This window comes from Mytilus galloprovincialis, chromosome 3 (genome assembly GCF_965363235.1).
Source record: "Mytilus galloprovincialis chromosome 3, xbMytGall1.hap1.1, whole genome shotgun sequence".
In the NCBI taxonomy this organism is placed as follows: domain Eukaryota; kingdom Metazoa; phylum Mollusca; class Bivalvia; order Mytilida; family Mytilidae; genus Mytilus; species Mytilus galloprovincialis.
This window is the reverse complement of record NC_134840.1, coordinates 54079584-54194209: the sequence shown is the minus strand read 5'-3', so window position 1 is coordinate 54194209 and position 114626 is coordinate 54079584. Positions and strand designations below refer to the sequence as shown.

The 114626-nt window shown below is 31.7% G+C and overlaps 6 protein-coding genes and 2 long non-coding RNA genes across 11 annotated transcripts; 4 read left to right on the top strand and 4 right to left on the bottom strand.

Annotated features, from left to right (window-relative positions):
• Nucleotides 1–4552: 4552 nt before the first annotated feature.
• On the top strand, nucleotides 4553–7774 carry LOC143068325 (cell division control protein 42 homolog). The gene is made up of 4 exons (XM_076242273.1): nucleotides 4553–4816; nucleotides 5641–5699; nucleotides 6592–6789; nucleotides 7101–7774. Exons 1-4 carry the CDS (start codon nucleotides 4666–4668, stop codon nucleotides 7299–7301), a joined length of 609 nt encoding a protein of 202 aa, XP_076098388.1. The 5' UTR covers nucleotides 4553–4665; the 3' UTR covers nucleotides 7302–7774.
• Nucleotides 7775–10621: 2847 nt separating this feature from the next.
• On the bottom strand, nucleotides 10622–17397 carry LOC143068326 (uncharacterized). Its single transcript, XM_076242274.1, has 3 exons — nucleotides 17254–17397; nucleotides 16405–16554; nucleotides 10622–10774 (listed from the first exon to the last, which is right to left on the bottom strand). The coding sequence occupies exons 1-3, from the start codon at nucleotides 17294–17296 to the stop codon at nucleotides 10650–10652; spliced, it is 318 nt and encodes a 105-aa protein (XP_076098389.1). The 5' UTR covers nucleotides 17297–17397; the 3' UTR covers nucleotides 10622–10649.
• Nucleotides 17398–19897: 2500 nt separating this feature from the next.
• Nucleotides 19898–21725, top strand: LOC143066475 (uncharacterized). The gene is made up of 3 exons (XR_012975631.1): nucleotides 19898–20344; nucleotides 20947–21054; nucleotides 21295–21725. It is a non-coding gene; the product is annotated as an uncharacterized LOC143066475 (long non-coding RNA).
• Nucleotides 21726–32690: 10965 nt separating this feature from the next.
• LOC143068323 (DNA repair protein RAD51 homolog 1) lies at nucleotides 32691–52613 on the top strand. 3 transcript variants are annotated; one of them, XM_076242271.1, is made up of 10 exons: nucleotides 32691–32900; nucleotides 38532–38647; nucleotides 40633–40770; nucleotides 41363–41480; nucleotides 45790–45881; nucleotides 46817–46911; nucleotides 47898–48011; nucleotides 48446–48575; nucleotides 51277–51401; nucleotides 51771–52613. In XM_076242271.1, exons 2-10 carry the CDS (start codon nucleotides 38558–38560, stop codon nucleotides 51892–51894), a joined length of 1026 nt encoding a protein of 341 aa, XP_076098386.1. In that variant the 5' UTR covers nucleotides 32691–32900; nucleotides 38532–38557; the 3' UTR covers nucleotides 51895–52613. The 3 variants fall into 3 exon arrangements, with proteins under 3 accessions (XP_076098386.1, XP_076098387.1, XP_076098385.1); XM_076242272.1 differs by having other exon boundaries at nucleotides 32691–32942; XM_076242270.1 differs by having other exon boundaries at nucleotides 32702–32775.
• LOC143068324 (uncharacterized) lies at nucleotides 48745–50670 on the bottom strand. The gene is made up of 2 exons (XR_012976152.1): nucleotides 50137–50670; nucleotides 48745–49646 (listed from the first exon to the last, which is right to left on the bottom strand). It is a non-coding gene; the product is annotated as an uncharacterized LOC143068324 (long non-coding RNA).
• Nucleotides 52614–58084: 5471 nt separating the features above from the next.
• On the bottom strand, nucleotides 58085–60970 carry LOC143066474 (uncharacterized). The gene is made up of 5 exons (XM_076239390.1): nucleotides 60649–60970; nucleotides 60356–60414; nucleotides 58992–59645; nucleotides 58458–58525; nucleotides 58085–58268 (listed from the first exon to the last, which is right to left on the bottom strand). The coding sequence occupies exons 1-5, from the start codon at nucleotides 60887–60889 to the stop codon at nucleotides 58193–58195; spliced, it is 1098 nt and encodes a 365-aa protein (XP_076095505.1). The 5' UTR covers nucleotides 60890–60970; the 3' UTR covers nucleotides 58085–58192.
• A 1035-nt stretch (nucleotides 60971–62005) lies between these two features.
• On the top strand, nucleotides 62006–67337 carry LOC143068321 (lysosomal proton-coupled steroid conjugate and bile acid symporter SLC46A3-like). The gene is made up of 5 exons (XM_076242266.1): nucleotides 62006–62095; nucleotides 63357–64462; nucleotides 65539–65622; nucleotides 66060–66216; nucleotides 66529–67337. The coding sequence occupies exons 2-5, from the start codon at nucleotides 63376–63378 to the stop codon at nucleotides 66617–66619; spliced, it is 1419 nt and encodes a 472-aa protein (XP_076098381.1). The 5' UTR covers nucleotides 62006–62095; nucleotides 63357–63375; the 3' UTR covers nucleotides 66620–67337.
• Nucleotides 67338–70097: 2760 nt separating this feature from the next.
• Nucleotides 70098–86374, bottom strand: LOC143068322 (uncharacterized). Of its 2 annotated transcripts, none has more exons than XM_076242269.1 (4): nucleotides 86097–86374; nucleotides 74341–74476; nucleotides 70733–70949; nucleotides 70098–70406 (listed from the first exon to the last, which is right to left on the bottom strand). In XM_076242269.1, exons 1-4 carry the CDS (start codon nucleotides 86119–86121, stop codon nucleotides 70260–70262), a joined length of 525 nt encoding a protein of 174 aa, XP_076098384.1. In that variant the 5' UTR covers nucleotides 86122–86374; the 3' UTR covers nucleotides 70098–70259. The 2 variants fall into 2 exon arrangements, with proteins under 2 accessions (XP_076098384.1, XP_076098383.1); XM_076242268.1 differs by lacking the exon at nucleotides 86097–86374 and adding an exon at nucleotides 77703–77888.
• Nucleotides 86375–114626: the final 28252 nt, after the last annotated feature.

The following is a 114626-nucleotide window of genomic DNA, read 5'->3' as shown; positions in this document are numbered from 1 at the left end:
TGAAAACAATAACTCTTAGATATAACTTTAAGTACTGCTATATGAAAAATAAAATTGATTTTCAAACAGGAACTGTTCAAACTGCATATATTTATTTTTTATAAACGGAAACGTCATAAATTTCAGCTTTTGATATGCTTTTTCTTTTTGTGTTTAAATTTTACTGTTTTTGTTTCTTCGTGCGTGATAAGTTTTGCATTAGTAAGGGGGCATATGATTCGGGTAAAAGTCTGTTTTGCACTTGGCGCCTGTCGATTCAACGCGACTAGACATGTTTACCTTTGTATCCGTCGCGTTTGATCATCCGGATACACATGTATGCGCGTGCTTCCTGTAAAGTTAAGTGATCCATACCTCAAGTAGTATTCTCTTCCGTATCTACATATTTAACAATAGAAAACTCAACCTTATCAATTCATATTGTCCATCATAATCGTCAAGCTTTACGTAAGCACACCACAATCATACACGCGTGTTATGTGTAACATTCGATCAGATGTTGATGACAAAGTGGCATCAGGGTACATTTTTACCATAAAACCCACAGGCACTTGTTTTTGAACTTTTTTCCCTATAAACGTAGTTCTATATTAAGGTATGAAGAAAACATTTCAGAGACAAGTGCCTATTATAAAAACGCTCATTTCTGTTCAAATAGCACAGACCTAACATTCACCTGTCTCAGAACAAAAATTCCTATATACCTGTATGAAAAAGTATAAAGGAGTAGGTCATATAGGATTTTTTTTTCTGAGAAAAGTGCCCGTGAGAACAAAACATGAGGGAGGCTTTGAGCAACCATTTAACTTCAGGGGTTTGGGTTATGGTTTTTTGCAGGAGTCTGAAATCTAATTGTTTTCCCTAATTCAAATATCTGATCTATTTCTTTGCAAACTTCTTTGGTGAATTGCTATGATGAAGGTTCTTCCCCGGATACAACCTGGTTAAAGAATGAATAAAAAGAGGGATGCAAGTAGTTTTTCTAAATAAATTATAGACTTAAGCCGTTAGTTTTCTCGTTTGAATTGTTTTACATTGTCATTTCGGGGCCTTTTATGGGCTTTCTCATTGTTGAAGGTCATATAGTGACCTATAGTTGTGTCATTTTGGTCTCTCGTGGAGAGTTGTCTCACTCATTGGCAATCATACCACATCTTCTTTTTTATATTAGAGAATTAGCAAAGGCAACCAAACGACAAAATACATCTAATCTTTTTCTGTTCGCCAAATGAAATACTGAATGAAAGAAAATAAGAAAGGACCAAACCATTCCATTTTCTGTCAAGCCTCAGTCTCCAATTTACTTTGTCTTTAAATTAGTTCTAAACAAAGTTGAAGAACTTGTTTATTTTTGTATTGTTTGTAATACTGAATGTTGTTTGTAAACTCTTCAATTTACTTTGTCTTGAGTTCTATATTAAGTTGAACAAATAATTTTAATATTGTGCCTTGTTTGTAAACAGTGGGTGTTGCTTGTAAACAAATGACAATGTGATGTAACAACAAAAGATGATGATGATATAAATAATTATCATTATTGCTTTGCACTGTATGCTCCTAGAATTTACAGTTTAGTTCAATTCTAAAAGGAAACGAATTACATATGAGTATTTAGTGTATGATACTGTTTTACTATTAGTACATCTTTATTTTAACTATAAAGGTTATTTAGTTGAATAATTAAAATCGCTGGTGTTTGAACAGAATACTTCAATGACTTATAAAATACATATTGATAATCACATAATCTATCGGATGCACGCTCAAACTGTTTGTGTTTTGTACCTTATTGGTTTGTCTCAACTAATACCAGACTGATGTCTTTTGCTATGCTCGTGTGAGTGCATTCAACTAAATCTTTTTCTGTGACAAATTATTAGAAAATCTCTCGTAAACTTGTAATTTAGTCTTTAGCTCTTTTAAATTTCATGGTTTTGCCTGACTAGTTGGGTCCCTTAGAATGTGTTAGTAAATGACTTATTGACAAATTTTATCCAGTTAGCATTGCATGAACACTGACATTAGTCGACGATCTATTTCATATGAAACTTGTCAGGGTTTATTTGCGATGTAATATTACAGCGCATTCTGCAAAGTCTATTTACCATGCATCGTTAATTTAATTAGAAAATCTCTCGTAAACTTGTAATTTAGTCTTTAGCTCTTTTAAATTTCATGGTTTTGCCTGACTAGTTGGGTCCCTTAGAATGTGTTAGTAAATGACTTATTGACAAATTTTATCCAGTTAGCATTGCATGAACACTGACATTAGTCGACGATCTATTTCATATGAAAATTGTCAGGGTTTATTTGCGATGTAATATTACAGCGCATTCTGCAAAGTCTATTTACCATGCATCGTTAATTTAATTTTGTTCGTTATATAAAGGATTGATCGTTGATGTTTTATGCCCCAAGATCACAAAACGGCAATCGTTTATAATTGTTTTGTTAGTACTTGTGTTTTTGCCTACATTACCATATAAATATAAAAAATAACTGCCGCGTTTGTCCGGCTTTGCTGATTTTTACTGGATGTATGTTATGGTGTTCTGTGTCTTTGGGTTGTTGCCTTTTTGGCGTATATTTTTTAATAATATATATCGAAGCAATAAATGTGAAATGAAAAAAAAATAAAAAAGACACATAAAGGAAATCAGCAAATGAAAAATGACAAATAAATTATTTATATTTTGTTTGAGTTTCAGAGGTCAATCAATATAAAAAAAAAAAGAAGATTCGGTGTGATTGCCAATAAGACAACTCTCCACAAGAGACCAAATGACAAAGAAATTAATAGCTATAGGTCACCGCAAGGCTTTCAACAGTACCGCAGTCAGCTATAAAAGGCCCCGAAATCAAGTTAACTTAATTCTGGTAAATATCTATTGTAAATTAGCAAACTTGAGAAAATCATATTTGACAGAAATATTCATATCTCAAAAATGTGGTTAGTTCCATACCATAAATCTTGTGATTAACTACTATGAAATGTGTATATTCACCTTTAAGGCGATGTTCTAAGTAAACGGTAATATAATTATGTCAAAGATCATTCCCTTTCTTTCGGTGTAATATCGGTGGACAACTCTTTCATGGCATTGTACTGTAGTAATCGATTATCGATTAGATAATAATCCAGGACAATGACACGGAAGAAAGATTCAAAACTAACACAATAAGTACATTATTTAGCATGTTACGGATGTGTTCGTGTTAGTTGGGGACTGTCGTCGTAGTCAAATAAACAAAACTTGCATCCTATATATATTTTCTTTTTCCTTATATGCACGTGCATAAAAGCTTTGCGAAGACACTCCTATTGTTTCATTTTAACCGTCTATTTTACTTCTTTTAGCCTTATCGTTTGAGATATTCGAAATAAAGCTATGTTTGCCCATATATGCCTCTGGTTTGCTTTTGACTAAATTTATCGAAAATTTCTTTAAAACAGATATTTAAAAGAATAAAGTGCGATAGAATTCTTTTGAAATCTCTCATTAACACACAAATTACTTATTGAAAAATTTGGTTCAATATCTTCTAGATGATAGCATAAGATATTTTAAGTATAAAATCAAAACAAACAGATTGCTACTAAAACATGAAATAACACAAAATAAACAATAAACAATACAAATATATAACAATTTACAAAATATTTAAAAAAAAAAAACTATATTTTAGTGTTTTTCTTGATGTTATGTGCTAGACATGATAACTGCATGATAAGGAATTTGTCTCTGATTACACCTCTAGGATAAATTTATCAAATTAGTATTTATGATTTATTTTTAACATATTCATCGTTATGTCTATGTTTACATCAATCTAAGTGTCTTTTGGTCCCAGATCAATAAAATGGGAGAGATGAGTAATTATAGTATCTTCCTTTCTCTGTACAAGATATATTACACATTTGTATAAGTCCTATCCCTTTGTCAACAATAATTGAATGATGATCAAGTTTTATGTAAAAATGTACATAAGATACTACAAAGACCAATATTGCAGCTCTCTTGAATCTGGTCTTTTTTCAAACTTAAAAAACTAAAATCTTTTAACTGTTCCCGTTCTGATATGTCGGTCACAAAGGTCAGCATGTGCGACATAGGTAATATATAAGAACGGGAAGAATTAAAAGTTTTCAAATTAAATTTGTCTTTTTTCGTTATTACTGCATTTTTGTAGAGTTGAACTTAGGACAGTTGACTTAATTATTGATCAAAGGAATTCTTCTATAACATTAAACAGTTAATTATTTATCATTTGTTCCTAGTGGAACACCACTCACAAGGTAATAATATATACAGGCGCGTTCTGGTGACATATTCAATATTTTATTTAACATCTTGTCAGTTTAATAATTTAAAGGCGTCTTTACACAATAGTAAATACCCTGCAAATCATAAACGTTTCATAATCTTGTGTTATAATAATAATTTTACACTAAATGACATATCGATCATAAAAGGATATTGACAAATAAACAAGAGTTCCTACACCTATTGGGCACGCTTCGGTACATCGACCTTGTCTGTCAATCATTCGTATATAAAAGGAGTGTATCATTTCCGTACACATATAATCATAATTTACTAGAAAGGGAAGAAGTTGTGTTGTGAATCTTAATCCTCTATATTGTTAACACTGAAGGAATACAAGATGAAGAAAAAGTACGAATTTATAGATAAACAAAGTTTGAAACTAGTGCTTGTTGGTGATACTGGAGTTGGAAAAAGTAGCTTAGCATCTCGTTTATCGTCTAGACCATTTCAAAAGGAATATAAACCTACAATATTCGATAATTTTGCTGGTAAGATTATTAATAAATTAAAGTTATAGATAACAGATATTTTATCTGTAATTTATGTAATGTTTGGTGGTGTGTATTTTTTTTTTTTTTATTTTTTTTTTTTTTTTGTTTTGTTTTTTTTTTAAGTATACAGTTTTAAGATAAGTTATCATATGAAAAACAAGATGGGAATTTCTGGAACTTACAATAATCCTTATATTATGACTTCGTATTAAGTTTCCATGTTTAACGTTTTCATGCTTTTTTTTCCCTTTTTTTAATGTCGACAACACGCATATCCGTCTCTTTTGGTTGTAATGCCAAACAGCAAGTAAACTAAAAACAAGACAGCTTGCTAAAAAATAAGTAAAAATAAAATAACAGACAAATCACACAAATAACAAATAAAGCCCTGAGGTTATATGTTATAGCACTAATATGGACAAATATTTGTCACAGAAATATAAATCTAGGATTCTGTAGTGCCGCTGTAGTGCGTCAACTGGAAAAACGGTAAAAAATTATTTTTTTACATAAAAAAAAAAATGTTCATGGTTTTTATGGGGGGGGGGGGGTAAAAATACCAATATTGGCAATATTAGGATTAATTTTAACAATAATGTTGTGTAACGCATTAAGTCATTAAGAATTCTTTGTATACATTTATTTGTTACCCTCTGTGTGACTATTTATTAGAGTAACCGATGTTTGTACATGTATAATAACAATTATTGTCACTTAAAACATATCTCTTATAAAAAGATACGCATTTGATTAGTGTTTTTTAAGTGTTATATTTTTTTTAAATGACACAAAATAAACTATATTTTTTGTTTCTTTTGCAGCAACAATATCGGTTGATGGTATGCCTTACCACCTTAGTATGTTTGACACGGCTGGAAAAGTAAGTATAAATGTAGTTAAGATGAAAATCGTTGGCATTTGTTGAAAATACAACATCTCTAGATAGAAAAATACATTTGTCATTGCACAAGGTCATATATTTCTTGAACTGTTTTAGACGTCTTTACACTAAATCCTTTGGGTGTTTACTGATTGATGGTTGATACATATGAAGCATGGTCTGCTTTAAACCCTAACTGGACACCCGAGGCTTTTTTGCCATGGTTTTTTCAATTAAATATGTCTTCAATTTATATGAGATTGAATGCCTCTCTTCGAAACAAATTGAACAACATGCACAATCAGAGTGATGAGAAGGGGGCAATTTTTCTGTTGTACTCTTATCACCATATAAGTAATAGATAAACACCATATAAGTCAACAAAAATGACTACTCCGTTAACTTATGGATCATTTAGTCATAAAGATTGAATCACTTTATCGTTATGTTGTTCAATATAAGATAATGCGAATGCCTTGATTAAAAAAATAATCAACTACATTTTGTACTAGCACGTGTATTTTTCTTACACCAATGTGAATGAAGCAAGTTTTTTTTCTCCCAAATAAACGTAAACCAGAACTCTTGGGGGAAAGTCAGTGCTCCTGTATTTTAAAACAATTGCCTTGAGATTTTGATAATTCCTTCCGGATTTACTGTTTTGTTATTTAAATCGTGTATACTAAGTGGTAATTCATCATCCACGCCTACATATGCATTTATTAAGGAGAAATTAATAACCTGTGAAAAATGTAAAAGGATTGTATCTCTTTTATTTACAAACTTGACAGAAAAAAATAGTAACTGCTAAAAATATAACTATCAAATTCTCTTTTCTATATAGCATTTCAAGTTATTGCATTTATAATAAATTATAATCTCTCCATTTCAGGAAGACTTTGATAAGTTAAGAGTATTATCGTATATCAACAGCGATGTGTTTTTGGTTTGCTTCTCCGTTGCTAATCCTGATTCCTTCACGAATGTCCAGGACTGTTGGGTGCCAGAACTACGCCATTATATACCAGACACGCCATTTATACTTGTAGGAACACAAGTAGATGTTAGACACGACAAAATGGAACGAGGAGTAAGTTACTTTTCCATTAAAATGGAAAGTTAAGTTCCGTTTCTCATCAGAAACTGTCAAGTGAATAAACCTTGAAAGATATATATATATATAGTAGATAAAGATTTTTGAATACAAAGAAAAGTGGAAGAATAAAAACTGCTATCTTGAAATCGAAAGCACTCTTTTAAAGGAAACAAACTCAAAGTATTAGGTCAAGGTTTTTCGTTGTTGTGCTCTCATTTAATATCTTATATCATTGTTTTATTAGAAATCAAACAACTTTCAACCATTGGCTTGGATAAACATTATGTTTTTTTTTTATATTTTAGGTTGTACGGACATCATTTATTTCATCGAAACAAGGAATGGACCTTGCCAATAGGATAGGTGCTGCTAGTTATTTGGAGTGTTCATCTTTATCAGACGACGGCTTAGAAGCACTAAAGAGCGATATTATAATGGCATCTCAAATGGGAATGGAGTCAAAGTGTTCTAAACAGTCTCAGTGTTGTGCATGTAAAATTATATGAAAGAACGTTATGCCACGAAAGCCACCCAAGCTTTCAAATTAATCTTTCCAATCCATTTGGTAGAATGGCAGCGTAATTTGACATTACTACGTAACTGCCTATTGGTGAACTGGTTGTGTTCAGGAGATGAGCTACCGTGGCTTATCACATATTAACAGTACTGTATAAAACTACAGCAATTATTATACATGGATGTGAACAGCGAGCCAGTACTCTATTTGCTACCGTTACTTTATTGCTATTTTTAAATTGACGTTGGTGCTATAACTACATTATGTACAATAATAATCTTGGGTGCATCAAATGCATGAGTGGACTTTGTCTTATAAAAGTCATAAGATTATTAGGACGATTTTGTGGTTAATGTATATTCATTGTGTGACACAGAGGTCACTCTAAAAATGTCTCACTGTTTTCTTACTCATTTATATTATGACTGTGATAAGATGTTGATATTAAAGATTTGTTATTTATTTTTATATCAAATTTAATTTCATGACTAAATTTTTGATGTATTTAATGTCGTAAAAAATGCATAAATTTGAAAGGTATACTTACCTGTCGTAAGTTACCTAAAACTGTTTAACTGAGTCAGATAGTTAACCCTTATCCCTCCTAGTCAGGTATATCAATGAACAAAAAGTACATTTTTCTTGACGGTTTGGTTGATGGGTGTTTGCTTATTATACAATTGCAAATATTTCATGCACATTGAGGATGTTTTTTAAATTTTTTATTATAAGTGAATTGCCAAATATTATGTCCTGTTTTATACATAAAAAACCAGCAGATGATCATTTAGATAATAGTTAATTGAACGTTACATGTGCTTATAGTGAAAATATTTCATACATACATGTAGAATTAATATTTATATCACGAATACCATAAAAAACATAAATACTGTAAAAAAAAAGAAATTATATAGTAAAATATGACTTAAAACAGCTGTTTTTGTCGAGCCTTCGACTTTAGTCGAAAAAGCGAGACTAAGCGATCCTACATTCCGTCGTCGTCGGCGTCGTCGTCGTCGGCGGCGTCCACAAATATTCACTCTGTGGTTAATGTTTTTGAAATTTTAATAACTTTCTTAAACTATACTGAATTTCTACCAAACTTGGACAGAAGCTTGTTTATGATCATAAGAAAGTATCCAGAAGTAAATTTTGTAAAAATAAAATTCCATTTTTTCCTTTTTTTACTTATAAATGGACTTAGTTTTTCTGCGAGGAAACATTACATTCACTCTGTGGTTAAAGTTTTTAAAATTTTAATAACTTTCATAAACTATCCTTGATTTGTACCAAACTTGGACAGAAGCTTGTTTATGATCATAAGAAAGTATCCAGAAGTAAATTTTGTAAAAATAAATTTCCACTTTTCCATATTTTACTTATAAATGGACTAGGTTTTTCTGCGAGGAAAAATTACATTCACTCTGTGGTTAAAGTTTTTAAAATTTTAATAACTTTCATAAACTATCCTTGATTTGTACCAAACTTGGACAGAAGCTTGTTTATGATCATAAGATAGTATCAAGAAGAAAATTTTGTAAAAATAAATTTCCACTTTTCCGTATTCTACTTATAAATGGACTTAGTTTTTTTGCCAGAAACAAAACATTCACTCTGTGGTTTAAGTTTATAAAACATTTATTAGATTCATAAACTATCCTGGATTTCTACCAAACTTAGACAAAAGCTTGTTTCTGATCATAAGATATTATTCAGAAGTCAATTTTGTAAAAAAAAAATCACTTTTTCCGTATTTTACTTATAAATGGACTTAGCTTTTCTTCCAGTTAACATTACATACAGTCTGCAGTTAAAGTTTATAAAACATTTATTAGATTCATAAACTATCCTGGATTTTTTTACCAAACTTGGAAGCTTCTTTCAATCAAAAGACAGTATCGAGAGGGAAATTTTTATTGATGTTTTTCCTCATTTTTGTTGAGTCTGCGATTAACAGCAAAAGTAGGCGAGACACTGGGTTCCGTGGAACCCTTACAAATTTTTTAAATGATATACTTTAAAACAGACAAGAGAGCAAAACACAGCAAATGCGAGAAAATATAAAAATAAAATCGGGCTAATGAAATTGAGAATGGAAATAGGGAATTTGTCAAAGCGACAGCAACCCGACCATAGAGCAGACAACAGCCGAAGGCCACCAATGAGTCTCAATAAATTCGCTTTATATTCAATACATTATGCATAAAAGACACAATTGCAAGAAAGATAGACACACCCATGTTTGTTATAAAAAAAATCAGATAGTTTTGCGACAAATTCCTCCAGGACGACCGGAATCATTAGTGCATTGTATATGTACTGGAATATACCCATATCCCTTGTATTAACTTCATCAGGAAGTTAGCTTTAACTTTTAGCCAGTTTGCATTAAAATTCACAGTATCACATTATGATATATTAATTGAACGATTGGCAAATTCATGTCATATTTCATAACATTCGATAAAGTTATAATATTGCTTACGGTAGAATTGAGTCCTTAAAGAACAAGTTTAAGCCTGTCATTTTAGTTCAGAAACATAATGTTGATAACATTTTTGATTGACTCGTGTAGTTGTGTTTCTGTCTCATTGCTGTATACCTCACATCACCTTTGATTCATACCTGCACCTATCGCGTTAAACTGTTGAGAGATTTTGATATTATGAAACGACCAAATTGTGGGGTTTTTTTCGAAGGAGGGATGGGGGAGCTTGTGAAAATTAATATCATATACCTTAACAAATATATAGCCTGGAATAAAGCAGGACGAACTGAATGAATATTTTGCAACACAATATGCAGTTGCGTATACAGGTGAAAGGAATCGAAAAAAAAACCATCCCCAATCAAATATCAATTTTCGTCCCTAATATCCCCCAACGTATTAGTTGCTAAAAACGTTTCCATGTTCAGGATATCTTGTATAATTTAGTTTGTATTAAATATTCAAATTTCCCGTTTTTATTCAAAAGAAAATGGTTCTTCTTTTTTTTTTTATAAACTTTTTGGTTCCAAAATGAATATACGTTGTAGTCCGTCTTGTAAACAACTTCCACATATGTATACACTCTAGCCTTTTTCATTTATATACGTAAAAATAAAATGTTGCTGAACTGTCTGTTATCGACGTGTCTTCCCCACTCTAGGGTACAACAATGGCATGGTTGTCAAATGTTACGCTACAAAAGTATACTACGAGCATGATGAAATACAAGAATATAAAGTATATGCTTTACACATTCGTGTACATGTATAAATGAACACCGTAAGGAAAAAATATGTTATTTTAAGAAGAACAATTCATTTGAATATTTAAGATTCGTTTATTTTACTATCCAAGTTGAGAGTAATCCTTCATAGCCGACCAATCACAGTCACAAGTATCACAACCATTACTATCCACTTTATATCCTACAGGACAGTGACTTTGACCTTCACATGATGGTGCGGAACAATCTGTGAAGAGATTCATTTGAAATATTACATATCAAACTCGCTTACATTTCTGTTTTAAAGATATGAAAGTTTATAAAGTTAGAAAAAAGATTTATCTAGGCAATATATTGAGCTTGATATTAAAGCAACACAATGTATTGTTTTGTGTGTATATGTTCCGGACCATATGAGTATTTGGACCATACGGGTATGGTCATGACCATATGGGTGTATACTCATATGGTCCGACCGTACGCGTTTGGTCGGGGTATGATTAACACTCTGTCACAGTTTACTTTTAATACTTCCAAAGTGAAACTCTTCATAACTCGTTTATTAAAAAGACGCTATCATGGTAATTTTATTATTATATCATAATAAAAAGATAAACTAAATAAAAATTACATGTTTCACATAGTTAATTTTACTTACACGTCAAAACAATAATAAATTTTTTTTATACCGATGGTCATTGATTACCGATTTGTTATTTAGAGTGAATGGCAATATGTCGACTTAAAAAACTAAATTCCAAAAATTTCTTAATGAACTGTTACACAAGAAGTCACTGGAAAGTAACATAGTTTATTTAAGTTGTCTTGTGAATATGGTGTATTGCAGTCATGTTACGATATTTGAGATCTTGAGCTTCTTAAACACCATATACATATTGGAATGGCCAAAGACCTCGATATCACTGTACGCAGTACGCATCTATCCAATCGAACTAGAGATAAAGGATACTACGGATACAGTTAAGTCGGCCTCATATCTTGACTTACATCTAGAAATTGACAATGAGGGTCGGTTGAAAACAAAACTTTACGACAAAGGAGATGATTTCAGCTTTCCAATTGTGAACTTTCCATTTCTAAGTAGCAACATTCCAGCAGCACCTGCATACGGGGTATATATCTCCCAATTGATACGATATTCCCGTGCTTGCATTTCCTATCATGATTTTCTTGATAGAGGGTTGCTGCTCACAAGGAAGCTATTACGCCAAGAGTTCCAAATGGTGAAGTTGAAATCATCCCTTCGTAAATTTAACGGACGCCATCACGAGTTTGTTGACCGTTATGGAATAACCGTTTCACAAATGATATCGGATATGTTCCTTACGTCGTAACTACAATCCCCTTCCCTTTCGTGAATGTGACCTACCGAATTAGACTATTTACCGGATTTGTTATCACATAAGCAACACGACGGGTGCCACATGTGGAGCAGGATCTGCTTACCCTTCCGGAGCACCTGAGATCACCCGTAGTTTTTTGGTGGGGTTCGTGTTGTTTATTCTTTAGTTTTCTATGTTGTGTCGTGTGTGCTGTTGGTTGTTTGTCTTTTTCATTTTTAGCCAAGGCGTTGTCAGTTTGTTTTAGATTTATGAGTTTGACTGCCCCTTTGGTATCTCTCGTCCCTCTTACAAAGAGGATAGCTTTTCACTCCGGCAAACACATGATGTAAATGAAAATGATCGTGCACAACCAAGACTTGCAAATGCAAAAATATATGATACCGTGTGGAAGTAAATATCACCCCAAGCCTACATGCCTAAATGTAATTAGCGACGAAAACTAACTATGGTATCAATATTTAATTTTTACGTAGTATTTGAGTTATAAAAATAATACATTGTCATGTAACCGTCATTTTTTTTTTTTTAGATAAAGATTTTATAATTGAAACTTTTATAATGTTATTTAAAAAAAAACATACCTATATGGTCCAAATACTCATATGGTCCGGTACGTTAATAACCATACGAATATTATACTTATATGGTCCGACCATACGCGTACGGTCGGACCATATGAGTATACGCATATGGTCATGACCATACGCGTATAGTCCAAATACTCATATGGTCCGGAACATATACATATGTCATGCCGCCTATCAAAGGCGGCTGGCCGATGATTGGAATAATAAATATTCTAATTCTTATTCTTTACCTCGATGTCAAGGCAACAGATCTAACCCAATATTAAGGGGACACATTTAGCTTGATATAATGGCAATACATTTAGCTTGATTTAAAGACAATACATTTAGCTTTGTATTAAAAGGTAATACATTAAGCCTTGTATTAAAAGGCAATACATTTAGCTTTGTATTAAAAGGCAATACATTAAGCGTTGTATTAAAAGGTAATACATTTAGCTTTGTATTAAAAGGCAATTCATAAAGCATTGTATTAAAAGGCAATACATTTAGCGTTGTATTAAATAGACAATAACTGTTTAGTGTCTTTAAATATCAGCTGTATTTGTACGAGGCTAGGAAACAAGGTGTATGCGAGCTTGTAGCGAGCTATTCCTATGGCACGCCGTTATTATATTTATTCAATTTTGAGATATCTTATTTAGTTAAATAAGATATCTTATAAACTAATTGAGATATCTTAATAACAAAATGAGATATCTTATATATTAATTGAGATATCTGATTTATTAAATAAGATATCTTATATATTAAATAAGATATCTTATTAAAATGTTTATAAAGATATCTTATTAAATATATAAGATATCTTATTTAAAATATAAGATATCTTATTAACTATATAAGATATCTTTTATATAGTTTATAATAGAGATATCTTATTTACTTAATAAGATATCTCCATAAGTTAATAAGATATCTCTATTAGTTTATAAGATATCTCTATTAATTAATAAGATATCTCTATTAGTTTATAAGATATCTCTATTAATTAATAAGATATCTTATAAAGTATGTATTTAAAAGATATCTTTATAAAGAAGTAAGATATCTTATATACTTATAAGATATCTTATCAATTAATAGAGATATCTTATTAACTTATAGAGATATCTTATAAACTAATAGAGATATCTTATAAACTTTTAGAGATATCTTATTAACTTATAGAGATATCTTATTAACTTATAGAGATATCTTATAAACTAATAGAGATATCTTATAAACTTTTAGAGATATCTTATTAACTTATAGAGATATCTTATTTAATTGGTTATAAAGATATCTTATTTAATATATAAGATATCTCCATAAGTTAATAAGATATCTCTATTAGTTTACAAGATATCTCTATTAATTAATAAGATATCTTATAAAGTATGTATTTAAAAGATATCTTTATAAAGAAGTAAGATATCTTATATACTTTATAAGATATCTTATTAATTAATAGAGATATCTTAATAACTTATAGAGATATCTTATAAACTAATAGAGATATCTTATAAACTAATAGAGATATCTTATTTGCTTTCAAATTAAATAAGATATCTTATAAAAATTAAAGATATCTTAATACTTAATAAGATATCTTGTTAAATAAATAAGATATCTTCAAGTTTGAATAAATATAAAAACGGCGTGCCATATATTCCACCTGTTTCGAGCCGAGTACAAATACAGCTGATATTTAAAGACACTAAACAGTTATTGTCTTTATCCTGCAATTAATTCTGTATATTATTTGTGTTTTGAAAGACACAAAAACACATATTTTGCATTTATTTTCAATTTGTAATCCCCTGAGGCCCGTGAAGTAATACGATATGTAGTAATCACACATTCAGCAGAAGACGGGTTCGCAAAAAAAGAATCTCGAATGGTCAACAATAATACATCGCTCAAGGTGAATAATTATCTATTTTAACATAACAACTAATTTCAACAGTAAAAACAAATAACAAAACATTGTCCAATTTGAGACAGGAGTGTACGAGTTGTCCTACGCTTCAGACAAAATGCATGCTGAAATGGACATGGTTGTTTTTGTTACACAATCATACACATTCAAGTGTTGAAATCGGTAGTTGTCATCGTAGAAAAGACTGCTGTTCATGTGTGTATGTTATCAGAACATTGGTGTGATTCTTATTGCTCTAAAGAAATGTTTGAAAACAAACAGAACGTATAAAAGTAATCGTTAATTCGCAATTGATACGTCATTGGAATGCGACTCCAATACACATTCTGAGGTCACGTAGGTTCAAACAATACTCAGTCCGGCAGTGGGCGGAGCTTTAAAGCGATATCTGTACAATCGTAACTACTCGGCCATTCTCGCTACGCAGTACAATAGCTTATTTCTTCGTGCAACCAGAAAGGCCGAGTTGTTCCGATTGATATCTGTATAGTATACAGATACATCATAGCGATATCTGTAGGGCTGTATCTGTATAGTAGAACACCCAATTGCAGGATAAAAGGTAATACATTAAGCTTTGTATTAAAAGGCATTACGTTTAGGTTTGTATTAAAAGGCAATACATTAAGCGTTGTATTAAAAGGTAATACATTAAGCTTTGTATTAAAAGGCCATACATTTAGCTTTGTATCAAAAGGCAATACATTAAGCGTTGTATTAAAAGGCAATACATTAAGCTTTGTATTGAAAGGCAATACATTATGTTGGTTATAAGGTCAATGAATTAACTGTTTAAGATTCGAAGAAAAAAGTACGCCCTTAGTATGGTTTTGACTCAATCGGATTAAAATAAATATCCTGTATCCAAGTTTCCTAATCTGCACAGGATCTGTCTTTTAACCCGATTAGATTTGATTTCTCTCGAAATAAACATTGATGACCTTGCATATTTCAGAATAGACGCTATATATATAGTAAGGTTTTAAGTGTTAAGGAACTCTTTGTCTACTCACTGGGAAACAATATTCTTCTTTGATTTAGGGGTTTCATATATTTTTAGGATGAGCCAATTAATCGTCCACGTGGTGACATCTAGTTTTCAGACTTATTGTTTTGACAAGACGTTTAGAACATTTTTTATTAACAAGTTAATTTAGTAAAACGATGGTATGTAAAGAAAGTGATGTATCAACCAGTAGGCAGTGCTGTCTGTGCTCTCTAGGAACTAGAATCGCCTTGTTGGCAATCCTACCACATCTTTATGTCTATATAGATTAGCAAACAAACTATTATATTTGTAGGTACACTTGCTCTAACCGCACAAAAGAATTCGCATGCTGTAGTACTTTTTGACGTCTGACCTGATGTCAAACACCAATTGACATATTTCTGTCGTACATCCTTGTTTGTTGTAAGAAAAAACACTTGTTTACTTGTTACAAAGGGGATTCGAGATAATGCAGATCGGAAGAAAACACCTTCCGGATTCAAGTATATGATAAATAGTTTGTAGATGTACGCACTTAAGCTTTGTTTATTTAAGACCGAAGATTTTATGTCTTTGTTTTAGGTGTCTTTAACTTAAACATATATGTATTTATAGTTGATTTGGAAACAAGGTATTGCAAATTATATTAATCCCTTTTCACTTTGCGGGTGCGCGTATACTGTCTTGTGACGGCATTAGCCTGCTCTTTTTCGAAATCTATAAAGATGTCTTTTACTTGCAAGAAATATGGCTCTCTCTTAACACGGGTCAGCCATTTATCGTCCCCTTCCGATGGACTATCATCGTTTCTCAAGACCATACTCGCAAACGGTGTAAAATAAATAAAAATCACAAAAATACTGAACTCCGAGGAAAATTCAAAACGGAAAGTCCCTAATCAATTCGCAAAATCAAAAGCTCAAACACATCAAACGAATGAGGGAGTGGTGAGATACATAATATAATACATATATTTTATGTTTGCTTTAATGTTTCGATACAGTATACTATACTTACTTGCTGGAACTTGAAAATTCATTGGTCTGTAGCATTCGTGTCCACAACCATTACTCCGACACTCATACCCCTGGGGACAGGTATGTTTACTGAAGGTACCACAAAATGTTAAACATATGCCCCTTCTATCGGGATAAGCATGCCCTATACCTGGAACAAATAACAAAAAGTTACAAGTTTGATCAGATCCTAACAAATCTACCCGTCTTCTTTTAAGGTCGACAATTGTGTCTCATGCAGTACAATTTTATTCTATACAAATCTGAACAAAATATTAAGATTCCACAAAACAGCTTTTATATTGACAAGTTTCCCCAACAGAAAATCTATCACGGAAGCTGTATGATAGCCTTAAGATAGTTACAAAATGTGGTATATGAGGAATCAGGAGAAAAACTATCCAATAAGACCAAAGGACAAAGATGAAAATAACCACAGGTCACTATACATCCTTCAACTATGATCAAAACGCAAACCGAATACAAAGCTACAAAAGATTCAGAGATGAACACCTAAAATAAATTAAAAGTGAAAACCTATGGCTTGGTTTATAATACAACAATGAACGAAATTCCAACCTGTCAGACAGCAACAAAAGACAACCACTGGATTACCAGTTCCTGGCTGGGGACAGGTACATAAAGAATGCAGTTGGGTTCAACATTATTGGGTGCTCTCTGGCTCAAACCTCCATATACTTGGGACAGTGGTGTAACAACACAGAATATAAGAACAAACTGTAAACAAAATTCAATGAAATGGTCGGTACTAAATACTAAAGAAAATAACAAATATACACACAATTCTCAAAGTTACTGAAAGCTAGTAAATATTGGAATACAAACTTACCACATAAAAGTGCAATTATTAAAATGAGAAGAGTGAACTTCATGTCTAACTTCTATTGTTCTTATCTTATGTTGACAGAAATCTAGATCCAGTACTGGTCTTGTGAAGGTATTAATTTGTTATCTATAGTTGAAACTGATAAGGTATATTGGGGATCAATTATTTTTAATAATAAACTATAACTCGAGAAAATTTTAGAGTGATACACGTCAACACATTTCTTACATATTAACCCCCCCCCCCCTAAAAAAAACAAGAAACAAGAGTGCACACGCTGAAATGTCTCGCCTTCTTTACTAATCATTGATATAATGTTGATAGTCCTAAATATAAAGCTTTATTACAACATAAACTCAACATTAACCAAGAAAACTAAACATTGATCAATGAATCATGAAAATGAGGTCAAGGTCAGATGAACCATGCCAGGCAAACAAGTACAGCTAACAATTCTTCCATACAACAAATATAGTTGACCTATTGCTTATAAATTAAAAAAAAAACAGATTAAACACAAATAACACTCAGCATTGAACGTGAAAATGATGTCAAGGTCAAATAAAACCTGCGTGACTGACATATAGATCATAAAATATTTCCATACACCAAATATAGTTGACCTATTGCATATAGTATTCGAAAAAAAGACCAAAACTCAAAAACTTAACTTTGACCATTGAACCATGAAAATGAGGTCAAGGTCAGATGACACCTGTCAGCTAGATATGTACACCTTACAATCATTCCATACACCAAATTTAGTAGACCTATTGCATATAGTATAAGAAAAACAGATCAAAACACAAAATGAACTATAACACCTGAACCATGAAAATGAGGTCAAGGTCAGATGACACCTGCCAGTTGGACACATACAACTTACAGCCCTTCCATACATCGAATATACTAGACCTATTGCTTACAGTATCTGAGATAAGGACTTGACCACCAAAACTTAACCTTGTTCACTGATCCATGAGATCGAAGTCAAGTTAAAACTGTCTGACAGACATCTATATACAAAGTATGAAGCATCCAGGTCTTCCACCTTCTAAAATATATAGCTTTAAAGAAGTTAGCTAACGCCGCCGCCGTCACCGTCGGATCACTATCCCTATGTCGAGCTTTCTGCAACAAAAGTTGCAGGCTCGACAAAAATGTTTTCAAAACATTAATCTGTAATAAAAGATTTTATTGCTTATAAGTTGTTGGGTTTCTATATCGTTGATCTCATCTTCAAGCTTAATCATAACAAAAGGATTTGAAACTTCATGAAAATTACCTATTTTCCCATGTGTTGCATTATCTAAGCAGACACCTAACTAATATTTGTTACTGATAAGGTGGCGCAGATCACAAATGGGGTTCATTTTGTTTGAGGCTCAGGTTTGAGGTCTTTTGGTCTATTAAAATTGGAATTTGGAATATGAATACGTAGGCTTACTACCGAACAGATGTTGGCTTCATTTTGATTGACCTGCATTTAAAATAAATATGATCACTGGACATTTAAAATTACAGTTCTATCCATCTCGGACCAGTATATCTGTTCCTGTTCCATCAACCAGCCGAATAATATGAGTACATGTATAAGGTACCTCAATGAGGTCACGTTTGAAAAATTTCTGTTTCAGGGCAAGAGTGTAATTCTATAGTGTTACTAACTTACTGATTCTGTATTGGCACGTGAATTGATTCCAGGTTTGCTGTATTGGTCTCGAGGGCTGTAGGGTCGGTGGATAATACAGCTGACCAAGAATCAACACAGGGCCAATATAGAATCAGCAAGTTCAAATAATCAAACAATCAATATGGCTGTTCTGTATGACCAGTTCGTATGACAGGAGGTAGATATCACTGGTACCTATACGGAGAAACTTATAAGCCAGGCCAAACAGCCATATTAAACGTATGGTTAATATGAGTTGATCTTCAAGTTGAATTTCATATAAGCCGAGCTGATTTTACCATATTTGGGCCAATTAAATTTATTCAAACATATCATTTAATAATATGAGGTTATACAGTTTTCTTAAGTTTGTTTCTGCACAAAGGCTTTGGGTAAACGGAGAACATAAGGGTAAACAATATAAAAACAATTCTTGAAATCCGGTTCTTTTCAGTTTATATCTTGTTTGACATGAATGACCTCAGGTAAGTTTTTGTGGTTTCAATGTAAAATATAGTTGTTCGACTTATAGACTCATTTGATCATCTCGTATCCTTCCTCGTGCTCGTGTAGTGTTATCTACCATTCACAATCCTTGGACATTTTATGTTATAACAATATCCGGAAATAATAAAACTAAACAATAGATCAAATTATTAGTCTGGTGAAGAGGAACCTTTGAGATACTGTACTGGAAATCAACTCTAAGTAATATTTGTTAACAATCAATCTGCTCTTTTCGAATACACACTGTAAATCTACCTGACGCCTGACGCGTCCGGACGCGTTCAAAATTTGTACACCGAATGTTCAATATTTTAACGTCATATGTTTATGCTTAGAGACGTGTTCAAAGTTTTAACGTTTGTGTTTAAAATATTAACATGTGTGTTCAGACACAGTGTACACCGGTGTTCAAATTCTGATCTCAAAAAGAGGATAGTTGTCCGATTTTCTATATTTCTAATTGGCAAATTTACAAAGAAATTCCTTTAAAAATATGAATGTACACGCAGGATGATGATCTTGTGAATTTTTGACAAATAATTTAGTAATTGTGAAATATTAAACTTCCAAGCTGGCATACGTGTATAGTTTATGAACTTATTTTATTATTATTACTAGTTTTACTTATAAGTGACATAATTATGCATATTAATGAGGCCTGTTATGATAATATCGTAATAAAAATATGTCGATGTTTATCTTATTTCATGATCCGTTCAGTTTATTAACATTACATGTTCAATCAGTGTTCAAATCGCTCGAAATTTTGAACACATCGTGTTAAAAAAAATATACCAGGGTACCAAATACCGGAAACAGATATCGGCTGGTGATTTAGGCGGTTAAACGAAGAAAGGATACACATAAGGTAGAGAACTGGAGAATGGACTTCTATCCCACATGAACACGAAAGAAGTGAGTAACAAGTTAGGATAATCTCCATAGGTAGTTCGAAGGCTTCCTTGTTATTTTCTCATGTCAGATATATATTTGTCAAATATTCATAACTGTTATATCCAAATTTTCAATATTCAACATAAAAGACGAATTAAAGAACAGTATTTAACGTAAATAATTGTCAGCTTTGTTCTGGTGATGTTCTAAACTGCTGAATAACCAGTCTGTGATCGTCTATCTGTTATATAGAATAAATGATGATTTTTGACATCCACGTATATTAGCTGAACACTAAGTGTTAAGAACTCTAACATCAAGTGTTCAAAAATGAAACACAAAGGCATTAAAAAATTAACACCACACAATCAATTGATGAACACAAAGTGTTAAGAACTCTAACATCAAGCGTTCAAAAATGTAACACAAAGGCATTAAAAACTGAACACCACATATTCAATTGATGAACACTAAGTGTTAAAATAACTCTAACATCAAGTGTTCAAAAGTGAAACACAAAGGCATTAAAAACTGAACACCACACATTTAATTGATGAACACTAGTGTAAACATAAGGAACACCATTTTTGACTTAGAAAATTCACTTTTTTTTTATTTTGCAGGAATCGTTAGATTGGAATGTTTGAATTAGAAACTGGTAGCAAATAAGCCCACGAAGGCCATTTCTGCATGCTATAATGTGTTGGAAAAAAAAGAAAGATGTCAAAAAGGTATGACAATATATGTATATTAATAGTACTTATGTAGGTGTATCTTTTCTATATCTGTATACCTTAGGTCAAGAAATCGACTTATGAAATTTATAATGTCAAAACTTGCATTTCACTGCCATAGAATATCAATTTGTACTCTAGTATATATCGAAAATCCAATTAAAGCCTAACAACTATTGCATAATTTGATGTTTTATGAACAACTCTCTTCTATTAATTTTAAATTTTATTTTGCAGGATATATAGGCGCATAGACATTACTTGTTGTGGAGGATTTTGACATTAGAAGTTGATGATAACACATAAAATGCCAAGTTGAACCAGTTGATAGCTTTTAGTGAAGATGCACTGAAAAGTTGAGCGTACATTGTGTGTGATCGTACTAGAACTGTTGGAATTTGAAAACTTTTAAACTTTCATTGTGACAAATATCTATATCATAAACTATATATTTATCACATTGACATGCTTTTTTGGTTAGGATACACATGATGTAACAACTATATCTTGTCATGTAGAAGAAAATAATTATTTGTGATATATTTAAGTCGGTTTAAAACATTATGTATGTGATTTCACTGACTGTTACTTGTGATATCATATGGTATTCTTGTGCACTTTTCTTACATATATGCTCATTTGATTATATAAAGAATTACTTGTTAAAATATGTTTTATTGTTGTATTTTGCCTGATTCAATATAGTTTTTATAACAGTTTAATTAAGTTTAGTACTTATGGCAAATTATGTACGCTTAACAATAGAACATGTTCCACATTTGAACACCATCAATTTGAACACCTATGTCAACTGTTCTGAATGTTAACGTCTGGTGTTCTGAATCTTAACATTTTGGTTTTTGAACATGTTCTGTGTGTTCAAAAAGTGTTACATGGCTGTTGAACGCGTCGACGTATTAAGATTTTAAACATTCGGACACGTTAAATCGTTGAACACTAGTATTAAGGTCTTTAACATCAAGTGTTCAAAAATGAAACACAAAGGCATTAAAAACTGAACACCACACATTCAATTGATGAACACTAGTGTAAACATTTGGAACACCATTACACGTTCAAAAAGTGTTACAAAAAAGCGTTCAAGCAGTGTTCTATTTATTAACACTTAGATTTACAGTGCATAAGCCGGTGTTGTAGATAAATCTAAATTATTTTATGAGTAAGATAGAAATAATGACATATAGTGTGAATTAAATATTAAAATGAGACAAGTATCCAATATAGACCAAGGGTCTGGGATATATGAGGACATGTAAATAACTACAGGTCACTGTCGCATTAAACAATATTCAAACCTATACCAAATAACAGTAAGCTATAAAAAGCTCAGACATGACAAACTGTAACACATATCAAAATAGAAAAAAATCGATTTACTATTTTATATTCGATGTGCTCCCATTTTCTCAATCCACTTGCTTTACGATTATTTCGAGTATTATCAGTATGCATTGCAATACAATACAGTTTTATCAACATGTATCAATAATGAAGAAGAACATTCACCATTATACCCGGTATAATAGATCTAAGAAAGCTTTAGATATCTCTATAGGTGAGTTACGTGTTGCAACATGACCACAGCCGGGAAGCAAACGGTTGGCTAGGTTGATTGCTTAGCAGGAACAGACATAAATAGAATTAAGGTGCTTTAAAAGTATCAAGTGTTTAAAAGCCATCAAAGTTTAAGTTATAAAAGGCGGCATTCGGTTGGTTTCTTAGCTGGAAGATACAACACATAAGGCGATACTTAAGATTCGTGTTATAATATTTATCTCTCGTTAACTAACACGGTATATGTTATGCTCATATGTTGACTTATAATTGTTTAAATACATGTTATGTGGACTGTACTGGATAGTTGTCTCATTGGCAATCATAACGCATCTGCTTTCTTCTTCCTATTAATGAAGTAATTTGTTTATATTCTTTTATCAGAGGCGGATTTAGAGGGCTTTTTTGGGGGCTCAGTCCTCCTTTTCTGGGGAAAATTTGGTTGGTATGTAGGGAATCACTGAAGCATGACTGGAGCGGGCCTCCTTTTAGGTAGTCAGTGGGCCCATACTTATGAAAATTTCTGGTACCGCCGCTGTTTATGGAACTAAAATGGAAATCAAATAAGCCCTTTGCTACGGAAACCTGTCCTCAAGCACTTATGGCCACGTCGTGCATTTTTTTCCTTCATATTAATGAAATTCTGCTTCCAATTTGAATCGTTTATTTTTTTTTTTATTTTTTTTTTTTTATAGAAACAGACTTTGTACCAGTTATTTTATTATTTAGAAAGACACAACCATGCTTGATATATTAAAACTATTGCCACCAGCAGAAATGGCTGCATATTTTAATACAATATTTCGAAAATTTAGTCACAATTGCATACTTTTCTGAGCATAAAAAAATGATTAAAACTGAATAAAAAATTTCTAAGACTGTTTCATAAGCATCTATAATACTAAAATTACGAGGTCCAATTTGTCAGCCGTCATCACGTAAAAACGACGAATCAAAGAATTCAACTTTATATACAACTAATATAGTACAAAGGTGTAGATTAAAAATTACACCACTCCAGGCCCTTTTGTTTTCCACGTAATTAATATCGCCAATAATTAGGAAGTTCCGGGTCGAGTCCGATACCGATACCAATAGTATAATCACCTGTTACCTATTACCTTATCTGTACGTTCCGCATCTGACAGGCGCACCACCAAACGGTGTATTCAGGATTAATATGCTATATAAACTGGTCATAATCACAGGGTTGACACTACTAAATTGTCAAATTGTTACCTATTGTAGTGTTTTAATCCGTCAGACTTTCTAAGATAACAATACGAATACTAAAAATCTGGACTAAAAATAAGTTTCAATTTGTTAGCGGCCGATGATGACGTAAAACAGCGAATCAAAGAATTCAACTTTATTTGAACTAATATAGGACAATGCTGTTGATTAAAAAATACTCCATTCCAGGACCTTTTGTTTTCCAAATATTTAATATTACCAATAATTGATAAGTTCCAGTTCGAAAGGTTCAAACAGAAAGATTTGAAAGCAGAGAAAATTGTGTATCTTATAATCGGCATGACTTTATCAGATGACAGTACTACAGCTTTTACATTAATGCTAGCAAGACAAATCTTTGTTTGGCTTGCTTGCTTTGTTTGTATCAGTGTTTGCTCAAGCATGGTAATTAAGATAGGCGGGGCTTCAGCTTGTATACATCATACTTAGATTTTATTAGACGTTATGTCTGAGGTTAAGGACACTTAATTTTAAAACATCACATGACAAATATTCTCACATGTTTTCTCATCTGTAAAAATACAATAATTTGTCAATGAAAGAAAAATATAAACTTTTTTCTTGTATGAGGCTGAGAAACTGGCCTTCAACATTAATTGACCTAATATGGTTTTTATAACATATCAATCTATTAGTTCAGTCAGTTATTTCCATGTCTGTCCTTCGATTATGCAACTCAAGAAAATATTCCAAAAAATGGGAAACAATTGTATCGAAAAGAGAAAATCGAGTGCACCTTTTTTATGTTAGGGTGTGTTTGAGATGAATATTTTGTCTTACAAATGTACAAAACAAGAGTATTTGATACATCATCTCGCTTCAGACTCTATCATTTTATATAGCAAAGCTACAGATTGACTTTATAACATAAAAAAAATAACAGTACTAAAAGATGAAATATAGGGGTCAAGTTAAATACCTATCCAATGGATCACAAAATCAGAGTAGGTGTGTTCGAATAGCTATTTTACTAAAAGTGCTTGACGACAGTCTTTAAGTTGGATCTCTGAAAAAAAAATTGTCTTCCGTTTCTACGATTGTGAAAATGAACTGGCGTAATAGGAAGATAATTTCGACGAAGTAGAATCCTGTCTGTATTGTATTTTTACAGGTAAGGAAACATGTGAGAATATGTGTCATGTGATGTTTTAAAATTTAGTGTCCTTAACCTCCAACATAACGTCCAATGAAATTTAAGTATGATGTATACAAGCTGAAGCCCCGCCTATCTTAATTACCATGCTTGAGCAAACATTGATACAAACAAAGCAAGCAAGCCAAACAAAGATTTGTCTTGCTAGCATTAATGTAAAAGCTGTAATACTAAGATAAGGCTTGCGCATAGTTATATACTTTAATTCAGTCACGGACCCGCGATATCACGGGTGTGTTCTAGTATTTAAAAAAAAGGTAGATTCATCAATCAGAATCATTTTATTGATAGTAAGATATCTAAATATGAATAAAAATGTGAAAACTAGCCATATTTACGGTTTTAACTGTATTGTCACATTTTAATCAGTTTCTTACTGAAATTGTGAGAAAAACATAACTTTTCTTGTTTTCAGTGATTTTTTCCCTCATTAACTTTCAATATCAACAGATTCCATGAAAAAATTTTTTAACAACTTTCCTTGTTTTTACAGTAAAATGCTCAATGGTTACTGCCATCCTCTCTTGACATTTTCCTGCAATAACTTTAGTAAAAAAAGAAGTATCATTTGCGGTCACTTGCGTTTCATGATTGATAAAGCCAAACTGACACCGATAGGTTCGTGTGCTAGTCAATAACGCTGTTTTTCATGCACAATGCAGGTATCTCGTTGCTTGATGAGTAAGTAGGTAAATTTTATTAAGAGTCGGCATATATATACATAATAACAAACAAACCATGAGCTCTGATGAGGTCTTTAACCGACTATCACATAAAATCGTACAGCATCATGCAAATATTAAATAAATAAAAATTAAAAAGCATGCAAATATAATGAAAGCAAATTAATTTTGATTTCTGACCCTCCAGAGTCAAAGTTCATGCAGCAAGCACTATATGTATTTAATGGTGGAACAACCTCACCAGGAATTTATTATTTATATAAGTCCTAAATTGGTCAAAGGAGGTCATAATTCCAGCATCATTGGGAAGGGAGTTCCATACTTGTGCTGCTTCAAATCTAAAGGATCTTTTACCATAACTTGAGGTTCTAGGTCTAGGTAACTCAGCAGTGTACATAACTGAAATTATATGAATTGTTTTTATAACTACTAGATCTTGAATAAATGATGGACATTTTATATTAATTGTTTTGAAGGTCTCCAACGCAATTGAGCACATTCTACGAGTTTTTAGTGATGGAAGATTTGAAAACTGCACGAGTGATTCGTATGCGTTATGGTGGTCTTGATAAATAAAGCGAAGCGATCTTTCTTGTATTTTTTCTATTTTTTCTGGTATTTTGTTCCCCACATGCCAAGTCAAAGGGGAGTAACTAAAGTTTGACATAAAAAAAAGTAATAAATTGTAAGTTAACTCAGTTTATTTAGATGTTTTCTAAATCTGTTCAAAACATTTAATTGCCTTTCAGCCTTTTTATAAATATTTGAAATTTGTAAATTGAAGTTTAATTTAAAATTAATTGTAACAACACATAGTTTTACCTCATCCTCGCATGATATAGAAATACAATTCAAATCAAACTGGCACAATCTTTTTATCATGTGTTTTTTGCCAAGAGAGAAAGCTTGAAATTTCTCTGGGTTGGCCTGTATTTTATTTAAAGAAAATCATCGTATTAAATAATTGCTGTTTCCTAAAGAGCATAAATTACATCTTGTAAGGAATTTCCAGACTTTGACTAAGTAATGTCATTAGCAAAATTATACAGAGAACATTTAAAAGAACAAATCATTCATAAAAACATTAAATAGGATGGGTCTAAGGATGGAACCTTGTGGTACCCCTTTAAATATGTCATACCACTTAAATTCTGGTTTGGTCACAAACTGTTTTCTTATGACCATATCAAGTGAGGATTTGTAGAGAGTACGCTTTTAGTTTCAGTAGCAGTAAGTCACAGGGGAGAGAAGTCAATAAGGATAGCTGCAAGCAGAGACATATAATAAAATAATATAATAAAATAAAATGTAGTATATGTCTCTGCATTTACAAAATAGTCGTTAAATATCTCACACACCTCCACCTGTTTCAGAGAGCATATTACTCAACATTATGAGACTAGACAGATCTAGAAATGGTGGAGGGGTGTGTGTATTTATCAGGGAGGACATTGCGTTTTCGACAAGACAAGATTTCACGACGACAGACTTGAGGCTATCTGGATAGACATTTTAATACCAAAGACCAAGACGATTACTATTGGGACCGTTTACAGACCACTAAAAGAGGCGTCCTTTCTTATTAACTTTGAAGAAATATTAAATAGATTAAATCAATTAAATCAATTGTACATTGTTGGTGATATAAATATATGTTTATTACATAAAAAGTCGTCTTTATATAAAAACTATATGAATATTTTACAAATGTCAAATTTGAAGCAATTGTTATGTGAACCAACAAGAATAACTGAAAACAGTAAAACTTTATTAGATCATGTAATTGTTAACTCTGAAGACAGAGCCAGTCAATCAGGTGTTATTCCAATTGGACTTAGTGATCATTTTATGACATATTTTACTAGAAAATTAGAGAGAAAAACAAATTCAGATAGTGGAGAAAATTTAATCAAAATAAGATCCACCAAAAATTATAATAAAGAGGACTTCTGTAAAAAATTAAATGATGCTAATTGGTCTGAATTATAGAACGAAATTCATAACAGTGTGGTCGACAGTAAAACGTTTATTAGTAATTGTACTGAAAAGTTTACCTTTAACTTGTTTGTCGTGGGCGATGATTTTATGCTCACTCAGTCTATCGGAGGCCTTCAAGTGGGGATTTAAATAATCATTTGTTACACATTTTGATACATAAAATGAAACTTTCTTTTCACATATCATTTAAGGAATTTATTTTAAATAATTGTTATACCATCACTTACAACAGTTTCACTTTTAAGAATATTAATGTCCAGAGCTGATATCAATAAATAATAATAGAAAAAAAAAAGTTTATTCATGGGAAAAAAAAAACAAAAAAACTTTTAAGTTAATAGGGACCCGCGTTATTTCAGAAAATATCTTATTGATTAAGAGAACAAAAACTTCTACGTTGTGATCATTTAAGAGTGGCCGTCTATTTATTCAATGCTAACCATGTGGGCTTTGTTTTTTTTTTATATACCATAAATCGATTCGTTCATTCAGATATTTGTCAGTTTGCCTTGGCTCTTCAAGTCCAACACACAACTTCTCACGAAATTGGTATTTTTCTTACAAAAATTACATCCATGTGATGTATTCTTTTCATGGAGAATGAATGTTGCACCTTATTTTATTTGTTATCGTTTTTTTTTTTGTGTGTATCATTGACGTATAAGACAACCTGAATCTTCTTTATTCAAATTTAAAACATACGAGATGGCAATTATGACACAAAATAACTAAATTAAACTTACAGCAGAAGAAAGATAATGAACATCGCTTTTATAGTCTTCTAAATATCGAAGACGCGTGGTCTTTTTAAAAATGATGTAAATTTATAAAGGAAACAACAAACAAAATAGTTCGAATATTTATATTGAAAAAAGTAACGGTGTGTAAATCATAACAATTATTTTATTTCAATGAAAATCAAACTGTTGATTTTTTTCCGCTGCGAGCAAATTTTTAATTTTGGTCGCATTTTGAAAATCAATAAATCTTGTATTCTTGTTGGAAGCTGCACTGTGTAGTTTATACCCGTTTTTTTCAATGCCACACAAATCCAACACAGACAAAAAAAAATGGTAGGTTCAAGAAATAATTGATGCAAACTATACTTTATTGTAGTTTTAACATGGGTAGGCATTATATTCGTGATTATTTTTGCCGAAGACGTCCATTTCTATTTAAATTGGGTCGATTTTTTTATATAGATAAGATGAATGCGTTTCTGTTGCCAAGTGTTTTTCACAAGTATAGTAGCAATATAGCAGAACGGTTTAAGTTTCCTATATACACCAAATGATACATTTTGCCAATACAATAACGTAAATGCATGCAAATTTCACAAGGTTTAATCCAAATGGCTTTCTTACTATCCAATAACTTTCAAGTACGAAAAAGACAGGGCAGAAGTATATTTTGTCTTTATGTTTCGTATTTGCACAACTTTTGAAAGTGGATTATGCATTCGTTCTAAAATAAAATTAGACCAGATAAAAGTTAAAAGATTACATAACTCGACAATCGCAATTGTTAAATCCGAAAAAGATAATCAATCAATACATGCATTCAGTAAGTCATTCTTTTTTCTGAAAGAACATGGCTTTGCGATATCTTATTATGAAAATTGATTGTCGAAACATAACAAAAACACAAGTAAAGGACGTTTAATTAATCAATATAAATCAAAACACAAATTCCTGATTAGTATTTCGAATTATTTTATATAGGCGTTGAGAACCTTTGGTGACCCCACGGTTTAAATGTTTACATTAAGGACGTCGTGAGCAATGGGCGTTATAGACGAACGTTCACCTAATCTGTCCCAGTCAATGGGATATTAAAGTGCGCCAATCAATGTCCATAGCCACACTGTTATGAAATCGATACTATTTATGTAGAGAAGTGAATGGAATTTGGGCAAAATTTAAAGATATTTTTACTTTTAAATTATTTTAAATGAAGCAACTTTTAAAAGAGATATTAAAATAAAAAAACATACAGAGCCATGGATGACTTCTGAAATAATTGAACTTATTCAAAAAAGAGATCTGCTTTTGAATATATATAAAAAACAAATAGTAAACATTTTTATTATGATTATTGTAAATGCAGAAATAAAACCCAGAGAGAGGTAAACAAAGCTAAGTCTTCATATTTTGAAAATAAAATAGAAGAAAATAAAAATAATCCAAAAAATATCTGGAAACAGTTTAAAAGTATGGGTTACAGTACTAAACAGGAGGAGAAAAGTCAAGTTGTACTTAATATAGATAATGAGAACTGTCATGACTCAAATACTGTGGCTAAATATTTTAATAACTTTTTTACAACTATAGCTGATAATTTAGTATCAAAATTACCATGCACCAGTTCCAAAAGTGTTTGATATTAAAACAGACATATTTAAAAAAAAATTATAACACTGTTTGTTGTAATGATTTGAATTTTAAATTAAAACCTATGACTGAAGATTATATTTTTAAACAGTTAAAACAACTCAATCCAAGTAAAAGTACTGGCTTGGATGGAATACCATCAAGGTTTTTAAGAGATGGCTCAAGTATTTTAGCTAAGCCAATTACTTATATAGTTAACTTGTCAATAACTTCAGGCATAGCTGATGAGATGAAAACAGCTAGAGTGTGTCCTATATTTAAGAAAAATAGTAGACTGGATGTCGGAAATTATCGACCAGTCAGTATTTTAATTGTAGTTTCTAAAATTGTCGAAAGATCAGTATATTCACAACTTGAAAAATATCTGGTGGAAAATGATAGACTTTATAATTTACAATCTGGTTTCAGATCTGCGTATTCTACAGATACATGAAACTGCTAACGGACTTTATACTGGAATGATAATGTTAGATTTACAAAAAGCCTTTGACACTGTCGACCATCTTATATTGTGTAACAAACTACAAAAAAATGGGTGTCAAATGTACTAAATGGTTTGAATCTATGAAATAGACAGCAAAAAGTTAGTATTAATGGTACTGAATCTGATTTTAGATATATTACATGTGAACAATCACAAGGGAGTATTTTAGGACCACTTTTATTTCTATATTATGTTAATGACATGTCTATAAGTATTAGTAAAGACTGCAACATTTTATTATATGCAGATGATAGTACCATACTATACTCTCATAAGAACCCAGAAGTTATATCTGAGAAACTGGGTAAGGAACTTGAATCTTGTAGCAAATGGGTGATTGATAATAGATTATCCCTTCATTTGGGGGAAACAGAAACTATTCTGTTTGGGTCAAAACGTAAATTATCTAAATTCGTAACTTTGATGTTACTTGTAATAATCACACAATTTCCTCGCAAAATTGTGTGCCTTGAAATATTTAGGCCTTGATATAGATAATTCTCTTTCTGGAGAAATTTTTTTAAATAATATCATTCAAAAGATAAATTCAAGATTGAAGTTCCTATACAGACAGGCAAAATGTTTATCAGAACAATCAAGAAAGACTTTAGTTACAGCTTTAATTCAATGTCATTTTGACTATGCCTGTTCTGCATGGTATGCTGGTGTCAGCAGAAAATATAAAAATAAGTTACAAGTATTACAAAACAAATGTGTTAAGATTTATAAAAAACGCTGGATATAGATCAAAAGTTGACCATAATGTATTGAATAGTATTGGTTATGTTAATATGAAAATCGTGTTAAACAATTGAGATTAAACCATGTACATAATATTTATTACCACCATTGTCCTAATTATATGTATTCAAATTTTACAAAGGTGAGACATTTACATCATCATTTCACACGAAATAGTGAATATAACTTCTGGGTTCCTCCAGTAAAGAGTCAACAAAAAGACACATTTTATTTTAATGGCATACAAGATTGGAATATGTTGTCAATTAAGGTTAAAAAAATAAAGAAAATAAAGGAATTCAAAATTGGCGTCAAAGAGCACTTGACCAAAAGTTATAGTGCGGCTTCATCAGACTCCTTTTTATATTATTAATCATATTTTTATATAAATTGTTTTTATATGAATTTTTATGTCATATATGGGGACCCCATTGGAAAAAAGCTTTAGAGCTCTCATGGGTTATCCGGCCCTGATAAAATATCAGCAAATTTTTTCATACACTTAAGGATACTGCACTCATAATAATGCCAATATATTTTACCATATATGTGTTAGTATTGTCTTTATGTATCGTATATATTGTGTATTGTAATTATAGATATGCTTGATATTTTATTGAATAAAATATTATTATTATTATTTACTCATGATTTCAGCAGAGACATATATATGTCTCTGTGTATATATGTCTCTGATTTCAGCGACATCAGTAATTTAAGTACTATCTAGTGATTCTTTTTGTAACTGACCAGAACAGATCTAGTCGAGTAACCATTGTTCGCCGTTTAATACTCAAAGTATTATTATTAAAATTTGTAATTATATAACATATAATACAATTATTATATGTCTCTGGTCAAGGAATTGTATATTTAAATATACAATTCCTTGCTCTGGTGTAATCAACAAGTGAAGAAATAAATCGTCACACTCGCGCGGTTATTGTCATTGATATGGTTATATTTATAAATTTACTGTTTACAAATTTTTGAATTTTTTGAAATACTAAGGCTTTTCTACCTCAGGCATAGATTACCTTAGCTGTATTTGGTAAAACTTTTAGGAATTTTGTTCCTCAATGCTCTTCAACTTCGTACTTTGTTTGGCATTTTTAACTTTTTGGGATTCGAGCGTCACTGATGAGTCTTTTGTAGACGAAACTCGCGTCTGGCGTATATTCTAAATTTAGTCCTGGTATCTATGATGAGTTTATTTACTCAGTTTTAAGAAGGATTTGTATAGTATTAAGACACTTTACAAATCCTTGGTTTTAATAAAATATTGTGACAAGGGAGATAAATCTATCAGCCGTTTTGATCTATACTGTATGTTTTGGTATTTAGTTATAAAGAAAGAGGAAGTGACGTATTATTGTGGCGGGACGTCTGATTTTTGGATTTGTAAACATTGGTGGAAAACTTTTACAAATGACTTAATAGGTTAAACAAAACACAGAGAATTAAACTTAGAACTCTTATAAGAGATTACATTTGAATTTAAAGATTTGTTAGACAAGAAGAAGCGTTGTGCATTGAGTGTACAGACTGCAGTCAGTTATTTTTCAGTGAGTGGCACCACAGGTGTTTGAAATCCCATCAACAACGGGGTAAAAATTAGTCCAAATAATTATGACGTTCGGCAAGGCTATTTTATTTTTTTTAACTTTGAATGCAGATGATATGAACCTTCAGAGTCTTATAGGACTAATACATATGCATGATATGGTGCATAATCCCATATAATATTTTTAGAAATAAGTAACCATCTCTTAATTAATAGGGAAATCCACTATAACAAAAAATATTGGTCAGTACAACAACTAATAGATTTATCTCCCTTGTCACAATGTTTATTAATAAATGTAACTGCGTGAATTTATGATGGAATATTTCTTCTCTTTTTGAAAACACATTAATAATAATACTTTGTTATTGGTCAGAGCTACATAATTTTTCAATTAGTCGAAGATTAAGGGTAACACGAATGACCGAATAACACTGTTATTATCCGAATAACACTTGTAATGACCGAATAACACTTGAAATTTTAATATTAGCACATATTTGTGACTTTTAAACATTGATCATTAAATAATAATATATTATCACTGTATTTTATAACTTAAAAATGATTTGCAGGAAGCAAAACAGTTCAAAAAGATCATTTTAGATTTAGTGTGTACATCGTACATGGCGGCCATTGTGATTTCCGTGGCCACCATGTTCGATGTACACACTAAATTTTAAAAGTTTTTTATGAACTTATCTGCTTTCAGAAAATCATTTGTAAGTTATAAAATACATCGATAATATATAATTATTTAATAATCAATGTATATATGCTAATATTAAAATTTCAAGTGTTATTCGGATAATGACAGTGTTATTCGGTCATTCGAGGTACCGGAAGATTAATCTAATGTCCAACAGCTGTTTTGTAAGAGTAATCTAAGACTACATTTCAATGACTAGAGGCTGAGCAGAAAACACTTTGACGGAACGATAAAGAAAATATCTGGAGGTCACGGACAAAATAGTATTACTATTTCTTTTAAATAACTTGTCATTGCTTGACATTTTTCAAACACCTGTGTTTATTCTTATGTACAGATTTAACCCATGGCTGCCAAAATGGTCATATATTCCAGACATTTATATTTTTACCAGACATTGTCTGTCTGGGCAAAACATGAAACAGTCATCTACTTTTTAGTTTTCAAGGCTTTCTTAAGGGTTATCATAACAAATGGACAAATATGGCAGTATTTTCACCTCAAAAACTACTCTGTGTACAGACTTACCTGTGCAGTTGGGAAAGTTTTAAGGCCAGCGTACATGTTCAATGTACTGTTCATGACATGTGTATATTTTATGCCCAACAAATGGCGTCAAATAATGTCACCTACAATCAAACACTTTGACGGAACGATAACAATTGGACTAAGGCATGTAAGGGTAATCAAAGGAGTACCCATGACATCAAATCTGGTATCAGCTGTTTTCATAAAAAAGTTGAATTTTTTAAAATACAAAATACTATATTTTCAGTGCCAGTAATTTTTTAACAGGAATTAAGTCTGTTTGAAATTTAATTTATATTGAAAAATTGCATTGAAAGCAATCTCGCATTTCTTTTAAGATTTATATGAAACTTTATGATAATTTCACCATTTTTTTTTTTTTTTTCAATACAATTTTTTTTATCAAGTTGTATTGAACATTATCATCATACTTGACTTTTATACTAATGTATGCCATGTATATGTGTGCATTTTTGTGTATGCTTTTCTATGATGAGGGCCTCATGGAGATTAGTTTTATAGCTACATGTAACTGTGTAACCCTCTTAAAATATTGTTGTTATTGTAGGTCTTAAAAGAGTCCATAATCAGCAAATATCAATTTCATGGATATTTAATTGGAAATAAAAAAAAAGAATTGTTTTAGCGAATTGTATTGATAGAAGTGAAATGCCCACATTTATATTTTAAATCTTTGTTAGAATTCAATTTAAATTCTATCTACATGATCTAGTTTATATTATTTTTGATTATATGCCATTATTGGCAATGGTTTTTTGTCTGATTTCCCATCACTATAACATGTAGTATCGAATTCATAACAGTGTGGCTATGGACATTGATTGGCGCACTTTAATATCCCATTGACTGGGACAGATTAGGTGAACGATCGTCTATAACGCCCATTGCTCACGACGTCCTTAATATAAACATTTAAACCGTGGGGTCACCAAAGGTTCTCAACGCCTATATAAAATAATTCGAAATACTAATCTGGAATTTGTGTTTTGATTTATATTGATTAATTAAACGTCCTTTACTGGTGTTTTTGTTATGTTTCGACAATCAATTTTCATAATAAGATATCGCAAAGCCATGTTCTTTCAGACCAAAGAATGACTTACTGAATGCATGTATTGATTGATTATCTTTTTCGGATTTAACAATTTCGATTATCGAGTTATGTAATCTTTTAACTTTTATCTGGTCTAATTTTATTTTAGAACGAATGCATAATCCACTTTCAAAAGTTGTGCAAATACGAAACATAAAGACAAAATATACTTCTGCCCTGCCTTTTTCGTACTTATTTAAGTTATTGGATAGTAAGAAAGCTATTTGGATTAAACCTTGTGAAATTTGCATGCATTTACGTTATTGTATTGGCAAAATGTATCATTTGGTGTATATAGGAAACTTAAACCGTTCTGCTATACTGCTCTTATACTTGTGAAAAACACTTGGCAACAGAAACGCATTCATCTTATCTATATAAAAAAAATCGACCCAATTTACATAGAAATGGACGTCTTCGTGCATTTGTGATCGTAAATAAAATATGTTCCGGTCCTTATGAGTATTTGGACCATACGTGTATGGTTGGACCATATTAGTATACCCTTATGGTCATGATATATGCGTATGGTCCAAATACTCATTTGGTCCGGAACACATACATGATATTCTGTGCGTTGTCGGTCGTCTATTAATTTTTTTCTTTTGTTGATGGATTTGACGTCTTTCTGTGAGTGATTATTTGTTCATGACTTAAAACTTACTTGCAAATAATTTAAAAACAAGCTTGATTTATAAAAATGTCCAAACAAACCATGATTTTTTTAAAACATACATCACATCCATTGCAAAAGGCTAAAATTCGCCAGGTCTTTAATTTCAACTAAGTGAGTTGCCTAAATTAATGTTGCGGACCATTTTCCAATTTCCATGCGGTATCCCTATTTTTTTTCTCGCTCATCTTTTATGTTTGTTTTTTTCATCCCAAGACCTCTTGGAGCTTTCATTCTATAAAGTGTGTATTTTGCTAATGGTCGAAGGCCATACGGGGACCTATAGCTTGATAACGCCTGTTGGTCCCTGGAAAGAATGTGTCTGATTGTCTATCACACTTCATATTCTTATTTTAACATGCAGTTATATCTATGATAAGAATGAAAATTGAATTGTCATTGAGACAAAAACCCAACCAAAGAGCAAAAAAAAAAAGAAAAAAAAAGCCCAAGGCAACATGTAGATCTTTCGTATCAAGGGAATTGCTATAAATATATTTATTTCAGGTTAATAGTATTAGGCCATACTCAAGTTATAAAATAGATCTTGTCGTCAACTTTTGCAACCAGCTTCTATGTTTCTATAATGCACTGTTCATCTTTTTTTGGGCTTCGACTTTTCCATTGGACAGACAATTTTGTTTTCGACTGTTTTAAAAAGATGCATTTTTTTACAAAATCATACAAGTAAGGAGTCTCTGGCCTTTGGTAGTGTTGTATGTTAATTAATGTTTGTTTATTTATTTGTTTAGGAAATAAGTATGACGTACATTTTCACTGAACTAGGACACTTTTTATAATAGTTTTTCGATATCGCTCGGGCAAAAATAATCACGAATATAATGCCTACCCATGCATTGAAAAAAAAACCGGGTATAAACTACACAGTGCAGCTTCCAACAAGAATACAAGATTTATTGATTTTCAAAATGCGACCAAAATTAAAAATTTGCTCGCAGCGGAAAAAATTCAACAGTTGGATTTTCATTGAAATAAAATAATTGTTATGATTTACACACCGTTACTTTTTCCAATATAAATATTCGAACTATTTTGTTTGTTGTTTCCTTTATAAATTTACATCATTTTTAAAAAGACCACGCGTCTTCGATATTTAGAAGACTATAAAAGCGATGTTCATTATCTTTCTTCTGCTGTAAGTTTAATTTAGTTATTTTGTGTCATAATTGCCATCTCGTATGTTTTAAATTTGAATAAAGAAGATTCAGGTTGTCTTATACGTCAATGATACACACAAAAAAAAAAACACGATAACAAATAAAATAAGGTGCAACATTCATTCTCCATGAAAAGAATACATCCATGTACATCACATGGATGTAATTTTTGTAAGAAAAATACCAATTTCGTGAGAAGTTGTGTGTTGGACTTGAAGAGCCAAGGCAAACTGACAAATATATGAATGAACGAATCGATTTATGGTATATAAAAAAAACAAAGCCCACATGGTTAGCATTGAATAAATACAAGGCCACTCTTAAGGGCATACGATACAGTTACAGTGAAGGTAATGACGTTGCTAACGTAAAATGTTATTTTCGCGACGTCAAACTCTGACATATCGGGAAAAGATGCATTTTTAGACTGATTTTTATCATTCAAACTGATTTAATTTGAAAACGAGTGCATGGACCCCTATTTTTTAAAACAGCAATTTGTTTCATTTTGCAAGGAGATTATGTGACCCAAATTCTATAAAACTGTAAATAGCGCAATTTTTTTAATTTTGATAAACATGCAGCAAAAAATGACGTTTTTTCCTCTATTCATGAACATTTGATAAATATAGAGTTATTTCGGAATAAAAATTGCATAATTTTTAATGATACTTATAAAATGCAGAAATTACCAATTATTTTACAAAAACCATTTTGTGTTTATCTTTTAAAACAAAAAAGTTATGTCTTTCTTTCGAAAAAGAAAATACGGACACAAATCTGAATTTTGAGCAAATATACAAAATTTCGACCTTACTTTACTCAAAAAGTAGCACATGAAGGTTTATTTTTTATTACATATTTGATTTAATCAGGTAAAAAATAGCCTATATGCAAATTTTCATCAACTTGTAAATACAGGTTCAAAACTGTATCGTATGCCCTTAAATGATCACAACGTAGAAGTTTTTGTTCTCTTAATCAATAAGATATTTTCTGAAATAACGCGGGTCCCTATTAACTTAAAAGTTTTTTTGTTTTTTTTTACCATGAATAAACTTTTTTTTTTATTATTATTTATTGATATCAGCTCTGGACATTAATATTCTTAAAAGTGAAACTGTTGTAAGTGATGGTATAACAATTATTTAAAATAAATTCCTTAAATGATTTGTGAAAAGAAAGTTTCATTTTATGTATCAGAATTTGTAACAAATGATTATTTAAATCCCCACTTGAAGGCCTCCGATAGACTGAGTGAGCATAAAATCATCGCCCACGACAAACAAGTTAAAGGTAAACTTTTCAGTACAATTACTAATAAACGTTTTACTGTCGACCACACTGTTATGAATTTCGTTCTATAAACTTTATGAATGTTTTACTTTATATTGATTAATTATATAAAATAGCTTTGTCCTTTTGAACAGGATCTTTATCAGTCTTTACGTTTAACATGGCAATGCAACAATCTCGTCAACAAGCCTCAGCACAAGCAGAAGAAACTGAAGAAACCTTTGGACCATTGCCCTTAAAGCAATTAGAGGTATGCACTATTAAGTAAAAATATTTGGGCAAGTACACTTTTTAACCTACACTGTCACATTGAACATTGTAATGTACCCTAATTACAGTTTGTTCATATTGAATTAAGAAAATGTCAGTGTTCTCCCCAGGCTGTTTTAGTGCTGCGCTTTTCTGCGTTATCAAAATTTCCCGCTATTATATTGCACTGACCGCTGTGCTATCCAACGCAAGCATGTCGCTATATTTTTTCGTAATATTTTTTTAAATATCCCGCTTATTTTTCACTTCGGATCATGTGATCGACTGGTTTACTATTTCTAAATGAATTATTTCCGTTGTATTAAGTAACTCCGCGGGACCAGTCTAATAAATTTTACAAGATGGCGACTTTGAACGATCAAAATAAACAAAGATTTCAACATTGACATCTATTTTTTTTAAATAAAAGAATATATAGAGGCATATATAAATGAAATGAAATTGAACCTTATTTATGGACTTCACTGTGAAAAATGTAACCACTATGTCTATGTTGGAGAAACAGAAAGATCACTCAACGAAAGAATAAAAAAGCATCTAGCAGATATCAGACATGATAGAGATACAGCTGTGGCAGAACATTTTAACCAAGAGGATCATTGTAAAGAGGACATCACAGTTCAGGTTCTGCAACAGATTTACGATAAATCCGCAAATTACAGGAGATATATTGAGGCACAATGGATGCAAAAATTAAATACAATTAGACCATTTGGAATTAACGTTAAAAAGGAATGACTTTAATTGATCAAAACTTATATAATTTAACTTTCATTCATACAAAAGTATTGTGACGTCATGTTATTATGACGTTAGAGTATTATGACGTCATGATGTTTCCAAGGACATTTATCTATAACATCTTTTCAATGTTTGAAAAAAGAAATGTCAGCCATGTAGTTTAGAGGAATAATAAATAACTGAAGAAGGCCAATGGCCGAAACGTCTGAACAATTGGTAAATGAAATGAGATGAAATAAATTGACTGCATTTCAAGACGACTGTCACAAACTTGTTTTACGAACTTTGAACAAACAATGATTTTAAAAACGATTAAACACAGTGGTTTGTTACAATATGCCGGGTTTACTATCCATAAGAACCCCGAAAATCAGCAAGTCTTTGAAGTATTAAATATCACCTATTCGAACTAATAACTGTTTAATCAGCAATTCTACAGTAATGAATTTTACCATTTGAAAACAATTGAGAGGATTTGATTAGAAAAACAAACCCCAAGTTGATCATGCTGATACGACTTGAGAAATAAAACGTTAATCAGAAAAATGAGAAATCATAATGCTAAAAAATGTCAATTCCTGTCAAACGTCTTAAGGTTAACAGTACACTGCTACAGCGGGTTACAAAACCAAACACAGAAGCTGACAATGACTTTATTGTTGGTTCTTCATGTTCTGAAACATCACCTGTTAGTGCTAAGAATTCTTCACATAGGCAGTCTGGTATACAGACTTCTCCTTCGGTTTTATACACAGATAATATGAGGATTATATGAATTTACAATGGAGAAAAAAGACTCTTCTTCTATATCCAGACAATAACATTAACAAACAAAGGGGTAACTTCCATTCATGAGCATGATGAGGACATCATTACCAGAAAACATCAATAGCATAATATAAGATAAACACATAACAAATCAATTACAAACAAACCGCGCACTGCGACAAAGTTACTGAGAAAATTATGCGCTTACCACAGCGCTATCCAAAAATCCTGGGGAGAACACTGAATGTAGTTTGGACAGTCAAGACAAAATGTAAATCTGACAGATGTTTTAAAGATGTATACTTTTCAAATAATGCTTTAATTTGAAGTTTAAGCTTACAGTACTAATACATGATGGTACTAATACATGTCAACAGCTATCAAGTTAAAAGTTCACAAATGCAATACCAATCTACTGATTCAATATGTGCAAATATATTTGTATTTTAATAACAGGCAAATGGTATTGGTGCATCAGATATAAAGAAACTAGAAGAAGCTGGTTACTTCACAGTAGAGGCAGTGGCATATGCACCAAAGAAGAGTCTCTTAGTTATCAAAGGAATCAGTGAAGCTAAAGCTGATAAGATATTGGTGGGTTTTTACTCTGAAATTGCAACAATTCATGTGCAGATAGTAAAATGCTCCAATCATTACAAATTATGTTAATTTTACTTATACATTTTGTTAATGTAAAAATTGTATAGTCTTGTTATTTGAGGTAAAAATGTGGCCAGTTCAAAACAGAACTGTGATGTTCTCAGAGAAGTCATTGCCAAAAAAATATTTATGTTCCCAGCCCCAAAATATTTGTGTCAATACCATCTTCTCAGTATTTCATGTTTTATTGTTCCTTTACTTGAAGTCACACATGATTCAGTAATACTCATAGTTCTGGAGTTTCTTAATTAGATTAAAACGAATCAGTTCTTTTATCTCTGAGGTAAACTTTAACAATCAAATTCCTTGGACCATCAGGACAGATAGATAGAAAGATGAGTAAATTCATATAATCATTATAATTGGTTCCTAGATGAATAGATGAGTACCAAATGCATTAACTTAATTTAGTTGAAATTTGTTCTGAATATGCTATATTTTTTAGTCTGAATATGTTAAATGAATATATGCTATTGGCTATGATACAAATAACAAATAAAACTGATATTAATAAACATTTTTTCAGGCAGAAGCTGCTAAACTGGTACCTATGGGTTTCACAACAGCAACAGAATTTCATCAGAAAAGATCAGAAATTATTCAAATCACAACTGGTTCTAAAGAGTTGGATAAATTATTGCAAGGTAAATTGACAATAACAATATCATACAAGTTTTTGTATTGATATAACTCCAGCTTACGGTGAGAAAAGGTGACTTGTCTTCTGTATTTGTTATATATCATCATTGTACATTGTACAGATTATGAGAGGAGTCGCTTAACCTCTTTATGATCCAGTGATCAACTTTTTCCCCCTTGGCTCAGTTTCTGTGACAATTACTATGTTTAGTAGGCAGGGCTTTCCAAATTAGCCAGAAGACGGTGGCTTCAAGTGCCGCCTACTTCACTGACAAAAATTAATTTAAAAAGAAAAAAATTTCAAATGTTTACAGGCAGCCGAGAGACGTATTGTTTCAAAGTCGCGGTCACGATAAACAAAGATAAAAAGTCAGTGTTTACCTTGGGCTAAATATAGTTCACATGAATTCAGGTCACTGATTGGTTGTCTATTTAAAGTCAGAATGTATCGTTTCTTTTCAAAGATAACACCACATTCCAGTGGTCATTGAAAGATAACAATAGAGATGGTCATTAACTCGTTGTTTTTTGCTTTTAGAACATGAAGACAATCAGATAGGATGACAATTTTATGTTATGGAATAATATCAGTCGAATAAAAGAAAGTGTAGTAGATCATGTTGTTCAGAATCTGGAAAACAGTATCTTTTGAAGTTAATTTTTCAAAGCCCACGTGGTGTTCTGAGAATCAAGGTCAAAAACTTGACCACAAATAAATAACATCTCCAAATGATTTATGTATCCGACTTATTGAACAGTTTACAAAAAAGGGAAAATCAGAGGATATATCAATTTTCTGTCAATGCTTGAGAAATAGTTGTATGATTTAAATACGCATAACAGTCTTTGGAGAATTTAAAAGGGGGTCATTTGTTTACAAATGCATGTAGTTATGCAAAATAAATCTATCAAGATTTCTAACAAATCGGTTATATAAAAAACTCCTTTAAAAGTAAATGAAATTTAAGCATAAGGTGAAGAAAATAAAAAACAAACCATCAAATAAAAAAAAAATGAAATTTCTTTGAGATTTTTTTTTTCTTCTTTAATTTCAAACTAAAAAAATGGTCATTTGAAAGATGAAATTAAGGATGTACACCTCTGAGGAGCCAAAAATTTCTAGAATTAAACTTTTTTTCTTAACCCTGATTTTTGGGTTTATAAGACTGTAACAAAATAATTGGTGAAGAAAAAATCATATGGTGATGCACTTCTTTTTTTGCTACGGCCCTTTGAAAATGTCCAATTTTGATGATTTTCCCATTTTTCATCGATTTTTACCTATTTTGGGGCTATTTACATGAAAAAGATCACAGTTCTACAATTAAACTTTTTTTCATACTTTCTATAAAGATGAAGTGGACCAATTTGAATAAATTTTACTTACAAAAACTATAGGTAGGTGTTAATATAAGAAAGTTTTATCATATTTTGACGCTTTTTTGTGTAAAATTTACCATACTGTCAATTTTGTACTTTTGTGATTTTTCTCAGTTTTAAGAACAAAATGCATATTATTTCAACTTTTTTGTTATAAATGATTGAAGAAATACATATCTAAGAAATTTGAAAAGACCAAAATGATATGGGATGTTCATGATTCTTGTAAAATCATTTTTTGTATCCCTCACCCATTTTCTCAAAATTTTGGCTAAAAAAACTGACTTGATTGGTCGTAAAATTTGAAAACTAGATTACTCAAAAACTGTTCATTGTAAATACACATTTTTTTCACAGATTTGTGTTTGATTATAATATTTTAAAAATTCATTGATATTTTCCACTTGTATCGCATGTTTTGGAAATAATTCAAGAACGAGATTTCAACGAGACTGAACGAGACTGAAAAGTCAGAAGAATACATCCTTAAGTGCCAGGAGATTGCGAGAATGCAGGATTTTGCTCTATTTATGCCAGAGCTTCTGGGGGGCCTTGAGCGGCCCCCAGACCCCCTGCCGTAAAGCACCAAGCTGTACAGGCTTCCGGCTTCGCCATGTTACAGACACCTATAATTATAAATTAGCCTACTACTGTGGATTCATTTATTTTCGTGGGTATCAATTTTCGTGGATAGTGAAAAAAGACGTTTCGTGGTATACGTAAATTCGTGGATCGCTGATAACAAAAAAAAAATAAATTCAGATACATAATTCGTTGATTTGTTTTTGATTTAGGAGATCATATAACCTCTTTGGTTTAATCAATAATAAAACAAAAAAAAAAAAGAAGGAATTCATTGAAAAAGTTTTGAATTGTCAAAATCCTCGCTTGGTCATTTTAGGTTAAAGTGTTCATTGAAAATTTCTATTACAATAATGGACAAAGACAACTAATTATTTGTTTGTTTTACAATTTATAAATGCTTGTCGGAATTCTATAAGGCAATAAAAACTTAATGATTGAAAGCTCATTTCCCTAATCACGATATAATAAACAGTCATATAAGTAAAAGGTGTGAAAATAAATGTTCCTGTCATAAACAATATTACCTACGGGCAATATCCCCGTACTTAATCCTATTGATTTTCAATCACTACTAAACCAAACTATGACACGGTAATTAACAACTTGCAGTTATTTTCCATGAACAGTTTTAATCAATTTTAAAAAGTAAATTATCACTGATATTCGATATATTTATTATTGATTTATTAATTAAACTGCTTGTATCTTCTTTCAATAAAAAAACAAGTGTTATGTTTCAATGTTTATCGCTAGTCAACACTATACTAGAACTGCATAACATAACCGGAAATAAACATCCGACTCCATACACATTTATCGGGATTATTCTTCGTTGAATTCTTAAATTCGTGGTTCGCTGTGACCCACGAAACCCACGAAAATTGGTATACCACGAATAAAAATGAATCCACAGTACTTCAATTTCAAGGGAAAGCCCTGAGTAGGAATACTATATTAAGACTTGCCTAACATGGACCTCATTTTCTTGGTTCATTTATCAGTGTTTACATCAAATTCTCAGTTATTATGAATAATGAATCAACTTTGTTGATATCATCATTGTATGTATTGCATGTACATATGAAAGCAGTTGTATGTCTTTATTTTTCTTGGGGTCTGCAATTAGTATCAAATTAGTTTTAGTCAAATAAGAAATTTATTATAATGATTATGCCAGCTATATTTGGCCTGTAGAGTAATACAGGTCAATTTATTGGGCTTTTCAAGTCTTGTTTATATGTGAATAAGTTGAGAATTGTACCTTTTTCATCCTAGCTGATGATAAAATTATATGCTAATTTCAAAGTAGCTGAATCCAAATCAAGAATAGATTAATTAATTATTCTAATATGACGTGCTTCTTTAGCTTTGTAAACAACACTGTGATAAAATTCTCGATAAAATATACTTAGCGCAGACTCAGAGATATACATAATAATGGCTGTTACAATATACTTCCCACGTAAATCTACATGTATTGGAACCTATTTGCAGACCCTTTGACGATTTTATTGTTTTAAAAAGTGCAATTAAAAAAAGACGAAATAACTTTTATTCTTATTCATATGCATAATAAAAAGAAGTAATGCACAAGAGCTCGGGGAAAACAACAAAATAAAAATAAAATAAAATTCCGCGAAAGTCTATTAATCTTTTTGGCGCATTTAAGTCATTTCAAAACATGACGTCATACAAATGAAACCGCTAAAGTTGAAAGTTTTCTGTTACGTGAACCATCGGAATTCGTATGATATTGTATTAAAACTGATTTTTGAGGTAGGTTTTGTTTTATTTTCTATTCTATTGCATTATTCGCATATTTACTCATTTCAGCAAGTCAACATGGTGGCTCCTTAGTTACAAAATGTCAACTTTTGATTTGTGACGGAAGCTTACGAGAAAAACATGACAAATGTTGGGTTTGCGAATTTAAAGAATTAAAAAGTTTTTTTCTAGCAGTTATTCACGAAATAACCTACGCAAGCTACATATTTAAAAAGAACAGCCACACACACAGCATACCCACCCTTGCTTCAGTTTTTTAATGACCGTATTTGTCCTATTAGAATCGAAATAATTCATGGAAGCCATAGATTGTTGGAAATTTACACATGGCCTGGGCCGTGATATTCGTTAATTTTATCCCTCGCTAACGCTCAGGATAAAATTCGAATATCACGGCCCAGGCCATGTGTAAATTTCCAACAATCTATGGCTTCCATGAATTATTTCTTAAATATATGCTAATTTCAAGTAGCTGAATCCAAATCAAGAATAGATTAATTATACAGTGTATAAAGTGATTATAATTTACAAATGTTACAGAATAAAGTTCTTTTGTTTTTCTAGGTGGCATAGAGACTGGGTCAATTACAGAAATATTTGGAGAGTTTAGGACAGGTAAAACACAGCTGACCCACACATTGGCAGTTACCTGTCAGGTGAGAATATTTTAAGAAAAAGGTTGTGTATAAGATAAGTCTAATTTTTTTCTTCTAGAAATGTATGTATGAAATCAGTCTTGATGAGAGTCATTTCACAACTGTTTTTCCCTTTCTTTTTAATGAGTTTGGAGTTTTTATTAGACTTAAGATTTTGAACATCAGAATTTTTAAAAGTACCGAAGAGTTTAGTATATATTTGTCATTTTCTATTTTTAGAATATGCGATGTTTTTATGTTAAGATGATGATTAGAGAAGTTTATTTTGAAATTTTCTGCTATCATTCCAATTCTTGAAGCATTCTCTTAAACTATATCAAATGCTTGAGATTTAGGCAATTACAAATATTTGTAGTTGCTGAGAATAGGCATGCTTTTTGAAAAGCTATGATTGTTTTATTGGTACTGTCAATCTTACAATTTCATAATTTACTTGCTACATTTGTACCTAGTAGTTGTATATTCTCAGATGATGGCTAAGTTCTTGGCAGGAATCAAGAGCTGAGAATTCCTGTGTAAAATCCACTCTTAATCTAAAACTACTGATTCTGTTTAAGTCAAATTTACATCTTTTCTCTATGTAGTTGATATATGATATTTATTATAAATAATATTATTTAAAGTGAGTTTTAGAGTAAGACTATTGTATTAACAAATAACTAGCAGTAGGGATATGGGAGTTTCAAATTTGGCAAGACTGTTATACTGTTGTTTCATTATAATTCGTTGAATAACAATTTTTGTGTGTTTCGTGGGTACAGGCTAACCATGACTTTAGATGTTTAAAGAATAACCAAATTTTCTGTAGGCTTTGTTTGCAGACATTGGCAAAACCACGAAATCAAATATCCACGAAAATGTAAGTTTTTCTCAATCCACGAAAAATTGATATCCACGAAAATAAATGAATCCACAGTATTTCATTTTCATTGTAGCTTCCTATAGATATGGGTGGAGGTGAAGGAAAAGCTTTATACATTGATTCTGAGGGAACATTTAGACCAGAAAGACTGTTAGCTGTTGCTGAAAGGTAAGGTGTAGACCTAGTGGTAAAAAGTCTCAGTTTATAATGCACCAACAATAGAATGAGGTATTATGTTTTCTGTTCCACCTATCTGTCCTTTACTTTTCAAGTTTCAGTATTGGGTTGTGGTTTTGTACTTAGTGTTTTCCTCAAATTGAAACTGAATACACTTGTTCATTATAATGTTAACTTTTTCAGATAAAATGCCTAATAAGGGTTTTCATCAAGATTCTCAGCTCATGGTTGTTTCAGAATTTAAATAAAATTGAGAATGGAAATGGGGAATGTGTGTCAAAGAGACAACAACCCGATCATAGAACAGACAACTGCAGAAGGCCAACATTGGGTCTTCAATACAGCAATACAGGGAGGAACTCCTACACCCGGGGATGTCCTTCATCCCCCAAACAAATATGTATACTAGTTCAATGATAATGGACATCATACTAAACTCCAAATTATACACAAGAAACTAAAATTAAAAATCATACAAGACTTACAAAGGCCAGAGGCTCCTGACTTGGGACAGACACAAAAATGTGGTGGGGTTAACATGTTTTTGAAGCATTGGAGGTACTTTTTATGACCCCAACACCTATAATATATTTTTTTTGTTTTATTTATCATTCTTACAAAATTGTAAGGATAATGTCTGACACCACTAAGGGCAATTATTTTTTTTAATTTAGATTATCTGACTGATGTTCCATTACCTACCAACCTAAAAAGCAGCCTACCTGAAAAAAAATATGACAAATTGGTTCAATTTTATTTTTTTTCTGCCCTAACATTTTTTTCTTGTCTAAAACATGTAACTTCTAATGTTGGCAAAAATAAAACACTCTACCTACCCTGCAAGGCATGGGTAGGCAACATCAAACAAAAAATAATAAGGGTGACCTCACAATTAATTTGAGTACCTGCCATTCCCTATCACCATATATACGTATTTAGTTTATAGATATTTTAATAGTTGATGATTGTACTTTTAGGTATGGTTTATCTGGAAGTGATGTTTTAGACAATGTAGCTTATGCTAGAGCCTACAATAGTGATCACCAAACCCAGCTGTTGGTACAGGCTGCTGCAATGATGTCAGAATCTAGGTAAGGTTAATAAAAAACATGACTGCACTTAATTTAAAAAAACGTGCAAAAACTAACACATTTTTCTCTTGGCTTGTTATTTTTATGTCTAGTTTTCTCCCCATTCTATCACCTTACAGCTGTTCTTGTGGTTGGATTGTAGTTCTGCTGTGTTGCAATTTTTCTCCAGTCTTTTAGAACCATTTGAAAAACAACATAATAAGCTATACTATGTAGGCAAATGCTTGTGGATGGACGATAGAACACAGTGAAGAAAAATAATGGCTCTCAAATATTTGATAATTTAATCAACAAATTGCAGATAATAACAGTTAAAAGATGTAAGAAGAATGGAATGATTTTACCTTTTTCCAGTAAAATTCTAATTTTTGTGGAAGATCTTTCTTTACATTTGTTAGTATATAATAACAATCAATATGTATATACGATTACAGGTATGCTTTGTTGATAGTAGACAGTGCTACCTCTCTCTACAGAACAGATTATTCAGGTCGAGGAGAATTATCAGCTAGACAAATGCATTTAGCCAGATTTCTGAGAATGTTGTTGAGATTAGCTGATGAGGTAAGTGTCAGTGTTGTAGAGAAGATTTTAACCAGATAACTTGTCTGATACAATTTTTCTGCATGATAGAAAAAAGAATGTAAAATTCAATATTCTTTTAAATAAAGAATTACATGTATTACGTAATTAATTATTTGTTTCAATCTGATGATTAGGCCACACCAATTTGATTCCTTGTTCGACGGACCCGCCCGCACCTATTTTTTTCAAAACAGAATTTTTTTATTTTTTTTATATTCCCGCTTCCCGCATCCGGAAATGTAATCATGTCAATTTCCCGCACCGTTTTTTTTGTAAATATTATAAAAAGATATCAACATTTGTTTTTAAAATCACAGTCTAACCTGTATATAACGATTTTAAACATAAAAGCACCCCACCCCACTTTGTAAATATCTGTGAGAATATTTGTTTCAGCATAAAACCTATTTATCCAAAGCGGGAGTGCTCCGATATAAATTTATAACAGCGAAAACCTGTAAAGAACAAAATATTGGTTACTTTCCCCCTTACTTATATTCCCTATCAAAAAATATTCGTTGTTAGAATAAAGTACAAAGAACTTCTGAAGGATTTGCCTTCAACTGCAGTTATATTGTATGCTGGCAAAACAAAACTATCCATAGCCGCTGCATGTTTATTCACCTGTCCTGATTGATTGAGGGGCCTGTCGTTCAGCAGTTTTCGTTTGTTGATGTTGTTCATTGGTATTTTCCCGTTTGGATATACATGATATATAAATTAGATCGTTGGTTTTCCTGTTCGAATTGTGTACGCTAATAATTTTGGGATCCTTTATAGCCTGCTGTTTGGTCTGTATCAAAGCCCTGTGTAAAAGGCCGTACTTTGACCTGTGTTTGTTTATATTATCAGGTTGAGAACAACCCTCCCTCAGACAAGGGGTCATTTTACTGATGTAGAAAAGAAAATAGAAATACCAAGAATTTGTATAGTTCTTCTATACAAATACTTTGAAAACTTAGAATTTTTTACTCAAAAAGAGAAGAGTTACATCATATTTTAAACAACTTTTTCTAAAAGAGGGGTCCACTTATTTTGAATAATATTAAACTGTTAAAGAGCAGTACCTCTGGCCAAGGGAAGCCAGTCGAAATGGTACGGAATTGCTGATAAAATGTCGTCTATTTTGGGGAAGAAATTTAACAGAACATTCAGACCACACAACCTATACAGCCTATACATGCACAGCCTGACAACTAATTGTATTATTCTTTCCACGATGCAAGAGGACAAACACATGTTGGCAGAATAATTTTAACAAACATTTTCAAAACAAAAACATTTTATTTTTAATTTCTTTTTATATTTGATTTACATACTTACAATGAACTTTCACTTTCACTTTCAGTACGTTGCTATTAATAACGTTACTTACCATTGTGACACTGTGACGTTTAAATTTTAACAACCCGATTTTTTACTTCAACATGATTTTATGTATTGTTTTTATCCTGATGACGGTGCCCTAGGCACCGAAACATGTCGATCAATAAATTTTCTGCAGCAGTCCCTAAAGTGTTGTTGTTATAAGACTCTCTACATGTTAAAGTAAATGTGTTAACATGGTTAAAGTCCAGGAATATTACAAAATTCTTGGACATGTTTTGACCATTTAATACCAGATAGATATATAGTTCTTTGAGAAAATATGAGCCCTTTTGTACAAACAAATCTATTATAACTTATATTGATCCCTCATAAAACATGTAAAAGGGATATTTATAACATAAAGGGGTTGTCCCCAAACTGATTATGACTTGGATGGAGAATTGTCTCATTGTCAGTCACACATACATAGACCAGATTTAATTATTTCTTGGTGAACAGGGAAAAAATACTTCAGAAATTAAAGAAATGTCAAAGTACAAGTGATAAATCAAGCTTTAATATTGTCAAAACTTACTATTTTATGTTTACAAAAAAAAATTATAATCGCTCGCCTTTACTTTTCAAGCTTCGGCTCAAAAATTTGCAAATTAAATATTTTTTTATTAAAATTTTCAAATCGCTCGCTCGCCCCAAATTTTAGAGTCCAAAAATCCGTAGAACAATAAATTAAATTGGTGTGGCCTTAGAACTCTTAGAAAAACAATTCCAGACCCTTATGTTTTCTCTTAGTAATCAGTCCATTCACAATCATTTCTAGCACTGTTTCACCTACAGTCTGCTTATGTTGAGGTCTAGAGTTATCTAACATTGATCATTTACAACTTTTGTAATACCAGTTCTGTTACATACTGCGTTCAGGTCTAGAGTTATCTAACATTGATCATTAACTACTTTTGTAATACCAGTTCTGTTACATACTGCTTCAGATTGTGATGAAAATGTACACAGCTCTTTGATAATATTTCGTGTCTAGATTTCTGAGATATGATGAAAATGTACTCAGCTTGGCACAATTTTAGAGATGTGCATTTCTTGTTTGACAAAATTAAAATTATTGTGTCACATGAGTCAAACTGTCTCCACAGATCAATGTTGATTTCATCAAATTTTTAAAATCCTCATAAATTTAGAACTAACCAGTTGCAATAAATATATAGAACATACTGAGGTATTCAAAGTATGACCCTTTATCTCTTCTCATATTAATGATAATCTATATGATAATAGTGCAATAAGTATAAAATTCCAGAAAGTTAGCAGGACATTATACATATCTCAATATTTCTTTCAGTATGGAGTAGCAGTGGTAATCACCAATCAGGTTGTAGCACAGGTAGATGGAGCAGCTGCAATGTTCGCTGCAGATCCAAAGAAACCTATTGGAGGAAATATCATTGCCCATGCTTCTACAACAAGGTAGGATTTACAGCATGGCTTTATATTTAGACCCATGTTGCATTTATTTATATATTTCTTATATCATTAAGTTATGTACAGTATCAGTCTTGTGATATCATTATGTGTTGTTATTTAGTTATAAATGTATATCTTAATGATTCAAGGGTTGTTTTGACATGGTTAAACCGAAGTATTGAAAAATTAGAACATCAAAATATTTATTTAAACTAGATACTGTTATAATTTACCTGAATGCATTAGTACAACTATAGAAATAGATATGTGTATGTTTGAATATCCAAGTAGCTAAAGAATATTATACCTGATTTTGAAATTGTACCAAAAAGGAAAAGATGTTTTAAAAAGTTTTTGTTTTGTTACTTTCAGATTATATTTGAGGAAAGGTAGAGGAGAAACCAGAATATGTAAAATCTATGACTCACCCTGCTTACCTGAAGGTGAAGCAATGTTTGCAATTAACCCTGACGGTGTTGGAGATGCAAAAGACTGAGAGGCATATAAACGGGAGAAATAAAGAAATTGTCTGTGCCAAACTAGATCATAGTGCCGAAGTGATGTTATCACTATTTACCAGTTGGAAAAGAGCTGTTTTGTAAGATTGGGCATCATGACTTGATTGTTGCAAGATTGAATGCTATTGTATCATGCTATAAGATGTGTTGAACAAATCAGTAAAATTATTTAGTGAGATGTTCAAACATATTGTCATGAATACTTCGATGAACTGTTATACATAAAATTTAGTTTTCATTATAGACTGAAGTTTTCTATTGTAGTTGATTCTAACTATTGTGAAGTAAGGATAATGTATATTGCTGTTGATAGTGCCATTAATCCATAAATGTTTTTCCTTCTTCCATCTATCTGTAAATGTTTTTCCTTCTTCAATCTATCTGATAAAATTTCTGATGTATTTGATAACCCTAATGTTACAAGAGTAATTTACAAGGTATTAAAACATTCTCATCCAGGATTTATAGATTTCATTTTAACACTTTGCAGGTCTAGGTTGTGAAAAGGCTATTTATAATTTAATCACTTGTAAATCCTAAATGAATTAAATCATAATTTATCATATAGATTAGCTATAAAAAGTCATTTAGATATTTTAGAATTATATTTGAATAGCTTTATTGTGAAAAACCTTATGACATGTTCTTCTAAACATAAAAATATATAATTGTTTTAATAAATGTGAAAAGACAAAAATTGTCTTCCTTGTCATTTTATAGATCAGTTACCAATTATGTATAGTTATTTATTAAACCTTACCATGCAGGGCCTGTCGTATCACTGTCTTGCCAAAAATACAGGGTTGTTTTTTTGGTTCCAATGGCTCTCCATATTTTTAAGAAGTCCACTATGATATGGGTCTCAAAATTTATGTATTTTCCCTCAAAATAAGGGGGCCTTGATGGCAGGGTGGTCTAAGTAGTCGAACTAGTTTGTCAAAACTGAGAATGTGAGATTGAATCCCTCATAAACACCTGTCTTAATTGACTAGGATTGTCAGTTTTCCTACAAAAGGTTGATGGTTCTCTCTGGGGACTACGACTTCCTACACCTATAAAAACTGACGGCCATGAAATTGCACAAAAATTTATTTATCATTTCACGCTTTTTGGTTGAAATTACTATTTGTAGACAGCCATACCCAGTCATTTAAAATCAGACCTGAGCATTTTTCAGGGTTAGGTGTTCACTGGGGTGCAGTGAGATACATCTAGCATTCCTGGGTCTTCCAGGTCAAGGAATAGGACAAAAAATTATTAAAATTGACTCTTACTGCACCAGAGAACCTACTTTGGGGGAACATTCCTCACACCTACCTCCAACTCATCACTCAAAGAACCTGCCCGATGATCACCTATCTTAGCTTTTTTGTCATACAAAAAGCATAAGCAGCAAAGGAATAGGATATTTGCATATTTTTCAAATAAAAGAATTGCATTTTCTGAAAATCAATGCAGCATGGAAAGAGTTAAATTTGAATTGTGATCTACACTGATTTCTCAAATGTTTATAAATCTATCACAGATACTGTGTTTATAAGCATATGTTTTACTATCTAATTGTCAAAGGGAAAGCACCTTTAATTGATGTTCTTCATTTTGACGGACACTAAAATGTTTTCATTAGGAAAAAGTGGTCACATCATGCAGCAGGGGGATAAAGACTGGTCACTAGAATCCCAGTATTCTTTGAAATTCATTTAACCAGGCTACTTTTGTGTTATTGAAAATATATTGTTTTCAGTAATAAGTTATTTATATAATAATGATTTCGGGGTAAAACAACCATTTTGAAAATAATGTCATTAGTTGTGTAAGAAAAGCTATATACATGTATCATGACACCTTTGCAAAGACACAATATATCATAAAAATTACAGGAAAACTTGACAAAGAAAATTTAGATTGGACAGGGCAAATGAAACATTTGTACTATTTCAAAGCCACATTTTATCATAAATGAAGTACAATGAGGTACTTTTTTACATTGAGAAATTCTTTCTGAAACAAACTCCTAATTCAGAAAAAAAAATCTCTCCAGACATTGGGATGTATTCTTTTGACGTTCTACATCATTTAAGACGAAATGTATTTATCATTTGCAAACCAAAAGAAGAGAATATGATTAATGGAAATGAGGCAACAATCTGAATAAATAGGTAGTTTATTTAATCTAAATCTTTCCCTTTTATTTAAGGAACAATAAATAGTGTTAATATAATGTTCTCAAACAGATTTTCATATAGTTTTAATGAGGTAATTTTTCAAGGTAAAAGATCTAGAAATGCAGTTGCATCATTGCCTTAACCGAAGTTAGTGTGTCGCTTTGTCATCGCTGGGAGCTTCCAGACTAATGAAAATTATAAAGACATGTATAAAAATAAGTGGAAATGTCAATGCATTTCTCAGCAGTTTCTATGTCATACTAACACAAGTTTTAAACAGTTTAAAGCCAATTTTGAAAACAATCTTGACTTTGAAGAGTTCTTATTTCTATTCCTGAGATATGGGACCTTCAACCACCAGAATTACGGTAATCGTTCATGTCATATTCTAGCTGAATATATTTGGAACAAATTTCTATAAACTTTTACTGTTTTGGGGTCAGGTGAATGTAGGCTTCTGATGAATACCTGCGACAATTTCAATATGAAAAAGAAGGATATTTCATGATGCAACTGTTTATATTGTTCCAAATCAAACATCTAAATTGAGGGATTTTTAGATTTTCATTCAGTTGTTCCAGTTTCTTGTTGTACATCATGTTTGTGTTTTGTGTATTGCTTATACATCGATGTTTCTGTCGTGAAGCATGCTACTGCCTTTCAAATTTGTTTTCAATAGCATGTCACGTGTTGATTCAAAAAAGCTTAATCGGCAAAAAAACAGCAATGACAAGTTCCTTCACATCATGCACGTTTTAGAGGACAACGTCCAGGAAACAGTACACTGTTACGATTCTTATCCGATACATCAGAATCTGTCACGACAAGGGAAAGATCGTAATTCGACTAGACAAACTTTTACTGTGTTGGGGTTTTGTGAATGTAGGCTTCATTTCGGCTTCTGATGAATACTTGCGGCAATTTCAATATGAGAAAGACGGGTATTTTATGATGCAACTGTTTATACTGTTTCAATTCAAACATCTAAATGGAGGGAATTTCTATATAAGAGGTTCCATTGTTGATATATATATATATATATAAGTTTACATTCACACACATAACCATTGCTTGGTATCAATTATGAAATAAAATGAAAATCATGATTTTAAATCTTGAAGTAATTAAGTCTAATTTGAAGGAGGGATGATACTCCCAAGAATCCTTAAGAGTATTTCTATGTTCCTTTAACTAGAACAGGACTTTGTCTATCCATTTAACACAAATGGTTTCAATTGTATGAATGTTTTATTTCTTACTTTGTGTAAAATTGAGAATGGAAATGGGGAATGTGCCAAAGAGACAACAACCCGACCATAGAGTTTATTTACTCTAAAACTTGGGATATGTTTGATATCACTCCAAAGGCTGTTAATTACCATTGTTTAGTCATATTTGAAAGAGTTCCATGATGTATGTTATCGGCATATAATTTAAATTTTTGTATGAATAAATTAATGGCCGAGTTTAGGTTTCTTAGTTAAATGTACATTTTGGCATTAGATATTACTATTTTGTATTCTTCTTCTTTTTCTTCTTTCAGGTAAGGAACCGAATTCAAAGCTGGATGTAATTGGTTCCGCGCGAAAACTTTACGCAGTGTCGGGCAACACAGAAAGTTTTCTCTTGGCTATTTACAAATTACATTTAAAACGTTTGCAAAAATATGCAATTAAAATGATTTACAACTGGTTTATCCTACTTCCTTCCAGAGCATGTCTTTATGGCCTTTATTCTGGTTGGAATGGAGGAAGGTTTTCTTTACTTCTATTTTTAGCAGTTTAGGACATTAAAAAAGATTATGTTTGTTTTCCCTAACCCTTCTTACCCAGAAAATGGCTTCCTACTCAAATTAATTTTATTGTCCTGATTAAAAAAAAATCAGAAAGGCATGAAGACTAAAAATCATCTGACAATTCAATTACTCATGCCGAAAAAAATGTCTTCCTATACCTACCCAGTGTCTCTACCTTTGGGAAGGCTTTGGGCAAACCAAAATATTTTTAATTGTGGTCTTATTTATGCATCCGTTAAAGTCCATTAAATTTTTGAAATGCTTTGACATTTTAATCCAGAAAAGCGCATCGGATAACGAAATTGGTTTCATTCATCGTATAGAACTTAAGTTGCCATGACCCAATGACAGGGTCTTTTAGGATGACAGTTAAAAAGTTTGAAGCCAGGATAAAATATGATTGAGAAGTAAGCGACAGGTCGTTTGTTTTTCAGTATCAAATATCAAATCGGTCTAGTTTAACATTCAGATTTACCTCAAAGGTAATACATTTTTTTGGCTCTTCTCAAGGACTAGAAAATTGATAACGACATCTAAAACTTTGACAATTAATTTGAATGAAAAGAGATGCAAGTTATCATTTTGTGAACCCTACAGATTATAGTATGTTCACGTTGTCCTCATATATAAACTCGTGTATAGTTTATCTATTGTTATCAACAAAATAAATCAATAGTACTACACGAACACTTACTCTAGAAATGAATATATGTATTAAGGCACTTTGAGAAACATGAAAAATATATAGATTGACTTTAAAAAACTCGAATTGACGTCCATCACAAAACAAATCAAAACCTTCATCTCTTGATGGGAATTATTTTTCGCACTCTAGACTATTTCTTAATTCTTATAAAAAAGAAAAGTAATAAAATACAGGAACAATATTTTGTTGGAAAATCAATTTGTACACCAATTATCAACACAAAAAAAGAAAAAAAGAAAATTTTTCGGTGCCTTATTTATCAACAATCTACCATTATGTTGACCATACTATCAAATTGATTTCATAGGCGGATTTAGGGGGGGGGCCAAGGGGGCCCGGGCCCCCCTTTTTGGGAAAAAAATTGGTTGCTTATATAGGGAATCACTGAAGCGTGACTGGAGCGGGCCCCCTCTTAGGTCAGTCAGTGGGCCCCCACTTATGAAAATTTCTGGATCCGCCACTGGATTTCCTGACAATTTTTCTCCAGTATACAGATAGTTAAGTTTGAATTCAAAAATCGTCGATAATAAATGATCAGGGCATCGGAAAATATATTGGCTTGGTCTTCCTTATCTTTCAGTCTTCATGAAATATAGCCCAGAGTGATGCTTGGCAAGACAATCCCAATCTTAATGAAAGGAATTATGCATGATAACCTCTTTTTGAATGCACATACGGAGGGTCCTTAGAGCCAGTTTAGTATTCAAAATGCACTTCGAAAGATTACCACCTTAAATAATTACATTAGATGTATGTTTCATTATGATACTTTATTCTGATTGGCAAACTACACATCACGTGTTATTCCGTAAGCAATTACATTGCTCAATAAAACTTTTCATTCATGATAACACGTGGTCCCACAATAAAGTGCACAGGTGAATTAAATAAAACAATAATAAAATTAGTGTTTTCATGATCATTGCTTAAAAAAATGTAATTATAAGTATTGAATGCTTCTTTTTGTAACTTCATAGGGTTGTAAAAGCGTTGACCGTGCGCACATTTTTAGTACAAAATATACTTTGGCCAACACTTTTACAGCCCAATGAAGTTACAAAAAGAAGCATTCAATTCTTAAATGAAAACTGGAAAGTGCAGACGTTAGTATTGCTTGACTGTATGTTGGTTGATTAACATACAGTGGCAATTATTTCATGCATATCCAGTAGTAATAGAAAATTGAGCTTGCTTAGTGACTTTGAACAATCTTCAATGAGGTTAAATTCAAAATGTTTTACACATTTATTTAATGTAAAGACTACCGATATTGATAACATCTAGATGTTTTGTTTTGTTTTGTTTTGTTTTATGGATTGCGATCTTTTTATATTCTTTCTGTTGCAGTTCTTTAAGACAACATATTCTTGATGTGACGGATTCAACTTTGTGGATATGTCTTGAAATTGTAAACTATATCAAAAGTCGTCTTCTATTTAAATTGTAAAGAAGATACTATTTTGAGATACTTGATGCATAAATACATACACCTGAACAAAATGAAACATTTGCAATGCAGAAAATTTTATTGATATATAAGTGTCTACATAAAAATGCAGAAATTAAGTCCATTAGCACACATCTTGCTCTAAGGAAGCTGTAGATTTCTACTAACTTTGATCTTGGTTGCTGTAATAATTCTGTATGTCTTGAAGCAGATCATTGACTGGGCGAGTTTGAAATTGTCTGAAATTAAAGAAATATTTTTATTTTCACAAAGAGACAAATTAAATAATACATACAATCAACATAAAGAAGATCATTTGTCGCTCGAGAATGGCAAAATCTTATAATAATAGTTTTATCCCTCATTAAAATATTGTCGTGATCAGATCGAGTGTAAATATACTGTTTGTTATGTATATATATACTTACTTTCTGTAATGTCTGTTTCTAAAGTATGGTTGGACGCTTTTTCTGTAATGCAGAGACCATTCTGCTATCTATGAGATAAAAAAAAAATAGGTGATCAATATTTTTCAATGATTTTTTTAAATTCTAATATATTTTGTTGATTTGCCGAGTAAAATTTACGTTTTTGTGTTGAAAAGAAAGACATTACTGTGTATATTTGTTTTTCTACTAAATTATTGTGTTGTTCGGTCACTCGGTGAATATTTTCCTCTATTTGAATTCTTCGATTAGTTATTCTATAATGAATCGTATGCAGGAACACTATGGACAGACATCTTACACTGGAAAACATTGGGTAATAGAAATACCAACTAAATCCGTCTTCGTTCTTCTTTTTAGGAGGAATTGGAACCTTAGTTTAAGTAAAAATGTTAAATTTGAAGAATTAGAATTTGATCAAAATGTTTCTTATGCTTTTAATAACAGGTAGATTTTAGTGAATTTAAATATTATAATGTGTTTTGAGGTTTCAATGATTATATATATATATATTACCTTATTTGATATGCACAGATCATAAATTCTACAGAGTATATCCAACAATTCCTCGTTTCCAAGACGTTTATTTCTCACAACAACTTCTGTAACGCTCTCTGGTGAAATGTCAAATGGGACCACATCATTATGTAACAGCCGTGTCAACTTGTTGAATGTTAACGAGTCTGGTGTATATTGAATTGACAGATTATCTTTATCTCTTTCAAGCCCAGCAAGCAATGTTTCGGTGTATCTTTCTACAGCAGCATGATTTTTAACGAATGGAGGTAAATAAGAATGTTGACGGTAAAGTTTGTCAAAAGATGGATCATCTTGAACAACATCGTTTCTCGTATAGTTTGTCGGTTCTTCGTTTCTTGAATAGTTTGTCGGTTCTTCGTTTCTTGTGTAGTTTGTCGGTTCTTCGATTCTTGTATAGTTAGTAGGTTCATGGTTTCTAGTATAATTTGTTGGTTCTTCTGGTTCTTCCTCTATTTCACCGGAACCATCGGACTCTATCTCGTCTGGGACCAGTTGAGGAGGTAAACTCTCACGCCAACAGTAAAAACTTTCAAGTTCAGCTTCATTCTCAAAATTTCTAAGTTCATTGCTCGACAAATTTAAAATGCTTCTGACTTTATAAGTTGGTCTTACATGTTTTGGTTCTTGTATCTGCAAATAATGCATAAAAATGGTAAAATACAAGGACGTTTTCTGGAATGTTTTCACTTCTCATACATAATAGATCACAAAATTATTATTAATTAAAACACGTTTATAGTTTAGAGTTAAGAAAGCTACGAGTTTGTAAAGCTGGAATTCTTGAAACACAATAAAACGCCCATATTATTCACATAAAAAACTCTACGCAACCGTTAACTTATATGTTTTATGCTTCCCTAAATTAGACTCACACGTGCCATTGGTTGCTCTGAAATGCGAAGTACTTTTTTTTATTTATCCATCAATTTCAATTTCCCTGAGAACCCAAGGAGGGATGTCCACAAGTTCGATGACTGCTGCGGTATAGTTTCACAGCTCCTACTTTCAATATGTAAATATTCTGTGTTTTATTTTAGTTAATGAATTTCAGACATCCATCAAATTAACCTTCTTTTTAAAATTTACAAATTGATGCTTATAATCCTAAGTATGATACATTTTGTCGCAAAGTATCTTACGAAAAATATGTCAAACATTGAAGAGTTCTTTGTTCTTGTATCGAAGAAGACATGACTTTATCGCCAGTTTTCCCCATTATACGATATGATTTCCATAAATACTTATATATTAAAGTATTGGTTTGATTAATATTATAAGTAAAACTTAAATTCATCATTAAAATGACTTCTTACAAATACTCCGATATAAGCAATACATACCATTGGAAGATTTTGATCTATAATTTTTTCTTCAGTCGGCTCGTCTTCAATTTCTGGAACTAGAAAATCAACAAATTGAACCATTTATAATAGTATAACCTGATCCAATCATGCAATTGTATACCTTATTCAGTCGATTAATGTATTTCTCTTTTCTTTTTATATTATATATATAAAATTCTATTAAATCTACAAACATTTTTTAAGATAAAAACACATTTTCATTTATGCCTTGAAAAGCGTCGCGTCTAACGGCAAAACAATTTTCTACATAAACAACAAAATATACTTACTGTTGGCGTTTGGCAACTTGTCCAAAATATATCTAAAACACAATACAGTCATGAAAGCAGCTGTTGATAGTCCTAACGCTGTCGCGGTATATTCGATGTAGTCGTCTGCTGTTAGCTTCGATTCAAGATTAAAGTCTGAGTAGGATGCATCGAGTATAGTAGATAGTGTAGTATTACCAAGATCTGTTCTGTGTCCAATTCTAGTTAAGAAACGATGGACTTGATCCAGTAGAAAATCCATTACTATATATCTAAACAGAAGCAAAAACAAAGAGTACAATGCTTCTGAGTTTTGCAAGACGTTGCCAATGTACTATAATCCTTTGCGATAACTATGACGTTATGACTATTGTGACTGTGACAAGGGAAATAATTTTCGGATGTTGCTTTATGGAATTAATGTATAGATTCAAAAAAGAATATAAACAATAATACTTTCTTGAAAGTCTCGATAGCTCGCACTAATTTTCACTTTTCAATGTTTACAGAATCTCAAAATATCAACCAAACCCTAATTTTGCACACAAAAAAGCGCTAGTTTCGCATTGTTGCTAATGATCAAAATTCGCAGAAAATCACTAACGTCAGCAAACTGGTTTCGTAAAGTCGAAAGTACACCCAAAGCAAAACGAACATGGGCAAATAAAGACCGTTTATTTTTTTATTTCCCAATAAATTCTATATAGCAATGTATTTATAAAACTTTTTTTCATGTACGGCAGAAAAAAACTGCAGGGAGATAGGATTTTAAGCATTAAAAAAAAACATAGGTTTTCTTTTTTCTAGCTAAAATTAGTACCCTTTTTAACTACTTCAAGAATGTTGAATCGATATTGCCAAAAAACAACAACAGATCAACGACCGAATTTTTCTATATGCATTTGCATTGGCAAGAAATGTATCGACAACTTTTTATTACCGGCAATATATATGTATGATTTCACACACATTTCGAATGCAGCAATTATTAAAGGAAAAAACATAAAGGATAATAAATTGTTGAATATAAAAGTTTGTGTTTATATATGAAAAAAACCCATACAAATTCCAAATTAAAATATCTCAATAGGAAATTCATGAAAGTACATATTCGTTGCACATTCCAATAATGCGTCAAAATTGACTATATGTTAAAAATGTTAAGAAATAATCAATAATGATCTTTTTTTTTTGTATCGTCCGTCCATGGAGTTCCCCTGTCGTCTGGTTTGTTTAAAACACGTTCTAATTTAGCGACCTGTCTTCTTTCCTGTTACTGGAATCTTTACGCTACACAAATTTTACTGTTTTCTCAATGAAAAATGTCTGTGTCATAAATTAGAATGATAACTATTACATTCTTGAAGTACTACATATTTGACTCTCCAAGTGTGCACTGTTTTAATCGGCGATATGCAACTATACTTTCAACCTTAGATTTCAGTCAATCTTGCTCAGCGAAATATTGGTATGTTTATAAATGCATTTTATTTATTTATTTTGTATCAAATTTGCGGATGTAAGGTCAATATGTAATCCAATTTAATAAATTACTAGCATAAGAATAAATAAGAACGGGGGAGGGGAGTTAAGACGTCGGTCAAAATTAAGTTATGGTCAGTATCTGAGAGAAATCAAAGTTTAAGAATTCACCGTTTTTACAAAACTATAATTCAGATTTCCAAATAAAATAAAGTGAAAAGTGAAAAAACTTATTCCAATCGTAATAGAAAAAGTGTTGTTTCTACATTGTATTTTTATTTTTCAATGCTTTAACGGAAAGAAAGTAAGTGACCAGTATATTTTTAAAGACATTTATGCACTCAATCTATCTTGAGAAAATCCATTTTATTTTAATTTTAAATGGCTATGTTCTAATGTAAGAAACTCTAAAATTAGCATACTTTCCAGGTCGAGGATTGTTTACTGAATACGCGAATGTATAAACAAATATGTTACCATTCTTGGCTTTGTTTAGAAAAATCTCTTCAAAATTGGAAAAAAACACGTTTTAAATCTTCTTCTACACAGGCAAGCGTAAAACTATTTTTTTTTTATAATGTCTGTTGTACCACTTGATGGTGATACCAAGTATACTTCAACATTCCAAAATCTGCAAGGGCATCGTTGCAGTTGTGTACAGTAACACCTTAAAAGGGGAGACTCCCATGTACAGTGCACTGATATGAAGACAATTTGTTTTCGGCTGCATGTGTACCCTCTCTGGTAGCCCGAATATCTTTTATGTTTATTTTTTCGTTGATCTTATAGATATTTATTTTTCGCTTTATTGAGAATATGTATGAATACGGCGCACCATGGACGCAATATTTTAGTGCTATTATTTTCTATGCATGACCATAACCGCACAAGTTGGATAGGGCAGACTGAATTAAGTCTTTCAACCGGGCGCCGAATTACGAGAACTCGTACACTTCAAACAGAGAACGTGTGAGAGGGAAAATTTTATACATCCCTTAGTTATTCCGGGATTGGGTAAAATTGGAATGTTAAGGAACCTTAATGGATTATGTTTCTTTTATATCTCAAAAATCAGAATGTGTTTAGCAATATGAATTATTGTTAAGGACAATTTTGATACACTGTAGCAAGATTTTACATTGAATGACACCTAGAACTAATATGAAGGACTATTTATGTATTTTTGAACTGAATTTCTAGAAAATTGACCATACCACTTGGTGAAATGTTTTCTCAACCTTTTTCAGGGAAAACTGGTATATCAACATGGCATCAAATGAAGAAAAGATTGAATCTCTTCCTCCGTTAAAAATGACACGTCAGCACTATTTACTTTACGTTATGATCGCATTGTTCATGTATTCCACTGTATGTTCAGTCGTAGTGGAAACTCAATACGCTTACTATGCCGTTCAGCGAGAAAGAAACGTAACGGGGTCAGTGTCACGTGATACATCATGTACAGCTAATAAATCAACAAGCCAATACCTCCTTCAACAGGAAATACAAAGAGAGACAGCACAGTGGAATGCATATGGTCACATAGCAAGCGCCTTCCCAGCGCTGATCATGACCATCCTAGTTGGTTCATGGAGTGATAAAATTGGACGTAGAGTTGCACTTATTATTCCAATTCTAGGACTTATTTTCAAATGTTCCTTTCTAGCTATTTCAGTACAGTTAGAATGGAACATTTATTATCTTTTGATTCCGTTTTTTGTGGATGGTATAGCCGGTACTTCTGTCGGTTTTATCTCTGCTGCGCTGTCTTTCACCGCAGATTTGACGAAATATGGCAAAACTAGAACATTTGGTATTGTTTTGGTTGAAATGACCCTTGGCTTAGGCGTGACAACAGCTAACATAACTTCAGGATACTTAATTAGATACACAGGATTTTTATACTCTGTAGTTGCATGTTTATCAGTTACCATTCTGACTTTGATATTGATAATCTTCTTACCAGAAACCGTTCAGTCGAAGAAAAATTTTCAAAGCGTCTCACAAATTCAATATTTTAAAAATTCTATTAACTTTTACATTCACAAAGGTCCTTCTCGTTGGAAATATATCATACTTGCTGCTTCATTTTCATTGTCTGTGATGCCAACTATTGGAAGAAATAACGTTCAGATATTTTATTTACTTAATTCTCCATACTGTTGGAGTTCTGTTCTGATTGGTTGGTTTGGAGCTGCAAGATCTGTGTCAGAATTGATCATTGGCTTAGGACTTGTTCGTCTTCTACGGAAATGTATGTCTGAACGGCAAATGCTGTTTGCAGGCACTCTATCAGCAATTGGTTACTACACCCTTATGTCAACTGCAGTTAACGATATCATGGTATTTTTAAGTAAGTTCAGAAACATTGCATTTTTATTTAAGATGTCTTTAGAAAAATATATTTTAGAACTTATTTATATGAATGGAAGTTCTTTTTCACAGTAAAACATTAAAAAGATTGTTTACTAGTATATTAATGGAAATGTTTGTTTTTTTTTAATAGTTATCATTTTTTTCCAAATGCTATTATTTTATTGCGATACGACTTAGTCATTATGTACTACTGGTTTAACTAAGTATAAATATTTTGCAGGTAGAACAGCGGTTCATAAGCCTCGGTCATCTGAACTACAATTTCAGTGTGAACTTTAATATAGTAAACTTCAATCCTTTTTAATTTCTCGTCATTAATTTTTGTACCGGAATTTTCCCGATCTAGCAAATTCAATTTGTGTTTGCTGTTTATGTCGTCTGTATGACTATGCAAGGCGGAAAGAAGCACAGCCACAGCTCGTAGTAATATGAAAGTGTATACGATACGGATTCATTTCAATGTCTTGTTAATTGGTCCGTCGTTTGTTTACTAAGAGTGTTACGTCTTGATGGTTTTACTTTAAAGAGAAAATTTCTGTAAGAAACCTCAACTTTCCGTAATTTTTTTTGCAAAAGAACATATGTCACTTGATGGTACTTATTTTTTTTTTGTGTGATTAGAAACATATGAATTTTCTCTGACCATTATTTAGACAATGCGTACCATAACATGACTACTTAGTATCAACACCTTTTGTGTCCATGTTACAACCAAGGAGATTTAGTGATTGTTCTTGGAACCTCTAAATCAGGAGTTTAGTATAAGCAAAGTAAAACTATTCCGAAAATTAAGTTACTTCTTTGCAAAATGAGATGTCAATGGTTGAAAAAGACATAATCCACATTTAACCGAAACATAAGATATCTAGGTAGTTTTTATAGTAAAGTTGACAAAAACAATTGTTCACCGGATGATAGCACAAACGTATGGAATAAACTGACCAAAAGACCATAGATAAAAATCTTTATGTAATAGACATTTCAACAATTCCATACTAGTAATATGCTCATTTAATTCATGTGTTATAAACAGTTGTGCTTTTGTATTTTTAGCTCCTGTTGTTGGAATTATGTCACACTACCCTAAACCTATGATACGGTCTTTGTTGTCAGCAATCACAGCCAGAGATGAACAAGGTATGATATTAAGAATATGACACCAAGTCTATGATACGGTCCTTAATGTCAAGAAATATCTGTACCAAAAACCATATAAACGGCACCAAGTCAGTTGGGCGACAATTAACGTTCAATATAATTTTGGATGTCGAAGAGTTTGGTATCGAGCAGCACTTAGTCCTTAGTCCTAACGACGATTACTCTTAACTTAAAACCTCACCAAAGATACTAGGCTTATAATTTTGTGTCGGATAAAGTATAAAGTTTAAGAAACACGTGTTTTGTGCAAGAAAATACTATAAAAAAATTCTTTCAAGCAAAAAAAAAAGTGTTTTGCAAGTTAAAACTACAGCAATAAAAAAACAAGCACACGTTGATGGTTTTTCCAGTAGTTGTTTCAATCTGACGCTCAACATCAGTTTATTACATCTTTAATATATGTGCTATCTTTACAGGTGCAATGTTTGGAGGTTTAACAGCCATTGAGTCTACGTCTGGTTTGTTGGGTTCGGTGTTGGCTAACTTTATATACGGAGAAACAGTTGCTATTTACAGAGGAATAGCTATGGCTATATTTGGTGTCTGCCATTTTATCGCCCTTTGTTTGATAAGGTATCTAGTTTAAATTTTCGTTCAATGTTTTAATTTTGAATCACAAATTTCGACTCAGTATCAATATCACACTTGCTCCAGAAATGCTAAAATGGTGAATCTACATAAAATAACATTACACTTTAGATAACAGAAGCACTATAAAATCATCTTGTTTTTTTTTTGTATAAGTATAGACTTTTAATCAAATTATTTGACATTTTATTAAACCTTTGCTTATACATTTTGTATTTGTATTTCTATGTTTTAATATTTTTTCTGTGATAACCATTCTTTTGTGCGTACATGTACGAATTTTATTCTATATTTCAGCGTATTCATTTTTAGAGAAAAACGAGAAAAGAAAATCCCCGAGGATGTGAATGTTGATGATGAGAAAATTATATATGCAATTAAAATGTGATGACATATAAGAACATTAGGTAAACCGTTAAATTTTGATGTCTTAAGAAAAAAAAACTAAAATCTAATACCTATTTAGAACAAACGTGTTGTCGACTGAATCGACTAGTCTACCTACAAAGTATTTGAATGCACAAATGAAAGTTCAATTTTTGAAGAAAGATCATTAGTATGAAACACAATTGTGTTGCATTAAAAATATGAAGAACATCTCATACAATTAATAAAATCTCGTTTGGTCTAGTCTTAGCCCTATAATATCAAACCTCGAAGGTTCATATCATTTACATTCAACGTTTTTTATAGGATTTTTTTATACTATAAATGATAAATGACGATTCAACATTGATAGTAAAAAAATCCGAAAATAAACGTTGTATTAAATGATATGAACGGTCAACATTGATAGTAAAAATAATATCCAATAAAAAAAGTTGTATGTAAATGATATGAACAATTTTTTAACTATCAATGACAGTGAAACAAATATTCCATAACAAACGTTGAATGTAAATGATATGAACCTTCGAAGTCTTATATTATAGGACTAGTTTCGTCTTAACTGGGTCAAAAAAGACAGAAGTCTGACTTCTTAATATATCATTTTTTTCTGGTATCACCTAAGTTGGACAAAGGTATACAGAAAAACACATTAGTTTACATTACATTGCATATATGTACATTTGTTGAGGAAGCATTAAATATGAGTTTTTTTACAACGATATGATCAGTACAGCCGACAGGTTAACATCAGAGAGAATCTAGTTTGTCATTTATAATTCTAATAAATTGGCACAATTTTCGAAGTTTAGATTTCTGTTTTTGGTTCATAATAGCATTAAATTTTAAAACATTACAGTTCGTTAGGTATTTCTTGTCAATAAGTAGTGTTCTATCTGTCAAGAGACTGCTGCATTCCATTACATAGTGGTATTCGTCACCTATAGCAACTCTGCACAACGGACACTTTCTCTGTTCTCGGGGAATGTTTTGCCATCTACCATTTTCAATCGGCAGTTTATGGTTCATTGTCCTAAACCGCGACATTGGTATTACATCTTTATCATCAAGTACGTTAAGGTAGTGTTCGAAATTGTGTGATGTCTTGTATAGGCGATAATTCAGGGCTTTAGGCGAATCGTTTACCTTTCCTGACCATGACTGTGTAAACTGATCTTCTAGTCTTTGTTTCATTATCGATTTAATGTTAGGTAATGTGTTTTGGAATGACCATAAGTAAGAGAATCCACTATTATCTAGAATACTTTTCATCTTGTCTAACGACCGCGATCGAAATGTTGTTTCTTGTGCTAACTTGAAAAGGTATCTAAACATTACAGCAGCGAGCTTACTTTCTTTACCGGTAATTAACTTTGTCCAATAAGATACAATTCTAGTTTTTATATCTAATTCTAGAGGATACCGACCAAGTTCTCCATAAATGAAGTCGTTTTGAGTAGATGGCTTAAGATGTAAAAGTAGCTTAAAAAATTTAGTTTGAACTCTTTCTAGTATATCTAGGTTTTCGTAACCCCATATTTCGCATCCATATAGCAGAATAGGTTTTACCAGTAAGTCAAATAAATCTACATGGCATTTAATTGATAAATTGTGAATTCTTCCCTTCCGTAAAACTTCGTACATTGCACTTGTTGCTTTGTCCTTTAGATGTTGTTTGCATTGTTTAAAGCTGCCTGTTTTGCTGAAAATAATTCCTAAGTAGTTAAAGTGTTTTACAGTTTCAATATGATGATTGTTGAATTGGAAAAGTGGAGGGTTTGTAGTTCTTCCTTTTGAAAAAATTAGGATCTTAGTTTTATCAACATTTACTCGCATCTTCCAGGTTTCGCAATACTTTTTGTTAAGTGCATGTTGCAGTTGTTCTGGTGATTCTGCCATGATTACAGTGTCATCTGCGTAGAGAATTATGAATAATTGTATTAAAGTTCCAAGTTTTTCTTCTATATCTTTACTTATTGTGTTCATACCTAAAACATTTTCCGTGATGAGATAGTCTTCTAGGTCATTCAAGTATAAAGAAAATAAAAACGGTGACAGATTTTCTCCTTGTCTGACACCGATTTCACAAGCGAAAGGTTCACAAATTTGACCATTATAGCTCAAGCTGGATTTAATATTCTGGTACATGCTAAAAATAGTATTAAATATTTCCCCCTTTAAATTGTTGTTCAACATTTTAAACCATAAGAAATTACGATTAACCGTATCGAAGGTCTTTTCAAAGTCTACAAATGCGCAAAATAGTTTCTTTTTTGAGTGTTGTAAAACTTCAATTAGAGAGTTCAGAAGAAACGCGCAATCAATTGTTGAGTATTTTTCTCGGAAACCATTTTGATTTTCTTTAAGAAGAGATGTTTGATCTGAGAATTTTTTAAGGCGTTCATTTAATACCGCTGTAAAGACTTTTCCGAAACAGCTCACAATAGTTATTGGTCTGTAATTTTTGGGGTTGCGTTTGTCACCTTTGTTCTTGTAGACAGGTTTTATCATTCCTTGGACCCATTGTTTTGGGATTTTTCCGGAGTCGAAAACTAGGTTGAAAATTTTCACATATATGTCTATAAGAACATGAGCGGATGTTTTTAAATATTCATTAATCAGTTTGTCTTCGGCGCATGCTTTGTTATTTTTCAGATTTTTCAGCGCTTTAAGAATTTCATGTTTTGTTATTCTGCTATTTAACTCATCGTTTATTTCTTCGTGGGAAATATTACTTTTAATTTGTTGCTCTTCTGTATCATCTCTCAGATCACTGTTTAACTCTTTGAAATATGAGACTAATTTGTCGAAATCAATCTTAGGCTGAGCTGTACTTTTGTTTTCATTAAGAAGTCGCCAAAATTCCTTAGCATCCTTTTGCTTTAGATCATCCATTTTCTTCTAGGGGTCAACATGAGAAAAGTGTAGATCCCATACAATACGTAAATCTCTAAATCACACGGAGTCTAAAATTTATGGTTACATTTAAATGTATGTAATGTTGTGTGTTATTTTTTTCATGTGTTTGGGTTGTCGGGTTTTTTTTTAAACAATATCCTTTTTTTTCATACAGTGTGCGCAAGTTCTTCTCTTTACCACCAAAGCCCTAAATAAATATATATAATAATGCGTATTTTTTTTTTAATTTCTTGACGGTGATATTTCGTTTGCTCTTATGGCATGTACATTTCTAAGTTGATTCGATATGCTTACGATTGTAATGACATCTTAGAGATTACAATGAATGCAATTCTTCACTTCCATAAAGTGGTAAAAACAATGAAATTTTTTAGAACTCGAAGCAATCAAAAGGATTAAAAAGTGATCTCAGGTACTCTTGAAGGGTAAGCAGGTCCTGCTGCACATGTGGCACCCGTCGTGTTGCTCATGTTAGTAATTTAAATTTGGAAGAACATTTTAATTTATAATTCAATTAAAAGAATGAAATTTCGAGATACGTTGAAGTAAAAAGATTTAACTAATGATGATGATAATTTATTTTGATTTTTCTTAACCAATGTCTGTTATATTTCAACACAGTAATGCAATTTATAAAACTGAATTACACTTCTGCAGTATAACGTAATGACAGTTATATGACATGAAAAATGAATAGATGGGGTTTACTATTATGAAATCAACTATTTCTTCCGAGATTCTGTGGAAACTCCCTTTGCGAAACAACCTCCCAACCAGTTGTAAAAGGAAAGCCAGGCATTTTTTGTATCTTCTGTAAATTCATCACCGAGGCCTTCGGATAGGGCGTGAATCAAACACTTGCCAACAACCTAAAAATAAAGTATTAATATTACAAATACTCATCTCAGAGATACTGAGAATGTCTATATCTAAATATTTATTATCTTTCTTTCAAAATTGACTTTGCCTAGTGTTATTTTCGTGTGTAGATTTTTGTATGTTTCAATGCTTCAATGCACGAGTTTTGTTCTCAGTTGTGTTCAAATATAAACATTTAATTTTGATATGCTTCCTTGAATGAAAAAGCTTGCTGATGTTACTTGGTTTTTAAAAAAAAACAATTAAAGAATTTTTATATTATATTGATAGAAGTCCGTTACACGCGAAATACTAAAGGATAACAATGAATACATGCCGGTAAATGTTCTCGCCTGGTTCCGTAGTGGAAATGTCGACTGCCAAGATCAACAACTATCGAATTCAGCTTCGTTAAATCATCGATCGTATCAACTGCTACACCAACAACTTCGAACACACCTTTGACGTGATTTCGCAACTTGATATTTTCGTTACTGTTACTTGTGTCTGCAAATTTAAACAATGGCTTAACCTCTGGGGCTTCTTCAAACAATCTGTAAGAATATAAGAAAAAGGAAAATTAGTTATACATTTGTAATTATAAAAATAAGAAGATGTTGTAAAATTGCCAATTGAACAACTCTCCACCAGACCCCAAATGACATATATAAGTTTATTACCGGTATAGGTTATTATAAGGCTTTCAATAATGAACAAAACCCAGAAGCGTATATTGTAATGTGCAAATGTGTATGTGCATAAGGACCATATACGGTTAGAAATATTCAATACATCAAATGAACGTCTCATTTCAGTGGCGGATCCAGGAAGAGGGTTCCGGGGGTTGGAACCCCTCCCTTTTTTGGACAAGCTATGTTTTTGAAGGGGACATACAGTTGGACCCCCTTTTTTCTCATGGGTTGGGACCCCTTTTTGAAATGATTGGATCCTCCCCTACATTTTGTTGTATTATAAACTTTATACTGGTTTTTATTTCAAACTTTTGCATTATGAGAGGGTGCGGAGAATGTCTAAATGTCATCACAAGTAAAAACAATGAATCAAAACAAAACGAAAACTGCACTATTTTAAAGTTCATATACTACTATGATGTAACTAATAATAAAAGAGAAATCAGGTAATCCCACATACAAGAGCATATCATTTAAGAAGAATGAATTTGGAGAATCATAAGCCTTTCGTCTCAGTACTAGAATATATTACAAACGTATTTCCACACAATATACCATCTTCACCTGCATATGGGATATACATTTCCCAACTCATTCGGTTTTCTAGAGCTTGCAGCTGATACTCAGACTTTATAAAACGTTACCCGTGTCTGAACAGAAAGATGATGAACCCGAATTATGTCATTTTCTAAATAAATTCATCAAAGATACCAAGACCATGTTGGTTATTATTCAGTAGCAACTTCATCAATAATACATGACGGTCTTGAAGTATAAGTTTCCCTTTTTTGTCCTTGTATATTTATTTTATAACAAGCTTAACCATGTTTTATCATATACTTATGACGTGGATCAGTACTTATACATCCCGTCATTGTGTTATGGTCAATTTTGAGTTCTTGTCTTTCATGTTTGCTTATGTACTTTGTCTATATTCCATTTTGTTTTTCTTTGTTTTTTTTAGTGATTAAGATAATTTTATAATGTTGACTGCTATGCCCCAATTTTTGACGTTTATACTTTTTTTTTGGTCAATATAATAGAACTGTTGTCGACTGTCATACAAGTGAGAGGTTAAGCTAGCTATAAAACCAAGATGAATCCACTATTTAATTTCGTGTTAAAGTGTTAGTTTTATTAGTCTTTGTATACTTTCAACCTTTACAATTTAGTTCATTTTTGGCAATATCCTTTTGGCGTTGCTCGGTATTTTTAAAAACATCTCGCCATTTTGGGTTGTTTTTTTTTTTTTTGTATTATTTTTTTTCTTAATTTTTGCTTATGATGACTGCTGTTTTTTTACCTTTTACTTTTGTTTGTTTTGCTTACACATTGTTGTCAATATAATGGAATTTTACGCGACTATCATACACGTGAGAGGTTTAGCTAGCTATAAAACTAGGTTTAATCAACCATTGTCTATACAACAGAAATGCCTGTATCAATTCTTTTGATTCAACCATTTTTTATGGGACCTGCAGGTTTTTTTTTGTTTTTTTGTTTTTTTTTTTTTTTTGGAGTTATGTATTTTTGATATTCTACTATTTAATGATTTCTTCAGACTATACATTTTTTCATCGGGACGACGTGAGAAAACAATATATTGTCACAGTAAATTAATGGAATACCTTAGAGGAATACATTCACATGTATATGATAAACGTATGAAAACTAGGGCGATTGTTGAAAATACGGCAATTGCACAGAAACCAATTAAAACCCAAAAGAAAAATAATAGCACAGGTCTTCCGTTTTGATAAGCGTCCATACCTTTTATCAAAATGAAAACAATGTGAGTTGTAGAATGATTGTCAATGAGAAAACTATATGACAGTGGACAAGGATGTAACAGCCCGCGGTTACCGTATACGGCATCGAACAACGAATAATTACATTAGATGTATGTTTCATTATAATACGTTATTCTGATTGGCTAACTGCACATCACGTGTTATTTCTTAAGCAATTGCATTACTCAATAAAACTTATCATTCATGATAACACGAGGTCCCACAATAAAGTGCACAGGTGAATTAAATAAAAAGTTGATAAAATTCGTGTTTTCATGATCCCAACTAAAAAATGTAATTATAAGTAGTGAATGCTTCTTTTTGTAACTTCATAGGGTTGTAAAAGCGTAGACCGTGCGCACATTTTTAGAATGAAGCGCCTCTTCGCTTCATACAAAATGTACAGCGGTCAACGCTTTTACACCCTAATGAAGTTACAAAAAGAAGCAATCAACTCTTAAGTAATCTTCATACCGTATCAAAAGTAAGCAATAAAAACCAATTGATAAAAAGCGACATTTATTGGGATTTATGTTCATAGCAAGCTGGTTTCATTTTAAGCGTTGACACACTTTTTGAGCAGATATGCAAACTATTAAGTACAATTTGATATCATTTAATTGCTTTTATTAGTATTTGTATTGTAAAATAGTTGTAAAATTTAACACGGTTCGAATGAAAATTTTCACAACATAAATTGAACAAAACATCAACATTAAAATTATTTTGATATTACTAGATAAGAAGAGTGTTTTTGTATAACCAATGTTACAGAGCGGAGACTCAAATACATAAGGAACTGAATTAACCTTGATTGATGAGCGTTTAAAATATAAAATACAGATAACTCTTAAGCTTCAATCCCGCCGGAAAGCAGACAGAATTCATTTCAATTTCCAGTTTATTGCGTGAAGCTGTATATTATTCTCTTTTACTTCTAATATATTATTGTGTTATACTGATTTCTTTTCCATTCGTGGTATCAATTATATAGTTGATGGCAGCGACATCAAATGTCAAGTATCATGGTACCGGTATAAATATTTTATAAACTACTGGAATTGATACCATTGTGAAGGCAATAACCTGTCATTGTACTGATAACATGAATCTTTTAGAACAAATTATATATTCTAATTGTCTTCGTATTTATTTTTTATTTCTTTGCAAAGTAGACGCTTCTTTCAACTTTTCTTCGAATGCATAATTTAAAAATTTTACTATTGTAAGTTGAAAAGTTTTCTCCTTTTAAATAACAAGTCTCATACTTACGTGGGTTCCTTTTGTTCGTTGGCGTTTCCTTATTGTTATAAACGCGTTTTTATAAAATTAGATGCCATTAACTTATTTAGGTTGAATATAATATACATTTTTGTTTCTATTTTCAAAACTGAGATTTAATCTACAATTTGTCTACAAACGTCTTAAATAAAAACAGCCTATTTATACCATTCCAAACTTACTTTATAAACATTGGCATTCCTAGGTCCGTCAAATCTCCTTTCTTGACAAAATTGGCCCATGACTTTTTAACTGTAGTCGTGTGACTTTCTGTGAGTCCAGGCTGTGGTCCTGTAGACCCAGAACAACCCATTCCACCTGTGAATATCGCAAAATCAAAAATATCATTTCTTACATCATTAAATGACCATATAGACACCCGAATTTGCGTATGAAATGCGTGATAAGTTTATATGAAAATTTGTAATCCGTATTCACTTTATTATATCCCAGTTTTATTAATTTTTTTCTATTCCTTAATCAAAGTGTATTTGACAGAGAAGCCTTGGTTATTGGATTTAACACAATAAATCGGTCTCTCAAGTACCTATATTAGGTTGATTTTATAATTGTTGGGTAGATATATTGGTTTTGAACAGTAGTGAAGTGAACTATTTAATCCAATAAAGATTTAACTGAATGAATTGTTTTTGAATACTTTGAATGCCAATAAAATACATACGGATGACTTTGTTGGCCCTTCTTGTTCCCAATTTCATTACTTGCTTCAATAGTAAAAATTAAAGCATCTTGTTAAAATTGACGATATTTACATTTGTTAAGAGACCACCATAGCAAAAAGTAAAATCACAAAAATACTTCAAACTACGAGAGAAATTCAAAACGGAAAGTCCCTTATCCAATCGCTAAATCAAAGCTCAAAGACATCAAATGAATGGATAACAACTGTCAAATTCCTAATTTGGTACAGAAACAAAGTAAAAGGTCAAGAAAGAAGTTTTGCTTCATCGAAATCATATACAGTGGAAACTAGCCCTTGTTTTTTGGTTTAAAGTTATCTTTTAAAGCTGCACCTTGACTGACATGCAGGAATAATTCACCAGTGAAATTTTATTAAAGTACAGATCGTCCAAGTTTCGCTCATATATACCAGAGAAGAACAGACGACAAATAAAGTATTTGTATGTAGACAGAAAAAAAGAATACAAAATTTAGACTTTATCATATATCTGTTAATTAGCAAAATGTTAACACTATTAGAGTAGATTTATTTTCTCCAAGAGTTCGGAATTCCTATTCAGCATGATTAATGTGTCTTTAAGTGGAGTTTTTCAAGACAAATTAGTACAACGGCATAAAAGGACTATTTGTCAATGTTCATCTGTGGGTCATTCCATTTATTATATACCACTTTACAAGCTTATTGAATTATAAAAGAAGGCAGTTTGTTCTTTCTCGTTTTCATCAGGGACTCATTCTTTATCTTTATACTTAGTGGATTTCAATGACACATAACAAAGCATAAGACTTGTGACACCTGTTATATTTGCTCATAAACCTTTCTACGAGTTTACACATGTTATTTTTATCTTCAAAAAGTATCGATATGTTGTATCCGTCGAGCGACAAGTTATCTAAACTACTAACACGAGTTCAACAAAACTAAAACACAACTTTTGATATCAAAAAGAATTGTTCAACACTCATTGTGTATTTTGCTTCAACTAAATTTCCCGCAAAAAAATAACTATCAATCTAATTAAACGACAAAATATACAGGTACTAAGTATACAACTTTTTGGCATTTCTGCTAGATACAATATATAACTACTGGTCAGAAGTGATACTCAAATTGAAACATTTGTTTTTTCCGATTGGAAATATAGCTCTACCAAACGAATCATTTAATGTCACACGATACCCTCAAAATTATCTGTTCATTCAAATTGATCTTCAATTTACGCTTCGTAGACAAACAGACTTCGTTTCGTGGGCAAAAGTCAACGAAACTTACACTTAAATTTGGACTGAAGAAAGATTGTACAAGTTTTAAAGTGTGAGTAGTGATGTATTACAAAATTGTATTGCCATATACAAAAACAATTAACTGTAGCAATAAGTAACAATGCTGTATAAGGTATGATCATTATTCATGATTACAGGTGTACTTATACAGCCATCAACCCCTCTTGTTAGTTATTAAGGGTCGTTTATTTGTGGTTATTGAATGACTACTTGACACAAGACTCAACACTTATTGTATGATGAAGGCGATAAACATAACCCATTCTTCTGGAGATTTAAATGAGGTATGAAAATATGGTCATCTACGTTTTTCTCCAGTTAAGCAGTAATACCCTTGTTATCATGGGCCGGTCGTACGGGATGGATAAATATACAGGCACGTCGAGTCGAAATGGAGACGTTACATTTATAGGTCATCGGTCATAAAAATTTACTCAGTATACTCGGAGTACACAATTTGTGCACAAAACACCAACTCCAGTGTTTTGAATGGTCGAATTTTGAGTCTGCGGATGATAATACTGCTCGAAATTTTTATCGTTACAAGGTACAATTTCGGTCAGTATCAACTTCCCGCCCTTAATACCGGTTTACCTCCATTGCAGCACCAACATTTTCGATTCGTGAATTTATTCCTTCCATAAAATGCGTGAGATATTTGCCACAAGATGTTTAACAGACTACGTCAAGCACTCATTTAATCAATATTAATCAAAAAGTACAAATATGTGTTTAGTTCCAGAGGTATTAAGACTTTGATGTCAGGAATATCTGTTGCCTAGTTGGTTCGGTATTCCTAATATTTAATGTCCTGTCAGGAGTTTGCTTGATACATAGATATAGAGGGTTACTGCTCCTATATGCTGGAACAAATTTAATGAATGTTTCTGAATGACAAAGGTGAAGGTATCTCTTTAGAGGCTGCAGGGGTGAAACCATAACTTGATTTAACGTCAGGCAATATTCGTGAAAAGTCATTTTAAAATCATATTTGATGTAAAGAGTTGACTTTAACCAAACGAACTAAATCAAAGCAGCTCATGTTAGTATTATTTTATATTGCAGAATTTCATTTTGTTTTTTATCCGAAAAAGTCAACGATTCTAATATTACGCATCCTTCTGTAACTATTTATTTCTAACAAAACACGTTTAGCTAGCTATAAAACCAGGTTCAATCCACCATTTTCTACATTAGAAAATGCCTGTACCAAGTCAGGAATATGACAGTTGTTATCCATTCGTTTGATGTGTTTGGACTTTTGATTTTGCCTTTTGATTTTTGATTTTCCTTTTTGAATTTTCCTCGGAGTTCAGTATTTTTGTGTTTTTACTTTTTTCGTATGCCCTGAAATCGGTATCATATACATCTTTGTGATGGTTAAAACATACATTGGCAATCATAAAACACCTTCTTAATTTTTTCATAGTAAAAACGTTGAAAAATTTTGGTTCAATGTCTGTAATTTTATATAATTCCAATTTAAAAAAAAAGGCCAAACATTATATGGTCAAGCAATGATCTGTACTATTCATGTTTCCTAACATACACGACTTACCAGAAAGCTCAATCATTTTCCCCAAAATGTCCGATTCATTTGATATCCTTGTTAATTTTTTCTTCACATTTTCGTCCATTTGAGGACACATTTTCTCGGAACATACAGCACTATATCCACTCATTCTCCGGTTTAAGTAACAATTTTGGTAAACCTATACCGTTTATTGATTTTGAGAAACAAGTAAGATAATCTGCTTGTAAATGAGAATTTCAAACTCAATTCACTTGCATTATTTATGACATTTTATTTTAGAAGCGTGTTGAACAGATCATTAAAAAGATATATTTGCTAAGATCACAGTGGAAAGCAAGGATTAGCCATCTTATTTCAGCATAAACAGATTTGAATTATGTCCATGGGGAATTTTGTTAACAATCTCAAAATTCCTAAAAGAGCACTAAAATTTCAAGCATCAGCAAGCATTTAGTACATTCGTACTCATTTACGTGGGTGTCATTCGGTTTAACGAGAGAAATGATCGTGAAAGAATGTCTAACAGGGGTCAAGTATTGCGAGACGATCGTGAAAGCTCTGGTACCGGATCGTGAAAGACATTTAATCGAGAAGACATATCAGTAAATAATCTAATATAATTAATTACACAGACAAATTTACAACAAAATAAAACTATCAGTATGTGAGAGAAAATCCAGTTATAAAAGTACATAGTTTTTACAAAACAACAAAAGACAGATTGCTTCTCGACATTTCAATGACATAAAAAATGTAAACAAACATGATTTTTTCACAAATTCGAATAAAATAAACTACTTTTATCCGAATGAGGGCATTCAATTTGAATGAATCAAATGGTTCTCATAGTTATTTTGTATAAACATAATTTGAAACTTGTTAAAAAAAGAAATATATACACAAAATTGATTTTTCAGATCGCGAAAGATCACGTACCGCTTATTGAAGATCGTGAAAGATCTGATGCTACGAAAACGTTCAAATTATTCTTCAATTATATTCGAAAAACTAGATTCGCCCAGATCCTCAATTAGTCATTTTAAAGTATCAATATTTTAAGAAAATCCTACATGGGTTGAGTACAATATCGTAGCGGCTACGTATCTTCTATCAATATCTATGTTACGACTAGTCTATAGCTACACGTTCAATAGCCAAAATCTACTTATCACTACGTAGCCGCTACGATATTGAATGCAACCCTGTAATGATGATTTGGTGCCACGCAACTTCCAATATCACTGTAGGACATAGTGCAGTCGCCAAAAAAAGCAAATTTTATATTATCTGGAAACAGTATATATAATTTATGTTCCTGATATTATCAACCAAATTGAATGTAAGTATATTGTTATTATCCTGCAAGTTACATCCGGCACTTGAAACGTTTGTTTAAACATGGACCTCAAAGAGGAGCCAAAAATAAACTGGTACGCATAAAGACAGTCCATATTCTCGCTTGCTCAAGATATAAGCGGGGTAACAGGAGATTTTTTTTTGTACAAGAACAAATATTACAAACAAATAATTATTTTTGCATTTGAACATGTTATTTGTATAATAGTTGGCTGATTGTAGGATAAAGGTTTTTAATGCCATGTGAAGTACGAGTTATAGAATAACTACATTTTGTATATTGGAGACTCATGGATGAAGATTTAGTTTTGTGGTCCAGTCCGTATTGAGGATTCGTTAAGCTTTATGATAACTGTCTGTTGTTATGTTTGTAAGGTGTACATTTTCGACTTCTGCAAGTATTCCAATAACATTGACCTCATTATCATGCATCATTTAGCAATGGTCGTTTGATGTTGTTTGGCCTTTTGTTTATATACCTGTATGCTATAGCGCCACGGTATTTGGTGTATGGTGTACATTTCTGTTTGCATGGTTCATATATGACGTCAATTGTATTTGATATATTGAATGATAGTAAGATGTCTATGTCTGACTGTCGGTCAGGGTTCATATACTTTCGACCTTATGTTCCGAATGAATTGGCCAAACAGAACTTTTACATTTGTCAGTTTCTATAAGTTTTTGGTTGATGCTTAACATTTTGGTTTAAACGTTGCATACCCATACTATTGGCTAAGTAGTGGTGGTCTACCTGAATTGAGCTTTAATATTCATTCTTATCAAAATAGTTACAGGATTCAATCAATTGCAGGTATATCAAATGGTAAAAGAAATATTGACTTCTAATTAGTAGTATTAAGTCTGGTCACGCATTATCTTTCACGATCAAAATAATGCGTTGCCTAATCTTTCACGATCAAGTTTGATGAAAATTCAACAAAATTCAAGGTTTTCATAAACAAATTAACGCTTTTAAGGGAAGAGCATACTTTTATTTTACTATATTATCAGATACACCAAAGATTAAATTTCAAGTATACATTGAAATATTACCATTATAGGAACAAATAGCGTGTTTTTTTAAATTAATTCCACAGACATGCATTGCGCCTTTTGTGTTTTTTTTTTTCCCACAAAGTACTGCATATTTTCTTTATCTTATTGCACAGTAATGTTGAGGAAGTTGAACCATTTTGACAGACATATTTTTTTGTTCGGATTTGTTCCGCGTTTTAAATATTTAGCAATTTTTTTACAGATACTAAACTAGAATTTACATTAAATGTCTTTCACGATCCGGTACCAGAGCTTTCACGATCGTCTCGCAATACTTGACTCCCGTTAGATATTCTTTCACGATCATTTCTCTCGTTAAACCGAATGACACCCGTGATTTAAACCTCTAATAAATGTTATGAAGATGTTGAAAAGAAAAAGAGAAAGGAAAAAATATATATAACTAGGGATTTTCTTAAACTTCGGATTTTAATTCTGCTCAGATCGAAATGTCATATTATTTCAATGTTAAATTAATAAGATGCATAAAGAGCAAGACCAAATTCCACTTTATTTATTTCACTGATTAGGTCGGAACGTTGCTGTATGACTCGATATGGCATACCAGTTGTTAAAATAACAAACGTAAAAGATTTTTCACAATTTCATAAGATATATCCAATAATGAAAAAAATATATTCACAGCCACGCCGCCATTACTTCTGAAATCAATAGTACTTTAACGTCCAGTGGCAAACATGTTATGCATGTTTAGGATAAAAATCAAATTTGAAATGATATTGCAAATCATAAGAAAGCTAAATACTTTCGATAAAATTTCGGTTTGAGATGAGAATGTCAATATCATTCATTTTTTAAATACATATAATTTGCCAAAATTCTTTAAAAATACATTTCCGGATTCATTCTTAGACGATTAATGAAGAACTTGATTAACAAAGAAATGCTTGTTAGGTCAATTTTATGTAATTGTTCATAACATATTTTGCATTATTTAAACGATTAATATGTAATATGTAGTAAACTATTGATTGATTGTTGCTAGGTAACGTTCAGTGGCAAATATTTTATGCACATTCGGGACATAAGCAAATTGACAGCTTTAATAATAGATATATATATGTTCTGAAAATTATATCGGTCGGGATTTAGGCCGAGACATTTTGAAATTTGGAATGCCCTGGAAAATGACAGTATGATATAGGTTGAAATTTTGCCTTGCAACAGTCTATCTAGGGTGATTCAATGGTTCGTTAACGTCTATCTAGGGTGATTCAATGGTTCGTTAACGTCTGTCTAGGGTGATTCAATGGTTCGTCAACGTACAAACAGTCTATCTAGGGTGCTTCAATGGTTCGTTAACGTACAAACAGTCTATGTAGGGTGATTCAATGGTTCGTTAACGTACAAACAGCGTTTTTTTTTTGTTATGATAAATGAGAATGATAAAAGTATTACATATATTGAAGTCTCTTAAAAATAAACACGATAGCGCATTATCTTCCAATAGATGTTGATGCAGTGTTATTGTATCCAAGGCAACAACACACATGATCTCCTACCGTTTCGAGTTCATGCTTTTTCGATTTTCCTTAAAAACATTTTCTGTATTACGTGTACGTTGTTATATTTTATGTATTGATTTAAAACTTGTACGTGTAGAACAAAAATATCAAAATTAGTAGAAACAGATTGAGAATGGAAATGGAAATGTGTCAAAGAGACAACATACCGACAAAAGAGCAGAACACAGATGTCAGTCGAATAACAAATTAACAACATTTTTTTTTTATCAAAATTATGTTGAAGGTTGAAAATGGTGATAATATACCAAAGGCTGAAAGGAAAAAAGAATAAGTCTGAGAAAAATTAACAGAAATTCTGTGGTAACTGAGGTGTTCTGGAGAAGAAGAAAGCAGTTCTCCATCCGATGAATAGTCGTACATGTATTCGGTAATGTCACAATCGAAAAAAAAAAAGATGACGGAGCATTGTGGCTACGGATATGTTCTGCTCTATGGTCGGGTTGTTGTCATTTTGACAAAAGTTAAATCACAAAAATACTGAACTCCGAGGAAAATTCAAAATGGAAAGTTCCTAATCAAAAGCTCAAACACATCAAACGAATTGATAGCAACTGTCATACTCCTGACTTGGTACATTCCTTTTCTTATGTAGAAAATTTTGGATTAAACCTGGTTTTATTAATAGCTAACTAAACCTCTCACTTTGCATTCGCATCAAATTCTATTATATTGACAACGACGAGTGAATACAAAAAAAAAAAAAAAAAAAGACATAACAGGTAAAAATGGCAAAAATATGAGTTCAGCAGTCAACATTGTGTTATAATCTTAATCACTATAAAACAAACAAATATGTAACAATGTAGCACAAAAATGTATATAGACCAAACACATACAAAAATTTACCTTAGCACAATAACATAATGACGGAATGTACAAGTTCAGAGCCACGTCATATGTACCAAAGAAACACAAAAAGTCATATAGAAAAAGCACATTAGCAAAAATGAAAGACCAGAATACAAAAAAATATCATAGAACAATAGCACAATGAAAAGATGTATAATTACAGAGACAGGTCATATGTACCAAAGAAACTAAAAAAAGGCATATAGACAAAGAACAGTAGCTCAAATGAAAGTACAAAATTACAAAGACAAATAAAAGAACAGTATAACGCGTTATAAAGACGATAAACAACGTCAGTACCAATCTAATCTATACTTCAAGACCATACTGTATTATTTGAGAAGTTGATACGGAAATTGGTGTATAGGCTAATGAGGTTGGGGGGATTGATAACTTCAAAATTAAAATCATTGTCTCGTTTATCATAAATTCTGGTACTGAGATGACTGTTTATGTCAAATTCGAGATGTTAGTCTAAAAATTAGACAGAGGAAGCCGTGTCTTTTTTTCCCTTTAATTTCTAGTCTTTAATAGGGGATATATTAATGAAATCCAATCAGAAAAGTCAACTTTTCATGAGGGAGTTGAAATATAAATCGTTTGAAATATAATCTCACAATGAAAACTAATATAATTCGTGTTACATAAAATACTTAACATTCAAAATTCATAAATTGCTGAATGTGTTGCCTAAAGTAATTATCAGAAGCTAACACGTTTGTGTAAAGTCTTCCATAATAACTACAGTTCTATCTTTAGGGCTTGTTTCCATCACTGTCAGACTTTGTCTGCACATTTAATATTATACGAACTATAACAAATATTTAAAGAAATTATGTTGTAGGCTTTTACAGAAATTATCACTTAATAATTTGAATATGGATTTAACAGTTGATACAACAGTCAGCACGCCAGACAATTTTACTAATTAAGGTATACCCTGAACTCAAAAACCGAGGGGAAATTTTTATGACGAAGAACAAAGTTACACCAATAACTGGTTTATTGCTACAAAGTTTTTTTGTCATGTTTTCTCTGTTAAATCTCGAATATCCACAGTTACTTAATTCCAGAAATGTCCCTTATATCAGTACGAATCCCTGCCAAGTTGGGTGTATACAAGTTTTCCATTAAAAAAACACCCGTGACTTTGTCAAAGACAGATTTGAACAACAAAGTCGTGACCAAAGTCTCTTCTTGTCACTATTAGAGTGTCTCTAAGGACTGGTCAAAGCAAGAACTGGAATTTAAAGACTTTTAGTTAATAGTATAACTGCTCCAATAATCTTCTCACAAATTTTGTATCACCATATGTGTATCATCGTTTTATGATCGTAACTGGGTTTTTAAGACATATAAATCTTTTAATTTTTTTTTATCTACAAATTCTTATCGTTCTATCACGTGTTTTGTGTAAAAAAAAATCTATCAGTCAAAAACTGAACTCTGATTGACTGTCCATTTTTGTTGATATCGTTTTGACGTGGCTCGGTATTTATACATCCCTCATTAGTTTAAGTGTGCTATGGTCAACTTTTGTATTCGTGTCTTTCATGATTGCTTATGTGCTTTGTCTATAGACTATCTACATGTCATTTAGTTCTCTTTGTTGGCATATTTGTTTGTTTTATAGCTATTAAGATAATAACACAATGTCGACTGCTGTACCTCAATTTTTGACATTTTTACCTTTTATATATGAAATAGAAGATGCATGATATGAGTGTCAATGAAACAAATCTCTATTATAGCCTTTATACTTAACGAATAAGCTTAGAAAATACTTTATAGATCATTTTGAAAATCAGTTTTATATAAACTTTAATTAAAAGCAACGCGAAATAAATATATCTTACCTTTTTAAGCCACTTCCCTTGCTTTATCCTTTAAAATCGGACTCAATATAATAGTAAGCATCTACAGATAAGCTTAGATGTTAGTTACCTGAACATTATTAAAATTTAAAGCCACACCATTCAAATATTGACATAACTAATATCAAATGCATATATACCTTAATTATATTACATATACGTCAGTAGAAATGTTTATGATGTAGGTCTATTTTGCAGTAGGGTTGTAAATTAAAATTTAATAAATTTACACTACCTTATAAATCATCTTAACATTAGCGTGTTAGTGGATTACAAATAAAGCGTATATATATTTATAGTTGTCAAATACACATTTGAGACCATAATTACTGTATCATCAAATAATTGGCAGAAAAAACAAGCTACATGACTTGAGGAATGAATATAGTTGTTTTTTTATAGTTCTGTTTTACTTTTGTTGAGAAAACAACTGGAGACGATCTGGAGACTAAGATGTATTGTAATATATATGAATAAGATTTGATTTTTAAGCCGATTATACAGCAATCCGACAACACAAAGACTATACTGATACCCCATGTTTTTGGACAAATGACAATTGTAAAGCTTTTAATAAGACCTGGTCTAAAAGGCGTTCCAAACAAATTAACAGATATTATATCAGATCTGTTAAACGTAACATGAAGGGGAAATGTCAATGAGGCTAACCAACGACACAGTATTAAATCAAAACAGGATAGTTTAAAATAACTGAACGACATCAGTTTGCTCTATAGTTAGCAGAGTTAAGTTCTTTTCCTGCATTGCTTTTCTTGCATTTCTGTGTGTACTTTTTTTATAGAACGATGGTTGAGATTTAAAAGGAAGTTGATGTGAAAAAGCAATGCACATGTCTATGTGAGGAACTTCTTCATTGGTTGAAATGAAATTTCTCTATGTTTTTGTTACTGATAGAACTTTGTCGATTGCAAATCTTTGATACTCAGTTTTAAATTTTAGACATGGGCCAGTTTAAAGCTAAACACGATGTTTTGACACCTTTCTGTTTATGAAGATGAAGCACGCCTTCGAGTGCAGGATTTTCACACTGTTTTGAAGACCCATTTGTGGCACTCGGTTGTTTTTTTTTATTTTTGGTCGGGTTGTTTTCTTTTTGACACATTTCCCATTTCCATTCTCAATTTTATTTACAAAACCTTTCCTGTTTCTTTTTACTTTACCAATGTCGTTGCTATTCCACCCCTACATAAAAAGACACATTAATATAGTTTGGAAATGAAGTTATATATTACTTCACTGAAAGCGCAAGTATACAGAAGAGACCGTTGAAAACTGACGAAAAACACCTACTTGTATTGCGTATTCAATAAGTTCTAGTATTAGTGTCTTTATGATTACATTGTAGACATGTATGATTAAGAAGAATTGAAACTGAGGAAGCATAAACATATTCCACCAATTCAAAGTAGGTTTTTTCAGCATAACGATATTTGAATTCGATAAAATGAAAGTTATTCCATTATTTACAACTTATGAATTAACCCAGGGACAATCAGGAAATTTTTATATCAGTTTATATATGATGTTAGCTCGATCGTGGTTTAGAGTCATAGTGTGAACTTTAGATGCCTATGCCAGTTGGCAAGCTGTTGACGAATACTTAAAATCTTGTTTAGTGAATATTTTGATCACCGAGTTATACTCATTGAATACTACAAATATAATGGTATAAAGTTACTTGGAAACACAACATAAACTTACGTGGCACTTACTGAAGAGGAAATCTTTTACACTCATATGTCTGTTTTAGGTCTCTCTGGAGTCCAACCAAAGATGGAGAATAGAATCGTCTTTCACGCTACTTAACTCGACAGGATACCAAAGTAGCACAAGTGTTCTTAAAAATAATGTTATATTTTTCTCTCGATTTGATCTCGAACTTAAAGAGTGAAATTGAATGTTAGATACAACTGTTTTGATTAGATTCACTGTATAACGATTATTTCAACGTGTTTGTGAAATATTATTAGGTTTAGGTGAGATTTGCCGTGGACAATATTAGATTAAATGACGATATTTCAGTTTTAAATCAATTTCACACATAGCTAATACAACTAATCAAACACCTGACCTATCTTTTCTTTTAAAAATAATTAAATTTGAAATATTCTCCATCTTCATTATTTGACCAAGTGAGGTAATAATGTTTGCTCACTTTTACAAATAGAAACGTGTAATGTGTCATTTTAGATAAGTTATTATAAACAACAAGCACATGCTACGAAAGTTGAAAGTATGGTGGTACTTTATCATTAAAGATTGATTATAAAACCATATGCTGTTAATATGTGTGTTAATGTTTTTGTTACTAAAATGGATATTCAATTTGAAAGTTGTTGTAGTTTTATAATGAAAACTAGCAACCCTTGATAATAAATAGTTTTTACTACTTACTTTATAATTCATATAAAGTAATAAAAATATTTATATATGTAAAGCCGATGGTGCAACATTTGCAAGTACCACTAACATACTTAGTTTCAAACTATAACGTGTATGCATGTATGTACTTGCTTGATGTGATTAAAACATATAAAGGTATCAAAGTATTTAAAAACATGATACAAGGAAAGACAAATAACACCAAGATCAAACAAAAAAAAAAATAAATGACTCCACAAAGCAGTACACAGAAAACTAAAGATCACCATCACAACAAAAAACGTGGGTAAAATCAAGTCTCCTAGAAGGGAAAGCCTTTTCTCCGACACCAGTAGTACACTATCATGACAAGTGACAATACGATGACACGTCACATTCCTTGGTGACATAAATGAGAATAGGAGGACGACATTTAGGCTACAGAAAATAACTTAATATAATTCTGTTCACCTGTGACATTGCTATTTCATGACGGTAAACAAAAACATGAATGCTTTCGCGTAAAAAGTTGAAAATCACAAAAAAAACGAACTCCGAGGAAGATTCAAAACAAAATGTCCCTAATCAAATAGTTAAATCAAAAGCTCAAACACACCAAATCAATAACAACTGTCATATTCATGACTTAGTTCAGGCATTTTCTTATGTAGAAAACGGTGATTTAAACCTGTTGTATAGCTAGCTAAACCTCTCACTTGTATGACAGCTGCATAAAATTCCAACATATTGACAACGATGTGTGAACAAAACAAATAGACATAAAAGGGGAAAAAGTCAAAAATAGGGTTTCAACAGTCAACATTGTGTCATAATCTTAATCACTACAAAAACAAACAAATATGTAACAAAGAAGCACAAAAAGGCATATAGACAAAGCGACGAAAGCGCATAAGTAAATATGAAAGACAACAATGCAAAAATTTACAATAGCACAATAACAGTAGCATATCGCTGTTCAAAAGTCATAAATCGATCGAGAGAAAACAAATTCTAGCCACAAACTAAATTCGAGGGAAACACATTAACTTAACGTAAACATCGAAACAACAGAACAATAAAGTGAAAAATCCCCGAAAAACGACAATGCAACATACATAGAAACGAGTTTTTAGATAACAACTGCCATATTCCTGACTTGGTACAGGACATTTTAAGAAAAAAAATGTATGTTGAACCTTTGCACTTTCTGGCAATGTTCAATGTACCGCTAAAATTGCAATATTTCATGACGGGAATACAGGACATATAAATGCAAGAACACCCAAGACAGAGTTATACATAAATAAATGATATAATATTACATTTCGAAATAATAACCACAGAATAACAACGAATAACTTAAATCAATTTAGAACAGTACACAAAAACAGCTTAATAAAAAAAAACGAATTGTGTGTCTGTCACACGAATGCATCAACGCCACAAAAAGTAACGTCACAATAGATTAAAATCAAGATTCGGTTTCTAATTATGAAATTTGATGTATTTTACAACAATTACAAGAATGGAATTGTGTTTGTTATAGTGCAACTAACAATGTCGGCCTTTCTTCCAAAATTATGTGCACATAGTTGCTTAAAACTATAATCATACAAATAAAATGGGTGATTGCTTATCTTTACTTTTACATATACGTAAAGAAAATATTAATAGAATCAAATCTACAAACGGTAATAAACAAAACAATATCCGATCAGAATCACAAATAGAACTTTTCGTAGCTTAATACACGAACGCTGAATAAACAAATATCGAGACATGTCTTATAGCAATGCGAATTCGCACTCAGCAAAACAGTCATTTTCGGGGATCAGCCACGTCATACACATTAAAAAACAATTAAGGCATATAGACAAAGCACATTAGAAAAAAGGAAAGACAAGAATACAAAAGTCATCATAGTTTAATTACATAATGACGTTTGTATCTGAGATTCTATTATATATTTTCTTTTCGTACGTTAAGTACAGTCACCTATAGTTGTTAATGTCTGTGTCATTTTGGTCTCTTGTGGACAGTTGTCTCATCGGCAATCTTATCACATCTTCTTTTTTATAACCAGTAAAAGTTATATACACAAAGACAAATGAAAGAATTCTTTAACACGTTATTAAGATGTTTAATTACGTCAGTACCCAAAATCTGTACGTCAAGACCATCGTGTATTAATTGTGAAGTTGATACAGAATATTACTGATGACCTGCATATTGTCCATAGCACTTCTTTGTGAAATGTGTTATCCAAAAGGCCCGAAATATCGTAAGCCTAAATCCACCAAATTGAAAACACAACTTCAAAATACTGATTAATTCAATCAAGTGTTGTATTTATCAAAGGTACAGTACTAAGCTGATAATTTGATACGCCAGACACGCGTTTTGTCTACATAAGACTCATCAGTGACGCTCAGATCAAAATAGTTAGAAAACCAAACAAGTACAAAGTTGAAGACCGTTGGTTTACCCGTTTCAATGGTTTTTCACTTCATTTTTTTTGCCCTTTATTTTTTTTTTTTTTTTTGTACTTTGACCTATAATGCTTTATTTTTACAAATTGTGACTTGGATGGAGAGTTGTCTCGTTGGCACTCATACTAAATCTTCTTATATCTATGGTGACATATGCTACATCCATCTTTAAAGACCCAAATTTTGCTTAATCACGCCCTACCTTCATGAAAAATATAGTATTGTCCCCGCAGATAAAGCCATAAATAATATCTTAAGTCTCTTATTTATAAATGTAAAACTCAAAATCTCAAACACACCAAAATGAATGGAAAACAACTGTCACACACCTGACTCGATATAGACATTTACTTATGTAGAAAATGGTGGATCAAACCTGGAGTATAGCCATGCATTTATATAACGGTTGCAAATAATTCCATTATATTAACAACTATGTGTAAGCAAAACAAACATAATAGGTAACAATGTCAAAATTGGGTACAGCGGAGAATAGTGTGTTATAATCTTAATACCTTTTTAACAAACATCTATGTTAACGAAGAAAAATTCCAAATAGCATATAAATAAACTCATCATAGATACCAGGATTGAAATTTGATATTTGAACTAGACGTTTCGTCTACAAAAGACTCATCAGTGACGCTCGAATCAAAAAATGTTAAAAGGCCAAATAAAGTACGAAGATCATTGAGGATAAAAAATCCTAAAAGTTTTGCCAAATACATCTAAAGTAATCTATGCCTGAGGTAGAAAAGCCTTTGTATTTCAAAAATTCAAAGTTTTGTAAACAGTTAATTCATAAATATGAACATATCAATGATATCTCAAGTCAACACAGAAGTGCTGACTACTGGGCTGGTGATACCCTCGTGGAATTAAAACCCCACCAACAGTGGCATCGACCCACTGATTCTGAATAAACTCATCAGAGATCTATACCAATTTTATATTTACGACAGACGCGCGTTTCGTCTATAAAAAAAAACGTTAAAAGGCCCAAAAAAAGTAAGAAGTTGAAGAGCATTGAGAACCAAAAATTCCGAAAAGTTTTGCCAAATACATCTGAGGTAAACTATTCTTGAAAAAGATTATCCCCGAAGTATACAAGAGATTCGGTGTAAGGGAGAGAACTTAAAAGTTATTATTATATCAAAAATTAAATCTTTAGAATATGGATAAATTATAACAAAAATCGTACAAAAATGTTTTAATTTATTTACAAAATAACATGTAGTTTAGCGAGAGAATTTTATGTATTACTGAAAATTTATTACACCAGGGTTTTCGATATCACAAACTAGTCAAAACATTTACTAAATTTTATATCGGTATAAGGAAATAATTCGTATCAAAATATAACTCAACATGCAGACATCTTAAACGTTCAGGTATTTCACATCCAATCTTTTATGGTAATATTCTTAACAAAGCACAAAAATGTCAGTATTCACCTCAAAAGCTTACAAAACCTTTAAACAGACTTAGTAAGAAGGGATATAGTTACGATACTGTTGTCAGGTCATTAAAGATTGCATATTTTGGCTTTAATATTGAAGCACTCATAGGGTCTTTGCATCGGAACTAAACACATTTATTTAAAAAAAAAAACAGTTGTTGGCATGACACGGGTTATGTTCTTCTCATATATTTTATGATAGTATGATACTAAACCACTAATGGGATGGATTGTGCCGGATATTCATATGATGAAGACGTAATCTTTCAATCAGTTTAATTGAGGTCTGGAGCTGGCATGTCAGTTAACTGCTAGTAGTCTGTTGTTATTTATGTATTATTGTCATTTTATTTATTTCCTTTTGTTACATCTTCTGACATTGGACACGGACTTCTCTTGAACTGAATTCTAATGTGCGTATTGTTAAGCGTTTACTTTTCTACATTGGCTAGAGGTATAGGGGGAGGGTTGAGATCTCATAAAGATGTTTAATCCCGCCGCATTTTTGCGCCTGTCCCAAGTCAGGAGCCTCAGGCTTTTGTTAGTCTTGTATGATTTTTAATTTTAGTTTCTTGTGTATAATTCGAAGTTTAGTATGACGTCCATTATTACTGTACTAGCATACATATTTTCTAAGGGGCCAGCTGAAGGACACCTACATAAAAATAAAAAAAGTCATTGAAGACCCATTGACCCATTGGTGGCCTTCGGCTGTTGTCTGCTCTATGGTCGGGTTGTTGTCGCTTTGACACATTCGCCATTTCCTTTCTCAATTTTATAATTTGACGTTGAAACTGAATACACTGATTTTTAAAATTGCAATTTTATCGGATTTTTAAAATTGCAATCTCATCGGATTTTGTCTAATGCTTAGTCCGTTGCTGTGTATGTTACATTTTAATGTTGTGTTGTTGTTCTCCTCTGATATTTAATGCGTTTCCCTCAGTTTTAGTTTGTTACCCCGATTTTGTTTTTTGTCCATAGATTTATGAGTTTTGAACAGCGGTATAGTACTGTTGCCTTTATTTAACTCTACCACACACCATTCATTTGTTCATAAATTTTGAGTGTTTGTACTAAGTATTTTTCTACACTAGGAATAGATTATCCTAGCTTTATATGTGGCAAAAACTTTCGGAATTTTGAGTCTTCACTGTTTCATCTTCGTAATTTTTTTTGCCTTAAACGTTTTTGATCCGAGCTTGGCAACTGGAGAGCCTTTTTTAAAAACGAAGCTCATGTCGAGCGTACATAATATAAGCCTGGTATCCTTAGTAAAATTTTCTTACATGGTATAATTATGATGTACTCATCTTTCACTCGAAATCTGTATTCAATCTGTCTGATCTAAAGATAAGGCAGTATATGATAATCAATACAACAACTATAAATACAGCCTCTACAAAGACAAAAGGCAAGGCATCTTGTAAAGTTCTTTAATTTCTATTTGAGATATTTTGACTTTGATTTCAACTCCAATTCTCCTAGCAGTATGATATCATAAAACCAATTAGTATCGAATTCATAACAGTGTGGCTATGGACATTGATTGGCGCACTTTAATATCCCATTGACTGGGACAGATTAGGTGAACGTTCGTCTATAACGCCCATTGCTCACGACGTCCTTAATATAAACATTTAAACCGTGGGGTCACCAAAGGTTCTCAACGCCTATATAAAATAATTCGAAATACTAATCAGGAATTTGTGTTTTGATTTATATTGATTAATTATTAATTAATTTTGTTATGTTTCGACAATCAATTTTCATAATAAGATATCGCAAAGCCATGTTCTTTCAGAAAAAAGAATGACTTACTGAATGCATGTATTGATTGATTATCTTTTTTGGATTTAACAATTGCGATTGTCGAGTTATGTAATCTTTTAACTTTTATCTGGTCTAATTTTATTTTAGAACGAATGCATAATCCACTTTCAAAAGTTGTGCAAATACGAAACATAAAGACAAAATATACTTCTGCCCTGTCTTTTTCGTACTTGAAAGTTATTGGATAGTAAGAAAGCTATTTGGATTAAACCTTGTGAAATTTGCATGCATTTACGTTATTGTATTGGCAAAATGTATCATTTGGTGTATATAGGAAACTTAAACCGTTCTGCTATACTGCTACTATACTTGTGAAAAACACTTGGCAACAGAAACGCATACATCTTATCTATATAAAAAAATCGACCCAATTTACATAGAAATGGACGTCTTCGTGCATTTGTGATCGCAAATAAAATATGTTCCGGACCTTATGAGTATTTGGACCATACGTGTATGGTTGGACCATATTAGTATACCCTTATGGTCATGATATATGCGTATTGTCCAAATACTCATATGGTCCGGAACACATACATGATATTCTGTGCGTTGTCGGTCGTCTATTAATTTTTTTCTTTTGTTGATGGATTTGACGTCTTTCTGTGAGTGATTATTTGTTCATGACTTAAAACTTACTTGCAAATAATTTAAAAACAAGACTTGATTTATAAAAATGTCCAAACAAACCATGATTTTTTTTAAACATACATCACATCCATTGCAAAAGGCTAAAATTCGCCAGATCTTTAATTTCAACTAAGTGAGTTGACTAAATTAATGTTGCGGACCATTTTCCAATTTCCATGCGGTATCCCTATTTTTTTTCTCGCTCATCTTTTATGTTTGTTTTTTTCATCCCAAGACCTCTTGGAGCTTTCATTCTATAAAGTGTGTATTTTGCTAATGGTCGAAGGCCATACGGGGACCTATAGCTTGATAACGCCTGTTGGTCCCTGGAAAGAATGTGTCTGATTGTCTATCACACTTCATATTCTTATTTTAACATGCAGTTATATCTATGATAAGAATGAAAATTGAATTGTCATTGAGACAAAAACCCAACCAAAGAGCAAAAAAAAGAAAAGAAAAAAAAAAAGCCCAAGGCAACATGTAGATCTTTCGTATCAAGGGAATTTGCTATAAATATATTTATTTCAGGTACATAGTATTAGGCCATACTCAAGTTATAAAATAGATCTTGTCGTCAACTTTTGCAACCAGCTTCTATGTTTCTATAATGCACTGTTCATCTTTTTTGGGCTTCGACTTTTCCATTGGACAGACAATTTTGTTTTCGACTGTTTTAAAAAGATGCATTTTTTTACAAAATCATACAAGTAAGGAGTCTCTGACCTTTGGTAGTGTTGTATGTTAATTAATGTTTGTTTATTTATTTGTTTAGGAAATAAGTATGACGTACATTTTCACTGAACTAGGACACTTTTTATAATAGTTTTTCGATATCGCTCGGGCAAAAATCAGGGGCGGATCCAGCCATTTTAAAAAGGGGGGGTTCCCAACCCAAAGTAAAGGGGGGGTTCCAGCTATATGCTCCCATTCAAATGCATTGATCGGCCAAAAAAAAGGGGGGTTCCAACCCCCGGAACCCCCCCTCTGGATCCGCGCCTGAAAATAATCACGAATATAATGCCTACCCATGTTAAAACTACAATAAAGTATAGTTTGCATCAATTATTTCTTGAACCTACCATTTTTTTTGTGTCTGTGTTGGATTTGTGTGGCATTGAAAAAAACGGGTATAAACTACACAGTGCAGCTTCCAACAAGAATACAAGATTTATTGATTTTCAAAATGCGACCAAAATTAAAAATTTGCTCGCAGCGGAAAAAATTCAACAGTTTGATTTTCATTGAAATAAAATAATTGTTATGATTTACACACCGTTACTTTTTCCAATATAAATATTCGAACTATTTTGTTTGTTGTTTCCTTTATAAATTTACATCATTTTTAAAAAGACCACGCGTCTTCGATATTTAGAAGACTATAAAAGCGATGTTCATTATCTTTCTTCTGCTGTAAGTTTAATTTAGTTATTTTGTGTCATAATTGCCATCTCGTATGTTTTAAATTTGAATAAAGAAGATTCAGGTTGTCTTATACGTCAATGATACACACAAAAAAAAAAAACGATAACAAATAAAATACGGTGCAACATTCATTCTCCGTGAAAAGAATACATCACATGGATGTAATTTTTGTAAGAAAAATACCAATTTCGTGAGAAGTTGTGTGTTGGACTTGAAGAGCCAAGGCAAACTGACAAATATCTGAATGAACGAATCGATTTATGGTATATATAAAAAAAAACAAAGCCCACATGGTTAGCATTGAATAAATAGAAGGCCACTCTTAAATGATCACAACGTAGAAGTTTTTGTTCTCTTAATCAATAAGATATTTTCTGAAATAACGCGGGTCCCTATTAACTTAAAAGTTTTTTTGGTTTTTTTTACCATGAATAAACTTTTTTTTTTTTATTATTATTTATTGATATCAGCTCTGGACATTAATATTCTTAAAAATGAAACTGTTGTAAGTGATGGTATAACAATTATTTAAAATAAATTCCTTAAATGATATGTGAAAAGAAAGTTTCATTTTATGTATCAAAATGTGTAACAAATGATTATTTAAATCCCCACTTGAAGGCCTCCGATAAACTGAGTGAGCATAAAATCATCGCCCACGACAAACAAGTTAAAGGTAAACTTTTCAGTACAATTACTAATAAACGTTTTACTGTCGACCACACTGTTATGAATTTCGTTCTATATGTCTCTAACAAATCTCAAACAATACGTTACGCTCGTGCATGTTCAACACGATAAGGACTTCATTAACGGGATTGTGTTCTTGACACAAAAACTACTCATTCAGAGTTATGAAGAAAAACGACTGAAATCTTCGTTTCATAAGTTTGACATTTGCTATCACAAATTGGTTGAAAGATCAGATGTGTCTGTGTTTTCCCCGAGGGTATCACAAGCCCAGTAGTCACCACTTTTTGTGCTGGCATGAATTGTCATTGATATGGTTATATTTATAAATTGACTGTTTACAAATTTTTGTATTTTTTGAAAAACTAAGGTTTTTCTACCTCAGGTATAGATTACCTTAGCTGTATTTAGCAAATATTTTAGGAATTTTGGTCCTCAATGCTCTTCAACTTCGTTCTTTATTTGGCTTTTTTTTTTTTTTTTTTTTTTTTTTTTTTTTTTTTTTTAACTTTTTTGGATTAAACAGTAAGCGGGATCCGTAATCAGAACCCCCCACATGAGAACCCCTTCAAGATATAAGTATAGTCGTCTGATTTAAAAAAAAAAAGTTTCCATTACATGTCCTATTTGCGATTGTTGACGTTTTGGATTCACGCGGCAGGTGATGCAAACATAGGGTAGAACATAGTGTATAAAAGCGTTTGGTTTTTCTACCCTTTACACAAGTATTCTCCTATCCTAACTAAAAGACAAATTAAAAAAACGCACTCTGCTTTGTTTCATAAAATAAGGGCCAACTTATATGCAAATATCTTGTTCTAGTGAGGAATCTATTGAACTTTGTTAAAATTCAATTTAATTCAAACAAAATATTACGAAACTGACATCTCCGGGATGCTTAATTTTTTTTATTGACAAAACCTATCTGTTACGTTAGAAGGACGCATGTTTTTAACAAACATCGGCATCCCCATAGGAACTAATTGTCTTCATCTTATGAAGAATAAAAAAGAAGCTAGCATTATTCTGTAATTTCAATTTTCGCTATACAGATAATGTCCCCTCACTAAGTAATTTAAATTATGGTAATGGTGTTGAGTACATCTATGTATGTTGGTGTTTGCATTTGTAGAAGTTCAGATTTTCAATTGTTCCGTTTTTTCCCCCTTATAGTTAATGTATTTTGCTCGGTTTTGTTTGTGACCCAGATTAGTTTGTTGACTTATGACTTTTAAACAGCGGGTCACTACTATTGATTTTATCTATCCCATCGTACTTTGATTAAAGTATACAACAGATAAAGTTAAGTGCGACTCATATTTTGTCTTACATCCAGAAATTGACAGTTATGGACAGTTGAAAACAAACCTTTACGACAAAAGAGACGATTTTAGATTCCCTATGGTAACCTTTCAATTTCGATGTAACAACATTCCGGCGGTTTCGGAATACGAAGCATAAATCTTCCAGTTGAAACGATAGTTCAGAGCTGGCATTTCCTATCATGATTTCCTTGATAGATAATTACTAATCATGAGGAACTTTTAAACCAAGAGTTCTGAGTGGTAAAGGTAAACTATTCTCTTCGAAATTTTACGGACGCCATCACGAACTGGCTGACCGTAATTGGATATCTTTTTCACAATACGACAGAAATATTCCTATTGTCGTAACCACAATCTCGTCCTCTTTCTCTACCAAATTACACTTATAAGCTTATCTTCTGGTTTGTACTTATGTGAGTAACACGATGAGTGCCTAAACCATTGAATTGCAGGCTCTTGACTTTGGACTGACACAACAGAATGGAACTTATTTATCACAGCACAACATAATGAACTATTAAATCTCTTGACTTCACTCATCAGATGGACACGTAGCAAGTTCTATTCAAAATTTCAAGATTTGTTTTGGAATGTTTTGGAAGATACATGGTAATGTGTTGTTTTTTTTTTATCAAACAAATCTATTGTCTAGATATTTTAACACAAGATGCAAAAAAATATATTAATGGTTTAAATTATGGTATATTAGAAGTCCATGAATATTTTGCTACTATGATGAGACGAAAAGTATTTCAATTATTTTGAATATATCTTTTTGGACCTTGATAATAATTGTCTACCCTTACTCACTTTTTCCTGAGATTATCTTATATGGTTTAAATATTTGTTTAAACAAATTCCTGTAATTGATTTCATAATAATGTATCCCGACAGTTTTTCATTTTAACAATGGGCAACTATTACATAATCAAAAGTTACGCTAGTATCTTTACTGATATGTGTATGTATATTGTACTTCTTAAAATAATTAATATTTAGTTTTACAAAAGGACACGGTGAACCGTAAACACGAAATTCAATATTGCAACATCTTTTGAGACCTTTTCAAACATTGTTAAACTCTAGTCCGTCTTCAATCCTGATTAGATAGCTAGCAAAAACTTTATAACAAAACGCATACGTTCAACTAACGTTGATGAAGACCCCAATTTTCTTGTTTTGTCATGTTGTTTATTGATAGAAATTCTGCAGGTTACTTTTTCAGAACAGGAAAACAAACTGTTTTGGCATACACCAGGGGACTGTTTCTTTCTCTTTTTTGTATATTGTTTCAAAATTCGTCACCTTAATGCCGTTATAGTTAAATAAACTCATCATAGATACCAGGACTAAATTTCGTATCTACGCCAGACGCGCGCCTCGTCTACAAAAAGACCCATCAGCGACGCTCGAATTCAAAAAAGCCAAAAAGGCCAAACTAAGTACGAAGTTGAAGAGCATTTATAGCTCACTATCACATGAAAATGGCAAAACTAAAAGATCACTTACATCAAAAGAATTGAAAACTACTGAAATATTCCTGACTTGGTACAGGCAGTTCTTTATGTAGAAAATGATCGTTTTTACCTGGTTTTATAGCTACCTAAACGTTTCACTTGTATGACAGTCTTTTTGAAATCCATTATCTTGACAAGTGTGTGTGAGCAAAACAAACAGTCAATATATGTAAAAATGTCAAAAATCGGGGTACAGCAGTCAACATTGTAATATAATATTAATCATTCAAAAAAACATTTGACTATTTCAACAAAAAAACAAATTCTCATATAGACACTCTATAGAAAAGCAAAAATTATAGACTAGAATACAAAATTGACCATAACACAAAAACACAGTGGCGGGATGAATAAATACGGAGCCATGTCAAAAGTATATTACCAAATAAAGGCAACAGTAGTATAGCGCTGTTCGAAAGTCATAAATCGATTGAGAGAGAACAAATCCGGGTTACAAACTAAAACCTAGGGAAACACCAAAAAAGACTAAACAGTAAATGGATATAATGCACAAGGCCAAATGAAAAGAACACTATAACACGTTAATAAGATGACAAACAACGTCAGTACCTGGAATCTATACTTCAAGTCTTCAAGACCATCGTGTATCATCTATGAAGTCGATACGGAATATTTATCAACTTGGTCTTGATATTTTCCGATGAACTTTTTAAGAAAAAAGACGAAACATTCTTTGACATAAGGCCACTAAAAATTTGCAGTGTAATTTTTCACAATATCTATCTTGTTCTAAATGTACAATTATAATATGTTCTTATGCATTTCTCTGTACTTAATGATCTTGCTGTGTTTCTGTCACGTAATGTTGTCATTTTAGCGTTATTTTTTAATATTGTCATAAAAGCTGTAGGTTTGGCTAACCATAAAATCAGGTTCAACCCACCATTTTTCTAAAAATATCTTGTACCAAGTCAGGAATATGGCAGTAGTATTTACATAGTCCATTCTGTTCTATGTATGTTGGCGTTTTTTTTTTTGTTTTTTTTTTTGTAGCAGTTCAGTGTTGCCGTTTCTGTTGTTCCGTCTACGTTCCTCTTAGAGTTGAGGTGTTCCCTTATAGTTTTGGTTCGTGACTCGGATTTGTTTCACTTAAATCGATTTATGACTATTGAACAGCGGTCTACAACTAATGCATTTAATTAAATAATATGCAACATTCCAGCAGCACCTGCATACGGTGTATATATCTCCCAATTGATACGATATTCCCGTGCTTGCATTTCCTATCATGATTTTCTTGATAGAGTGTTGTTGCTCACAAGGAAGCTATTGAATCAAGAGTTCCAAATGATGAAGTTGAAATCATCTCTTCGTCAATTTTACGGACGCCGTCACGAGTTGGTTGACCGTTATGGAATAACCGTTTCACAAATGATATCGTCGTTACTACAATCCCCTTCCCTTTCATAAATGTGACCTACCGAATTAGACTATTTACCGGATTTGTTATATCATAAGCAACACGACGGGTGCCACATGTGGAGAGGATCTGCTTACCCTTCCGGAGCACCTGAGATCACAACTAGTTTTTGGTGGGGTTCGTGTTGTTTATTCTTTAGTTTTCTATGTTGTGTCATGTGTACTATTGTTTGTCTGTTTGTCCTTTTCATTTTTAGCTATGGCGTTGTCAGTTTATTTTCGATTTATGAGTTTGACTGTCCCTCTGGTATCTTTCGTCCCTCTTTTAGTTAGATAGTTCATATCTTTACTGAAAAAAAAAGAAAAAAAAAGGTATCTTTAATTTTACTTCAATATTGATGGCATTACAGAAACCAGAAGGTATGCTTCATATCTTGATCTTTACCTCGCATAGAAACATATCTATGTTTCCCCATCGCGCTTGCATATTTCAATTTATACTTAATTAACGCTCGATCATGAGCAACCTTTACGCACTTTATTGACATTACAAGAAAAGTGCATAATCTGTAAATATATCAACTGTGCCCTTTCTATGATTGTTGCATATTGAATCAGTTATTTATGATATTATCACACTATCGTCTAAATGCATGAACAAAAAAAAAACAATAATAACATAGTTAACGTTAACATTGTCCAATGTGATGTATATTAGCTTAGCACGTAAATAAATAGTATGCTACTTTTAACGGGCGAAAAGCGTTTCAATTATTTCGAATATTTATAATACTGTATAATTACTTGCTAAAATTTTGGTTTGAATGAATGTTACTGATTCGATAATAATTTACATAATTATGTGTCTTAGACAGATTTAAACAGATTTGTCTTAACAATTACATGTTCTACAGACACAGTTACGTATACTTCTTTATTTTTATGTTTTTATACTTCGTAAAATCATTAATATCATGTAATTTAAAAGGAAGCGAACTAACTCAATATTGTAACATTTTAAGACCATTTAAACTGCTAGACTTATCTAGACTTTGATTACCAGTAAATATTTTTTTTTAAAAACGCACCTATTCCGCTTATTTAATTTTGTGAAGACGTTAATTTGTTTATTTTGACATTTGACTTTTTATTTAAAGTATGTATTATAGCTTAAATAATTGTGTTTTGGAAATCAAACAACAACTTCTCACAAAATTTCAAAACTTTTACTCAATTTGGAAATTTGATATTTTAAAACTTTGATCAAAACTCCAAAAATCTAAAATTTGAACACTTAAAACTTTGAATTGACAAGTGTTACACGGACCTTCTTGTATATATTATTTCATGAGGGTCTGGATAGGGGAGCGGTATGTTATTCTGTAAACATTTAATTTTCACCCCTTTTTTCTCTAATCTTCAAAAAATTAGACCACGCATTTCTCTAATCTTCATTTCTTTTTGCCCGTTATTCTCTAATCTTCATTTCCTTTTGCCCGTTATTCTCTAATCTTCATTTTTAAGGGCATTGTTCTTTAATCACTTAACCCCATCCAAACCCTCTTTCATAAATAGACTATTTGTATTGATGGTTATGGAAGCGCATATGGTACATCTTTAAATTTAGTTGTACCTTTTTATTTTGTATCAATATGAATTTTAAGTCACATTGAATTCCCATTTAAATCTGATTTTTGACAGAATCAAAAATTATCTTGTGAACTCGTAGAAATGTTCAGACCATAGCTGCATATTATAATGAATAGTTCTATTTAACTGAAGAACGGAGAGAACTTGTACATAATCGACGTTTGATTTTTACTTTTTTACAGTTGATTTTTTCTCTTCCTGTTCTGTAAAGGCCTTTTTGGTTCTGCGACCAAAAGTTGCTAAAATCTTCGTCAGTTGAGAAGTTATAACGTTTTCAGCAATACAATTAGTTATCAAATCAATGTACCAGGATTATAATATAATACGTCAGACGCACAGGCACTTGTCTCAGAAAAAAAATTCCTATATACCTTATTATAACAAGGTATATAGGAAATTTTTTTCTGAGACAAGTGCCTGTGTCTCAGAAAAAAATTTCCTATATACCTTGTTATAATAAGGTATATAGGAATTTTTTTTCTGAGACAAGTGCCTGTGGTCAGACGCGCGTTTCGTGTACATAAGACTCAGCAGTAACGTTCAGATCAAAATAGTTATAAAGCCAAACAAGTACAAATTTGAAGAGCATTGGTGACCAAAAATTCAAAAAGGTTGTGCCAAATACGGCGAAGGTAATCTATTCCTGGGATAAGAAAACCCTTAGTTTTTCGAATAATTCAAAGTTTTGTAACCGTTTTGTAACAACATCTTCTAATTTTTATAATACATGGACATCTTATTGTTTTATAATTTCAATTAACGTATGAGCAAACGTTGTTCACAGTAACATAAATACCTCTTTTTTTTTTTTTTTGAAGATTTATAGTAATTTAAACTGAACTGTAACACCAGAAAAGCCAGTAATATATCTATGTAGATGGCAAAGAACAGAAATGATTCCCTTCCCACGAAAACTAGGGTCATGCACATATGTGAGCAGCAATTGAATGTTTTATTTGATGCCTTCAAAATGTAAATCACATGAATTTGATGCCTCCTCTTTTATTTGGTGGAGGAATAATTCAGACAGGATAACTGATTTCATTACAATGATAATTTCTTTCCTACCAAACACTTCTCTATGATGACCCTCTATGATTATTTAACATTGTGTGTTTCTCCACTCTTTAGTTTCGGAATAGCTCACCCCATGTAAGTTACTAACATAGTAATTATTAGCTTCTTCGGTTAGATAGTGTTGTTGTCTTTTTCTAATGCTACAAAGTTCGAATTTTGAAACTTGTGCACGTTGGTGTTACTCATGATTTTAATTCTCAAATGGCATTTTAATTTTTAATATAATTTGCACATGGTGCATGTTTGAGTTCAGTCTAATTTTATTAAGTGAACTACAATTTTTCACAAATACAAATAAAAAGTATAGACTCTAGTATAGAAAGTTCCTGCTTATAACAATATGTTATTGACTCAAAGGCGTATATTAAGTTTTATACATCCTTGATTTACTAACTTAAATATAAAAGATCCTAAATCAAACTAAACTTTATACACACGTACCTTGTTGAAATTTCCCAAATGCAAATAGATTAATGTAATATTCATTGATTGCCCAAAAAAAAAAAATATGAAAGGAAAAATCCACGAAGTAAAGAGACTCTGTGTAAGAGAGAACACTTTAGTTCTGTTATATAGGTCAGAGACATTTCATATTCGATATTTCGAAAGTAAAAATCCATTTTTGGATATATTTTCGATCACCCCGATTAGTTATATATCTTATATGCGTCTGGGTAATCGAAAAATTATAAACAAAAAACAAAACAAACCTTGTCGTGTCTTATTATGTTTTGTACTTTGTGCGTTCATTGAATAATCTCTGAGATTGCAATGAAAGAAGATAAATATAAATATACAATGTATATTGTAAAGGAAATGATAAAAACAAGAAGATGTGGTATTATTGCCAATGAGACAACTATCCACAAAAGACCAAAATGACACAGACATTAACAACTATATGTCACCGTACGGCCTTCAACAATGAGCAAAGCCCATACCCGGAATAGTCAGCTATAAAAGGCCCCGATGAGACAATGTAAAACAATTCAAACGAGAAAACTAACGGCCTTATTTATGTAAAAAAAGAACGAAAAACAAATATGTAACACATAAACAAACGACAACCACTGAATTACAGGCTCCTGACTTGGGACAGGCATACTTGAGTCAAGAAGTTCTATATTTTGAATCTTTTGTGATTAAAATGAATAGACAAATCCCTCTATTGTTTATGCGCATATACAAGCGCAACAGTACTATGCCGTCAGCGGTTTATGACGTCGCGGTCTCCGCGAACTGGAAACGTTTATTAGAGTTATTCCTCTTTGAGCCGATGGAGAGAGTGACAATCGTTTTGATAGGTTAATTTGCCGAGAAAAAAATGAAAATTGTTTTTATATAATAAACATGTTCCAGAATTGGATAAAATATGAGAATGAAAAGAGAGTCAACTACACAGAAATCTAACAACAACAAATACACAAAAATTACTGTAAAGAAACGAAACAGAATCTGGATACTCGACAACAAGATGAGCCAATCAAATTATAATATAATACTTTTTCCCTTAATTTTGTACATGTATAGACTTTCGTAGGTTCTTAATTATATCGATATTTTACAAATCATTAAGAAAGTACGAAAATCATCAATCATTCTGGACATGTCCTCAAAATTCAATGTATCTTTAGCAATAGGTACATAACGTGCCTATATATATGGATATGGCAAATTGCGCTGACGTATTTTGAATGTGTACGGCACTTACATTTTTACATGAATATAATAATTAGATTTCTGATAAACACCAACAAAACAGTAACCTAACGACGCATACATGTAAAACAAAGTACATCTAGAGAAGTTAACATAAAAGCTTCTAACATTGTAGGTTTTTTATATGATCATTCCGAGTTTGTTCCGATTTACCAAATTTGATATTTATGTGTAAGGTGCGCAATTTTTGTACGAAAAAAAACATAATCGTGTCTGTTTTAAAAAGTTGTCGGAATGAAGAATTACAGAGGAATGAATGCATATGGAAACAAATCAATTAAAAGGAGATTTGAGAAAAGAGATCGGACTAGGTTTTATTCATACTCACGGTATGACAGCTGTATGAGTATACTTAGACTGAGTTTCTAGCAACATTACGGAATATTTCGATATTCATTGATGCCTAAGGATGAATGATCAAAACAAAAATGATGTTAATTAGACCCCGTTAACACTTGCACGGAATTGAAATAAAATCGATCTCTGAAGAGCATCTCGCGTTTTCGATCTTTTAAGAACTTGTGCGTTTACATTTAGTATACATTGCATATCTAAAATAATCGGTCTAACCATTTCGATAACAAAAAATCGTAAAAAAGGAATAAGGAAATATTTGGTTCATTAGATAATTATATGCTTCTGTATTTATTAGTTTTATTTTTTATTAACATGTCATAAGTACAAAATGTAACTAAAAACAAAGAATTGTCAGAAAAAAAACTACTTATAACGGAAGATGAGTAATTTACAGAAAATAAAAAAAAAGATAATGAATGAATACAATTGAAAAGATATTTTTAAAAGGTGCACCGAATAACACACGTATAGTAAGCAAATATGGAACGAATAAGTACTGTAACAGGGCATCAGTCGAGTACTAAAACGAGTATTTACGCCTTAGTATAGGTTTATTTTACCTCTTAGAACCAATATATAGCATCAGAGGCAAGAAGAAAAAAAATGGAAAAGATTTGTTTAAAAAGGTGTTACCTTTAACAAACATATTGTAAGCGAATAAGTAGCAGGTCATCGGTCTAGCGCTAAAACTGGTACATACACGGTAATAGGTATGTTTCACTTTTAAGAACCCATACCTAACACCAGAGACAAGAAACAATTGAAAAGATTTGTTTCGTTATAGGTGCAATGTATTTCAACGTATAAGCAAATAAGGAACGAATAAGTAATGGTATCAGTCGAGCGCTGAAACGGGTCCTGTCTGAACTCAGGAGTCTGTAATTAAGGGGTTGTTGTTTGTAAAAGAACTTCATATGTGTTTTTAATTAATTTTGTTTTGTTATTTTCTAGTTTGAATTGTGTTACATTTGTCCTTTCGGGACCTTTTATAGTTGTTTATGCGGTATGGGATTTGCTCAATGTTGTAGGCCGTACGGTGACCTATAGTTAATAATTTCCTGTGTCAATTGGTCATTTGTGGAGAATTGTGTTATTTGCAATCATACCACATCTTCTTTTTTTATTTATATATTTTCAGAAGAATGACGCAAAAAACGTCGAATATATTTATTTGGTTTTTATTATCTCTATGGCACGTTCTGTCAAATCATTTGAGAATAAACACTGAAATCAACTTTTTTTAAGAACATTTTTAAACTGACCATGCGCAGATTTATTTTCATATCTACATAAAACATTTGGAATTTTATATCGATTGATTGATTGAAAAGTCGATCGCGATGTATCTAAAACGTTTTCACTTGGAGAAAAATCGGTCTTTTAAAACTACATCTGGAGATGGAATGTTTACGTCCGATTGAAGATCGATCTTTCTTATTTTTGCAATACTAAAGATCGGCGATCTCAGAAATGATCAATCTTTATTGTTAGTGGAAACGGAGTCTTATATTTCTAATGATTTTAAGTAATTATCATCAAAATAAAAAGAAGCAACATTCTTAAACGAAATTAAAATTCATGATACCTGAAGCAAAATTCTGTCTTGTCTTTCAGATATACTTTGATTGAACAATGATATTATATAAAAATGTCTTCACTATTTTAAAAAGTATTTCTGTTCAACACATAAGCACTATGAATAACCTGAAATGAAATGTTCATAGAAGCATTCGTGTGTACATTTGTACAACGCATTGTTTTCCAACCACCGCATTTATATTACATGTCTGTGATACTGACTTAAAACTAGTAAGAACTATCATGTGTAGATTAATGTGAATTTATCGTAGTTTAAAACAAACAAACAACAAATCAGCAAATATCGAGAACTGGGTTGTCCCTAATTTGTAAGAATATAGCCTAAACCGGCCGAACGTCTTTCGACGTTGTTTTTAGAATTGGCGCAATATGTTCCCGCCAATTCAAATTGTTAGAAATATCTCTTTTTCCATTACGGTGACCCCATCTTTTTATTTCCTTATTTTGTTTAGATATAAACAACACATATTCTATTGAAGACTCGTGGAGAAATTATTGGTCAATTTTTTTTAAACTTAATTTTTTTATAGGTATTTCACACTAAAAAAAGGCGGGAAAACTATTATAGCAACTTATCATTATTATTTTCCACTCAGAAAATGGTGATATTATTAAAATAGTTTGTATTAACAACTAGGTTAACAAAACAGACAAGTTTTTATTGGATACGGACTTGAAAAAAAAATATTACACTGCTATTGACTAGAAGTCCCAATTTCCAAATTCCGTGAAAAAGATGGCGTTTTAAATCGAAAACGAGGTCGGTGACCCCATTTTTTTATTTGCTTATTTTAAAGCTTTTACCTAGCCTAAAGTAAAAATAAAATATAAAAAAGATATTATTGGTAGATCTGAATAGAAGGATTTGTCTTTAAACATATTTATTCATCATCAATACAAATATATAATCATACAAAATACACAATAATAACAGGATTCGGAAACAAGCTATATATAGCTTATATTAATCCGTTTCCTTGAAATACCAACTCCAGTTAACTATTACATAAAAATAGCATGCAATATTACAATGATATGGAACAAGAATAAATAAGTAACTATATAACTGAAAAAGAAAGGAGAAAAAAACCCTTAATTTTAAAATAATGAAAATAAATACATCAAAAGAAGAAGAAAAAAAGAAGAAAAAAAAAGAAAAAGAAAACTACACTGAAATAATATACACATGTTTAGATGGAATGCAACTCAGTGAAAATAGTGATTTTGTTCGCTGATATTTTATGTATTTGAGCTAGTTCTCATTTTCATTCGCTTGGTTTGATGTCGTGGTCTTTATATAAAACAATTGAACAAAATATATGGACAAGTGTAGAGAACTAATTCTAATCAAATCGTGTTTTTTTCTTTTAAACTGAACACAAACATAAATGTCATATTTGTCACTCCAATACCAATTTTATCTTCTTCGAGATGTATTATTCGTGTGTTCTTAACAGATAATTTGACACGTCTAAATGGTTATTGATATCTTTTATTGTATTTTTAGATGATAAATTCTAATATTCAATGCGTTTTTCAGGTATGCGTGATCTAAAATCGATTGAAAAAGGTTTCGGGTTATTGTTAGTGTTGTTTGAACTACATGTATATACATGTAATTGCCAACATGCAAAAGATTAAATGCCTGATTTAATAATCTCGTACAAGTTTATCATTTAAGAATATATCCAATAATCTGTCTTGTCAAGAAAATATTAAAAGTTACTATAAATATCAATTATGTTTTATCATTATTTCATTTATATTTTTCTTTTAACTATTTTATTCAGTATCTTGTGCACACCTGGTAGATATATCCTTGGTTAAGTGTTGTTGCATAGGTATGCGTAGTTTGCTGTTCTATGTACTATTCTAGATCTGGATAAAAAAAGATTGGTAGGTGGATATATAGATTCAATTAAAGGGGTAAAATTATTACGTGTATCATAGGTCTTCACACCTTCTCTGTTTCTTATAGGTTAGTTTTTCGTCATATATATTAAACGACTGACGCCAAAAGATTCAAATGTCGTGCTATAGTTTTATTAAAGACAGTCTAGTTTGAATGGACTTGGTTTCAAACTTTTCTACATATTTGGCTTTTTATAACTTTTTTTTTATTCGAGCGTCACTGGTGAGTCTGGCGCAAATACAAAATTTCGCCAGTCCAATAGTCAGCACTTCTGGTGTTGACATGAATTATCGTTGATACGGTCATGATTATAAATTATCTGTATACCAAACTTTGAATTTTTGAAATACTAAGGCTTTTCTACCTCAGGAATGGATTACCTTATCTGTGTTTGGCAAAACTTTTTGGAATGTTTGGTCCTCATTGCTCTGCAACTTCGTACTTTATTTGGCCTTTTTGGCTTTTTTTATTCGAGCGTCACTGATTAGTTTTTTGTGGACGAAACTCGCGTCTGGCGCAAATACAAAATTTCAATCCTGGTATATATGATGAGTTTATTTAAAACCACTGGGTAGATGCCATTGCTGGTGGAGTTTTTATTCCCCGAGGGTATCACCAGCCCAGTAGTCAGCACTTCTGTGTTGACATGAATTATCATTGATATGGTCATAATAATAAATTATCTGTTTACAAAACTTTGAATTTTTGAAAAACTAAGGCTTTTCTACCTCAGGAATAGACGATGTTAGCTGTATTAGCAATTTTTTTGAAATTTTTTGTCCTCAATGCTCTTCAACTTCGTACTTTATTTTGCCCTTTTGCCTTTTTTTGCTTCGAGCGTCACTGATGAGTCTTTTGTTGACGAAACGCGAGTCTGGCGTAAATACAAAATTTTAATCCTGGTTTCTATGATTAGTTTATTTACAACCACTGGGTCGATGCCACTGCTGGTGGAGTTTTTATTCCCATAGGGTATCACCAGCCAAGTAGCCAGCACTTCTGTGTTGACATGAATTATCATTGATATGGTCATAATTATAAATTATCTGTTTACAAAACTTTGAATTTTTGAAATACTAAGGCTTTTCTACCTCAGGAATAGACAACGTTAGCGGTATTAGGCAAAAACTTTTTGGGACTTTTGGTCCTCAATGCTCTTCAACTTCATACTTTATTTGGCCTTTTTTACTTTTTTTATTCGAGCGTCACTGGTGAGTCTTTTGTTGACGAAACGCGAGTCTGGCGTAAATACAAAATTTCAATCCTGGTATTTACATGATGAGTTTATTTACAACCACTGGGTCGATGCCACTGACGATGGAGTTTTTATTCCCCGAGGGTATCACCAGCCCATTTGTCAGCACTTCTGCATTGACATGAATACACATTGATATGGTCATAATTATAAATTAACTGTTTACAAAACTTTGTATGTTTGAAATAATGAGGCTTTTCTACCTCAGGAATAGATAACCTGAGCTGTATTTGGCAAAACTTTTTGAAATGTTTGGTCCTCAATGCTCTTCAACTTCGTACTTTATTTGGCCTTTTTAGGTTTTTTTATTCGAGCGTCACTGATTGGTCTTCTGTGGTCGAAATTCGCGTTTGGCGCAAATACAAAATTTCAATCCTGGTACCTTTGATGAGTTGATTCACTTCTTCTGTCAATTTTCACTTTTTATTTAACGTTTTTTAAATGTTCTTTCCCTGTTATATTGTATAATTATTATAAAGATAAGAAGATACGGTGTGATTGCCAATGAGACAACTCTTAAGCATCACCGCGGTTGACAATATTTTCTCGGGATAATATTCTGCTCTATCACCCTCTCAGCTATGTGTCTAAATAGGTGAGCGATACCAAGGAATGCTTGCCAACGGGACGAAACTTAATACTAAAGTTCAAATGAAATGGATGTAAGCAATTAAGGGCAACCGTACGGTTTTCGACAATAAGACAACCCATTCCGTATAATCGGCTATAAAGGGCTACGACATGAAAACTATGAAACAATTTTTAGATCATCCGATCTTTGCTATTGAGACAACTAATAGCATTATTAACAAACAATTTAAGAAAACAAGAAGACATAATTACGACCAACCGGATAACTACTGAAAGAGACACATAAAGAATGTGAGGGGAGGGTTGGACATGCCTTGTGAGCGCGTAACACTCTCCTAAAAAATAAGAACAAACTTTACAAATCAGTTGAACAGCTTTTAATTCATCATATCGAGGGGAAAAAAACAAAAATATATCTCTCAAAAACACAGACTAGACGTGGCAGGGTATTTATACATCCCTAAGAACAAAGACACAAAGTACAGATCTGAGAGTACCAGCTGATTATGATAGGTAGTAAACATTGAAGACCTGTTGGTGACCTTCTGCTGTTTTTTTTTCTATGGTCGGGTTGTTGTCTCTTTGGCACATTCCCCATTTCAATTCTCAATTTTAAATCCAATAACAAAAAATAAGAAAAATACATCTCAAACTAAAATAAACAACATCCAATGGATTTAGTGTCAGAGAAAGTTGCATGTGTGTATAACAATACTATTTAGTATAGTTTTGGTTTACTTATAAATAACAAAATCAATGTTTATACCAATAAAAACAATATTCAAAGATATGATTACAGTGTGCGGAGAACATGATTTATTCATTAGTTGTAATTGGAAAGCTTACAATAGCTCACATGACTGTATAGATCTATAGGTGAGCTATTTAACAGAAAACACCAGAAAAACAACAGACCACAAATCACAACACCGAAATAAAAAAATTGTGCAACAAAATCCATTAACAAATAATTCATTTTCAAATAAAATAAAAGCTACACAATTATTCATATAACGAAAAAAATACAACATATACATGCTTTATTTAAGATATTAAAGTACAAAATCAAACTGCGCTCATGCATATGAGATTTATGTACCATACAAATGAATAAGCAAATTGTATACAATATTAGCACCAATATTATGATATTTCATATGAACTAGGATGTTGAGTATTTATTTAAACTGATAAATATACTAAACATAATATATATTTATATGTGTCATATTTAAATGAACTTCTAGCAGTATTTGTATTTAAAGCTTTTAAAAAGGCACGTTTAATTGCTTCGATCCTGAAGTTGTTATTTGGTTCATTGGCCGTGTCTTTAAAAACTTAATTGCAAAAAACATAATTACAAACTCGTTATGTCTTCATAAAAATGGAATGAAGATATTTACCATAAGTACATTAAATCTCGAACGAAAATAGTTCCAAAAAATGGATTAAATATGTACAGATATATGATAAAAATAAATTTGTTGACTTAAAATCGAAAGAAAAGCGAAAAAGTAATTTATTACACTAAGGGTTGAACAGATGTCAGCAAAAATAAAATGCACATTACAACCCAACATTCATCGTAGTTCATGACAGTAAATATATTTCTATTCGAGATACAATATTCATTTTAAAATTATTTCAATGTTTGAATTTTAACTGACTATCAACAAAATATATGTACAGTGCACTTTTTCTTTTTTTATTCATTTACCTGCATTTTCGCTAAATTTGACACGTAAAAGAGTGAGTTTTCTGCATTTTAAATAATCCTTGTTTTAGATTTTGAATATAATTCCAGAATAAATAAACTTGAGATATACAATCTACCAACCTCACACATGTTTTCATTACCTCTTCAACATATCTACAGAAATAGAATGAAACCCAACAGAGGTCTTTGGTCTATTTAGAAGCCTTTTACTGTGTGGTATACCAGGTTTTTGTGAACGTGGGGCAGTAAAGGGTCGACAAAAATTTCTGGGGTTTCTACGACGAAGATCATTTTGTGTTTTTTCCCTTTGAATTCTGTCCCGATCAATGTTGTACAAAGCTGTGGTATGAACTTTAGCGGATTCTATCCTTCTCGAAGTCTTTTTATCTAACAGAACATGTCTCCCACGCCTGGCTTCTGGATTGGGATAACACACGGCTTCCTTTCCATTCACTTCTATCACCGGGGCTACAGGAGTTTTTGATTTTTTACAGCCGAACGACACTGGCTTTGAACTAAATAATTTATCATCAAGAGACATATTTTTCAAGCCTACCCTAATTTCACCCGTTCCTGGTCTTTTACCATGACATTCTGGTGTTTTCACGTTAAGCAACACTAGTTCATCCAATAACTCAAATTTAGTTTTCCAAATCCTATTGATGGCTTTTCTTCTGGAATCATCGATTCTATGTTCATACACTTTAAGTCCTGCATCAATCCTCTTATTGTCCGCCACGGCATTGAAATATTTGGTCATTGACAGTTCCATATCTCAGTAAAGCGATGAAAATTCTTGTTTTTGTTTCCTATATTTTGTGCGTAGCATTTACCATAGTATAATCCATTTTCATCTATTCCTATGATTGTGAATATAACATAACTTTACATTTATAACTTAACTTCATTTATAGCAACACTAATAGAAGTGTATTCAAGATTTAAAATGATTTTCTATTTACATTCATTTCAAACAACATTCAATCCTGTTTATAACTAAGTAATCGTCAATTGTTCATGGCAAAAAAATCTGTCTTTTACTTCAGTATGATTGATTTTATATAAGTAGAGAAGTCAATATTGTCAAGAAAACAATCCGAAAGAAAAATATTATAGTGCACAGATAAAACGAATATAACACACTATTAGTCAGGTGTTTTATAAATTATGAATGTTGCGAAATAAATATTTCTGTATAAAAAAATCCTATTAGAATAGTCACGCTTGTCGACCAAATAGAGACAAGATTTCACATGTTAAAAGTTTTTGATACTAAATATCAATACTTATAATTAAGTGTCTTTTTCTTAATCACTTGATCTTAGGGAAGGCCGTATGAAATAGGAGTCGCCATGGGGTTTCTTTGACTTATCGAATACCGTATAATCCGTCATTTAAACTAACGAGACACATTTCATCACAGAAATTGAATGTATAATTAATTAGAGATCTATACACGCAATCACAAAAGAGTCACAATTTTCTTTCATTTTTTTTTACGTATATGGACAGATTTTAACTATATATTTTAAATGCCACAGTAATAATGACCTTCCACCCCCACACACGGATATCATTAAAAGATACTTAAATCTAGATATAATTTCTATTTTACATTAAAATAGTTTTAAAAGTTTTAAATGACTATATTGAAAAACATTTCTAATGGAATTGCAGCATTAAATGTTTGGTTAGTTCTGTTATTGAAACGAAATTCATGATCTAACGTAGATGTGTTATAATTACATTTTGCAACATAGTTAACAACTTTTGTAGTTATGTTATCAAGTCTTGGCAAATGAAATCTTAATAAAAAATATTATTAAATAAGGATGTTGTATGATTTCCAACGATAATAGGCAAAAGTCTAACTGAGTTTGGTTTTATTAAGCAACTGTAGCCAGATCATTGTAGGCCTTCAATTATGAATAAAACTAATAGCATCAATTTTGTTTCCGAAACTCAACATACAAAAATTTCCCAAATTAAGTGGAGAAGATTGGAGGGCAAAAAGGCGGGGGGGGGGGGGAGGGGGGGCTGTCAGTGAAAAAACTATGTGAATTAAGTTTGTTTTTAATCCCATATTGAACTTTTGATGTCGTCCCTTGTTTTGACGTTGAATTTTAAAATCCTATCGCCCCATTCTTCTCTGTGAGTCTTTCTTCAAATCTTATTTCGAGCCTATTTTCTCTATTCTTTATTTTTTTTTTGCCATATATTCTGCACACTTTGACAAGTATTCTCTTTTCTGCATTGTCTAACTGAAACTCCATCCAGAACCTCATCAGTTTTACGACTTCGAAAACTGACTGAGGAACAGATACCTAACTTGACTATGTTGACAGACAACAACATTGCACAAAAAAGTGCGATAAGACAAACACTGAACAATCAACAAAACACTACACTAAAAACTCTAGACTGAGCAACACAAAACCACTAAAACCAGAAGGTCTATAGACTGAGCAACACAAAACCACTAAAAACATAAGGTGAACTAGGTGAAAACCATTCATATACATACATTTTTAGTAAAGAAACAAGAAGTTATAATACATTTGGTTAATTGTTCTATCGTTTCTATCTTTTTACTAATTTCTACTGAAAAAGAACTGTACCGGAATATCGCGGTCTTTTTCATAAAATGTGTTCTCGGACGTGGTATGAAAAGACAATTATTGTCTGATGAACGCAAAGAATATCTTGCATTAACATAATTGCTTATTGTTAAAGGGGCACTACGAGATATATAAAAAAAATCTATGGTATCATTTTGCTCAATCATTAATGAAATGCAAATAGTGAAATAATAATTCGCTTTAAGCAGCCAATATGGTTCAATTTTGTCAAAATAAACTAAAATCATTGATTATGAATTATTCACTTGCAGGTGAATAATTCGACCTCATTGATTTAGTATTCATGTGAACTTCAATATAACCCCTTAGCTTGAGATGGACAACACGTGAATTGTATGTGTAAAGTTATTTAAAGGAAAAGAATGTCAACATTGAAAGTGAAACAAAGGTAAATCATTTGATTGCCGCGCTGATGCGATCCACCAAAAATGATTCAATTATAAGGAAATAACGATGATAAATCTTTATTTTTCATCTATAATATAAAATTAAATAGACCTAGAAAAAATCCAACAACACGAGTTTGCTCAATCTATTTATATCTATATTTATATTTACATCGCTTATATATGGTCATCGGATGACTTTAGGTTGATCAGATGGCGTCTCATGAGACT

Excerpts from the sequence above, each read along its gene's own strand:
- LOC143068325 (XM_076242273.1), top strand. The coding sequence starts at position 4,666 with ATGAAGAAAAAGTACGAATTTATAGATAAACAAAGTTTGAAACTAGTG. Across the intron at positions 4,817-5,640 it reads AATATTCGATAATTTTGCTG|CAACAATATCGGTTGATGGT; the intron begins GTAAGATTATTA and ends TTTCTTTTGCAG. Across the intron at positions 5,700-6,591 it reads TGTTTGACACGGCTGGAAAA|GAAGACTTTGATAAGTTAAG; the intron begins GTAAGTATAAAT and ends TCTCCATTTCAG.
- LOC143068326 (XM_076242274.1), bottom strand. The coding sequence starts at position 17,296 with ATGAAGTTCACTCTTCTCATTTTAATAATTGCACTTTTATGTG. Across the intron at positions 16,555-17,253 it reads AATAATTGCACTTTTATGTG|GTATAGGGCATGCTTATCCC; the intron begins GTAAGTTTGTAT and ends TATTTGTTCCAG. Across the intron at positions 10,775-16,404 it reads GAATTTTCAAGTTCCAGCAA|ATTGTTCCGCACCATCATGT; the intron begins GTAAGTATAGTA and ends ATCTCTTCACAG.
- LOC143068323 (XM_076242271.1), top strand. The coding sequence starts at position 38,558 with ATGGCAATGCAACAATCTCGTCAACAAGCCTCAGCACAAGCAGAAGAA. Across the intron at positions 41,481-45,789 it reads GTTGGATAAATTATTGCAAG|GTGGCATAGAGACTGGGTCA; the intron begins GTAAATTGACAA and ends TTGTTTTTCTAG. Across the intron at positions 46,912-47,897 it reads CTGTTAGCTGTTGCTGAAAG|GTATGGTTTATCTGGAAGTG; the intron begins GTAAGGTGTAGA and ends TTGTACTTTTAG.
- LOC143066474 (XM_076239390.1), bottom strand. The coding sequence starts at position 60,889 with ATGGATTTTCTACTGGATCAAGTCCATCGTTTCTTAACTAGAATTGGA. Across the intron at positions 59,646-60,355 it reads TAGATCAAAATCTTCCAATG|ATACAAGAACCAAAACATGT; the intron begins GTATGTATTGCT and ends CATTATTTGCAG. Across the intron at positions 58,269-58,457 it reads AGAAACAGACATTACAGAAA|ACAATTTCAAACTCGCCCAG; the intron begins GTAAGTATATAT and ends CTTTAATTTCAG.
- LOC143068321 (XM_076242266.1), top strand. The coding sequence starts at position 63,376 with ATGGCATCAAATGAAGAAAAGATTGAATCTCTTCCTCCGTTAAAAATG. Across the intron at positions 64,463-65,538 it reads CGATATCATGGTATTTTTAA|CTCCTGTTGTTGGAATTATG; the intron begins GTAAGTTCAGAA and ends TTGTATTTTTAG. Across the intron at positions 66,217-66,528 it reads ATCGCCCTTTGTTTGATAAG|CGTATTCATTTTTAGAGAAA; the intron begins GTATCTAGTTTA and ends TCTATATTTCAG.
- LOC143068322 (XM_076242268.1), bottom strand. The coding sequence starts at position 77,826 with ATGAGTGGATATAGTGCTGTATGTTCCGAGAAAATGTGTCCTCAAATG. Across the intron at positions 74,477-77,702 it reads GAAAATGATTGAGCTTTCTG|GTGGAATGGGTTGTTCTGGG; the intron begins GTAAGTCGTGTA and ends CGATATTCACAG. Across the intron at positions 70,950-74,340 it reads GGAATGCCAATGTTTATAAA|ATTGTTTGAAGAAGCCCCAG; the intron begins GTAAGTTTGGAA and ends ATATTCTTACAG.